General features: G+C 45.9%; 2 protein-coding genes across 2 annotated transcripts; one reads left to right on the top strand and one right to left on the bottom strand.

The window, feature by feature from the left end:
* Positions 1-20,479: 20,479 nt before the first annotated feature.
* On the top strand, positions 20,480-75,612 carry LOC123806827 (phosphofructokinase, platelet). The gene is made up of 22 exons (XM_045820209.1): positions 20,480-20,685; positions 30,025-30,098; positions 41,323-41,400; positions 44,419-44,608; positions 45,600-45,765; positions 46,462-46,506; positions 46,703-46,811; positions 49,675-49,770; positions 51,984-52,076; positions 52,770-52,895; positions 54,426-54,490; positions 55,007-55,076; positions 55,290-55,436; positions 57,391-57,461; positions 58,965-59,052; positions 59,662-59,814; positions 67,423-67,587; positions 69,353-69,414; positions 69,787-69,898; positions 70,806-70,905; positions 74,996-75,098; positions 75,219-75,612. Exons 1-22 carry the CDS (start codon positions 20,571-20,573, stop codon positions 75,361-75,363), a joined length of 2,373 nt encoding a protein of 790 aa, XP_045676165.1. The 5' UTR covers positions 20,480-20,570; the 3' UTR covers positions 75,364-75,612.
* A 1,173-nt stretch (positions 75,613-76,785) lies between these two features.
* PITRM1 (pitrilysin metallopeptidase 1) lies at positions 76,786-112,426 on the bottom strand. Its single transcript, XM_045820370.1, has 27 exons — positions 112,295-112,426; positions 108,926-109,028; positions 104,105-104,211; positions 103,464-103,615; positions 102,859-102,973; positions 102,681-102,777; positions 101,372-101,532; positions 98,953-99,079; positions 98,606-98,694; positions 97,662-97,790; positions 96,919-97,032; positions 93,934-94,030; positions 93,174-93,308; positions 91,813-91,951; positions 86,389-86,505; positions 84,814-84,946; positions 84,193-84,313; positions 84,005-84,081; positions 83,589-83,754; positions 83,158-83,258; positions 81,610-81,730; positions 80,793-80,864; positions 80,094-80,206; positions 78,931-79,056; positions 77,814-77,959; positions 77,352-77,454; positions 76,786-77,251 (listed from the first exon to the last, which is right to left on the bottom strand). Exons 1-27 carry the CDS (start codon positions 112,345-112,347, stop codon positions 77,158-77,160), a joined length of 3,108 nt encoding a protein of 1,035 aa, XP_045676326.1. The 5' UTR covers positions 112,348-112,426; the 3' UTR covers positions 76,786-77,157.
* Positions 112,427-144,179: the final 31,753 nt, after the last annotated feature.

Consider the following 144,179-nt stretch of genomic DNA (forward strand, 5'->3'; position numbering starts at 1 on the left):
TCTGAGAGTGTGAGTGTGGAGCTCAGGTAGAGGAAAGTCCATCAGGACATTTTAACAGCAGGGGTCGGGACACCAATGAGTCCTCACTGTAGTGACCAGTCTCCAGCCGTTCTCCCCGCAGCTCCAGGGGCAGGGCTTCTCCACCTGCCTTCTCCATCAGTCCTTCCTCGCTTTCTCTCCGTCAGCAACAGAGCATTACACTAGGTTTACCCTGTATTTCATTATTCTGTCCAGGTTCTCTCCTTCTGAGACCCCATTCGTCTCCTCGCTGCCATCGTCTCCTCCGTGAGAAAGGTAACGACCTCCTTCCCCAGCCCTCGCTCACTGAAGGTGCACCTGGCCTTGTTTTCCTGCTGACATTTCCACTTCCATTCAATCCGTATTTTTAAGCTTTGTGGCGATGGCTGCTACTTATTCCTAACTACCCATGTTTCCTTTCTTTTTATAAAAAGAGCCCATGATGTGTAGCTGGGCACCTGGCCAGAATAAGTAGTACATTCTTAGCCTCTATCGCTGGTTGGTGTGGAATGAGACTAAATTCAGGCCAGTGAGATAAAAGCAGAGATAGCAACTTCTCAGAACCACCTTTAAAAGGCAGTTTATATATACCCTTTACCCCATTTTCTTCATCCTTTTCTTCTTTTTGCTAGATAGAATGCAGATGTGATGGCTAGATCTGCAGCAATCATTGGGGGTTATGAGGTAACCATGGGACTGGAGACTAAAGATGGTTGGGCAGGTAGACAGAAGGAGGACCATTCAGCTCTGGACTAACTACTGGGGTTTCTTGTTCTTTTCTGCCAAACATCAGTGTGATCAATGCATGTTTCAGCTGTGCGCAAGACACTGTGACATCACAAGGGAGATGCCATGAGCAGATAGACACAGACCCCTCATCTGTTACTCTGAGGCTGTTGTGCGTACTGTTTGCCCAAAGGAGAGTAATGAGTAAAAGTCTAATCCCGGCATTCCCACATCTTGAAGCTCAGTCCCACAGCTGGGCCTCCGATCAAGTTGTGAGGATTACAGATTAGATACTGTAGTTAATAGGAGATATGGAATATCCGCCTTTTTAGCAAAAGGGTCCCAAATTATTTTGAGCAATGTTGGATAATAATTGAATGGCTCATGAGTGAAAGCTGACAGAAAACTAGAAATGTGCAAAGTGACAAACTGGCACGAAGCCCCGTGTACTCACATTCAAGTCATTCTCGAGGGGAACCTGGTACCTCTCAAGTCTAATGAACAGGCCCAGCCACTATCCTGGGTGGCAATGAAGACGGACTCATTGCCAAGATTGATTGCACCGGAGACTCTGTGTTGATTGCACAAAGACCTCAATCATTGTCTCAAGATGTGTGAGTACCTGCTTACAACATTTAGAACAGTAGAAAGTGCTTAGCCCACAAGACATCTAAAAGGCCAAGGCAATTTTCTCTGTGTGGCAAGTGGAGAAGCTGAGAGGCAGAGAGTGTCCAGTGGCTTCCCGCAGGCCATGCCTGCCTTAGCCTCGCAAATGGAACACTCACTTGGGGGTGCTGAGCGCACTGCAATAAAGTGAAACCTTCCTCGTCGGAACCTCCACTTCCGGGCTGCGCTCTCAGCCCAACTGTGGCTTCTGGGGTTAAAACCAGAGGGTGCAGTATCTCTTCTGTTCCCGTGGCTGCAGGTTTCGTTTCCAATTCTCTGGGCTCTAGGAGAATGGGATGGCTTCTTTTTCCTGATTTTACTTTCCCTCCTTAACATAATGTTCCATTCTCTGGGTTTTTTTCTTTCTGAATTTTAAATTTTATTTTATGCATCTTAGGCCAGTGTCAGTGGCAATAACTATTGGATAGTGGAGATCTGGAAACTCATCTAGACCTAGGACTTTAATTCTTAGAGAAATAATTCCCTTTTATATGTGCTTTTGCTATAAGCTCTGTATTTTTAGATTCAACATTATAATGTGAAAAAAAAACCCCAAAACGTTGATCATGCAAGATGGACTCTGCAAAGGGCCTTGGTGATCCTTTCCTGGGTGCAGAGAGCTGGTGGCTTGACCCTTCCGTGCGGGAGGCTGCAGGCCTGAGGCAGGAGGGCGGCCTGGCTGCATCCTGGTGAGAACCCTCTTCCAGGCTGCAGACAGCCATCTGCTGACTATGTTTTCACATGGTGGGAAGAGCTAATGTTCCATTCTCTTCATGACAGTTTACAGCTGTCTTTTACATTTTGCCCACACAGCTTTGTCATATAATCCATATTTTCCTCTCTTATGGGCAGAAGGTTTTTCGTGCTCACATACACAAAACCACACCTAGCCAAAAGGTCTCTGCAAGTACACGTCTGGGGTGCTACCCTAACAAAACCATACATTTTCACTTAAGTAGGGGTTAAGAAGAGGAGAGATCTGTATTAAAGTATTTTGTAATGTCTGGGCAATCTACCAAAATTTTTTATTAAGTTGTAGCATCTTACAGTACAGAAGTAACAACACATGGGTTTGTCCCCATTTGAGAGTGACATGGTTTACTCTGGCATTAAGGTTACCTGCCCACCCATTAAGCAATTCTAGTATCAGAGCACATGCAAGAAAAAAAATGTACAAAGATCCAAAAGGAGACGTGTAGAATTATTCACTGAAGCAGTGTTCATGAGAGTGAAGAAGTGGAAACAACTTAAATAAATCCATCAACAAAAATAATGAGAACAAAATTTGGTGTGAACGTGTAAGAGGCCATTTCAGAGTCACCTGAGAGAACTGAATGTGTGTGTGTGCATGCACATACACACACACATTCACACAGTGATTCGAATTAACTTGGGATCCCTCTGAGGAAACCCAGGTGAGGTCACTGGGACCAGAAATGGTCCCAGGAAGCAGGTCCTCAGGCCTGGGCCTATGGATGAGCCTACTCACCCAAAAAATGCAACTAGAACTCAGCTGCTGGTGGCTAGGACCACGGAGACCTTTTAATTTTCCCCCCTGCACCTTCTAGACAAATACCTGAATCAATGATGGGTGTTTCACTTTTGAAGAAGCTGTGTGGGCCTTATAAATACACTATACTTTCTTCTGAAACTTATACATTGTTTTCCTCTAGTCAATTAAATCTAAGATTTATTTCTTAAATGGTAACCTTAGAGGCACTGTGCCAGCTAGGTAACCTTTGCTTTTGTTTTGTTGCAAGTAACAAAATGCTCAAGTGAGTGTGGCTGAAACAATAAGGCCATGCAACTAGTTTCTATAACAACATGTTGGGAGGCCAGGCTGTTCCAGAAGGTTGCCCAGCATCTCCACATTGCCAATGTCCTAGGTCAGTGTCTCTGAGATGCTCTTGGTTTTTGGCTTATGGTCACAAATTGTCAAGAGCAGCTCCAGACATCACATCATTAAACAGTATCTCCTTGGCAGAAAAGGAGGTCAAGGGCTCCCAAATAGTCTTCTATTTCATCATGGAAGAAAATCTTTCTCCACAGACCTCCCACAGGAATCGTTGACCAGAAAGGGTAGTTCACCCATCCCTAAGACAAAAACTGGCCAAGGGAAACTAAACTGATATGACTGGTGTAAACTAATCGTAGCACAGTCCCTGGAATGGCAATGGGGCCCATTATCTTCAAATACACTGTCACTTCTCCTCATACTCAAGCAAAACCAAGGTCCTAATAGGAAGAAAGGAGTTATGGGGAGATAGCTTCAGGTGTACAGCCAACAGAGTCTGTGCAGGCAGCCTTGGTGCAGAGATACCTACCTACTACCTTGGTTCAGGTCCATCCACACCTGGAACATGCTGAGGGCTAACCATCTCATCACCAACAGGAGAGGACAGAGGGGGCAATTCTGCCCCCTCCAACATCTCCTGAAACTCATCAGCCTAGGACTTGTTTATTTCTGTTAAACATGCCTCAAAACAAAGGAGATGCACTTTCTCTCTCCCTCGTGAAGGATTCATAGTGACAGAATGGTTCCTTCTGGCTCTAGGAGGAAGTTGAGAGTTATCCAATTCTGCAGAGTCAGCTCCAATTAACTCATGAACTTAAAGGGGCTCCTGTGTCAGTTTTCAAGAAGCGTTATTTTACCTCTGACGAGACATCACAGTAATAGCCACAACTATGTGTCAACCAACTGTATTTGAACCACCCAGAGAGCCTTGGCTTGGATTTCACTTAATTGTAAATCCTTATTTCCTTCTTGAAACAGTGAATCTGAAATTTCCAGGTTACTTTCCATTCACTTACACACAACCGTCAGGGAACAACAGCCTCAGAGATCTTGTCAAAGGAAACGCAGGAGCCAGGGCTGCTGCTCCCCAGGGTCCATGTTTCAGATAAGACCCCAATGCTCTCATTGGTGAGACCCTCAAGAGTGGACCAAAGTGTCCCAGCTACAGGGTGATTCCAGGTCCCTGCAAGGCCGTCCCCTATGTCCTGGGTCTACACTGAGTGTCCAGCCAACTTCAAGTCCAGGCTCTTGTCACTCTTGACATCCACATGTGCAGCCCAGACTGAGGTTCACATGAGCTCAGGAAATCTTTGAAAGAATAAATTTAACATGTCTTCAAGATTAATTCACTCAGGAATGGCTTTGAAAGGATGTTCAATGATTCATTGACCAAATGTTAATTTTACACTGCCAAGGGCCAAGTCCCAGGTGTATAAGAGATACTGAGAGAGCCATTGGGCAGCTTCCTCCCCGGGCACATCGGGGGCAGTATGGTGTAAAGCTTGAGGCCAACACCCCTGATCACAAGCAGTGTGAACAAGCTACACTTTGCCTTCCTGGAACTTCAACCAAACAAGACAATTGTTTTTCAATGACCACAAACTCAACTTGATCTAGCAATTATAGACTTCCTGGAAAGTGTTGCAGAGAAATGCCTTGTAGCATTAGTGGGGATGATTAACAAATTGGGAAATTATCTTATGAGGTCAGTTGATGAAGAAATGCTGCTTACTTTCAGGAACTGTAAGAATGGTGTTGGCATAATCTAAAATAAATATTTACGAAAGGACAAAAAGGCTGAGTGAAAGAAATAAGGCCAACTTCTTTTTATTGTTGTGGCAAAATATACATGACATGAAATTTACCTTTTTAACTGCTTTTTAAGGGTAGAATGCAATGGGATTAAGTACATTCACGTTGTTTTGCAACCATCATCCATCTCCAGATCATTCTCACCTTCCTCAAACTAAAACTCTATCCCCATTAAATACTACCCCCCACCCCCCTTCTCCCCTGCCCCTGGTAACCACCATTCGACTTCCTGTCACTATTAGTTTGACAACTTTAGGTACTTCATATAGTGAAACCATACAGTATTGTCTTTTTGTGTCTGTCAATGTGATGTTCTCAAGGCCCATCCATGTGTCAAGATTCCCTCTCTTTTTTAAGCTGAATAATATTCCACTGCGGGCATAGACCACATTTTGCTACCCACTCACCCCTCGATGGTCACTTGGGTTGCTTCCATGTGTTAGCTGCTGTGAACAGTGCTGCTGTGAACATAGGTGTGCAAATACCTGTTTGAGCCTCTGCTTCCAATCATTCTGGATAACTACCCAGTAGTGGACTTAATAAATCATGTGGTATTCTTACTTTCAAATTTTTGAGATGCCACCATACGGTTTTCCACAGCCCCCCCCCCCCCCCGTCACATTCCCAGCAGTGCATGAGGGAGGGCTCCAGTGTCTCCACATCCTCGCCCACACTTATTTTCCGGGTTTTTTCACCTTCGTGTGTGTTGAGTGTTTTTGTCACTGTGGTTTTGATTTGCATTTCCGTAGTAATTAGTGACACTGAGCATATTTCCATATGCTTATTGTTCATCTGCATATCTTCTTTGAGAAACGTCTATTAAGTATACTTTCTCCTATTTTTAACCTGGGTTTGTTTTTTGTGTTCAGTTAGTAATGTTAACCTCTTAACATATATCAAGAATCTATTACAACATTCCAAATATTCAGTCATGAAAGATTTTTATTTAAAAAAATCTCCCAAAAAGTTTAACTCACAGATGTGAGTTATGAATGCTAATTTTATCCAGTGGGAATCATGTAACCCCAGGCAGGAGCAAATGAGGCAATTTAGCACTGAGTCCATTAAACACTTAATTCCCTGTGTAGGAGGTCACACGTATCAAACAATATTCCTGAGACCAAAAATGCTCTGTTTTATAATATAGTCACAACACAGCAAGGCATCAATGCCATTGTCTATAGTTCTTTCTTCAGATCCCTGAAAAGGCACATTTTCTCAAGTAAAACCTGGTAGAATTTTTTTCCCAGTTATTCTAATAATGGTACATCATTTCTGTCATGCTGTGTCACAGTCAAAATCCAGGCTTATACCATCTCCCGTAGTCTGTTCCAAGACGGGCTGTGTGAGCCGCCCACACTCCCCCAGCCAGAAAACAGCAGGGTGGTGGCTGAGCCCTGGCCAGCCTGACTGCAGGTCCTCTGCCTGTTCCACTGCTTCTAGCCATCATTCCTGGCCCCTTCCAACCCCCAAACACTGCCCACCCTGTTTTCCTAAGCATGTTAAATGTTTGAGGAAAAGCCAGTTTATTAGTCAGGGTTCCCAGGAGAAACAGAACCAACAGGATGTGTGTATATGTGTTATATATACATATGTATGTGTGTATATTTGGAAAGATTTATTTTGAGGAATTGGCTCATGTGACGGTGGAGGTTCGGTAAGTCTCCCACGGGGTGGGGGAGGCCGCCAGCCTGGGGCCCTGGGAAGAGCTGCGACAGAGCTCCTACATGCTCAGGGGGTGTCAGCCTTGCTCCAGTCAGGCCTTCACCTGATCGAATGAGTCCCACCACATTAGGGAGGATGATGTGCTTTCTTCAAAGTCTGCTGATTTAAATATTAATCTCATGTAAAAACTCCCTCACAGGAAGTGTTGGGGACCGCCCTGCCTGGTCTCAAGGAGCTGTAATCCCCCGTGACTTAGGCTGAGTGAAAGACCTCCAGACCAGGAGCCACTAAGGAGACAAAACTTATTTCTCTGGCATGATCGATAGTCAATGATGGGTAACAATTCTCTAAGAAAGAGGGTGAATCTAAGACAGACTTGATCACGTGGGAATGCCCTAAGGGAAGAGACTCGGGGCCGTGGATATGAAAGCATGATGGACATCAACCCCTGCCCCCTCGGCTTTGTCAAAGCCTGAGTCCTTGTGAGAAATCCAAGTCTCCTGGCTGCCTTTGTCTTCTCTGTTAACTCAGATGTGCAGGGGTGGTACAGCCCAGACCAGAAATGGCAGACCCCCGGGGTAATCAGGCCTGGGACTTAGAATATGCAAGATCCTGTGAGATCTGTTTGCTGGAGGATGTTATTAGATTAGAATTTGAAGGCACAGACAGGAAACCAAAACTGCCCTTTGAGCCCTGTTAGATAAAACCGCAATCTCTGCCCAGAATCACAGCAGGGGTTCTGTCTGCACCTTTGTAAGTCACCTACTTCTTTTGAACTTTTCTGCCAGACTGTGAATCCACAAACTCAGTCTGTATTCTCAATAAAAATCTGCTTGGGAATAGATACAGGGTGCACTCCACTAGAGAGAGTGGCCCTTCTGTCCCTATTTCCCCACAGGACCTGGTTGTCTCTGTGTATGTTTTTTCTTGTGTTTTGACGAGCATCCGCAGCTGAGATGGCTACTGCTGGCCGGTATCCTCCACAAGGAAGATCCACAATAATGTTTTCCCTAACATCTCAGCACTGTGGCCCAGCCAAGGGGATACATGAAATGAACCTTCATAGCCAGCTAGAAGAACAGTCCCATCAGGGAAATCACTAACCAAAGAGGGAAATGGCATATAAGGGGAATTCACCCACAAACAGGAATACATTGTATTGCTGTCTTTCATTTATTCGCTATGTCTGTGGCCTCTGATTTTCTTGGCTGTGCTGAATCATCACAGGGAGACAAGCAGAAGTGCATTTGAAAAGAGAAAAACAGAGAATTGGAAACAACCAAAACACCACACCCTTCAAAGTGTGAACTGAGATGGTTTTCCCAGCCCACGGGTCTTTCCTTGCCTCCAGCCCCCTCATCTGGTGCAATTTTCCTTAGAATCAGGAAGGTGGACTTCAAAATGAAAGAATAAATATGGTACTGGTCTTATTCCAGTGGGCTGGGACAAGAGAGTAAAGGGCTCAGTTTCTGCTCCCAGCTTCTGTGAGAGGTTTAGTAAGATCTGCAGGAACTGGGTAACCCCAGTTCCAAGAATGGGAGGAAATTGCTGGCAATGCCACATGAGGACACTATTTGACTCTTTGTGAAAGCATTTCTACCTGTGCAGGTGGGGGGGGGGGAGGGGAAATGCACTAGGAAACAGCAGAAAGAGAGGGCTGCACACTCCACACCGTCATGCCCACATCAGCCAAGAAACACACAAAGTAAACCTGGACTTGGCCTTTTGTAACATTCGGAGGTGAGAGGAAATAGTTTTCAGCCCCCTGAACAGAGCCGCCCAGGCTGCACCTTGAGCAGCAGGGATCAGCACTGCGGTCCTCCACTCCACATACCACACATGCGTGTCTCGGACACAAAGACACACACACTCAGCTTTCACCTCTCACTTGAATGTTTATTTTTAATAACCGAGTAAGCCATTTCTTTTATTTCCCCATCAGCTGCTCTAAAGGGAGAGGAAATGAGAAGGACATCCACAATTTACAGCAAAAGAAAACAAGGAAATTTAATATGGACAGAACATCTGTGGTCTTGCACATTTGGTGCAAGACCTCGGCTCTCTGCAAACCTTATCAAAGATAGAATAATGTACTCCCCGACCCCCCAAAATACCCATGTCCTAATCCCTGGAACCTGTGAATACATGACCTGAAAGGACTTTATCGATGTGATTGTACTAAGGACTCTGTGATGGCGAAATTACCCGGGTATCAGGATGGGCCCGGTGTGATCAGAAGGTTCCTGGTGGCTGGGAGGGCAGAGAGGAGAGACACTGCCCTCCAGGCTTTGATGGTGAGAGGGCCCACAGGACAAGGAATCCAGCTGCTTCTAGAAGCTGGAAAAGCAAAGAAAACAGATTCCCCCAGAAGCCTGGGAAGCAGCCAGCCATGCCAACACCCTGGTTTAAGTAAGCCCCGTGAGACCCATTTTGGACTTCTGGCCCCCAGAACTGCAAGCTCTGTGTGTTCTTTTAAGCCAGTTCATTTGTGGCCATTTGTTGAGCAGCTTCAGGAAACCAATTTACTCACGTGAGGCCACGAAGGCATCAAACAGCTTCCCACAGTCCCACAGACGAGGCGAGAGCAAGGACTGCAAAGCCCCCTGAGCGAGCCTGGCTCTAACCTCCAACCCAAGGAGGCTAAAATACATTTTAAATGATCTCAAGTATCTTCCCAATAACTGACTGATTTAAGGGGTACAAAAGGAAGTAACAGGTATACGTCTTCTTAAATTCTCCCACACAGGGGCTAGAGCAAGGTGGCCCTGTCCTTCTGGCCTGTGGGAGCTTGTCTGGCCATCAGGCCCAGGGACACCCAGGGCCTCTCAGTGTCGTCCCCAGGGAGGAGGGGTGACATTCACTGTTGTCACATCGAGGGGGGTGTTGTCACACCCACCCTCAAAAATGGGGTGGGTGGCACTCAGTCAAGAGAAACTGCTTCTCTTAGGAAGTCATGTTTATTCTGCATTTTGATTCTAGAACGTAAATTGTTTGGGAATCTATCTTTGAAACTAATTTTAAAATACCAAAAATAATTGTAATAAAGGGACACATAGAGAAATTTTGTTCTTGCCACCAGATCTTAGTTGGCTGTAGATGGCCACTGTGCTACATTCAAACTGTAGAAGTGGTGAGTTGTTATAGTCAACCCTAAACAAAGGCCAACCACACATTTCCCATTAAGCCAGGCAGGTAAGATTTGCTAGGCTGTTCAGTATAGACTGCTGAGTAATACCAGTGAACAATTACCCATTACATCAGCAATTTTAAATAGCTGAAACCTAAGTGATTATTTACAGAAGTGGCCATTTTATTTTCTGTATAAATATGAAAGAAGTGCTTCTTAGCTTAAAATGTAACTGACTGTTTCCTTCTCTTTATTGTTCTTTTTTTCAAGTCCAGAGGAGAGGTTTCCATGTTGGCCTGGAACAGGGCTGGAGCCATGGACCCAACAAAGCAATGCCATTGAGGTTAAGGTTCATAAGAAAATCTAAGTATTATTATTATTTCCATGGCCCCATGGGTTGGCTTACTTTTACTTCCTAAATAAGAAGACACAGAAGCAAAGGCAGTTAAATCTACTTGTGAAGTTCACTATCCAGCTAGTACGTGGCTGAGCTAGATCTGAACCAAAACCTGAGTACAAAGTTTATCAAGAAGTCACTTTGGGTTCTATTTTAAAGCACAAAACTGCTTGCTTACCAGGAGGTCCCTGAGAAATGCAGTGGAGCCTGCGGCCCAGTGCACAGGCCAGGCTGCTCGGACCAGCCCCTCCAGGGTGAGATTGTGGGCAAGTCACCAAAGGGCTTGTCACTCGGTTTCCTTGTCTAGTTATTGGGACCACTAATAGGACTTTCCTCGTAAGGTTGTTAGGATGATTACATGAGTCAAAAATGCTTGGAGGGCTTAAAATAGTGCCTGGCATATAGCAGAAGCCCACTGAAAAGTCTAGTCAGTAGGACGGATGTGCTCAACCCCAGATCGTGTTACTGAGGCCCAGGACTGGCCAGTGTGAGCTTCTTTAATGCAAGATCCGCCCCCACCACTGCCCTGTGTTATTCTGGATGACATTATACAGGATCCACGTTGCATTTGTTAGATGTGATTTATAAATGTGACCATTGTGGGAGAAAATAAAAGGGTGCCAAAGAGAGGGAATTCATGAATTTATGATTCCTGATGAAAAGATATTTTAAGGATAAAAATTGTTTCTTGGATCGACTGAGTATGACATGTATGGAGGAACAATGTCAATTATCTCAAGGTCAAAAGGTTGAGGCATCTTTGCTCAACAAAGTGAAAACTAAGATACATCTGAGTTGTATTTGGAAGTTCCTCTTGGTTACTGAATAATTGTAAAAATAGCTTTGCTTAAACAAGAAATGTTGAGGAACCTGAAGGAGTCGAGTGAGTCAAAATTACCCCATTACTCTGAGGATTAGGAAAATGTGAAGATATGACTGTCCAGTCTTTTGGTCAACACTGAATCCCATTTTCTCACTGTGACTAAAATAGCTAAAGCTGAGCACACCCTTTCTTAAAAAATAAAGTAACCTACAATTACTAAATAGCCAAATCCCCAATGTCCTCAGTGGTGACATTGGAGGCCAATCACTCCTTTAACTGTCACAGTGATTCCCAAAGGTTTTGGACATTTTCTGTGTGTATTGTTTTAAATCAAATCATCCTTTTAGAAACCCTTAGGAGTCTTTTTTTTCTTCTCCCATATCAATATTTAACAGGCCAAATTTTTCTATAAACCTGGGAACTTCATGTCCAGAGGAAGCACTCAGCATCAAGAAATATTCCTCATGATTCAGCATCACTCAAAGAGTCTATTCAAAGGGCTCGAAGTAATAATTAATTCATCTCTCTCTAAAGCAAATATGGCCTTTATTAAATCCAGAGAAACACTGAGAACTGGGTCCTGACAGCATGAAAAAAGATGCAGCAAACTTGTGTAACACAGCACTCTCCATCAGAAGGCATCTTTCTAAAGTCCACATTGTTTTTTAAATGATTATTTTCTTTTTAAAATTTAATATAGTTGGTATACAATATCATATTAGTTATATTAGTTACAGATGTACAATAGAGTGACTTGACATTCTTATACCTTACAGTGGGACCCCCACACTAATCGAGCAATCACCTGTCACTGTGCAAACCCATCACAGTATCATTGACTCTATTCCCCTTCATTGTTTGTATCCACCCCCACCCTCTCTCTCCAGCAGCCATCTTTTTGGTCTGTTTCTAACAGCCTGTTTTCGTTTTGTTTTGCTTATTTGTGTTGTTTTAGGTTCTACATAGAAATGAAATCATACAGTATTTGTCTTTCTCTGTTTCACTTATGTCATTTAATGTCATACCCCCTAGGTCCATCCATGTAGTGGCAAATGGTGAGATTTCATTCTTTCTTATGGCTGCATAACATTCCCTTGTGTATACATACTACATTATCTTTATCCATTGGAGTATTTATAGACACCTAGTTTGTTCCTACCTTGGCTATTATAAACAATGCTGCAATGAACAAAGGGCACATGTGTGTTTTTGAATTAGAGGATCTTCACCTGATGTTTTACATTGTTTGGCACCACATTCTTCACTGTAAGGAAATGTCAACTCAGCATACCTAAAGCAATTCATGAAAATGAATATCAACAAATTATTCAGAGTACTCAGCAGAACCTGAGACATTCAATAAACTGATTCCGGTCATTCACTCCTCAATAAGGAATTGGTGATTACCTACTATTTCCCCAGGGACTTTCTCTGCTGGTCAAGACTATGTTTCCTCTGGGTCCCACTTCACTGTCAGAACTTATCCAACAGAGATGGCCACTCCTCCTTTCAAGGCTTCTATCCCAAAGTTCAGTCTTTACTTATGAACCTGTTCTAAGTATAGTATGTGCATCCAGTTGATCTGTGCTAAATGGTGCTTCTCTTCCAGATGTTCTAGAAGATACGGGACATGGCTTATAGGAATCATGCATCTCTTATCTGGGTGTTTTTCCTCCATTTCCCTTAGGGAATCTGTTTTCATCTTTCAGCTGTGGCAATGAGGGTGGGGTTTTGAGGCCATTTCTTACCAAGAAACCACTTCCTACCCAGAAGGGGAACCGAAAACAAGCATTTGAGTAGCACTGTGGCACATTCTATGGACCTGGGTCTGTGTCTCTTTGTCTCCCCCTATGTCTCTCTCTCTCTCATACACCAGTATGCAAGAACATCACTGTTTCATCATTTCAAGCTCAATGTCATGTGTGTTAAACACAAATTTAAACCCCTGAGACTCGATGATTATGCTGCCATACTGGCTAACCAGATGTATACTGAGAACCATTCAACAGAGGGCCCAGTGTGGCATCGTTTCTACTTCTACCCCCACCCTGATGGGTAGTTGACTTGTCTTAATAGGACAACACTGTGTGTGCTGGGAAGCAGTCCACTCCAGAGCAGGGAGAATGTTCAGCTCATCTTGGAATCCTACAAGAGAAACAAATCGTCAGAGTTGGTTATTATTTGTACTAAAGCCGTGCTACCTTGAGAAAGTGTATTGTATTGAAAGGAAGAACAGCCATGCCACCTTCCTGGGACCTGTAAGTCATCAGACAGGTGGCAAAGAACCTCCTTTGGACAAAGATGTCCAAATCTATTCTACAGGGAACTTATTCATCGTCTTCTAACTTTTTTTTACTGAGGTATGATTGGTCAAGATGTTGGTCAAAGGGCACAGAGTTTCAGGTACAAGATGAGTAAGTTCTGAGGATCTGATGTCCAGTATGGTGACTCTACCTAAAAATGCTGCGTTGTCCACTTAAACATGGCTAAGCATCGATATTAAGGGTTCTCCTAATTTTTCAGTCTGGGAATAAAAATTACTTGTTAACTGCCCAGAAATGAATAAAATCACAAATTGGATTGGACAGGATTATGCGTCATCAGTATTGCATTCATGGTAACATATAAAACTTATTTATTTAAAATTACTTTTTAGATATGTGTTTTCTACATTGCAACATTAGCTAGCTAGGGAAAAAAACAGAGCAAATGATTTTGTAACAGCTTCGCTGAGATATAATTTACTCAGACTATTCCAGTGAACACGTAATGTGACCTGCACATGGCAGAAATCAGGTTCAGAGAGCTCCAGCCGCTCTCACTAAATGCGATGCATTCAGACATTTCCTATTTTCACTGTATTAAAGGAATCATGCTGGTCACTGCCTACAAAGCTTATGTCACTACCGGAACCCCCAGGACTTACAAATGCCCCAAACTTGTCAAGCCCCGCTACTAAGAGGCCCCAGAGTGTCCTGCTTTGTGACCGCAGGGACTGCAGCTGAGCCTGTGTGAGGGCCTGTCTCCCTCCCTGCCCTCTCTGGCCTTTGGGATCTGCCCAACAGCCCAGAGAGTCCAGGGCCAGCTCACGGCCCCTTCGCTCACCCTTCCTGTTCCAGGGCTTGGCTGTATAAGGAAGTCCCCTCCAGCCAGGGTGACTAAGCCCCTGGCCCACAGTGGCAGGGGGGAGAGGAAGGACAGCCTTGCTGTCAGCACACACCATGTTTGCTCTGACACATCCTTTGGCAGAAGCCACAGGTCCTCACTCAGTGACCACTTGCTATTCCACCTCCCTGGAACCAGTAAAGCGGGACCTAAGATCTAGGAGAAGGAGTAAGTTGTGAACTAATTTCAGCACGTAACCTTTGACACTGAGGGGTGAGTAGTCCAGCTCCATCCAATAGGGCTTAGGGACAACTCCACGTCCACTGCGAAGCGCTGGGTCTGCAGTGCACAGTGCCAGGGCAGCCTCTCATCTCCAACTTACCCTCCATCTCCCGTGGACTCACAATGAGTCTCAACTTCAAATCCTCAGGGTCCCTCCTCATCCAGCACCTGCCGGCTGTCAGCCAGCTCTTTCCCCCTGCTCTCTCTCTCCCTGCTCTTTCTCCACCACTGCTCTCCCTACCTCCCTAACCCCACTTTCACTCCCCCTGTTCTTCCCCTGCTGTCTCTCCTCCCTCTCTCTCCCCACTTAGCTGTAGCTTCTCCCCAAACTCCCAGGCCCCTTTACAGGCTACTAGGCAGCAGTGTCCACAAGTACCTTGCTTTTGTCCTGTACACATCCTTCTTTCTCAAAGCCTCTGCTCAGAATATTTCAACCCCCTTGTCTGTCCTTCTAGTGACAGATCACACCACTCTTTCCAGAATTGGGCTTTAAGCCCCAGGGGACTTTGGTTGACCCCTCCAATGTTCTGACACACTTTGCGTTCATCACCCCCAAAGAGGAGGGACATCAGACGGTTGCAGAACCAGTGCTGGCCCAGGACCTCCAGCAGAGAGATGGTATGTCAGGTGTACAACAGGGGAGTACAGGAGATGGAGGAAGCTGAGCTGGGGATGAGGTGGAAGTCCCTGAAGAGTGTCCCAGATCCTGGGACACAAGCTGGTCTGTGGCTGGAAGCTGAATGTTCACTGAACAAAAATGCAGGCTGGAGCTCCCACTGCTTGTCCTCATAAAGGCTGGGAATACAAATGAAGCTCGTTTCACGTCCTGCCTACAGTGTGCGCGCATGTGTCTGCCCGCATACCTAGTGACGAGGAGGACAAGAACAGGCAGGGAAGAGACTGAACCTGAATGAAGTTCAGGCATTTATAAACACTATCTAAAATTAGCCATCTCTAGGGAGGATTCCAGAAGCATGTTTCACAGAGAAAAATGAGGACCCATTTGCTAATAAAATTGAAGCTGTTTTCCCAGGACATAGATAACAAGAAGGGAAAACAAGCTCGAACCACAAGAGCCTCATTTTTAAAAAATGGATGTAAAGAACAGAACCAGAACAACCAGAGATGGTTATATTCTAGAAAAAGAGCTACTGGCTTACTTGCAGCAGACTCTCCAAAATGTGCAAGGGGAGGCTCTGGAACGTTGGCCAGGATCTCTGGGCAAAAGTGGTAAATTATTCGCTTGCTCACTCTCTCTCTCTCCATTTAACACTTTGGTAGAAAACTCCCTTAAGATAATCCAACAACCTCCTCCGTACTCCCTCCACATACACTAAACTGATCTCTTATCTGTACATTGGTTCCTTATTATTTGTCCCACCAGGAAAAGCCTGTACTCCTAAGAGATTCTGTTGTGTTATTTCTATGATTCCAAATCACTAGAAGTTAAGGGGGAAAAACTTCACAAAACCCATTCACCAAAAAGTAGGACCTTACAGAAAATCTTAGCATTTCCCTTTTTAAATTTTTTTTTCTTTTTGGTTTGGGTGATAGGAAGCTCAGAGTGGAACCTGATCTGAGTATAGAGCCCATGCTGACTGTTAGTATATGTTCCTATGACACCTCATCACCTAAACTTCCAACTTGCACTTTATTCACCTAGTTTAGATGTGTCCTTTAATTTGAGGGGGTTGTTTGACTTTACAAAAGTCTGAAAGTAAGTTTAAAAAGAAACTTTCTGAAACCCCCACTGAGGTCAAAGTGCTGGCGTGGAGGCAGAAGACCAGTAGCCAAGCAGCCTGAGGAGAGGGGCGCCTCCTGAGCCAGAACCAGGCAGCCGGGGGGCGGGGGGTGGGGGACGATGAATGGTTCTACGTCAGCTCCACAGTCAAGAGCCTTGGAAAGCAGTGTGTTTTAGCCAAAGAAGCAGAGGTCAAGAGAGGCAATGACACACAACAGGCTTCTTTCTCCCAGGCCTGTGGGACTGTTTATGTGGCCCATGGGTTCGGGGGATTAAGCTGGAATTCATCGGATTCTCTTCATGGGAAAATTCAGACTCAGTACCCACAGAGCCAACCTGTCTCCCTATGTCTGAGAGGACTGTAGCCATTAAAGTTGTTGATGACATTGAATATTGCCATTTAACTGAATCTTTGATAATTCCTATAGCTAGATGAATTATCTTTATGTTTCTAATGACCAGTTACATTGTTTCCAGAGTAATTTAGCTTCCTTGCTAATAGTAATACTGCTTTGGTTTATAACATGCCCTCTTGCCGGCTCTAAACTCAAGTATTTTTAATATCAGATGTAAGACTAGAAGGTGGAAGCAGAATAAACAAGTAAGAAGTTATTGCTGTATCATCATCACAGAGTAAAGACAGTGGGGATCACAGCACTAAGACCCAAGAAAGCGGGAGATATTGTAAGAGATATTCTACTAAAGTAGTGGCCAGAGCTTCCATTTTTGACCAGCAGAGCTGGGTTCAAAATCAGGTCTTGGCCTCAGAATCCTGGGTTCTTTCCCTTACTCATCAGACACGCCATTAATGGGGAAGGGGTTGTTAACAAAAGAAGATTTCATTTTTTACTATTGACAGTTTGCTAAACCAAAAATAAACAAAAACTGCTGTGCATGGAGAAGAAAGGAAAAGCAAGTGGGCATCCACAGTATTGACAGAGAATACATGTGAGGACCTGGGTGCTGACCGCCAGGCACTGGTGCCTGCTGTCCTGTTCCTGCTCACTGCGCAGGAGGCATGGGTTGAAGGCAGCATTCCTGGTCTAGCAAATGGTTTCATTTATTCTTGGACTTTCCAAAATCTGGGGGAGAAGGAGAGGGAAGGGGAGACATGAGAAAAAGGGAGATGGAAATGTAGCTGGGCTTGCAGATTAGCTGAAAGCTAGCTCCTGCTCAGAACCTAGGGAAAATGCCAAGGTGAGAGGCGAGTTTAAGCCTGCAGCTGATGAAGGACTAATGCCCTCTGTCCAGCAGCCCTCAGATGATGAATCCTACCACAGCACCATCGCACTGTGCTCAGACCTTCCCTTCCTGTGGTGAGTTTCAGACCAGGACTCACACCTGTGAAACCTTGAGGAGGGTCCAGTGAAGCACACCTGAACTCTGACCCTTGGAATAATTGTTCCTGTGATACGTGTGGGTTGGCAAAGGCCAGAAAAGCTGGGAGGAATTTGTGAGGCAGAAACAGAGAATAAAGCACATATGCCCTACTGGATGGGGAGCTGTACAGTCAATAGGACATGCAATTCTGCCCTTGGGTATCAGAGAGCTCTCTTCTAAGGCCGAAGCTAAAGCATAATACTTCCAGTTGAACCATTAAAATACATGTATTGCAAAAGAAAAAGGAAGAAGAGATGGCCTTGTCTTTCCAGGTTAGCTGAGATCTATATATTATTCTCTGAGAAACTGAGCCATGGATCAGAGCTCATGAGCTTAGCCAGGGCAGAATGACACATTTCCTGTCACTCTGTGTAATTAGCTTTTTTTTAGCCTTTGCAAAAACAGTCATAATCTTAGCTGACAACTCTAAACTTTATTATTTTTATCTAACTGTACTATTTTTATTCCATAAACAATACTAGTTCACTGGAGGAAAAAACAATACTCACAATATGCAAAAGAAATAAAAACATCTAGATTTATTTATTCATCCTCACACACATGCACACACAGGCCTCCATTATTTTTCACTCTGCCTCTTATTAGTATTTCCTGAATGTATATTACAGGACAATAGATATTTCCCTTCATAACTGAAACAGCACATGAAAATTGTGTGTATATTTTTATCATAATTCACATAATCCACTGTTGTGTTTGAACTCTTAGCTTGTATCTATCATTTTCTATATTACAAACAATTGGATGACAAATGACCAGCCCTCTAAATTATTAAAAACATCAATTTTTAAGAAGACTAAACTCAGTGTGCATCAACTTTTCCAAGTGTAGGATGCTCTAGAAAGGGATGGATGATTCTAGAACACAAATCCTAGGCTAGGGGCACCGACGGCCTCTGAGTGGAGGTGCTTAGAGCCTGGCTCTCCTCCTGTCCTTGGAGAGTGAAGGTCACTTGCATGCCACCATCAAAACACCCAGTGTCCTTTTCAGCATCGCTGGCTCTGCTGGGCTCAATACATCGGTCACTTGCTCTCAGACTCTGGAATCATCAGAACAGCTGGGAGCTTGTTAAAAATACATACTCCCTGGCATTATTCCAGGAAACTGGACTTCAGTGGTTCCAGTGGAACCAGAAAAAATTGGCCAGGTGATTCTCATAATCATGGAGGTTCAGGAATTTCTTCATTAATCCTAGCTGAGGGCAGAGATCAGACCTCCAGATTTGTCCACAGCAGTCATTTCCCCCTATCTTTTACAATAAAATTTTGATTCTCAGAGAGATGAGAGGAGAGATGAGGAGAGTGTTTACTGCAAGCACCCAACTTAAGTCTGTTTACCCTGCCACCCTTCTGTCTGGGCTGGCCCTATAGCAAATACCTTGATTGTGTTGCTCTCACCAGCTTCTTTGGGTGGACAGAAGGAGCCTTTCTTAGACTCCTTCCCCTCTTGTAACCACTTGACAAACATTTACTGTGCATCTAGCAGTCTCAGGGACTGTGCCATCCCCACCGTGAACTTGGGATGGATGGTGCCCTGTATGAAACTCTTGAGGTCACTGTACCCCAGTACAGTGCCTCCTGAGACAACACCCTGAAGGGGTCCGTCTGGGTGTCTGTGGCAGGGGACTGGCAAGTGTTAAGCTCCACAGTCACCTTGTTCACTAATCCCCCCTCCCCCTTGCGAGTGACACCCCTTTAGACCAGAGGTGTCAAACTCATTTTCACGGGGGTGGGGGGGGGTGGGTGGGGGGGTGGGGGGGGTGGGCCCACATCAGCCTGGCTGTTGCCTTCAAAGGGCCGAGTGTAATTTTAGGCCTGTATAAATGTAACTACTCCTTAACTAGGGACAAGGAGCTAGGCGCTGCTGCTGGGTAGAAAGGAGGTGCCAGACGGATAAAACCAGGTGGAGGGCCGGATTGGGCCCATAGGCCTTGGGTTTGCCACCTGTTGTTTGGAGCTCCCAGCAGGGCTGAGAGCACCTGACTGACAGCGCAGGAACTCTGTTTCCTTAAGTAGGAACTTGGGTCTTATCTCCACCGCCAGCCTTTCCTGCCCTCCTCCCTCTCCATCCCACGCTAAACTCCCAGGCTGGGCGCTAGGGTGTCCCTAAGGTCACGTTACTTCTCACCCCAACCCAGTAAGCAAGGTCGTGGGGGGAGGGGCTCCCGGGGCCCCCGTGAAGACAGAGGTCAGGGCTTCATCACTACCGACAGCGTTGCCCGAGTTGGCCCATCAACTTGAACATCATCCTCCCCGAGTCCACCCTCCCGACTTGAGGCCAGAGGGGAAACCTGGGGCAGCCGGGGTAACTGCTGGGGTTCCCGTAGCACTGAGCGCCGCATGGGGAGGAATCCTGAGGGAAACAGGGCGCATACCTCGGCTGAGGTTCTGTTTCCGAACTGCCGCGGCCGGACTCCCCATCTTGTGGCGACGCCCTCCATCCAATGCTCTCACCCACCAGCGGGTAGCGCCTCAAATTTGGTGGTCCGTCCAGCCCACCTGCAGTGGTCCACTGCCCCTCTCCCCATGGTGCTCTCTCCCACCTACATTGCTCTGCCTATGGTGTTACCTCTCAACCCACCGTGCTGCCCACTCCTGACACTCAGCGTACTTGCCGCGCTCCCGCAACGGGAAGCTGCTATGCACCAGGAGGCTTCCACAATTGCGATCATCCCACCCACTTATGCTTCTCTGGTCCACCCGGGAACTCCTCTCCTCATAAAGTAACGACCTCCCACTTAGTTCCCTTCCCCCAGAGCTTTGTTTCCGCACCTGAGAAGCCCTCGCACCAGCTGGGCGCTCTGCCCCTCCCCCACCTAAGAAGCGCAGTGCTTCGCTATTCGCCCCGCCCGCAGGCTCCGCCCCGCGTGCCCGCCCCCGGCTTCCGATTGGCGCGCGCCAAGAGGGCGGAGCTAGCAGTTCCAAGCGTCGGCTCCGGCGGGGAGCGAGGACAGCCTAACACCCGGCCCACGGTCTCGGGTCTTGGGTCTCGGATCTCTTCGACCAGCTCGCCATGGACCACGACGAGGTTCCCTCGACGCCCAGGGCCAACTTCCGCAAGTTCCTGGAGCATCTCTCCGGGGTTGGCAAAGCCATCGGCGTACTGACCAGCGGCGGGGATGCCCAAGGTGCGCGACCGCCTTCCCCAGCCCAGGCGGAGGGGGACACCGGGAAGAAGGGATGGAGGAACCAGTGGGAAAATGTGGGGACCCAGGACAAGCGATGAGGGCTCGGGGAGAAGCTAGGCGTGGGAGAGCAGCCCGGTGCCGGGGAACCCGGGTGGTACCTTCCGGGTACCGAGCGGTCGTGCAACCTCCAGAGCCACTTCGGGGACGCGGAAGGGAGGGGTCTAGTGGCAGAATCCTTCATCAGGAAGATCAATTAATTTTCTACCTTCACGTTTATTTTTTAATTTGAGACTAGGGACAGACAGGTCGTCTGCACCGCCTTCGTAGGTCATCTGTCATCTGAGTCGTAAGATGGGAAGGGAGGCCCCCATCGCGGCCGCCTCCGATGCCACACGGCTCCCGCCCCGTGTTGTGGAGAAACCACCGGTCCCCACAGCGCGTCCTGAGGACCCTTGCCCGGAGCGCAGCGCGGGCGGGGTTCCCGGCTGCTGTTTGCGGGACGTGACGTGGGGCGCATGGCTACCCGACAGGGGTTGCCAGACGTCCGGCACGCTTTACATTTCCGCTGGGAGATTTTAAAAAAGGTTTTCCGCCACTCTGATCTCCTGTCCGTTCCGGCTCGTTACCGAACCGAAAACTAAAATGGGTCACTAGGCCTTCCCGCCAGCCTCCCTGGAAGGGAGGGATCAGGAAGCGGGGACTCCGGGAAGTCACCGCACCCGGCGCAGGCTCCGGGTTCCCCACACCCAACGTGGAGGCAGATTTTGGGGAGACAGGGACTCGAGACCCGGTCCCGTGGACGCCTCACGAAAATATTTCAATTTAATGGGGGAACAGAGTGACACAGCCACGCCCAGGACGTCGCGCTGGGTGCACGTGAGGGCGCAGGGATTCCCAAAGGGTGGGTTTTCCCGATTCAGGCAAATCTCTGGGTAGTGCAAGCCAACCGCTAGAAAGTGGATTGGTGTTTTCCAGGCGGATGCGTCCTCGGATTCTTAAGAATCGCGTAGGCTCCAGACGCATCCCGGAGCTGGCATTTGGCTTTTGTTTTCTCCCCATCCCCCACTACCCCCCCCCCAAAAAAAAAATTAATTCAAAGGCCCAGAGGCCTCACTGTCACCTGTTTCGGGGCCTCCCACGGTAGAGGGATGCTTGGCTGCTGAGTCTGGCGACCTCATCTGTGCCTACCCTTCCACGACCTTCCCTTTGCCCTTGAGCGAGGCGGGGCGGGCGCGGGTGCGGCAGGTTGGCGCCCGCGGCGCGTGCCTACGTGATGCCCGGCCTGTCGCTGTCCCCGTGCACGTGGCCCTAGGTACTTGGTCCCCTGAGCGTGGGTCCCCAGCAAGACCCTCCCGGCCCTCTTGAAGGTGCCTATCGCAGCGTCAATCACCGCCCCCCTCCTCACAGGCCCGTGCCTCTGCATCACAGGGAAGCAAGACTGTGTGATTTGGTATTGTAGTAACGGCAGAGGCCGCGATTGGGGAAATGGCAGAGTGAAATAGATGGCATTACCTACATCACTTAAATAAACACCAGAAGGTGAGCCAAGTGGGGTCGCTGTGGGGCTGAGAGCGGCTTCTCTGTCAAAGCCTTCAAAAGCACATGTGTCTGGAGATGCTAGCACAAATGAGGAAGTATCTTAAATGAATGGCATTCTGACCCTTGAAAGATAATAAAGCGTTAGCGCAGGAAGGGGAACTGGTCTTAAGCCTCCAGGCTTCAAGTTCAGAGTATCAAGGTTATTTTACAATTAAGGTGCTATGTCTGTTGAAAAAACATATGGGTCATTCTTTTGAATCCTTGTTCAAAATTTTGCTCAACTACCTGGTAGTTGGCATTCAAGTACTCTGGATAATGGTGTAATAGAACCAGCATTTTCTCTGTTACTTTTCATCGCTCTGCACTTGTGAGCAATTATAAAGGGTTCATTCAGTAAGTCCACACCTCTTCTCAGTGGAAAGGATACCTTGAGAACAAAAATTCTAGGAGGAGATTGCTTGGTTGGTGTCATGTCAGGTGGCTAACATCACATTTGATGGTCCGATGCTCTCAACTGGCACATCTGAGCTGTCCTACGTTCCTGAGAACCCTCCATGGCCAGGTTGTCTGGGGCCCCCAGGCAGAGCTGAGCCTGTTGACCGTTTTTTCTTGGACTTCATGCAAAATGTCATATCTCCTGTTTTGATTCCATGTTGCATTTGTCTGAGCATTTGGATGCATTTCTTTCCCTCACCCTGAGACATGCTCATAGGGGCTGGTCTTGGCAGCAGCATATTTACAGACCCTAAGAGTAAATTATCCCTAGAATGTTTTCTATTGCCCACCTCTCTTTCACCACTTTACCTTCATTCTAAATTAGATCAATGTTGGTTTTCCTCTGAGACAGAAGAATTTGCTCATAGCTATAAATGAAAAAGTATACTCACACTTACATACCCACAAAAAGAAACTTACTCATGTGTTCATTTCCTGGTAATTTCTAATCACATGTGAAATTATGGTAAAATTTCATTTTCAGGTGACTACAGCTGCTGTGTATTGGTACATTTTATGTACTAGGAGTTTTACAGGTCTTGTCTCCAGGCTTGATTACTATACATGGCTCCAAGATGTGTGCATCTTTGTTTTGGAGGTGGGGACAAAGATCCACAGTGAGATAAGTGACTTAGCTAAGGTTGTGCAGCTCGGAAGTGGCAGTGGCAAGATTTAAACTAAGTTTTATGACATCTCAATGTAGTTGCCAGTCAGCCGTGCTCTTAAGGGACCTTTCTCAGGAAAGGTTATAAAGTCTAGTTAATGCTCCAAAGTGAGCAAAACCCAGCTTGCTTAAAATTATACAAATGATTTTTAAGCAGCTTGTTAATGGAACAGTAAGTGACTTTTCACAGTGATGGCAATCACCTAAAATACAGTAAGCATGGCTAAAGTGGTGTAACACTTAATTCCAAAGTGATGAAATTCTTTTTTCCCTCCAATGGAATTTATATTATATATTTATTTTTAAAAAAACCCATAAATTCCCCATCCATATTTCTGACCTCTTAGCCCCGCCAATTAGGGAGCAGTATTTTAAGGCTAATTATTTTTCCTCATTTTTTTTTTTTGCGTTTCTTTTTGTCACAGACAATCTGCAAATTTAAACTGGCTTTCATTTTTAACCCAAATAGACAGGCTTAATCATGACTAGGTGCCCATCCTCAGGCAGGATTGTGTCACACACCAAAAATGACTCATCACCTTAGTCACCACTGTGGGCTTCTGGAGAGCCTCGTGGGGCTGAGAGTTCTCAGCAATGGAGTGGACCCTAAAAGCAGAGTGAATGTGAAGGCTGAGTCCTTTTTTGCCCTTTTTTTTTTGTTTGCAGCAAAGTAAACAGAGTTTACACAAATTGAGTTTGTATGTCTTCCCAATAATAGTGAGAATAATTAACATTTAATGACCATTGCTATGTGGCAGGCGCTAATGCTGCATGCATTAACTCATCCTCATTTGACAAGTGAGCAAGGGAGCTCTGAGATGAAACAAATGCCTTTGTATCTCTCAGAACTTTGAGACGTCATCTGCTAAGAGTTAGGGTAGCAGTGGAAATGAGGGACCAGGGCACAGGTGCCATTTCCCTGTGCATTTCTGGCACCCAGCACAGGAGTTGGCAACTCACTAAGGAGTGTGGACCAATTCATTCCTCCAGGCATTCTAGTTGTTTTCTTTTCTCATGAAGTCATGTCATTGAATTAAATCTCTTCTTATCCGAAGCACTCTCATCTCCTGAGTAATGTCTGGAGATGATGAGAGCGTGGAGATTAGTAGTCAGGAGTGTGAGGTACTGTGGACAGGGCTCAGGTACCTGGTTGGTCCTTCACTGAATGAGTGTTTCTTGAATATTGCTTCAGGGCTCTGTTTGGGTGGGTTCCTTATGCTCTGCTGGCATAAGGTGCAATTGGCAACTGAGAACAGTGGGCATCTTGCCTCACAGTGCCAGCCCCATATGGTCCTGGAACTCTGTACCTACACATTCTGTTATGGGATCTTTTCTGTTTAAAGTGTATAATTTAGCAAAAGTGATTAGGTCTAGGAGGCAGTGTATTAAAATGATAGTGTTAACCTCATGTACACTGTGGGAAGTCTGTGCAATTGCATCTCTGTTTACACATGCAAACACTGTTGTGTGACATTTTGTCATATTTCAAAAAAGCTTGTTTTTCCCCTTGGTTACAGAAAACTAAAAGCTTTGCTATAGAACTCAAACCTTTTATCAGGGAGAATTGGGGTCACTTGAATATGCTGTACCGATCCTGTAGGCTGTCAGGGGTAATTATAATTAGAAACATGAAGATAGAGCAGTGCCATTCTAAAGGCAGACATCAGAACACAAAACTGTCTATCCACTGTGATTGTGATTGGCTGAAAAGGTGTCTCTGGATAAAGAACAGACAGCCATATGTTAAGAAAGTAGTTGAGTCACTTTTCCAGTTACTTTTTCCAGCCAGCTTCCTTGGGTGCTGTGATTTTATCTGTTGCAGTGTCTGCCAGCAAGCCTCTTTGTCCCAGGTGTCTTCCCACCTCACACTTAGCGCGTGTGTTGGGGATTGTAGCCCTTGTGCTTGAAGGAACAGGCATCTAAGCCTCAGACTCCAATATGAAGGACCCATGTCTTGACCCTGGTCTTGTATGTAAGAGGCCATGGGTGAAAATTGGCTTTTCCTCTGTTCTTTAGTGTTTGGGTTCCTTCTCCTCAGAAGGCAGCCACCTGCAGGGCCCAGCCACTGCAGCAGTTTGGGTCCTAGCTGTGCACAAGTTGAAAAGGAGAGCTGGTAATGGAATAGGCCCCACCCCAAACAACAAGGAATGGGGACCTGCAGGCTTTTTTTTCTTAAAATCGCCCTTTGGTGATTCTAGTGCACAACCATTGACCTAGAGGGAATTAGGACATCTTTTAAAATAAAATAAAGCAAAACAAGACAAAATAAAATAAAATAAAAATTTAAATGAAGACCAAGGTTTATACACCAACATTGCCATTTATTAATTTTGCTTTTGACTTTCAATTTATCTGCTCAGAGCCCAACTTCTCCATCTCCTTGGGAGCACCCAGGACCCTGCGGGTTGCCTTGTGCATCAGCTTAGGTGCTAGGACACTAACTAACCTCAGTTATTCTGTGCTATGTGCTGAGGACGCCCCTCAGGCCCAATTAGGAGGCTGCTAGCTCCCAGCTGGGGAAAGGCCAGCTGGTTTTACTAAATCACAGGAACTGGCAAGTGAAAAAAGCCTGTGAGGCTGGGGCCTGGTTCTCAGACTGTGGTTTACCCTAGGAGCTTGGTGAGGAGGCAGTGTTCAGGGCCCTCCCCTGCCTGGGAAACCCCAGGGGTTGGGGGACCTTGGTCCCCTCCACCTGGGGCCTGCTGCAGGCCAGGGGTGACAGGCCATTTTCTCAGTGAGTACAGGCTCACCCCAGGAGGCAGGGTGAGACTGAGGCCAAGGGGTGGGTGTGAAGGGAGTTCAGACTTCCTGGGACAGAGGTCAGAGCTGGGGCAGGCTTTCGCTGCACAGGGGCCTCCTGGGCTCACCTCTGGATCATGTTCCCCTTGTCACAGTTTTACCCCTGCCATTTCTTATCCACTTCTTCTTTATTGTTGTTCAAGTACAGATGTCTCCATTTCCCCCTACCCATCCCTGCCTCCCACCCTCAGTACTACTCCTCTTTGCCTTTGTCCATGTGTCCTTTTTACATGTTCCTTGACGGCCCTTCCCCTATGTTCCCCATTATCCCTCCCACCCCCTCCTCTGGTTACTGTCAGTTTGTTCTTTATTTCAGTGTCTCTGGTTATATTTTGCTTGCTTGTTTGTTTTGTTGATTTGGTTCCACTTAATCATAAGGTATTTTTCTTTCACTGCCTGGCTTATTTCACTTAGCATAATGCTCCCCAGTTCCTTCCATGCTGTTACAAAGAGTAGGAATGTCTTCTTTCTTTCTGCTGAGTAGATTTCCATTGTGTAAATGTACCACAGTTTTTGATCCACTCATTTACTGATGGGCAGGCACTTAGGTTGCTTCCAGTACTTGGCTATTGTAAATTGTGCTGCTATGAACATTGGGGTGCATAGGTTCTTTTGAATAGGTGTTTCAGGATTCTTAGAGTATAATCCCAGCAGTGGAATTGCTGGGTCAAAAGGCAGTTCCACTTTTAGTTTTCTAAGGAAATTCCATACTGTTTTCCATAGTGGCTGTACCAGTCTGCAGTCCCACCAACAGTGCACGAGGGTTCCCGTTCTCCACCTCATCGGCACTTGTTTTTGTTGATTTGGTTATGATGGCCATTCTGACTGGTGTGTCTTATCCACCTCTAAAATCCCCCTATTTGTCTTCTTTTACCCTGCCTGCCTTTATGAAGACCCCCTCCCTCACTTCCCCCAGGAACAGGGGCTTCAGGAAGTGGAATTTTCGCCTTTCGAATTTCCTGGTGACAAAGCTTTGGTGTGGTTCAGCATTTGATGATTAATTTACCAGTTACAGTGGCCATAGAATAGAGGCCTAGACTCATGGAGTCTGTCAGAAGGGACCGTGAGGAGCTCATTTATCAGTTAAAGTCTGAGGGTGCAGGAGGCTCTATGCACCCCTGACCCTGTGAGCTTGGTCAGATGCCATCAACCGCCACAGGTGTGAGCCTGGGGCAGCGCACCTCTTCCCATCCTGGAACAAGAGGAGTCAGGTGGGGAAGTGCCAGGAGCCCTCCCTGTGGATGCAGGGGCCCAGTCCTGGAGTTTCAAAGAGGGCACTGGGTGGCCCTGGCGCTGGGACACAGGGAAGCCCTGGGGCACTGTGGGCTGTGCAGTGTTGATGAAGCATGAGGTTCAAGGAGTAGTATCCCCGTGGGCTGAGCAGGTAGGAATAGTTCTTGTGGTAGGAGCTCCCTCCCTGAGGAATCTGGTTTTCTGCATCCAGACCTTGGGGGAGGAGCATGGGCACATTCATGTTTTAGAGACAGAACATCAAAGCTGATGCAGAAAACAACTCAAAAAAAGTGGGGGCGGGTGGAGTACAGATGGCTTAGGGACAACACAACTCTTACAGAGTTTTTTGTAGGGCTCGTGAGCTGTCTCCCAAGGGGCAGGTGGGCAAGTGGGGGAGAAGGACATCTACCTGAGCTGTAATAGTTGTTTTAAGACCTTGTTTTTTAGAGCAGTGTTATTTTATTTTATTTTTAAAAGATTTTATTTATTTATTTTAGACAGATGGGGAGGGAGGGAGAGAGGGAAACATCAATGTGTGGCCCCTACTGGGGACCTGACCTGGCCAGCAACCCAGGCATGTGTCCTGACTGGGAATTGAACCAGTGACCATTTGGTTCGCAGGCTGGCGCTCAATGCACTGAGCCACACCAGCCAGGGCTAGAGCAGTTTTAAGTTCATGGAAAAGCTGAAAGGAAGATTCAGAGGGTTTCCATGTCCCTCTTGTCCTTCCATACACACAGCCTCCCCATAACACTAGATGGAACATTTGCTACAGCTGATGAGCCTCCATTGTCACGTTGTCGTCACTCAGAGTCCATAGTTGACATTAGGGTCAGTCTTCTACATTCTGTGGTTTTGGACAAATGTCTAATGAGGCATAGCCACCATTATAGTGTCACACAGAGCAGCTTCACTGCCTAAAAACCCCGTATTCTGCCTGTTTATCCCTCCCACCCCCCAACCCCTGGAAACCATAGGTCTTTTACCTTTTCCAGAATCTGTAAATTTTTCTAACAAAAGAATGTGGTGCTTATAAATTACTTGTATAGTAATAAACAAGAGAGAAAAGGCTGTTTTAATCATTCTGACTATAGTGAGGATAATGATAGAGAAAGGTGGCAAGATTCGGGGGAAATGTTGAGAGAAAATGTCTGTTTTATGGGCATGAGTTATCTAGGGCATTAGTAATATCCAGCTTGAGCAACAGGGGAGAAAGTTGTGCTCTTCAGCAAGAGAGAGAGAATAAAGGAGAAGGAGAAAATAATGGTAAAATAACTTACTGCATCGTAAAATGCTGAACTTGAGGTTCTAGAGAGATGGCCACCAATTAATAGGCAAGTTATTAAAATTCTTTGTGTGATGAACTAGGTTTGAACATGAAGGAATGAGCCTACCAAATATAACTATGTCCACATATACATGGGTATTAGATAGATATTAAACATGGATGTATTTCTAAGTTATGTACCCCACCACACTTTATCAGCTACATGAATATTGTAGCCTTTCAAAATTGTCACCTTTCAGAGGCAACAGTCTTACTACAGCATTTTCAGAATGGACTCAATATACACCTGGAATTTGGAAATTTTTAACTGTCTTCTGAGCAGGTTTGCCATTCAACTGTGATGTATAAATTCAGTCTCCGTGTTTGTTGAGTGGACTCCTGGAGCCACAGTGCCTTGCTTTTGTTTTCTTTCTTCACCAAAAGTGTCACTCACTTGATGGTCCATGTTCTCCAACAGCCTTCATCCTGACTTCTGTTTCCAAAATTTAAATTTATGAAGGCAGCAGATTGGAATTGTTGGGTGTCCAGGAACCACTTGGCTGAAATAAGCTTTGCTTCTCCTTCTGAGGCACCGAACTGTGTCATCTCTGAAAGAAATGGCCCTCATCCCTTGTCACTTCTTTCTGCCTGGCCTTAACTCATCAGCTGAGGTGATGGTACAGGATTTGTCTGACCTGAGATCCAGACTATTCACTGAGCTCTAGACAGCAGTTCCGTGAGGGAAGCAGGAGGGAGTGAGCAGACTCGGGCATCACACAGAGTTGCTTTTAATTTCTTCGAAGTCCTCTGAGAAAATGCGGGGAATGTCCTAGGTTTAGCTTGATTGGGTATTACTCATAGTATATTGGTTTAGTTTTTCTTTTTATAAAATTGTGTGACTTGTTTTATATTTAAGGCCATTGGTAACTGATAATTGTCTATTTTTCACCTCCTCAAATCACAGACCGATGGTCCTTTTCAGCACTATTTTCTTTGAATTTGGCTAACGATAAATAAACAACTGTCCTTTGGGTTGTTTGATAATTGGAGGAGTTGCCTGAAAATTTATAGGGAATCGAGGCAGTTTGAGCCCCGAGCCTGTGAGCAAAGCCATTCTAAATTAAATGTGCGCCAGGCCCGCCTCGGAGGATGTTCATCTGCGGATGAGCCCACAAATGCTGGGCCCTCTCTTTGCGCTTTCCCTCAATCCTGATGCTACTCCTGGGCGCATGCGTCCTGCCACCTTTCACCTGAGGCGCCTTCGGAGAGGTCACTGTTTCCCTGTGGTCATGGCCAGTTGTGTGCCTGGTCTCTTCTATAACTTCTGTCCTGTCTTTTCCAGGTATGAATGCCGCCGTCCGTGCAGTCGTGCGCATGGGGATCTACGCGGGGGCCAAGGTGTACTTCATCTATGAGGTCAGTGTCGTTCTTTCCCTGATCCTCTGGTATCCCTGCCTGGCACTGGCCCGGAGCTCTCATGCCTGCCAGGGTCGAGCCCTGCTGAGCGCAACCCAGGGTCAGCAGTGGTAGCATGCTCAGGGGGCCAGCAGAGGAGCCCAGGTCCCACCAGAGCTTACCTGGGAGAATGTTGTGGCAGATACCGGCCAGCAATATCCATCGCTGCAGGTGCTCATTGAAACACGAGAAAAACATACACACAGACAACCGAGTCCTGTGGGGAAATAGGGACGAAACAGCTACTCTCTCTAGTGGAGAGCGCCTTGTTCTCCCGCCCAAGCAGGCTTTTATTAAGAATACAGATACAGTTCATGAATTACAAGTTGACAGGGAAGATAAAACAAGTAGTTAGCTTTCAAAGGGGCTGGCAGATCTCCCGCTGGGATTCTGGGCTGAGATTTTGGGGTTTTATCATTTAAAAAGACTAGAGGACCTAAAAGCTTAGTTTCGTTTCCTGCCTGTGCCTTCATATTCTAATTCAAGAGCATCCTCCAGCAAGCAGATCTCACAGGATTTTTCATATTCTATGTCCCAGGCCTGATTACTCTGGGGGTCTGCCGACTCTGGTCTGGAATGCACTGCCCCTGTTATTTCTGCAGGCCTGAGTTGGGCAGAGGAGACAAAGGCAGCCGGGAGACTTGGATTTCTCACAACTAAGAACAAGGACTCAGGCTTTGACAAAGCCGAGGGGGCAGGGGGCAGTGTCGATCACCCCTTCATTTCCACAGCCCCCCAAGTCCTTCCCTGAGGCCTCCACATGATCATGCCCGTCTTAGGCGATTCCCCTTGTGGGAAATCTTACCCGTCATTGGCTAACTGATCAAGCACTGGGGGCCAGCACAGATCAGGCAGTGTTCATGCCAGGGAAATAAGTTTTGCCTCCTTAGTGTCTCCTGGTGCAGAGGTCTCTTACTCAGCCTTAGCCACAGGTGGTTACAGCTTCCTAAGACCAGGCAGGGCGGACCCCAACAGAATGTGCTCCCTGTCCAGATGTACCTCTGAGATGGGCATTAGGGGTGGAGGGAGTGGAAGGAGGTGAGACAGGCACCAAATGCTATTTTGATATCAACTGGTCTTGTAGGATTAATGACCTCAAACTGGTTGTATTTATTTGCAGTTCTCATTCCTTATAATGTGATTTATTCACTTAAAATGGGGTTGAATTTGAACAAATATTAAGATAAATGGGAAAAATCAGCCACTTTGAGCTTTTCATTATTAATGTAACACCCAGACCACCTCCCTAGTGTCTGTTTATCTGTTCGAATGAGGAGTCTCAGCTCCAGCAGCAGTTGCGGCCCATTGTCTTCTGCGTTTGAGGTCTGGGCGACATGGAAGTGAGTCAAGTTTGGGGGTGGGCGCCAATGCAGTTTGGACCACGTGATTTATTTCAAAAACTGCTGGGAAAAATAATTTATATTTAGATTTTCAATTTGTGAAACATAATAAAGCTTATAAAGAGGAAATAAGAGAATATATTTTTAAGTGACTTAATTCCTTCAAGACCACTGTCAGTATTTTATGCTGACTCCTCCCAGTATTACATATGTGGAATATTGGAATATAATATGTACATTTTTTTAAATTACAGCAAATGTATTTGATATAGTACGTTTTCTACCAACCATTACGTTATGGTGATTTTCTATATGTTACACACATTCCACAACTGTTGCTTTAAATGTTTGTTTAATATTCCATCACACTGATGCCTTAACATGTACCTGACCATTTATTTACTCTGTCATTCCATTGCCACACCACTGGACTATTTAGGTCACTGCCCATTTCTCAACTACCATTGGCACAGCAAGATCCACATTAATATGTGAGGCTCTTTCATGCTTTGTATTATTATTACTGTGATCCCAAGGCATCGACTGGGGTAGAAGACATGGCCCTTGAAATGGGTCTCTATGGGTCTCATCAGTGATTTCTGAGACTTGCCCCAGCCCACTCTGCACCCCCATGCCACACCCAAAAGTGGCGCCAAATCCACTGGTTCTGTGTGCACAGCCCTCACTGACTCACCAGAGCTGGTGCAGGTTACAGGACTGTTAACTAAAGGCATTTTCTCCTTTCGTGATGTGGCTACTCATGGTCTTTGTTCATTGGTCTGAATAACCATTTTTTTTTTATTGTTTGCTGCAAAGGTGTTTTTTTTTCTGGTGCTTTGGTTTGCTTTTCAAAATTGTGGTTCTGTGGATTTTGGGTTGTATCCATCTGATTTGGGCAATGTTAAAATAATGGGTCTAATCAAAGCAGTCCTAGACCATTGTCCTGTCATTTTCTATTTGGATGTACTTAGGGTCAAATTGCCCTTGTGGATGTCTGTCCTGGACCTGACCCTGCAGCCACTGTCCCCTGTGCACTGATGCTGAATGAGCCTATGAGATGCAGGGTCGCGCTCCTTTCTTTCATGTCTCTCCTCCCTTTGATGTTTGAGTTTGCACTCAGACGACTGTTCTGCTTCTGCTGAGGAGTGTGCATGCATGAGCACAGCTTCCTCTGCCTTTTAATTTTATTTTGGGGAGAAGAGGGGATTGCGTTCTGCCTTTGAACTTGAGAGAAGACACCATACCTGGCCTGATGGCAGTTCCTAACACATGGTTTTCAAAATCTTTCAGGGTTTGGTCCACCCTCAGGTCAGGTTCTGTTATAATTAACAAAATGATTTCAGCTTCTCTGAAGACAAATTTATTTAGACTTGTGGTTTACGGCATGTTCTCTTGGAAACCTTTGATTTCATTGGCTGCTGTTTCCGATGGTTTGTGTAACCCTCCAGGTGATGCTGCAGCTGTACTGAGCTGAAGATCTCTCATTACAGAGGTGCACTTTGTCTTCATGTTGACTTTGCGGTGTGTGGGGGGAAGGGAAGGAAGTCATTTCAGTTATTTCATAGTTAAAGGAACTGACTCGTCCTTGTGGACAGTTCACTTCTCCGTGTCACTCACTATTCATCACTAGCAGGGCTGGGAAGAGAACTAGAATCCCACATCAATCCCCCAAGAATATTCGTTGATATCTGGAGACATTTTGATTGTCCCACTATGGGGAGAGGTGCTGCTGGCATCTGTGGGGTGGAGGCCAGGGGTCCTGCTCAGCATCCCTCGATGCACAGCAGCTCCCAGCAAGGGATTGTCTTGCCTATATGGCAGTAATGCGGAGGTCTGGCAACCTGCATTAACCCAAGGGGACTATGTTCTTCAAGTCCTTTCTGAAGGGAAGTGAGCTCTTCTTCTTGCTCCTTCCAGCAGGCAGGCAGGGAGGCATCCGAGTCTGAGTAGATCCGTCTCCATTAGGGAAAGACAGGAAATTTCTACAGCCACTGGGAAGATGCCACAGAGAATCCTTGTGTGGAATGGGGTTAGGATGATTCTAATTTTCATAATAACTCTTTTATTGGTAATCGGCACCTCTGATGGATGGCAACTCAGGGCGTATAGCGGATTGCAGGGTGTGTGATTTGGCACTAGGAGTGATCAGGCCTTGGCATTCCTGGATATGGAGGGAAAAGGCAACGGCTTGCAGACAGAGGCATTGGAACTGAAACCTCCTATCTGGAGATGATGTAGTCCTTCTCATGACACCCCTCCCTCACCCCCCAAAAGACAGAAATATTGTATCAGTGATCGGAAGGAGGTTTTTCATGTCTGCCCTACCTGGGGTTTGCCCAGTGTCCTCTTAGACACACGGTGACACTGCATGCAATCCTTTCTCGCCCACCCCAGGTGACAGTCCCTCAAAGGGGAGGAGGTGGCTCCTGCTCTTGCCAGTGCCAGCTCACATAGGCTCCCTGTGTGTCCATGGTGCTCAGGGCCCCAGCCTTCTCCATTCTGTCCCCTCTCCCGCCCCATGGGTTTGGGGAAGTGATTGTGTACCTATGTACATAGCCCAGTGACGGGGGATAAATAAATTAACCTTTCTGGCCCTGTTTCCTCATCTGTCCAGTGAAAATCATATCTGCCCTTCCTGTAGTTAGAAAGCTTTGAGCATAAACTGGGCAAGGGGCTGTGGGACTGCTGGGTGGGGGTGCAATGATGTGTATGCCTTTGGTGCTGAGAACCAGGCACAGCACTGCGGGGATGGGTGCTCTGAACTGAATTCACTTCTCTAAAGACCTTCTCAGAACTGCAGACACGTCCATGTGTTCTGCTGTGTGGGCCCTGCCCTGACGGACAGGGTTCCCTTCTACACCACACTCCACAGCACTATTGGTATTTGCAGGGGTTGATGGGAGGATGTGTGGGGTGTCCTGTGCAGTGCAGGTTGCTTAGAGAGCATCCCTGTGTCTGCCCACCAGAAGCCAGGACCACACCCCTGGCCCATAGCAGCAGCCATCAGGAATGTTTCCAGACACTGGCAGGTGTCCCTGGTGAACCAACTCTTCTTTGATTTGGGCTCAAATTTAGGAGATGTTTGGTTTTATTTTTTAGAACCTCATTCAGTAACTTATCCAACATGTTTTTCCATTTGCAGCCTAGTTTCTAAGTCTACCTAGACTTTTCAAGGTGACACACACACACCAAAACAGTGAGGATTAATTATTGAAAGAAAAGAGTTTGGGGTTTTTTTCTTGAGCAGAAAATGTGTGGGAAGTGTGTTGGTCAGAAACCGCTGGTGCTTCTGCCGGAGGTCTGGCACCAGGTTTGCTCCATCTGGCTGGGTGAGCACTGGATCTGGGGCAGCACTACGTGCACTGCCTGCTGAGGCCTTGGGTGCTGTTCAAGGATGGGCAGGGCAGGGCAAGGTGTGGTTAACCCCTTCTTTCCACTTACTGCACCAGTTGTTGATTTTTTTCGTTTTTCTTTTAGGCTAGGACTTTTTCCTGCCTTTAGCTTCTTGGAGATGGTGAGGGCAAGTACATCCCATGTTTTTGTAGCAGACTGCCTGGGGGTGGCCTGCCCTGGGTGCAGGCGGACCAGACAGACACAGGGTGGGAGAGCCCACGTCACAGCTGGTGCTGTCTTGGCTGCATGTACAGTTGGCTGGATATAATTTAGCATAATATGTGGGTTCAATGTCCTATAACCTAAAGGTTTTTCGGTTGACTTACAAACCATTATTATTACAGCTCTTTAAATATGACTCATGGAAAATCCTTCCCTCGGTGAAATGCCTGCTGACAGTTGGGCACTGCTTGGGGGCAGCGTTGGTGAGTGTCAGCAGGGCTCACCTGCTGTTGTCTTCAGAGCGCTGAAGAAAGGCTAGGGATGATGCCCATCACTTCCAGCAGCTGCTGTTTTTTGGTGTTAAAAATAAGGCATTCTTCATGTCAGAGAGTCAGGGCTTCCTGTTGTTAAAGAGTAAAGGCTTTAGAATAGCCTCAGGAGCTGACAGCCAGGTTTTCACAGGCTGGCTGCTGCAGGAGCCTGGCCTCGCTCTCTCTGGAGGTCTAGTAAGCAGCTTTCTCACTATCCATGCCCCACGCCCCCAGCCCCGACTGGTTTTCTTTCTTCCCCTCTCTCTCTGTCTCTGTCTGTCTGTCTGTCTGTCTGTTTCTCTCTCTCTCTCTCCACCGTCCTTGCCTCCTTCCCTCTTTCCTTTCTCCCTTCCTTCCGAGTTTGAATGACCACACTTAATCCAAGCTGTACTAGGATTGGAACCCTGAGCATCATGGCCTACCTAACACACTAATAAATTAGCTCTAATTGTCATTTAATAGCTTGGTGTTGTTTTCCCCTTCCTAACAGAAACCCTCTCTTTACCATGGGGTTCATTATTTTCCTTCTCGGATGTGATGAAACACCTGCTGTCAGTTTTTAAAGTTAGATATGTTGTGTCCAAACAAAAAATGGCCACAAGAAAAACCTCCGCTGTTTCCAAGGAGGGCAGCACCAGGAGACAGACGTAGCTCACTTCTCCCCGTGGGTGTTGGAGGTCTGGGTGCCACTTGTGTTTTGGACCGTGTGGCCAGGTGGATGCTGATGGTCCCTGAAGGGACCAAGAACAGGTTAAAATGTCAGTGTTGATATTTGGAAACTCCTCAGGCTGATCCTTTTCTCCCCCCTCCCGTCACTAACTCCACCTCCCCCTACAGTTATTTCCCTGAGGGCCAAGCAAAGTGACCAGAATCACACTGTCTCCTTTCTTGGAGGTTTTACACATAACTGTTTCTGCATTTTAACTTCCTTAAAGGCAAAGCTACTTAATCACTAAATGTCTGCCTAAAAATGGTCATAGTGATGCTCCAATGTACAGTTCAGTGTCTTTCTCTGCAGCTGGTGGGTAAATGTTTATGTTAAACTACTGTGCATGAACATTACAAGGGTGGTCAAGTTTCTTAAGTTAATTAATGGAAGACAGGTGACCTGGGTCCCTGCATTCCCTCCCTCTCCACAGGAGCGTTGGCTGGTGCATTGAACAGTAGAGATGGCAGCACTGAGCTCCCAGCTGGGCGCTTCCTGTGGGATCTGTGACTTGGTCCTGACACCATCAGCACAGTGCTCTTGACTTCAGATGAAATCTAGTGACTGTCAGCATTTTAGTGTTCAAATCACGGAAGTGATCTTCTCTATCCCCTGCCTTTGCCTGCCCGCCACCCCCCCTGCTCCCCCCCCCCCCCGCCCCCTCCACCCCACCCCACCCCACCCCGCCCCGCCCCGCCCCACCCCACCCACTGTTATCACCGTGGGGCTGATTAAATAATTTACTGTGAGGTGATAGGATCTCTCCACCTGGAGATTGGGTACTGGCTTTGTCCTGCTGTGGCTTTCAGTTGTGTGACTTCCCTGGAATTATGCATTGTTAGCTGTAGCTTCAAGATAACCAGGAATGCCAGCGGGATAAGTAAGTCATGTCAGTGTATTATGAAGTATCCACCAAGGATCAGGGCTGCACAAAGACCTGTCGTGTTCTAACCTGTTTTAGGATTTTGGAGTTGATGAATCTTGCCAAGGACAAATCCAAAGGCAATACAGGCATTTTCCTTGAAGTCATGAAATCGATGAGCATGGTGACTTAGTTCCCTACAGTGCCGCGTTTGTGCCCTCCAAATCTGGGGGGGGGGATGTCAGCAGGCTCTGGGTGGGGGGAGGGGAAATGCGTGATCAGAGGTTCTGCATATCAGTTTCCCTTGGGCAAAGTAAACTCATAATTCCTAAACTTTGAAAACTATTGACATGGAGAACCTTGGCCTGCCTGTTTTCACGTACACCTACTTTTGCACGGTGGCGTTTACTGAATCTGACACATGAGAGCAGTTCAGAGGTGACCTTTCCACATAATTGCTCTCAAGCTCTGTAAGTGAAATGCTGCAATTTACTATGGAATAAACCAGGAAAACCTTAACCATATAGGAAACAAAAATACATATTTACTCAGAAGCAGCAGAAACCCTAGAGAAGTCTCTGAATGCCAGTGATAACAATATCTAGAAAGTAGTTGTGAAGTGTGTTCTCTTTAGTAGGTGTTTGGAGTGATTATTGCCATTGAAACAGTGAGGCATTGCCTGAAGCATGCAGGAAATCTGATGGAGAAAGCACTGCAGAATTGACAAGACATGTGGACACCTAGAACAAAAACACCCTAAAAGAAAAGCCTACTGTGCTGTGGCACAAGGCTGCATTTTCCCTCTGGGTCTCCAATTAAAAAAAAAAACAAAACAGAAACATAGATCTCTCATAAGAGAACGCCACCCACAGATGGACTAGCTCTGCTGTTAACAGATGTCTAAAAACACAAGTCAAAATGTGACCCAATGACTCCATGTCAAAAATTCTGTGGGACAATGGCTTTAATGTATCTGCCTAAGGGACTCTTGGGTTCATCCTATGAATTAGGACCGACAAGACCGAGAGTGCTACTTGAGCTGAAAAACTAAGTGTGGCTCTAAAATTTGTGTGGTTTGTTTTTCTTACATGAGTCACTGAACTGGCTCTGAAGGCAAATTCCACAGGAGAATTTTAGAACATGTTTTGGGCTCTGGCAGTATTGGAATAAGTATTCAGACTTCAAGGAGGCTTCATTAGAGTTGCCTGCATGTATAAGTGATGGTACATTTGTGTAAAATCAGGCTTCTTAATTTGGTAATACCTTTCTTATAAAAGACAGCCCAAAACTGCAGTTGTTGGTTGTTTTTCAAATGTTACACGAGTTTAACAACCTTGCCAATTAAAGAGTGAGTCATTTCCTATAACTTAGCCCACGTGTGCGGTAAGGCGGCTGCTGTGAATGCAATCACCACAAAGTCATCGTCTTTATTCTTCATTGCTGGTTTCACCATAGGTATCTATGCCACATGGAATAATCAAATATGTCTGGAGAACAATTTTACTTTTCAAAATATGTATTACATTTTGTGAAACTGTTTTTCCATGTTCTAACTCTGGACACAAAAAGGATTTATAAATGTTTTTATTAAATCAATATTTCAGTTCCGAGGCATAATGAAGGGAAAGGATTTTTTCCACTCTCAGTGTGGCAGGCGCTGAGCGTCAGGTCAGATGTGGTGTCTGATGGGGGAGCACGCGCTGCAGGGACAATCTGGAGCTTGATTCCCTCGGGCCCCCAGGATCTGTCAGCCTCCTCTGTGTCAGACCCTACAGGTGACACTGTGGACGGAGTGCTTCTTTCCCTTGTCTGTTTAGTTACCTCATGAGTGAACGTGCAGAAATTAGGTGCCCTGGCCATTGTGGCTCAGTTGGTTGGAGCATCGTCCCATGGACGGAAAGGTCCTGAGTTTGATTCCCTGTCAGGGCACATGCCCAGGTTGCAGGTTTGGTTCCCGGTTTCGATGCCTATGAGAAGCAACTGATTGATGTTTCTTTTTTCCATTGATGTTTGTCTCTCTTTCCCCTGCTATCCTCTCTCTCTAAAAGCAAGGGGAAAAAAGTCCTCTGGTGAGGATTAAAAAAAAAGAAAAATTACTGGAGTGGCTGTCAGCGAAGGCTGGGAGGTTTTCTCTCTCTTTTCTGTCAAAACCTGTGGTTAGTGCAGTTAGTTGGTTTTCCCTCCGCCTCTGCCCAGAATGGTCTTGATTGATGCCTGCTCTTCTGGCCTAATTAATGGTAATGTTTTCTCTCCTCAGAAGTATGCAGATTTGGATGATAAAACATCATCTTTTTCTGTAGGGTGTGTTTCAGCACAGGGGCTGAGCATCTGAAACTTGGAGGTGGGCCACAGGCCTGCTTGTGGGCACCTCCCAAGCTTCACAGCCATGAGGCCCGAAAGCACTGCCCCTGACTGCAGTCTGTTCCTAACAGTCTCCTCTCTTTCGAATGGTGTGCTGTGCCGTGCTGCAGTGATGGCATTCTTAGCAGAGACCTGGAGTGCGCACTGGCAGAAATAACTCAAACCGCGGCCCTAAAACTGGGTGTGCTCTCTTTCCCTCTCTCTTTCCTCTCTCTCTCTCTCTATTTTCTATCATCTATCTCACCTGTTATCTGTCCATCCACGATCTGTCTCTCTCTGTCACCTATCCATCAGTCCATCATCTATCTACCCACCTATCATCTATTATCTGTCTGTCTGTCTGTCTATCTATCTATCTATTTTTAATATTCTGTTGAAATAAGATCCCTGGGGATCACTTAGAAGGAGGGAGCTTGGTTTTGCATTTGGTCCTGGGGCCACGGGATAACTTGTGTTTGGCCCAGCCTCTGCCCCTGAGGTCTCTCACGTACTAGGGTGTAGCATCAATATTGGCTCTGATAAGGGCTCCCCTGCCAGAGGCAGCCTGGATCCAGTCATTCTCTTATCACCCCGCTGTCCACAGTGACAGCCACGCTAGGTTCCATACTTTAAATGGAGTAGGCTACAAGTGTGCACCCTGTAAGCTCGCACAAGAAGGGAGATGGGACAAAGAGATAGAAGGGATCCTTAAAGTCAGGCGGAGTGTGTTTGGAAAAATCTCCATGGCTTCCCCACATGGACAGTGGGTGGGCAGTGAGCCATCCTGGACCAGCCCGTTCTGGGGCTTAGGACAGAAGGGTGAGCAAGCGGCCAGGGGCTGGGGCCTCAGTGACCACAGCCTGCAGAGATGCCTGCCCCTCTAAGGCAAACCTGCTCTCACCTTCTCTCTGTTCTGTGTCATTTCATGCTGGCCTTCCTGTTCCTGTTTGTCACAGATGTGACATATCTGTATATATAACACTAGACTGTGCACACATGCACATATGCATGTGTATTTATGTATTAAAATATATGTATGTGTTATACATGTGTATTTATATATGAAAACATATGTATGTATTATATAGAATATAGTATATTATCTAATACTATATCATAATGTACATTAATAATAGTATAGTAATAATTAGATATACATGCATATTTAATAACTGAACATAAGCATATAGTATTTTATATTATAGATATATAAATATGAATACATATTCATATTAATCATCAAGGTCCCTGTACTATTGGTTAATTTATGTACAAGGCTCTATACTCAGTGGGAGTTTCATTATTTAAAATCTTTATCCCTTTTTTATTTTTCTTAGCCTTCATTAGGTGTAGTGGGCATGAATTCATAGTAATAATCTATTATGATGAACCTTGGTAAAAGGTTAAGGCTTATTCCTTTTTCAGGGTAGATGCCCTGGAAAGTGAGTCCCTTATATAAAGATGCAAATGAATGTTTCTGTATTTCTCAATCTTGTATATTCTGTAGGTAAAAAGAGATATGCTTTTTAGTGTTGAAAGGTGATTATTTTGGGGTCGTAGGCAAAAGTGTGCACTTGTATCCTAATTCACTCACAGGCTGTATAGTAAGAGGTCACTAATCGGAAGGAAGGCAGTGGAGTTATTGGGGTGATGTTCAGCTGTGCTTGTAAACGATACTTCATGTGTATCAAAAGTGGCGTGGATTGGCCTGGACAGAGGGAGGCCCTGACAGGAATGCTTTCATGTCTGCTTTGTGATTGACACCAAGTACGTTTGTGTTGAATGACAAACAGTTTCAGGGTAAGTTTGTCCCTTTTCAGTCTCTCAGGCACCATCAGGCAACAGAGCCATGGAGGAGTCTGGGCTGGCATTCCCACTCTTATAGGTTCAACTGAAGGGGCTTTCCCACCATCCCTGCTGTGCGCGACACTCATACAAACTGTGTCTGCAAAACACTGGGCTCCTAGGCACTCAGCTTCATTGTCACTTGTACCTACATTTCATGTAGTTTGGGATTAATTAATGCCACAACATTTACCCAGTTTAAAAAGAGTTTGATCCTCTCCCTCAGGGCTACCAAGGCATGGTGGACGGCGGCAGCAACATCGTGGAAGCAGACTGGGAGAGCGTGTCCAGCATCCTGCAAGTGGTAGGTGCCGAGTTCAACAGACTGTTCCCTCTGTCAGCAAGTTTCCCTCTTCGTTTGAAACCTTTGATCCTCGTGCTCCCGTCAGACTTAAAACAGATTAGTGTGCTGCCTGGCCTTATTTTTACCTGCTTGACAAGAGAGAAAACATTCTTTTTTTTTTATTTTTAAAAACTTTTTAAAAGATTTTATTTATTTATTTTTAGAGAGGGAAGAGAGGGGGGAGAGAGAGAGAGAGAGAGAGAGAGAGAGAAACATCAATGTGCAGTTACTGGGGGTCATGACCTGCAACCCAGGCATGTACCCTGACTGGGAATCGAACCTGCGACACTTTGATTCGCAGCCCGCGCTCAATCCACTGAGCTACACCAGCCAGGAAGAAAACATTCTTAATGTATCACTTAATTCAATTTTATAAAAACACTTTACATCATGCAAATGGAGGAATTATCCTTGCAATAAAAAAGTCATACATACTAGCTAGCATTCCTGGTGGTACTTGCAGCAGATTTTTTTGTGTGTGTTTTTTACACCAGATTAATGTTGAGGCAGTTCTGTTTGTCGATGTTTAGTGGCGAATATCTGTGTTTAGTGGCGAATATCTGCAACTGCTGGGTTTTCTCAAGTTCCTTGGCTTCAGGGTATCACAGCCTGGGAGAGACCCGGGCCAGCGGCTCCAAGGGCTGTGGGTTTAGAGGGTGCATAGTACCTTGCCCTGCCTGCTTCAGGCTGCATGGATTTCCTCAATGTGCCCAAGGGTGAGGTAATCACCACTTAAGGAACTTAAGCAGCAAAGAAACAGCTGCTTAGTTTGAATTTAAAAGACACCTGCCCTGTTATTTTATGTTTATGTTTTATTATGCCTAAAAAAATTTCCAGAACCCTGTATAGATTAGCAAAGGCTCCAAAGAGTTGAGAAATAAAGAGATCACATGGAGGGAGTGGACTTCATGAAATGTTCCTGTGGTTTTATCTTTTGTAATGTATATGTTAATCTGTGATGCCTGTTGAGTACTTTTTCACTGAAAGAACCAAATGGGTACATTCCCTGTGAAGATGCTAGTGCAATGGATGAATGGATGAAAAATTTATGGAAAAAATATATTAAAAAATAAATGGAATATTATTTAGTCATATAAAAGAAGGAACTCCTGCAATATGGGCCAACATGGGTGGATCTTGAGGACATTATGCTAAATATAAAATATGCCAGACTGACAAGGACAAATTCTGTTATCATCTCACTTACAAAGAATAAATTGGTGTTTGCCAGGGGCTGGAGAGTCAGGGAGATGGGTAGATGACCGCCAAAGTGTACAGACTTTCAGTTATAAGGTGAATACATTCTGGATCTAATGTACAGCATGGTGACTCTAGCTAATAACACTGTGTCATATACTTGAAATTTGTTAAGACAAGAGATCTTAAGTGTTCTTGCAGCACACACACAAAAGGTGACTACTCGAGGTGATAAATGTGCTCATTTATTTGATTGTGGTAATTATTTCACAGTGTATACATACATTAAGTCATCATGTCACATACCTTAAACATGTTAACAACACTGTATTCTATACTTAAAAGTTGCTAAGAGAGTAAATCTTAAAACTTGTCACCACAAAAAAGAAAGGTAACTATGCAAACTGATAGATGTATAAACTAATCTTATTGCGGTAATCATTTCATGATGTGTGCTCCTCACACTGTGCCCTTGAGCTGACACCACGCTGCACATCAGTTATATCTCCCAAACCCCGGGGGAGATGACAGCAGCGTGCATGTTTGATGCCGGTCACAGACCCATAGGTCTACAAGTGAACCTTTACTCCCTCTCTCCCAGAAAGAGACCAAAGAAAGTTTGGCACCCATCAATACTTAGTAGAGTGATATTTGGAAAAAATCAGGACAGCATTGTTTGAATTTGAGACAGCAAACCGTGTGTGCAAAAGAGCATTTCCTTCCTGCTGGTGTGACTGAGCAGAAGACAGGAGGTACACAAGTGGTTGTGGAGAGTGTGTGTGTGTACACGTGCGCCCGGCCTGCCTGTCTGCATTTTAGTCAATTCTGATTTCCTCCCTGAGGCCCTGGACGTGTTATCTCCTCACTGTTTATGGGCTGCTGACTTAGCTTCCAGTTGTTAGAAATCACATGACCCTGTAATTAATGGCTCTTGGTCAAATCAAAGGGCAGAGAACCAGCTTACCTTTGCTCTGTGCTCTGCACTTGCCACCCAGGCTTACCTGTGCTGTGGCAAGTCATAACGTTGTCCCGCCACACTGACTGTTATTAACCCAGAATCACTGATGAGTGAGCTTTCTAAAGGGAGCATGCATTTGAAGGATCGCATGCAGATTCCGGTTGTACGAGTGCATCCCTGACGTGTGCAAGGGAACCTTGTGCTTTCTAAATACAACTGGAAATTCATTTCTGAAGCACCCAGGGAGAAAGGCCATTACTTATCTCTATGGAAGTTGGGATGGCCCAACTTAAGATTTTTTTTTAAGATTTAACCTTTAAGAAGGGTTAGGACTGGGGAAATGTAGTCAAAAAAAATCTCTTTGTCACAGATTCCTATTTTGCCTGCATGCATGGTGATTTCTGAGTAACAGAAGGAGCCACCAGACATGGTGCTTCTCTGACCTAGGCTGATGCCAGCACTGGGCCTGTCTGAGGCTCAGGGAGCTCGGGGTCCAGGGGTCCTGCTGCCCCACGCTGCACAGCCTCTGGCGTGGCTGTCATCACCTTGCAAACTCTCCTCTGCATGTTCAGCTGACAGTGGCCCTTGTTTCCATACCCTACTTGGCTTCCCCTGGGCATGAAGCCACTGTCTCTATTGCATTCCAGGATGGAGCTAAAAATGGGAAAACAGACGTCCACAGTGGACCAACTGAAGAGATTAAAATGAGGGAGCCCTTACTTTGGAAAGTCCCGTGTCTACATCAGCACTCACATGTGCTCATCTATCCCTCCTTCCACCAGGTTGTTAGGAGACAGATAAATAGGATTTCATTTCTTTTTCAGGGTGGGACCATTATTGGCAGTGCCCGGTGCACAGCCTTCCGTAGCCGGGAAGGCCGCTTGAAAGCCGCTCACAACCTGGTGCAGCGGGGCATCACCAACCTGTGTGTGATTGGTGGGGACGGTAGTCTCACCGGGGCCAACATCTTCCGGGAGGAGTGGAGCGGGCTGCTGGAGGAGCTGGCCCAGAATGGTGCGTGTCTGCATCCCCTGCATCCCTCTCCTGGTTTCTCCCCGCAACCCTGGTTGTCTTCTTTTCCAGCAGAGAGCTTTCACCTCATCCATTCTGCCTGTTTAACTGTCACCAAGGTATTTGTCTCAGATTTTATAGCCACAACCTCAGGACCTACGTTGGACCTCAAATAATAGCAATAATCAGAATCAATTATTTCAGTGTACTGTGGTAAACATGTTGCTACATGATTCCAATTTAATACAAAATAGGATCAGCAGAGTTGTGTTGCTGGAACTAACAGCCCTTCATGAAAGGCGTAAACTTGCCCTGAAGCACTTGCCCTGAGTTCTGTAAAATCTATCCAGGAAGGTGAGTGGTTGCCAGATGCCGGCAGCAGGGGTCTCAGAGCAGCTCCTGTCCACCGTACTCTGGTCTGACGCAGGCTGGGTTGCAACAAAGAAGAGGAATAGCTGCCTGAGTCCCTGCCTGAGCTGCCCCCAACCCTGACCACTCTGATTCCGTTTGGGCAGATCCGCTCACTCCTCAGTCTTTTCTGAGGGCGTTAAGTGAACAGCACCAGCTGACTAGTCCCCCATAGGCCTATAAGAAATCAATTCCATGGTTATATATTATTCTTATGTACTTAATGCTGGGATCGTGATGTTTCCTTATTGAAAGCTACGCTATTCACTCCGTTTGTTACCAAACAGAAGTCAGATTTCACCCACAGACTGCATTGTGCAGACTCTCCCTGCTTTGATAGTTTTACAGCCCCATACTCTCGTTTGTAAAAGGTCCTGTCTTGTCGTCACCTCCACTGACATCTGGCATTTATTTCCATGAGTGTGGAGAATTAGGTCATGGACAGTTCTGGGAAAACAGAACAATAGATGGAAACCGTGTTCGGAGTCGTGGGTTTCTGTACGCATGGCCCTCCCGTCTCCCCCTCACGTGCCCCAGGTCCGTGGGCTGCTCCCAGTGACGGAGCATGTGGCGGTGTCCCCCGCAGGCAAGATCAACAAGGAGGAGGTAAAGAAGCACGGGTACCTCAACGTCGTGGGCATGGTGGGCTCCATCGACAACGACTTCTGCGGGACCGACATGACCATCGGCACGGACTCGGCCTTGCACCGGATCATTGAAGTCGTCGATGCCATCATGACTACAGCCCAGAGGTAGGCCCGGAGGAGCCAGAGGGCGGGCGGGTGGCATAGAGCACCCAGGGCACTGCGGCTAGACGCTTGTGCTGGTTCTGGAACGTTCCACAGAGGGTGTTCTGGTGCAGCTCTTGTCACTTGAGTATTAGAAACGGGGCAAGAAAATTGTTCTCAGGTTGACATTTTACTTTCAGTTTTATAAAGTTACCTCTCCCCGCATTAAAGAGGAAAAATGTGTTTATTGGAGAAAATTTAGAAGATAAAAATCATCATTGTCTAAAGTCCTGCCCAGAGTTCTGCAGGAATGGCGGAAAGTAAAGCTGTGTGTGAGTGTCCCCACAGCCCGTGTCAGAGTTGTGGGGAGGCGTCCGAGTCCCCCTCCCTGCAGGGCGACATTTGTAGCCGGCCACGCCCTGAAGTGTGGATAAAGTGGTGGCGCTTTCTTTATCCACGGAGGTACAGACTCCAACAGATGCTGTAAAATGTGGACCTGGAAAGTGCACTCACCCCCGGTGCCCCTTTACTCACAAAAGTTTGAAAAACTCCTGTGATAGCATCTGCCTCTGTAGAAAAAGGGTCCTTTTTTGGAGGCCTGGGCACCTGCCATAACCACAGAGCAGCCTTTCTGTCTGACTTGGCTGTGCCAGCACTTGTCTCTGTGTGCCCTGTTCTCTTCCCAGCAGTGGTAAGTGGGTGCTCCTTTGTCTTTTCCAGCCACCAGAGGACCTTCGTTCTCGAGGTCATGGGGAGACACTGCGGGTACGTATGTGCAGACACGATTCAGGCGGAAAGGACCCTCCCACGGCCCCCTGGAGAGCCCTGTGCCCCAGTGCACATGCTGCAGGGGGTGGTCCACTGGCCCCCACACAGGTTCAGCATTCCATCTGTCCAAGGCCATTGCTGAGTTCTGGGTACCCAGCAGCAGCCTAATGGGGTCCTTGCTATTTCCATGTAGGTACCTTGCCCTGGTGAGCGCCTTGGCCTGTGGGGCGGACTGGGTGTTCCTTCCAGAATCTCCTCCAGAAGACGGTTGGCAGGAGACCATGTGCACCAAGCTGTCAGAGGTAAGTCGCTCTCTGCTTCCCTCAGCTTCCAACCACCCTCCCTGCCCTGCGCTGGCCGTGCTCTGTGAGTACCCTTAGGGCTTTCAGTTTGGACAGAATTTTAGACAGGTGAACACTGTCGGATTCTAAAGTGAACCTGGGTGTGTGGGACCTGCATGTATTGGCTGATTGGCTGTTCCCATGGGGATTTACTTCCCAATGCTGCAAAGAGTGAGGTGATAGAGAAACAGCGATGTCAGCTCTGTTTTCCATGCAAAGCAGTTGGTTTGGGAGGAGGTACCATGAGATCGCAGCTATGGAAAGCAATCGGTGTTGGGCAGAAACCTGTCTCTGTTTCAGCCCCACATGACAGTATGAACAGACCTGCGTTCTGACTCTAATCTGAACATCCTGCGACACTGACACGTGTTACGAGGGTTCCCTCAGCCGTGTGTTCCCAGTGTGCTGGGCCTGACATCAGGTTGATGAATTACTTTGAAGCAGGCTTTCCCCTCAGGTCTGTAGGTTGTGGTGTGACCGTGTTTCACACTATGGGTTATTCACGTGAGGCAAATTTCCCTCTAACGAAGGCGTGTGAGGTCTCACTTAAAACAGCACCTTTTGGGACAGGAACCCTAGTGTGAGGGGGAGTTCCCCACACTTTATTTTTATAACCCTCTTATCACTGGTCTATGGGGAAAGGATGTGAGCCTGTGGCATAGGCTAGTTACAGCTGTATACAGCAAACACATAAGCACAACCCACAGCAGGGACACAGGTGCCAGTAAGACCTTGCCATCACCTTCATGGTAACAGATTTGAAGACAGGAATTCCTTACTTGGAAGAGTCAGGCCCCTGTTTGCAGTTGGAGCTCTTAGCTGGAAATAGACCTGTGATCACAGGGAATGTCCAAAGTACACATACTGGCATGGAAGCGATGGACAAGTTCACTGTTTCTTGGCCTCGCCTGGACACATGGCACCGTTCTCCACCAACCAGCTGGTACTGGGGGAGCTGTGGCTGGTTGCATGAGATGAGGGCCGCACCCCACCTAGATGTGTACTCCTGTGTGCCCCCGGGGATGTTATTAATTACCATCTCATGAGACGTTGTATAAGATCACAGCCCCCAAGGGCCCATGCCTGTTTCTGTGAGCTGTCCTCCACCTCCCTGACAGTATCTGGCCTGACCCAGGACACCACCATCACAGGCCAGGGTCTACTGGCAGCTGTTGGAGACGGAAACAAACACCCCTGTCAGGAAGTGCGCACACAGCCGGTCGGAGGTCAGTGCTGAGTCTGCAGCACTGACTGGAACTGGAACCATGTGGTCTTGTCTGCAAGTCCCCTGGGCTTCAGACTCTATAAGCTGCACTGTCAGCCAGGACCTGAGTCAGCGTATGTTGGCCCCTGAGTGTTGACAGTGAGGACTGATGCTCACCTCTCACCTTTAAACTCACCTGTGTGTGAAAACACTTGATGTTGTTACATCTGTAGTGCATTTTTAGTGGTTGTTAATGTGGCACTGGGAGGACTTTTCCAAATACCTTTCTGCATAAATTGGCCCAAGATGCAGGCCCCAGGGCACCCCTACCACAGGCATTTCAGCATCAAATTGGGAAAGACTCCGTGGAATTAGAAGGCCTGGGTTATATCCTGGTTCCACCATCCCCAGGGGGACACTGGGCACCTCGCCTTCCCGTGTCCGAAGCTCCTGGGCTGTAGTGTGGGGAGTATGCTGCTCCTTAGCAATTTCGTGACAAGTGAGTGAGTGAGTCAGTCCAGCTGGGGATCCCCAGGCATCCCGTGACCTGTACAAACAAGGCCATGTCCCCAACGTAAGTGTGCGGACAACTCCATTATTTCTCACCACCTTGGGGACATTGTTTTATGGGTGAAGAATGGCTGTTTGGCTGAGCCCCTATTTATGGACATGTCATTCCTTTCGATTTTGCTTTTTCAAATGTTGCTACAGTAATCACTCTTGAAGTCACATCTTTACACCTTTTAGAAAATTTCCAATTAATATATTCTCTGAAGTGTAGTATATCTATTAATAATCTATTTTAAAAAATGACCAAAGGGCATATGTATTTGTGGCCTCGGTTGCGGCATGGGGCAGCCTCATGAGGACAGCCCACTCTGAGCAATGTCCCTGGGCGCCCGGCAGGCACAGCTCCAGCACTTCGCACTCAGGGCCTCACTACCCCACAGCGCTTACACCCCCTGCCGGAGGGTCCTTAATGGGGGGCCTTTATAGAGAGCACCTCCGGGGAATGACCTCAGGGCATCCTTGCAGGACTGCCCGGAGCCTGTGAGGACAGCAGCAGCCCAGGTCTCACAACGGCGCCCGCCTGCCTGTTCCTACTTAGGGCAGCTTCTGACTCGGCTGGGCTCTGAGTCCTTCCACTTTCTCCCCTGTGCCCACCTGCCCCCTGCTTGGGCCTGGAACCCTGTCACTTGATCCCAATGGCATAGAATTTCTGGACTGGGATAGGAATCCTGAGAGGTGGTTGGGAGTCTGGCTTCCAACGGAGATGGGCAGCGTGGTTAGCAGTGGAGACTGCTGGGGAAGCCAGGCTGTGGGTTCGTTGGTGTGTGGGGGTCACAGTCCAAGGTCAGTCAGCACAGCCTCCCAACCTGGGGCTGTGTGGGTGCCAACCGCTGTGGTGACATCACCAGACCTCGAGTTCCTTCCGCCCCACCCTCCTGCACCTGCTCGCAGAGCACCTTCACCTTCTTCCTGTGTCCTTTGTAAATAGTGTTCGTTAAATTAGGTCACAGTTTCTACCTGGCAAGAGGCCAGCTCAATGGGGACAAACTGGCCCTGGTTTTGTTAAGAACGTTACAGGCATTAGAGGATTTTCACTTTCTGTTTCCTTAGAACCGGGCCCGGAAAAAACGGCTGAATATCATCATTGTTGCTGAAGGAGCAATCGATACCCAAAATAAGCCCATTACCTCGGAGCAAATCAAGGACGTGAGTGTGTCCAGTTTCTCCCCTCTCCACCACCACCTGCCTGGAAAGGGGAGATGGTAACATGACTGGCGGGGGGTGGATTTGGCATTATTATTCTAAAAACACTTTTTGTTATTCCTGATAGTAAAAATTATTTTCCTAATGACTCATAGCTTCAGTGACATGAGAATTGTACAGCTCCCAGCTTCTGGAGAGATAGTGGCACTCATGTTATTTTTGGGGATATCCCTGAGGTCCAGAGCTTCCACACAGAGAGAGAGGACATGGGGAAGGGTGGGAATGGAGGGTCCAGCTCTGGGCGCCAGCTGTCCTGAGCGCCATGAGGGTCAGCCCCCAAGAGCGAGCCCTGCCTCTCCCCGGGAGCATCAGCTGAGCTTGCTCTTGCAAAGAAAGCTGAGTGTTGGACATGAGTCACTGCCCCTCCCTGCCTGCAGAGGGACTGACACCACAGTCCTGTTGCCACAGGGCTCAACCACGGGTGCGGCTTGTCAGGCCTGTGGCAGGATTGGCAGGGCCTCCTGTCTCCCTGGTGTAGTGGGCACACCAGGGAGACAGACAGGCAGGCTCTGGTTGAAGCCACCCATCAGGGCAAAGGATGTTATCAGCTTGGCTCTGAAAGTTGGTTTCTCTGTTTTGCCTTCTTTATTTCCATAGCAGCTGTGCACCTAAATTTTAAAATATTGAGAGATAGCTGTGAAAGATATCAGCCAATATTTCCAGGTGTTAGTGGTGAACAGCACCAGATGTTAGACCTCCGTTCTTGAGTTTTGGCTAAGAAAGAATCCAAAGCCAAGACTCAAATACAAGCAAAAGTTTATTTAGAAAGTTACAGAGGTGGAAGTGGGCTGTGGAAGAAGTGAGCCAGCTGGGCTGCATGAGCCCAAGAGAGGGGGACAGTTGAGGGTGTGCTACAGAGAGAGAAGGAGAGAGAGAGACAGGGAGAGAGGGAGAGAGAGAGAGAGTACTGGGGAAAGTAGGGGGTGAGGAAAGGTGCAGATGTGCTCAAGAGAGAGAGGGAGCCTTGCTGGGTCCTTTGTTTTGAGGGCTGTTATCCGGAGGCCTTGGAGGATCTGTGTAGAATATTCATCAGCTTTCCAGATGTGTCACCTCAGGGTCCACTGACTGGTCAGCACCAGGGCAGGGGGTCATTGTCATCACAGGTGGTTCTGACATCAGCCTCAGTGTCACCCTGCCTGGCCATGCTGCTTTTCTGGGCCAGGGGCTGAAATGCAGCTGAGGTCCAGATGTTATCTTTAGCTGGACCAAAGTCTGTCTCTGTGGTCCACAGACTCGAGGCTTTGTTCCTGAGATTATTTGATGTGAGTCATTGTCTTGAGGGCTTAATGCTTAAGGGAGTGGTCGTGCAAGGGCTGGTATGAAGGTTAGATGAGGTTTTTCTCAGACCCCCTTGTTCCTCCACTAAAGGGGTCTGCTGCATGACCAGCGATATGGAAGGTCAGGGTGCCTAAACTGCATGACCAGTGATAGGTTAGGGGAGGAAGGGTTACCCTGGAAGTGAGGTCTCACCCTACAATCGTCCGCTGCTGGGCATCTGGGGCTTTCCGCCCTTTTGTACCTGGCCTGCTCCTCCTCTGCTCATGACTTTCTGACTGCGTAGTGTGTCATAAGAAGTAATCTGCAAAGTCAGAGCAAAGGGTTTGCTTTCCCACTTAATCAAAGTTGAGATTGAACCATGGACCATTTGAGCAAGAAGGACGGTGGAATTCAGAGCCCAACCCCACTAGTTTGACAGGAGTGAACAAGGTCCGGATACATGGCCTGTCCCAGCCGCCCAGCCCTGCTCCTGGGGAGCAGGAGCCCGGGCCTGGGGGCACTTTGAGACTGTTGTGTTTTTCTAACTCAGCCACACAAATGTAGGGTGATGCAGGAGACATTCACAGCTTTATAAAGTACTAACCATGCTTTCAACACAAGCTATACAAACTTTTTTTTAAAAATCATGTTATGTATGGTCATTTGTGAGGTAGGAAAAATAGAAATTCTATTTGATAATGAAGCATCATCTTAAAATTTTTCAGCTAGACATTAAACTAAGTATTCCTTCAAGAACCAAAATTCAGGAATCAGAACGTTTCCCATATAGATCTGAAGAAAGAGTAGAAAACTATTTCTCAGATCCAGCACCTGTCCCCCAGTGGGAGCCGAGCTGCCTGCATGTGTCCTGTGTCCCCTGACGGAGTTATTTCCCGCAGTTGGTGGTGACACGGCTGGGATACGACACACGAGTGACCATACTCGGACACGTGCAGAGGGGTGGGACCCCGTCGGCCTTTGACAGGATTTTGGTAAGTAAGAGTGGAAAATGTCCAGCAAATCACAAGGAAAGGAGCATTTCTGGAGTGTAAAGGGAGCATCTGGCTGCAAAGACTGATAGTGGTTCAGTGGTGCAACCCAGTGAAAGCGTCTGTCCACCATGTGGCTCGTCTCCGAGGTGCCCGGGCCCTTGCTCTCATTGTGAGACTCAGACTATATGGGTTTCCAGGACCCCAGTGGCCCAGACTCTGAGAGACCCTAGCCCACGTGGACCCTAGCTGTGGATGACAGGGACTCCAGGACCAGGCTCAGAATGCGGGGGCCTGGCATTCATTGCAGGCTTCTAGAAACAGATCCGGGAGACAGCAGAGCCCAGAGTCCAGGTCCTGGATTGTGAATCTTCACAGCTCTTCGTATAGCAGACCCTCCCCGCCTCTCCTCTTCTCTCTCCTCTCCTTCCCCTCCTGGCTAGTTCTTAGTGGAGACTAAATCTCTTTGTTGGATGTGCCTTAAGCAGGAAGGACTTTGCTACCTAATTGGGCCTCAATTCCAGAGAACAGAAGGGAAGTTGAGGCTGGATGTATTTAGGACACCACAGGGCTGTCTCAGTAAGAGGGGCCTGGGCCCGTGAATGCACGTGCCTGGGGGAACCTCAGGGATCTCCGGGGGGAGTGCGGCCTTGGCCAGGTGGTGGACTGTCTGACCCTCGGGAATGTCTTTTCCAGGCCAGCCGCATGGGTGTGGAGGCTGTCGTCGCCCTTCTGCAGGCCACTCCAGAGACCCCGGCCTGCGTGGTGTCGCTGAGTGGGAACCAGGCGGTGCGCCTGCCGCTGATGGAGTGCGTGCAGATGGTGAGCTGGCTCAGGGGAAGGGGCATCCAGCCCCACAGGTACCTTTGTCCCCTTGTCTGTAGCCAACAAGCCACACAGGGAATTAAGTGACCTTAATCAGGACTTCGGAGCTGCCTGTGGGTGTGGCAGCAAGCTCTGTGTCTTCTGGACCAGTTCCCTAAGGCAGATTGTACTGTTAGGGAGGATCCTGCTGGGAGGATCTCGAGGGTTTCTGCCAAAAGCTGATGAGGAAGTGCAGGAAAAGGGCTGCTAGAGGTCTTGGGGTGGGTGGTGGCGCAGGGCGTCCTTGGCCTCTCAGATCTCAGCCGCTCCTTCTGTCCTGTCCCAATATGTTCAAGTCTGTGATGTGGCCCTGGCATGGCCCCTTCAGGTGGCCTTCCAGCACGCACCCGCCTCCTCCAGGCCCCGGGCTGTGATTCCCACCTCACTGTCCACCAGGGGAGGCAGCAAGGAGTTGCACTAGAAACTGTTCTTACCTTTTATTTTTCAAAGTCTGTTGATGACTGTTGTCCTACTTGGTCTTTCTCAGTGGCTCTAAAGTACATGCATTTTATAACATACAGAGAGGTGATTAACTAATTAAGTCATGGGACATGTTGGAAGTTACTTAGACACATCCCTTCTAAAACCCTATGGGAGGGAATTAAACCTCTGTGTGTGTGCTTGTCCACATGTGTTTTATGTAAGCGTGTGTGTGCCTGCATGTGCTTGCATGTGTGTTCATGTGTCTGTGTGTATGCATACATGAGTATGTGTGTCTGTGTGTGTGCATGTGTTTGTGAGAGAATGAGGTGACAGGTTCCAGAGAATCAGGACATTGAACTATGTGCAGTCATCCATTCTGAGCCTATTTCTTATGTCTAGTGTCTGTTCCTTCAGACAAACATGTAGGTGTGATCTGGCTTGTTCTTCAAACAGCCACATGTTATGGCAATTCAGCCAGATGGCTCACAGCGGGCCCTTCACTGGCACCTGCCCTTTGCCAGGTGTTTCCCTGAGTCCAGTGTGTCTTATAACCAAAGACAGCCCTACAGGTGGGGGTGTTCTCCTTATTGAACAGCTGGGGAAACTAAACCTGCCCATGGTCTGCAGGTGGACGGGGCAGAGGCCAGGTCCTAGTCAGGCGCGTTGTCTCTAAGCTGCTCTCCTTTGCTTGTTGAGACCCCATCTGGCTCCCCCAGCTTCCAGGGCACGTGGTCCTGTTTTCTTTTTTGTCACCAGACTCCGACTGGGAGTTTGTCAGACTGAGAGATGACCTTCCTTCTGGCTCTGTTCTCGTGGAGCCGAATTCCTAAGATTCAGGACTTGCTGCTCTGGATTGGTTAGCAGGGCCACCTCATCCTTTTCTACGTAGCGGCCTGAATGGGTCACCACAGTGACAGGCCGGCTGCAGCCCAGGGAGGACTGCTGACCCCAGGCTGCCTGCCTGCAAAGGCGGGAGGCAAGGGGAGCGAGGTGGAAGCACCGAAGTGGGTCTGAGGCTGCACTGAGTCTGCATCTGGCTTTCTTCCTCTTGTCATCTCTTTAAAGACCCAGGATGTCCAAAAGGCAATGGATGAGAGGAAGTTCAAGGATGCTGTGAAGCTCCGAGGAAGGTGAGTATTTTGAAGGAGACTCTGGTGTGGCAACGCGTGCTCGACAGCCTGGCCCCTCCCGAGGCCCTGCGAGGCTGTGCTTGTTCTGTCTCACTGTGCGCAGTTGCAACAAAGATGGCAGGCCAGCGCCGGTTCTGCAGGTGGAGGGCCGAGATGATTGGTCAGGGGAAACAGTTTATACCTTTGTTTATTTGAGGTGGTGGGGGTGAGGATCGTCAGAATGTAATGAGATTAAGACAGCAAGGACAAGTGGCTAGTGTGTTGGCAAAGAAACCACGGAAGCACTGGATGCCTTTGTCCCTTAGCCCAGTTACACAATGTGTGTCCTATGTACCTATGTCCCCGAGAGGGCAGGCAGGACACGGGGTAACACCAGGGCCCCCTGCCCCCGAGGGACAGAGCAGCATTTGCAGACCCTCTGCCCCCAGCACCATTGTTTTCTGCTCCCCACCTCTTGTGAGTCCTGCCTGTGCACACACATTCTAGGTTTGGTCCAACAGTGTCATTTTCTTCTAGGAGCTTTGAGGGCAACCTCAACACCTACAAGCGGCTCTCCATCATGATGCCGGGCTCCGAGATCCTAAAGGTAGGAGACGATGCTGCATGTCAGCTTCCAGAGGTGTCCCTGACGCTCCCCACGCGCCCTGTCCCTGGGCCGCCTCCCGCCCTGCACAGTGCCCTCACCTCCCTGCACTAGGCCACGCACTCCTGGCACCTGGTGGTGGGCAGGGCTCCCTCCCGGGTGAACATGGAGCGCTGACCCACCTGTGACAGGTGCCACGTGTCTCCCATCTTGCAGAGTGGCTTCAACGTGGCTGTGATCAATGTGGGTGCCCCGGCTGCTGGCATGAACGCGGCTGTGCGCTCGGCTGTGCGGTTCGGCATCTCCGAAGGACACAAGATGTACGCCGTCTACGACGGCTTTGAGGGCTTCGCCAAAGGCCAGGTGGGTCCCCCAGGAGGCAGCCGGTGAAGGGATGTCTTGGACGGGGACATTGAGGGGAAACGGGGACCTTGGGCTCTATCAGGAACACAACGGCTGTTTTTTAAGGACGTCTTCTGCTTCAGGATCCCACCCTAAGGAAGGGCCTCACTACTCCTATGGGATTGACATGTGTCATCCTGTTTACATCTCACATCCATCCGTCATGTCATCCCCATTTCCCTTATGAGAGAACTGCACACAGACACATTAACTTGGCTGCGGTCACACGATGCAGGGTTGCAAACAGCCTGATGAGGATGCAAGCCCTACACTCTTGACTAAGCGCGTCCTGGTCCACAGTGTTGCTCTACCAGGTTACTCAGCAAGTACCGTAATTTTTGGAGCATAAGATGCACCTAGGTTTTAAAGGAGGAAAATAGGGAAAAAAATTTGAAGCAAAAAATGTGGTAAAATATTTAATAACATAAATAACATAATATTTCACCAATGTAAATGTAAACAGATCTCAAAAGCAGCATTAACAACCATTATTCTTCCCAAATTTTGGGGTGGGGGGTGGTGCATCTTACAGTCTGAAAAATACGGTATTTACTGAGTTCTCAGGTTGTGGAATTAAACTAATGAAGAAGGCAGACAAAACTACTGCCTCCGTGGAGATCTCATCTGAAGGAGGGAAATGAGAGTAAATAAAAATTGATGAACTGTAGAGCATATTAGGAAGTGCCCTGTGCTAGAGAGGCACCCAGGGAAAGGCCCGGTGAGCCCTGTGTGGGGGAGTTCTGCACTGAGACGCTAAAGGCAGATGCTGCTGGGAGGTCATTTCAGACTCAAGGTCAAAGGGCTGAGTGAATGGCCTGTGGGGACATTGAGATGCTATTTCAGGCAGACGAAGGACCATGCAAAGGCCTAGGGTCGTCAGAGATGGAAGGGGCTGGTGTAACTGCAGCAGGGCGTGGGGAGATGGAGAAGGAGACAGGGCAGGTCCTTCATAGGAATTGTGGTGACTCTGACTTTTATTCTGAGAAGACAGATATGAGCAGGGGTCTAGCACAAACAGATTGTGAAGGGCAGAAGTGGGACATAGGGAACTAGTCAGGCTAACCCAGACAGGGGGTGTGGGGCGCTTGGTCCAGTCTAGCAACAGTGGAGTCGTTGAGACGTCTTCTAGGGTCTTGGATGTATTTTGAAGGCAGAGACAATAGAATGTGGTCACTAAATGTGCACAGGGGTAAAAAAAAGGAGGTGATAAAGGAGGAGAAGGGCCTGCTTCTGGCCTGAGTTGCAGCTGATGGACACAAGGGAATAAAAGATGCTGAGAGTCCAAGATGTTAATGGGGTGTCTGGTGGGCATCCTAGGGGAGGTGTCCAGTGAGCAGATAGAGATCGTGTTCTGGGTCAAGATGCACAGGCTAAAGATGCAGATTTAGGGGACGTGAGATTACAGATGGTGTTCCAAATTATGCCGTAGAGAGGTCCCCGGGCTGTGACAAGGAAGGGCTTTGCTGTTAGGAGGTGAGAGGGGGGCCCTAGCCCAGGGGACTGAGGCATGCTGAGGGGAGGGTGCACACTCCTAGCTGGTATCATCTATCCTTTTAGTTTTTTAAATTCTAATTAAAGAAGTTTTCTTTTAACCTTATGTCCATTTAAAAAATAATAATGTTAAGTTTTACTTTAATTCCCCATTGTAGAGTTTGGCCAACTAAAGAATTCATCTGTGCCGCTGACTGGGGACTAAGAGGCAGAGAGGCAGGCGGCGGGGTTCTCTGTCTGGTGGTTGGATCTTAGCATCCGGTCTGTGCCTTGCCTCCCTCAGTGTGTGATGGAAGCCGGTTCCTACCGCACACAAACCCTGTTGTCAGGCAGCTCTTGGGGTGCCGGGCTCCGAGCTTTTTATAATACTTCCAGTTCCCTCCCTTTCTCACTTGGGCCATCTCATTCCCTGTTTGCACTTTAGATAAAAGAAATCGGATGGTCGGATGTCGGAGGCTGGACTGGACAAGGTGGCTCCATTCTTGGGACAAAGCGGTAATTTCCTTCCTTGACTCTGACCTGCTTTGAGGAGGAAGAAAGGCCATATTCTAGAGGAGTAGCTGGTGCACAGGCTGTAAGGGGTCCCAAAGGAGGGTGATCCTGGCCCCACCTGGGCTAGGTTAGGGTCCGAGGCTGAACCGTGCCCTTGAAAGGCGATGTAGCAGGTAACTTGTGCACTATTTCCTCCCCAAACCTCATGTATCCACTGACTTGGAGAACCAGAAGGTGGGCAGAAATCCTCCAGCTCATCTGAGGGGATGCAGATGAGTGACGTCCCTGAGCCACGGGGACCGTGCTGTGTGAACCGGGATTGGAGCATGTTTGACAGTGGCTTAGTGTCAGTGGGAACGGGCCTGAGTCGCACCGGCCTGGAGGCCAGTTCCCGCTACCGCAGGTGTGGCCCCAGGGATTCTAGCACAAAATGCCGCTTCCTGAATCATAGTGAGCTTCCGTTTTCCAGCATAGGTGGTGGTGGAATATGTATTTTAACCAGGCGCTGTTATTTAATATTAAGTTTGAGTCTTTTCATCTTCAGTCTCGGGAGTGCAAGTTAATATTCATCACATTTTATATGGAAGGAAAACAACTTGTATGTAAGTCTAGTAAATATTGGATCCCATATGAGTGTCAGCTCACTGTCTCCCGGATACTGCCCCACCCTCCATTCTGCTTCGAAACCAGGGCACTCGTGTCCCCCGCTGCTGGTGTGTCTGCAGGGCTGGCTCTCCCCAGTGACTGCTGCCCCGTGCCCCTGATGCCCTGATCAGGGGCAGCCCCTGCAGCCCGTTGGTGAACCTCTGGCAGGCGCCGTTCGCTCCACTGCGCCATCCTGGCATGGCTCTGGGAGAGCTGGCAGCGGCTCCTGACGATGCTGCAGGGGCTCTCCTCTAGATGCTGGGAGGGACCTTGTCGTTGACGTCGTGCCCACTGTGTGCCCTGACGGCCTGCGTATGTTCACCCTACGGCTTCTTGTGAGTCTGCCAACAGGGCGGACACTCTGTTTCCTCCAGTCTGCACGTCAGACGGTTGGGTGGCCGTCAGGTGGCCCTTAGAGCTAACGTTTGTCTGACTTCACTTGTTGGCTATGTTTGCAACAGGTGATAAAACAGAACAGCAAATAGGAGTGGGGGTGACTTTAAAGATTAGGTTGGATAAAGCACAAACTGGATGTTTCTATTTAAATGATATCTGTTGTGAATGTTTGCAAGTTATTGTGGTTCATTTTTTTTTTAACTAATGAGGCTGTAGGATTCCTTTGAGGTGAAGGTGTTGGAGAGCTGGAAAGCTTCTCCCTGTTTCTTTTTGAAACTACACTCCTTCGGGCCTTGATCCCTGGCTACTCCTGCCGTGGGTGGTCCCTGGCCCTGCTGTCCACCAGCCACTCGCAGGAGGGGGCAGACCTCCCACTGCTCAGTGCCACCCAGCTCTGCCACAGACGTGGTGATTCATCCACCGTGTGAGGCCTGTCTGACCTCCCGTCTCTTTAACTATTTTTAGGACACTCCCCATGAAGTACTTGGAGGAAATTGCGGCACAGATGCGCACCCACAGCATCAGCGCGCTGCTGATCATCGGGGGGTTTGAGGTACGTCGCTGTGTCTGTTCCCTGGTGGGCTCATCCATGCAGCAGGCTTCAGTGGTGTGGCCTGTGCCGGCTCCACCAAGCTCCTTGTGAACTGGGGTCACAGAGCCCCAAACCCAACTGCCGCTGGACAGCTGTGACACAGAGCGTAACCGGTGGCGAGACTCTCCCAGAGGAAAGTGACACTTGTCCCCGTGACCGGGGCGCAGCAGTTCAGTGAGTTACGGTGTTTTCCGAGTCTGTAGAAATGAGTCCCTCTCTTGAATTTGAAGCCCATTTACTATTTAGAGATGAAGGAAGTTGTATGGCCAGATCATGTTTTTAATCCCATATCGGACTATAGACCTTAATTTTTTTTCTATTCAACCAAGATCAGTCCCATGAAAACCTCATGATTTCCCTGCAAGAAAATGCAAGAGTCTCAGACTACTCAGCTTGCCAACGAGACACTCAGTCTTGTCTCTATGTGACGATATCCCATGGGCCCCTTTGTGCTTCAAAAACTGCTCCCCCTGTTGTGACATTAACATGTTTCCACCTTGACTTTCCAGCAGCTTTTTGGTGCCCCTCTGCTGCATCCCCTCACCCCAACTGTGCACGCTTGTCCCATAGGCCTACCTGGGACTGCTGGAACTCTCCGCCGCCCGGGGGAAACACGAGGAGCTCTGTGTCCCTATGGTTATGGTTCCCGCCACCGTGTCCAACAATGTGCCGGGGTCTGATTTCAGCATCGGTGCTGACACTGCCCTGAACACCATCACCGACGTAAGTCTGTGTGGCAGCAAAGCAGGCTGATGGAGCGGCACTAACTGAGGGCGCCTGGCCCATTTTTATCTACCAGCACACTGGACACCCGAGCCAGGTCTTGGGTGGCTGTTCATTTCCACAAAAGTATTTTTAAAAAGTCTGACCGTCTCTGCTCCAGCTCCCAAACTTTCGTACCTCTTCTTTTCCTGTGCTGCGGCCAGGGTGACGTGTCCCGCAAAATTTACTTCTAGCCTCTGTCACCTTGCTATGATGAATCCGGGGTCTGAAGGCCCTGCTGTGATGTTTGAGGATGGAACCTGAGCTAAATATTTAGTAATTTTATTCATCCACCTGAATCCACCTTTAGTGTTCGTCATTCTTCTGGCTGAGCCTGCCAGCATCATTGTCCCTTGTAGACCGCGGACGTTAAATCACACCTGTGCAACACTGGTGCTGTGTGAGGGCTGTTCTTTCTTGGCTGAATGGCAGCAGCAGAGAGATGCATCATATTTGCAAGTCACACTTGGGAACCCGAGTGGGAGCTTGGAGATCAGTACCTGACATAGAATGCATTTTTTTTAAATTTGGTTCCTAAATTTTTCCAGACAATTCTGAAGTTTTATTTTCCTTCTGAGACCTAGATCTCATAAATGATTTTCTAAGATTATTTTTCCTTAAGCCTACAACATCAGTTTTGTTTCCAGTGCTGGTAAATAAAAAAAAATGCTTTTAAAATAAAAGTCAATGGTAAGTAATGCTTACTGCTTGTTTGTTGTTTTCTGAGCTTCCTAAACTTTCTGCGATTGTTTTCACTAAAAAGCCGTGTCCCGTGTCACCGTGTCCCCACACTGGAGGCCCATCCCGTGTGCACCCCTAACTGCTTGCTGGCACTGCTCCTGCCGTCCTGTGACTGCCATCCCTGCTTCCCCTGCTCCGGACTAACTCCTCTCCCGACGGATCTTCAACTGTGAATTGCAAGGTCCTGTCTGTTGCAAAATGAACTTCATCTTTGCTTGTATTGCTCTTTTCTTTGCCTTTGTTGGAATTTGGATCTGATTATGCTGAGCTTGCAGTAAACGCAGCTGGAAGTTCATTTTTCTTAATTGTTACCACAACAGAACGCTGGTGGGGTCGGGGGGGCAGGGGAGGGGGGCTCTGAGAGGTGTCACCTGCAGGTCCTGTCATGGCCGTTTGTTCCTCGCGGTGTCTGATACGTGTGTTCAGGCATGGAGATGGGGCTCTCCTACTGTGTGATTCCAGGCTCCTCTGCTACAAATATTTTTTTCCAAGATTATAAAGATCTAATAACTATACGTGTGTTCATAAAAATTGGGAAACTAAAATATACAGGGAAGATTACCCATCTCCAAATTACCCATCTTGCTTCCTTTGGGAAAGAGTCTTTGAGGTTTATTACTTGGCCTTTTAAATTCGGTGCTGTATTCATTCTGTTTCTTGAAGACAATGTAATCACTCATGATGTTGGTGGTTTTCCGTTGGTGACAGGCCAGGCCACATTTGCTGCGTGAACCAGGTGGTCTTGGTGGCGCCATGGTTCTGGTTCTGGTTGGTGGTCTGGGGCAGTGGGAAGTCAGGGGGACCTCCTTGTGGGCCTGTTCCGTGTCCCCTGAGGCTGCAGGGGGTGAGGTATGGGTGCGGCGTGTAGAAACTGCTCTTTCTTCCAGAGTTCTGTCTTTTAAAGCCAAAACGAAGTTGAATGCTTCTCAGGAGGTTGAGATTCAGACCGCAACTCGGCTGGGCTGGCAGCCATGACAGGGGAAGGGTATGTGCTGGCGGCAGGGGCCTGAGCCAGTGGAACATGGTGCTCTGCATCCTTCCTGATCTACAATGGAGGATCCGGGAGCCCTTGGCGATCCCTGGCCAGAGCAAGTGCGGCACCAGTGGGTCCACCTTGCTCACTTGCTCTTTCCCAGACAGGTCACCTGCAGGCCTGTATCCTGGTGCCCTGACAACAGTAGTGCCAACAGCTTGGCCCTGGAAACACTTGGGGTGCAGACCTGGGGCATCTCCACTACCAATGGCTCCTTTTGGTCAGGGAGCTGGGTGGTTCTCACCTGGTGGAACTTTTGCCCCCAGGGACATTTTTGGTCCTCAAAACTGTTCAAGGTTGGTGTCTCTGGCATCTCATGGGTGGCACCCCCATGGTATAAGGACACACCCCAAACAAGGAGCCATTGGCCCAGAATGTCAAAGGTGCTGAGGGTGAGGAACGCTGACATAGTCTCAGGCCAGCAGCTCTCATGTCTTTGCGTGTTTAGTCGCCGTCCTCCAATCATTCGTTCTCGCCAGCACTTAGCTCACAGGTGCCGTGCGGGAAGCAGGTCCCAGTGCACTTCCGGCATCAGGTGTTTGGAGTTGCTTCAGATGGATGCCATCCACACCGCAGGACCAGATGCCACTGAGTCAATCACAGTGCTGTGCATGCGGCTCTGTTACCGGGAAGATGCAAGGGGCCAGGGTCACAGCCCTGCTGTCAGCCAAGTTTACAATAGAAGAGATTGGAAACCAGAACTGTTGCCTATAAATCCACCCAGTCTTTCTTGGGTGGACAGTTCCAATGTCCAGTGTCACTTCATGACATGGTGACTTGTCTCCACTCGGACCCTGAGGCAGGACATGGGTGGGGTGAGTGACCCCCTCCTTGCCTCCTTGGCTCCCTGGACTAACCCACCACAGGTCCACCACCCACACGCTCTCAGGCCCCAGGTGTCCTGGAACCTGATGGCCAGCAGGGGCAGCCACCCTTCCCGGAGGCCTGGGTCCCAGCCTGCCTCCCATGTGACCTTCCTGCAGCAGGGTGCACAGTGGTCACGTTAGCGGGATGAAGAAAGACAATACATGGACCTGTTTGCCCACAAATGCCCACCAAACTGTGGCTGTGCTTAGAGCTTCGGGGGCCTGAGGATGGTGGAGAGTGGGCCTGTGTACTAATGCGTTACTTTAACACTTGAGGCAGGCGATCCGAATCTCTGCCGTGTCCCCAAGAACAGCTGGCTTTTTCAACACCAGAGCCGAATGATTTCACCATGGGGTTCCAAAGCATCTTGGGGCTCTGTCTCCTCTATGCTGCTTCGCAAAGGGGCATGCAGGGAGGGGCTCCTCCTAGCACAGAGCAGAGCCTTCTAGACATGTGACTGTGGGTCTCCAGCGGGGCCACATGGTGGCTGCATCGCTAATGTGGGGTCATTTGTTGAGTCCTGGCAGGCAGATCCTAGCTCTGCTTACTGTGAGAAGTCACCAGATTGGGTAGCCCTTAGATTCTTCACTTAATTGGCTTGCATCACCTCGGAGAGCCGAGAAAGGCCAGCTGTTCAGCCATCACTAACCTCGATGCCACTTCCGGCCTTGCTTTGCTGCCTCCTGCTTGCATCCCCTTGTGCTGGGTGGTGAGTGCCCTGCTAAGGCCCGCACCCATGCCCCCTACCCTGACGATCCCCACGCCAAGGCCTACAATCCTGAGGCCTGCACCAGGGCCCCATCAGGTCACCTTACTCCCACATAGCACTAGCTCACAGCTTCCTCTCCCCACTGACAATGCTCAGAGGAGCTCAGCCTGCCTGCTGATGGCAAGTGAAGTGCCAGACACCAGCTGACCACCCACACTGCTGCTTCAGGCTTTCCGGAGCTCAATCATGTTCGCCCAGGCTCGTGGCGACCACCAGGAGTTTTGCATCCCTATTTGCGTCCTGCCTGCGAACATTAGCAACAATGTCCCTGGCACAGAGCTGAGTGTGGGCTGTGACACCGCCCTAAATGCAGTTGTAGAGGTAAGGATGCCCCCTTGTGTCTGCCTTCCCATGTGTTTCTCCTGCCCCAGGAGCACAGCTCGCAGGATGAACCTGGATGGTCTTTCTCTCCTCCGCAAGGGGAAACTGAACAGGGAAACCTGGCTGGCCCTCCAGAATGAATGAGCCAAAGTTATTATTACTCCTTTTTTTCCCCATTAGTGGGAGATTATATCACACTTTCCATGACATGGTAGTTTTTCCCAGCTTCTGTCCCACTTGGATGAGAAGCTGAGAGCCCATAGGCCTGTGCTAGTGCCCGAGGCCAGAAGCAAGGACTGTTAGGGATCTCAGAGTGAGTCAAGGATATGAGACAGTGTTAAGTGATGGGTGAGTAAGAACATTCCATAAGAGCAGGAGGCATCTTTCCTTGTGAAGTAGGCAGAGCTTCAGGGGCCAAGACAGCGTTCTCCTAGAGGTCAGGGGCCCGGCAGGCCCTGCCCCTGGGCTGGCATCCCTGTTCTGTCACGGGAGCTGATGCCTCTCTCTGAGCCACCAGCCCACCTGGTGTCCACTCAAGGCCAGGCTCTGGTCGTTGTCACGTCTGTGTGGTCAGTGAGTGGACCTGAGGCCTCTGCTGTGGGGTTTGACCCTCCCCACTCAGGGAAGGGAAAGGTGGCCCAGCAGGGGGCTGTCACAGAGAGCGCCCAGCAGAGACGCGGAGCCTCTGTTAGTCACGGCTCGTACAAAGCCCCGACGGTCACAGAGATCTCCTTTCAGGGTGGCACAGCCTCTCAGAAGTCTGCCGTTTTGGTCCAAGTCTATTGTTTGGAGTTAAATAAGGTTGCAGAGAGAGGCCAGGAAGGGCTGGTGCTAGGCCCACTTGCCTGAGTTTCTTGCCCTTAAACTGATGGCCACATCTGAGATTCTCACTCCTTTTCTCAGTGAAGTTACTGGCTGGAGGTGGGCTTGCTCTCAGCCTCCCAGTAGAGTGATGGCCTTGTTCCAAGTTGGAGGCTCCCATGAGCCCCGAACTTCACTTTCTTGTAGTTCTGCTTCTTTGCAGGTAAAATACAGTCATAGACCCTTAAAGCAGCCACCAGCCACTGGGTGCTGGAGGTTCCAAGTGTCCCTCTTTGCGCCTCTGCATGCACAGTCAGCATCTCCCACCTGCTCACCCTGCTTCTGCCCTTGGCTTGTGCCTGGCATGTCATCCCATTGGTTTGAGCTTTGCTGGGGTGGGTGGGACCTCTCCTGGCCCTGACCAGCCTGGTCCAGCCCTAGCTCAGCCTAGGTCCATGTCCCAGGAACACCAGTCATGGGAGGCTGACCTCCTAGCCTGTTAACAGGGAGGGACTGACCATGTCTCTGCAAGTCCACAGGTTTTTTTCTAACTTCATACCATTCTCAGTGCCACTTTATCTTTTCACATTTGACTTATATATTTAAAACACCAGTCTGGCAAAAAATTAGCAGTATTAGAACTCTCACTTGAGGTTTTTCCTCCAGTGGGACAATGCCCAAAGATTTTTTTTCAAAGAATCACCTGCCAGCCACTGGAGGGCATCAGCGTTCACGGGAGGAGACATTCCCACAGTGAACAGAACCAGTGGGGCTGGCAGGGGGTCCAGGCCAAGCAGGGGCATCTGCCCTCCTTTATTCCTTCCTCTCACCCTAGTCCGAGCCACTCCCCGCCATGTGCCACCAGCTAGGGGCAGGGGCGCATTTGCTGCTGTGGCCTCTCACTTGCTGGTACTGCTTTTAGCAACTGAATAAGACAGGCTGAAGGAAGTTCTATTTATAGAAGAAAGGAATTCGGACCCTCAGGCACAACCAAGGTGATGAAGAGGGAGAAGTTAGGAATGTGTGGCCAAGCCTCCAGCAGAGGCTGAGGGTGCCAGCCAGCTCTGACAGTCAGTGGCTCACAGGGGACTGAGGCCTTGGCTCAGTAGTCAGGGCCACTTGGGCTCCTGACCTCTCCTCATTGCAGGGTTGGTGCTAAGAGACACGCACATTCATATTGGCCTCGAGGGAGAGCTGCTTTGTCGGCATGTTCTTCTGTCATTCAGAGGTTTTAACACTGTGCTCTGCACTGGTGACAATAATCTCCACCTTAGGCGACCTGCTGGGGAGAGCCCTGTGACTCTACAGCCCTGGGGGTACCTGGGAATCCCACCCCTGTGTGCAGCCGTGTCCTGTCCCTGCAGCCCCCAGAATTCTTCTGAGAGAGAGACTGTGCGGAGCAGTGTAAGTGCCAGAATGCCACATCAGAGACCCAGCACAAACACCCCGCACAAGCCCTCCGGAGTTCCGTGCCTGGCCCTGCAGCAGGCAGGCTCTTCAGGTGCCTGTCTAGTTCCATCCCCCACCCACAGCAGAACCGGGGAGGCAAGGATCACCCACAGTGGTGTCTGTTTCCTCCTCCCACATCAGCGGCTAGAGATTGCAAAGGGGCCCACCAGCTAAAGCACATGATGAATTTAGAATAAATCAATCTAGTTATTGGGGAAACATGAGCCTCCATTCAAGAAATCGACAGCCTAGTTAGCAATGATAGCAGTTGGCCCTGTGTGTGAAAATAAAAATGTTCTCACACATGACCCCAAGTACTCAAGTGAAAATCTCTGAATTGATGTTATGGTTTTGTGCACAAGCCTTTTCTTCTTGCCCCCAGAGACACAGGAACCCTAGCCATGGCCTTTTCCGGCTGATGGGTGGGCGGGATGCTGTTACTTTGTTCATGGCCATGTATTTATTGAGTGCCACCTGTGTTCCAGGCGTGGTTGAATGTGAGCCCAACCTGTGGCAGGTGAGGGAGACACCCCAAATCAAACAATGACACAGGAAGTTGCAGGAAGATGGGTTGGGGCTGTTTCTTTGAAGAAAGATCACGAAGTGTCAGTGGAGCCCCCACAGAGGGCACTGTCTTGTCCCAGTCATCAGGTGCTTTTCCTGAGGAAATGACACTTAAGTCTGTGTCAGGCAGGTGATGGGGGCAGGAAGGGGCCTGCACTAGTTCCTTTGCTGCCAGACTTCTCAGGTGATTTAACTGGGCAGAGGTCAGAGAGTTGGCATTCTGTCGCCCTCTGTCGGCTCTGGGAGAAACTGCTCTGCTCTTCAGGTTCCTGGAGCTGCCTTATTGCATGCTTGACTGCTGGCCCCTTCCTTATTTGCAAGATCTGCAGGCAGCCTCCTGGTCCATCTGTCCCTGGGTCAGGCCTTCCTCTGCGTGCCTCTGGGGGCTACTGTGCAGCGTACCATGGGCAGTACATGTTAGGGCCCTGAAGAGGTCTGGGGTATGCTGTCCAGGTGCAGGACAGCACTGGGGTGTTGGGGGAAGTGGGCAGGCCCCAGGGACCCAAGGAAAGGTTTTGATATACTTGAGGAAGGGGGTGAAGTTATTCAATGCTGAGCAAGGCAAGGGTGGAATCAGAGCATTTCATAGAGCTGGTAGAGGCTTTTCAGGACTTGAGAAGAGAGGGCAGTGGCCTGGACGGCAGCGTGTGGCTTTCTTTGTGTCCTGAAGAGGGTGATGGCCGACATCTCCTTAGGAGGCCGCTGTGTGTGTCTGGAAGATTCGTGCAGCCTTTGTCTAGGAGCCACTGTCCAGCTCAGTAGAGGTGCCCTGATGTGAGTGCACATGCAGAGATCAGTTAAGGGTGACCAAGCCCAAAGTCACAGGGAGCCTTTCAGAGGAAAACCAAATAGAATTTCACAGTGGCTAAGGTCAGGGCCAAGGCCAGCCCTCTCTGCCCCTGTGCATGCAGCTGGGTGTGACACTCAGGGCCATACACTCACGACCTGCTGGGCTCTTGGTTGCTCTTGTCCCAGCACTGGCTGGCCATGCATTGGAATGACCTGTGTCCTTCTCTGTGGCCAGACCTGTGACCGCATCAAGCAGTCGGCCAGTGGGACCAAGCGCCGTGTGTTCATCATCGAGACCATGGGTGGCTACTGCGGCTACCTGGCTAACATGGGGGGCCTGGCGGCTGGTGCCGATGCTGCCTACATCTTTGAGGAGCCCTTTGACATCAGGGACCTGCAGGTACGTCGGTGTGCTCATCACTGAGAGTCCTTCAGTGCTGCTGCCCAACCCTCTCATTTGTTTTTTATGGTATCATGAGGCATTCTGGGTTTTAGGCACTTCCAGTGACTCACCACCTCAAATCCAGGTCGTGTGCGGATGCACTAACACTGGTGCTGGGGCCCTGTGCACAGTGTCAGCATGAGCACACTGCTCAGAGCAGCTTTCTCTCTTCACCCAGGCTTATACGACTTTGTCTCCTACCCTATTTTGTCCACTAAGCAGTTACCATTCCCTTTGGTGGGTCATCAGCCATTTAACAAGGGCATGTAGTGTTTCACGGGATGGGCACTCGGGCTCCCGAGGCCTCCAGTGCCCTGTGGTCTGAGCGTGGGAAGGTCGGCGGTAGTTGGAGAACACCCTTCCTGGAGCCCCGAGGCCGCCCAGGACAAGCAGCTCTGCCCACTGTGAACGCAGGATTTAATGAGGGAAATCGTGGCAGGCCTCCAGCCCCCACTGCCGGGCACACCCGCTGGGGACACAGCAGTGGGCTTCACGCACTTGTGGGCTCTGCCAACTGTGCACGAAATGGGACCCACTCTTTCCTCCTGCCCTTCCCTTCAGCTTGCTTTGTTTTTAATTAGTAGGTTTTGTTTTTTTAGGGCACTTTCAGGTTCACACCCTCACACACACACACACACACACACAGCCTCCTCACTCTCAGCTCCCTGCCAGAGGTTAGCGTCGATGGGCTCACACGGACATGCCCTCCACACCCTCATTCCGAATTGGGACTGACCTGAGGGTTCACTTGGGTGTCACTGCTTCTTTTAAATCTTAACATCGTGATGCCTGTTCTTCTAAATCGACAAGGGTTTCTCTGGAGCCCCGGCTTTTTAGGTGGAGGGCTAGTGGGGCAAGTACGGGTTGGTTGGGTCGCTCGGCCCAGGCACGGATTAGAGGTCAGCCTATTCAGGACACGCATTAGCCAATGAAACACAACTGAATACACAAAACATAAATAAAATATAACTTAGTAGAAGTTATGATTTTGTTATGTTTCTGAACCAAGTAAGTCATTTAGAGAGATACTTGATTTTTTACTTATCTGTGATTTTTTTATCCTGACCTATGAATTTCTCTACAATACTGAATTTTAAATACTTGTACTTCAAACACCTGCCTTGAGCTAGTGCCCTGCCAGCCCACTTCAGCACCCAGCGTGTAGCAGGTGCTTGATACATGTAATTACAACTGGGATTTGTTCATGTGTAAATGTCTCCTTTTTTTGCATATTTTCTCTCAAGATATAGTATTCCTTTTCTTACAGAATCTATGCACAGATTTGAGTCTATAAAAATTTCTCTTGGCCTGAAAATGCTTGTTAGGCATTTGTATACATTAGAGTCCATATAAAGTGAGGTGACAGATATTTCCCTCTGAGATAAGAAATATTGTCATGAAAATAGGTAAGAAGTAATGGGTAAATTTATAAGCTTTAGGCACAGACACAGAATATAAAAATTAATGTTTTAGGGTGGAAACCTATTTATTTTGGAAAGTGTTTCCCATGGAAGCTACGTTCTACTCACCAAATACGCCCAGTGACATGATCTTGTCATCCTCACTGCTGGCCCTGTACCTGATGCATTTTCTGTTGTCCTCACCACCAAAATGTAAAGTCCGAGAGCTGCTGCTAGGTTAAGCTCTTAGGATCTTATGGTGTCTGGCACACAGTAGGTACTAAATAAGTCTCCTGCATGACTAACACAACACTCCTTCCTAGGCCAACGTGGAGCACCTGACAGAGAAGATGAAGACCACCATTCAGAGGGGACTCGTGCTCAGGTGACAGGCTCTCTCGAGTTTTCCTTTAAGACCTGGCTTCTCAGCCAGAACCCATTTCATGACCTCAAGTGCCAGGACCCTCACTCTGAACACTGAGGGGCAAAGCTGCAGAGTAACTGCTTTGTATGAGAAATTTATACATACTTAAATAACTAAAGGATAATTTCTAAAATTTCATTTTTGCTTTGTCATTTTAAAAAATATATCTCTAAGACATTTAATTAAGCTACTGACATTTATAAGGAGAAGAAAATGTGGGGATCCATGTACAGGATTAGGACTCAGGCAAATGTGGGCCAGTGGGTCAGCACACGCAGGGCGACACGTACCCTCCCCGCCCCAGCCCTGAGCCCGATGCTTTCTGTGTTTCAGAAACGAGAGCTGCAGTGAAAACTACACCACCGACTTCATCTATCAGCTCTATTCAGAAGAAGGCAAAGGGGTGTTTGACTGCAGGAAGAACGTGCTGGGTCACATGCAGCAGGTAGGCGCCCGGCATCCCATCCGTCACGTGTGGCCCCCAGGGTCCCACAAAAAAGAAAGGGAGGCTGTTCTTCATGTGACTTCTTTTTAGATGGATGTCTTATGGTGGCCATTGTGGGGAAAACAATGTGTATCCATAAATAAATTCCAAGATGATTAAAAACTTCTGAACTCTGTTATAGTTCAATTTAGAAGGCATACCAGATATCACCAGCTTTAGGAATTCCATTGTGTTATCTGAGTAGATGAGCACTTTAGGGAAATGTTCAACTTTCATATAGTGGCACCAGTAAATAGGAAAAGCGTGTTCAAATTAAGTATCTTATTTATATTGGGCCTTAATAATCATTCAAATTGGAATATCAAACAAATGATACTTGAGATTTGCACAAAGTCAGAACGAGGTGGAAAGAATCTCTATAAGCGGAAGGTGGGTCAGAGTCACACATCCCGCCTCCTGGCCACATGTGCATCCTCGTTCCGTCACCACTGGCACTCCTGTGCCTTCAGAGCTGCCGGCCTTGGGCCCAGCATCCACTCCAGAGGGTCCCGAGTCTCCTGAATCTGTGATGAACTGCTAGGCAGGTGTGTATTTTGTGAAAGGCCCAGAGTTGATTGGATTTTTAAGGGAACTGGAACCCCTTCTGCATCCCAAAATACGATGCTGAAATAATGAAGATGCTAAAACAACGAAGACCGCTAGGTGACGGAAGCACTGTGATGCTCGCCTCACAGGCTCAGCTCTGGCCGCAGAAGCCCCTGGGCTAACTTTTGACTGGTCCCAGCTGTACACAAGGAGATAAAATTTGCAAAAACAAAACAAAACAAACCCCTCAAAGCCCATATTTATAAATTTGATCTGAGTTTTGTTAAATAATAGTAATTTTATTTCTATTTCTAACCAACAGGGTGGAGCACCTTCCCCATTTGACAGAAACTTTGGAACCAAAATCTCTGCCCGAGCCATGCAGTGGATCACGATGAAACTGAAGGAGGCTCAGGGAAAAGGTACCAAGGAACATGTGGGAGGTGGCCTGGGCTGGAGAGGGGTCTGCACTCCCGATGCTGGGCGTCGGTTTTCGCTCTGCTTAAATTCAGCCTTGAGCTGCACCTGACAAAATGGTTTCTCTTACCAAACTCTGCATTTGCCATTTCTGATGTTCAAGGTTAGTAACTAATACAAAGGGCTTTATTCTTGCATATTAGTGATAGAGGTATCAAGTGAAAGTGACATTCTTAAAAAATAGAAGATTGCTATTCACATATTGGGTTCCTCTGCAAGATCTTAAGATGTGATCGATCTTTCCTTGTTTTCTTTGCTGCATGGGACACTTTGGATTGGCTTTTACCTAAGATACTTGAAGAGCTACTCATTGGTTCACTCATGACTCTGTTTTAGAGATAGCAAGGAAGGATTGCAGATGTCTAGACTGTTTCCTCCTTCACTAGCGAAGAGTGTGCTTCTCCCACACTTCACTCCTCACCAGCAGAACCTCGGAATTGTGATAAATCAATCATCCCATTGCTTCGAGCTTACTGCCTGACTACACATTCCAGGATGTTACTTAATCTAGTTTTGTTTTTGTGGTTTCTGTGAATGGACGCACAGTGTGCATCTCCTGGGATGGGTGTTGTTGATGCGGTATTAGGTTTTGAGAGGTGGCTGTCTTGATACTCATCCACTGACATCTGCCAGTCCTGGCCTTGCCTTGAGTGTTCTGACTGACAGGCAGTGGTTCAGTGCCCAGGGCCATGCGGACCCTGGGGCAGGACATTGGCCTCTGGCTAGTTCTCCAGACTAGTCTCACAACACCTGTGTGGTGCTCCAGTCCCTCTTCCCCCTTCAGGTGAACTGATCTGATCCATCACTGTTGAACTATTGCTATGCTGTGGGCCTCACAATCTCATTGGGATTTTGAGAGGGCGGGTTCTTCAGCTTATATAACATCGTTGCTTCTGTGGACTCTTCAAGCTATTTTGACTGTTTTCCTAAGGGATGGATATGTTTACAGGTGTTTTTAAATATCTTGTTAATAGGAAATTTGTTCTGTCAGTTGCGTTGCAGACACCAGTTCCCCTAATCTGTGCATGGCTTGTCACTTTCTACAAGGCATCGTTTAATGAAGTGCTCTTAATTTTATTTATTTTTTAAAGATTTTACCTATTTAATTTTTAGAGAGAGGGGAAGGGAGGGAGGAAGGGAAGGAAAGAGACATCTATGTGCTAGAGAAACATCAACTGGTTGCCTCTAGTGCACCCCCAACTGGGAACCTGGCCCACAACCCAGGCATGTGCCCTGACTGGGAATTGAACTGACAACCTTTGGTTTGCAGGCCAGCACTCAATCCACTGAGCTACACCAGCCGGGGCATAAAGTGCTCTTAATTTTAGTGCAGCCAATTTACCTTTCCCTTTACAGTTTGAGCTTTTGGTTACTAAACTATTCTCCTTTCACATTTAGTTCTTAAACTCATTTGAGCTGATAATGAAGTTTGAAGTCTACTTTCATTTTCTACTGCGTGGGTAAATCAATTATTTGGGGACAATTTATTGAGAAAGCCATTCTTTTCTCCTTGCTCTGCAGTGTAATCTCCATCATAGACCAGGTATCTGTAAACATATGGGACTACTTCTCAGTTATCTGATTCATTTTGGGGCATGTAATTATCAATCTCTGCCAATATTCCAGCTTTACAAACAATTACTGACACCTGGTAGTAAAGAGCCTACCCGGGCCTTCCAGTATGGCAGTTTTTGGCCCTTCTTGCCATTATAGAAACAGTAGAATCAGACCATCCAAGTCCACCACAAATTCTGTTGGAGTTTTTGGAGGGGATTACATTTCATCAATAAATCATTTGGATAGAGAAATAACATTTTTTAAAAGCCAAATTCTAATAAACATTGAATATCTCTCCATATACTTAGATACTTTGTAGTCTTATTAAAGCACTATCTTCCTTAAAGATCTTGCAAATTTATTGGTATGTTTATTCCTGACTCTTGGATATTTACAAAATACATTACTGTAAGTGGTATTAAATTCTTTTTGTATTGCTCATGTACGGAAATACAATTAATTGCCCTGACTGGTGTGGCTCCATTGGTTGGGCATTGTCCCACAAAATGAAAATTTGCTGGTTTGATTCCCAGTCAGGGCACATGCATGGGTGGCAGGTTCTGTCCCAGGCTGGGGCACATGCAAGGGGCAACTGGTCAATGTTTCTCTCTCACATCAGTGTTTCTCTCCCTCTTTTTATCCCTCCCTTCCCCTCTCTCTAAAAATAGTCTTAAGGAAAAAAAAGAAATACAATTTTGCCAAGCTGATTTGCAATTAGCAACTTTTTATGCGCATTCTTAATTCTAATAATTATTTGTAGATTCATCTTTTCTTTTGGATTTTACATCCACACATACATTATCTCTGTGTATGAGCTTTTGATTTTTTCCCTTGATAACTTTTTGTGTGTATCCCTCCAGAGACATCCTGAATAGATGTAGTGGTGGCAGAACTCCTGTCTTCTCTAGACCCAAATAAATAGGGAATGCCTTCAGTGCTTTGTGACTATGAATTCTTAATAACATCACACTGAAGTCTTTCTTCTATTTGTTATTTGCTGTTCATTACATACACAGTCTGGCACAAATAATGCCCATTTTTTATTACAAAATTGTAAGCATGTAATTCTGGAACATAATGATATCACACAAGCACACCGTTTGACATTTTAAGTGAAATGTTCAAATTAAAACTATAAATTATTACACCCACATTATTACCCTGCCAACCATAGGCAGCAGGCATTACTTCTGCTGGACCCTGTATTTCAGTGTTTTTCAGTAATGAAAGGGTCTTATATACTTTTTTGCATCGAATGAGACGGTTGTTTAAGTCTTCTTTAATGGATTTCCCAGTGCTGAGCCCACTTTGCCTTCCTGGTGGACAACCCCCTCCCTTCCAGCACAGCTGGGTGTCTTTCTGGTATTCACTGGTTGGCTTTTTGCTTTGGCCATTTCCTGCTCATCACATCCCTGTCAGGTGCTGGGGAGGGCTTGCGGGCTTGTTCTAGCTTTCTAAGAAGTCTGGATTTCCCCCTCAGAAATAATGTGTAAGATGTTTTGATGTATGGATATTTGGTAAAACTTCCCTGACCCCCCCCATCAAAGGTCCTCCATCCCCACACTGTTTTCTTTGTAGGGAGAGCTGACTCATTGCTGAATTTCTTTACTGTTTATAGAACTACTTATTTCTTGAATCCCTTTTGTTATGTTTTCTAGGAAATTTCCAAATGCATCTAAATTTTCAAAAAATTTGACATGAAAAATATTTCATAGTATCTTTTCTTTTTAATGCTGGCAGCATTTCTAGTCCACATTCATTCCAAGTTTAGGTTATTTGTGTCCATTCCTGTATTTTATGCCCCTCGGCTTTCTCGATCGATCTTACTAGATAGGTGCACGTAATTTTATTCTCAGTGTTTGACTTATGCAGACACAGTGATGTAAATTTTCAACCTACTTTTAGCTTTCAACCAACTGGCTTTGAGTTTTTTCTGAGTTTGTTTCCTACATCAACTTCTACTTTTATGTTTGTTCCTGTGTTTCTAGTTTATTTCCTTCTTTCTACAGGCCATCTAAGGATGATCACCGCACTAATTCCCAGCTGCCCACAGTGTGTGCAGTCATCCGCACGCCTTATTAATATGTAAATGAAATCTTTCCGCAGTTTAGGCCAATTTTCCTGTTCCACTATTTGGTGAGATGTGCATTCACCACTTTACTCCCGTGGGGTGTCTCACTGCCAAGGACAAGTAGCAGCTCCTCTCAGGGTGAATGTGCAGTGAAGGCACCCTGTCATCCATCTCTGCCTCTCTCTTCCCCTCACCCTGAAGGGGACTCACAGGGTGTTCTCCACCTGCCTCCTCACAGCCCCAGGGGATCCTGGGAGTCTGGCCCTTGCTCAGGGAGACTGAGAGGACTCTGTTCCCTTCCATCAGCAAACCTCTCTCCCCCTTCCTGTCCTCGCTGGTCATTTCACCTGACCGCTCAGCATGATCCAGTACCCACTCTTAGGTCATTATTGTTCTGTTTTTTATAGGAAAAAGGTTTATAACTGATGATTCTATCTGTGTGTTGGGAATATGCAAAAGAAACCTTGTTTTCCAACCGGTGGCAGAGCTGAAGAAGGAGACAGACTTTGAGTAAGTGAAACATGGCACGTCTAAGCCTGACTGCATTAGAAGGAATGGAGGACAGGAGTCAAGGACAGGGATGCCGCTGTCATGATCACTGTACTCACCCCTCCCACCTCCTGTCCGCAGGCACAGAATTCCCAAAGAGCAATGGTGGCTGAAGCTGCGGCCCCTCATGAAGATCCTGGCCAAGTACAAGGCCAGCCTCGATGTGTCCGAGTCAGGCCAGCTGGAGCACGTGCACCGCGGCCACGAGGAGCCTGCCGCCATCTAGACGCCACTGCCCACCAGCGATGCTTCCGACTTCCTGTTTACCACCCGATTTTGTAACATTTAAGTTATTTATCAGCACTTTATGTGAGTACTGTTGACATTAATCCCTAATCACAGCACACCCGTCCTGTACCCTTCGCACCCCAGTGGAACCCGAGACTCCAGTGAGTTGTCTGCTGTATTGAGTATTCTGTCCCTTGCTTTAAAATGTGCGTTTCCAGTGCAATTAAACATTTTGCTAAAACTCCAACCATAATACTGCGGCTCTTTAATTTTTTGAAGTAGACATTCAAACTTTAGGATCTGTGAGCAGCTTCCAAATGTTTGTGTGGCAGTTTTGTGGGCAGGTACTAGCAACATATTTGTGTAGAGATCAGTGAACTAGGCCACGCAGAAGCAGTCATAAAGGAGAAAGGCAGCGCTGTGACACACAGACCCGGGACATGTCAAGTGTGCAGAGAAGGCCCAGACCAGGACACCAGGTCACCTCCAACACCACGGGCTCCTTCCAAAGTGTAGAACTGAAAACACCATGAGTGCACGTGTCAGAACACGATGAGCGTACACACTTGACCTCAGTCCTTCCTGTGCCCCGAGGAACGTAAGACACAAGGAAGGGAAGACGTGTGACTTAGTGTCTGGAGTGAAAAGCATTTCTGCCTCTTTTCTCCAGCTTCTGATCTCAAGGTGAGAGGAACCAGCAAGTCCACCAGCTGTGGAAGAAGGAGTTGTGTGCAGAGGGTAGATGATGAGAAATACGGGCAGACCTCACAGCTATAAGGGCTTGGTTCCAGACCACTGCAGCAGAGCAAGCGTCCCAACAAAACGAGGCACACGGAGTTTTGGTTTCCCAGGGCATGTAAAAGTTATGTTTATACTATCCTGCAGTCTACTGAGTGCGTGATAGCAGTGTGTTCCTCAATTAAAAAATAGTTAGTTGCTTAAAAATGCTAAAAATCACCTGAGACCATTGAAAACTGGCACTAACAGACATGCTCGACCACAGAGTGACCTCCACCCCCTAAGACAGGAGCACCCGCGGGACGCAGCAGAGCCAGGCCTGCCTGTGGGGTGTGCCCAGGAATTGAGGATCAAACGATAAAGGCAGGACTAGTGCTGAGAAGTTTACTTTCTGTCTGAAAAACATAAAGTGAGTAACAGATGAGCCAGAGCCTTTCAGTCAAAACGATACTGGGACAAATTAACGCTTTACAACTCCACACGCACCAGGTCTCGGAAGGGGATCCGCCAGGCTGCCCTGCTTGGGGTCCATTTGTTCAGACTTTCCCAGGTCCTTGGTGTGACCACACTTTTTTATAAATCAAGGCACATGCTGGAATACCTTCATTCATTTCACTCATACTTTAGTAAAGGTCCTAAGAACTCCTTAGAAAATGTCATTTGAAAATGACTAATGCACAGGTAGGTCAGAGTTGCCTTTTATTTTTAAACATTTAAATAAATATTCTAGGGTTAATAAGGTGAAATAAGCATTTCTACCATCATTAAAAAGTCTTAATAATATGTTCATCTCTGGCACTTAATGCATAATTATGGCACTTAATGCATAATTATGCAATTAATTTTTTCATGATTGCCCATTTCCTTTAAGATAGGAGAGTCTCACTTGCCAGGCAAGTACGTGCCTTTGGCAAGTGCACAGTGATAAGTGATCAAGGTATTTGGAGAAAACTATCACTGCTCTAACCTTTCAAATTAAACTTGGCTCCAGCTTACTGCTCAGGGGCCCGAGAACCTGCCCTAGCTGAGTGCCTGTGCGAAGCGGAGCTCCTCGTCATCTGATGATCCAGGACGGGTCCTTGGCGACTTTGGAGTTTTCTGGTCCCAGCAGAGCCAGCCCGTGAGTGCTCCTCCCAACGCCAAGGTACCTGCAAAGGCAGGTGGGGGGAGTCAGGGCTGTTTCCATGTCAGGGGCCGTCGGGGTCAAAGGAAGTCTCTGAACACTTCGGGCCACGTGGCTGGACTCACTTGTTGCTCACGTCAATGAGACCTTCGCGGTGGACAGCGAAGAGCTGCTCCCTGTGCGCCTGCTTCAGCTCATCCGAGAGGCCGTACAGGAAGTGGTCCAGCCCTGAAGGGAACACAGGTGACTGAGAGGCGATAGCATGCAGTGGCCCGTTCCTTGGGTGCTGACGCTGACCCACTCCCCTTCGGAGAAGATGGAGAGGAGTGAGGGCCAAGTCAGGACGGTCTCCGCCCCACTCCGATCACACTGCCCGGGCCCTCACAGCCCACTGAAGCTGGGAGGTGATGGAATGGGACCCCTTTCAAGTGGCAAACACTGAGATGCTCACTCTCGAGGTGGGTATTTGTGCATCGGCAAGGAGGTGGCGGCGGGAGTGGGGTGAGATGGGCACACAACTCAGGAACTCCACCTGGGAGTGCCTGGTCACGCCACACATCAGGGTGCTTGTTTTTCACTCCACATACCTTTGTCCGAAGGAGCCAGGGGAGCGTCCACGGCAGAGAACACGGAGAGCTTGGCCTCATCGATGTCCTGCTGTGAGAAACTCCCCGACTTGGCCCACTCGACGGCCTTTGCAAATGACTGGAGCGTTTCTGTTGAATGTGGATCCCTAGGAGACCCAAAGAGTCAGCCACCCACGCATTTACCAATGGAAAAACAAGCAGCAGTTGTGGGCTGACATTACAACTTCAACACTTAATAGTTGTAAATGGCTCTACTTTAATGCACAGTCCAAACATCAATGCTCTGGAAATCTGTGCCTGGCCGCGCAGGCCACCCGACCGTCTGCTTCCCCTTGGAGACGTGGCCATTCACCCAGCCTCACCACCAGGTTCCCTGGGAGCAGAAGCAGGCGGATGAAGGAAGTCAGACTGAATGGAGGAAGACTTGTGGAGAAACGCCAAGATGGGTTCAATGAAAACTCTCACTTCCAAAGGATGCACTCAGAATAGCTGAATAACCACCCACATCTGGGCCAACTTCCGAGAGCCTTCCCTGTCTGAGTGGGAAGAGCTGCAGAGGCCTTTGCTCATGCAACAGACCCAGCACTGCACGGTTTGGCAGATGTGGAGGGTGGGGCTTGGGGGCAGTTTTCTGTCCTCCCACAGCTCCCAACACCCACACGGGGAAGTGCTCAGAGTTCGCAGCCATCAGGGGCAAAGAGAGAGCCTCAGAAGAACCAACGATTCGTCCTTTCCCTGGACTACTGGAGTGCGTGTCCTCAGGTAGAGGGCCGCGGCACATGGAAAGGGCGAAAGCAGCCTGCGCAGCCCAGGAGCCCAGCTCTGCAACTACGCCAGCCGGGCAGCTCAGCCACCTTCTACTAAAATACACTTGTCACCAAATGTCAGGACTCATTTAAGGCAAAATGTTTCTTCATCTCTCCTGCTGTTGTCCCTAAAACCGAAAGGATAGTGCTGGGTATGGTTAAGTGCCGAAGAGGCGGGAAAAAGTGGTAACAGTTTTCCTCCAGTTCACTCCAATGTATGAAAGGACGACACTGGTGCCTGAACAGAGCCAGCGACTGTCCGGGACATGAGGCTGTGTCCACATGCATGATACGGTCAGAGAGAAACCCACCTATACGAGTAAAAAGTGAATATTCCATTACGGCTGAGCTTAGCGCCGCCACCATAAGCACCGCCTTTTTCTCGAATTTCTGTGTGCAAGAACTTAGCAGTCATCAAACGTGCCAGGATCTTAAGACTGAAATAAATGAGTAAAAAGTACAAGTTAAAATCATGGCCAGCAGGGAAGTATATAATAAAAAGCAGTAATCTAAAAGACTGTCAAGTGTGTAATTAAGTGCAAACACAAATGAAGAAGCAATGGCTTGGATGACAGGGGAAGGGGACACCTTCCCTCACTCGCTTCCACCTCCCTCTTAACTGCTGTGTGTATCTGCACGTGGAGAGCTCTTGACTAGCTTTCCACAGGCATCTTCCCTAAGGGTTCATTCCGTTGGAATGCATGTTTCCTACATTCCCACTAACTTCCATCATGAATGCTAACAGATGATGCCTGGGAAGGGAAAAGGAAGATTCTAGAAAGCACCTTGCCAGGACAGAGTGAGCAGGGCCACACCTCAGTGAGGCTGCCATCCGCAGGAGGCACAGCCCTGCCCGGCTCTGTGTGAGCACTCAGCCCAGCACTTGCTCCTGAGCAGGTGACACAAGACCGATGAGAAGCTAAAGGGAGGAACAAGATGCATGGTCTTAAAGACGGCAGTGAGGTGGCTGTGTGGTCCTCACCGGGGGAGCCCCAGCCCAGGGTCTAAGGCAGGTGGGCTCTGCTTGCCCCGCAGGAGGACTGGGGTCTATCCTCCATGTGTTTTTCTTTAGAAATTGCTATTACTTCTATGTTACCTAATGAACATTCACTGTTGGAAAATGACAAAATACAAAATGAGGCAAAAATATCAATAATCATACTACCCTGGGATACCTTTTGTAATATTTTCATGATTTAACTCTACATTTTTCTATTAATAGTAGAAATACAATCCCTATTCTGATAGCCTAGCATAGAGAGTGTGTCTTTTTCCTACAAACAGGGAAATAAACCAACAAAAACACTGATCAACACACTGTGATTACATTTTCTACATAAACTTTTTCTGGAACCCAATGGCAGCCTCGGGTTTCTGAGCTTCTGTGAACCCACGACCTCTCCCTCCCTGACTCTCTCCCCCTGGCCACCCATCTCCTCCTTGGCTGTGGCTTTCACGCTTGCCTCATGCATACCTGGCGTGATCGGGGTCTGTGTAGGGGGCAGTTCTGACACACTCGCTGACGTAGTTCACAGGGAATGGAAGCAGGAAGTGCGTCTTCACCTGGCACGGCTTGAAAGTGGGCTCCTGCGGAGGGAAGGTCCGGTGAGGCTACCCCGTGGTGAGGTGGTCCACGGGTGCTACCCGTGGGGGGGCCACCTGGGCTGCGGAATGCCCTGCTTCCTGTGGGCTGCGCCAGCCACGGTCTCGTGTCTATCTGAGAGCAAGGCACAGGTGATTATGTCACTCCCCACGAGTACAATGCAATCTTCACCTGAGTCATTCCCATTTTTCTCACTGACTGTGTGAGGTTTCTTCTTCTTCCCATTTTTCTCCAGGAACATAGTCCATTGCCTTTTCTGTGATGAACCAAAGCCAATGCCCAGAGCACCCAAGCAGAGGGGGTGGAAAGGACGACACTGCCCAACTGGAGGGGAATCGGTACTGATTCGGCAGTTACATTAACACTGAGACACACTGATGAGAAGACCATGTGAGGAACAAAGGTCTTTGTGGGCACCAGGACAAGAGACGGGACCCCTTGGCCCTGCACTCTGGCAGAGTGAGGCAGCTGACTGGCAACCCAGGACAGGCCACCAGCCACCCAGGAGGTCACAGTCTAGCTGGGAACAGCTGGTTCTGAAAGGACAGAACCACGGCCGTGTTTACTTACCGTGATCAGCTTCCTGATGACTTGGCAGCCACTAACGTGTGGGCTTCCCCCAGGTCCGTTAGGTACAGGTTTCTAAAAATGTTTCCAAGAGAAACAAGAAAAATCTTAAACTCAGTTGAAACAGCTCAGAAGACACATTCCAGAAAATTCATAGAACTAGTAAGTGTTAGGACACAATTGCTTAAGTGTTTTAAGTAATACTGTTTTGACTACACATAGAATTTCCGTATGGGCTCTCAGACAGCCTGGGAGCCGAGGCACCACGCCCCTTCCACGTGGTTCCTTGGTCACAGGCAGGGATGCAGGGACGCAGGTCTGGTCACGGATAAGGGACACATCGACATCAGGAAGAAGAGAGCAGAAGTCAGTCCTCCGCAGAATGTACAAACTGCCAACCTTCGGTGTGGGAGGTCAGGCTTCTCTACTGACCTTGATGAGGTAGATTAAACCTGCTCTGTAAGTTAGTCAGATTGACTAGAACTTCCTAGATGTGATTACTCTAGAAACACACCATGTGTTACTGAGTCAGATGAAAGCCTCCCTGACAACAGGGAGACCCACCTCCCAGGTCACTGCTTAGGGCTGCTGTGAATCCCAGCCCCTGGTGTCCTTCCTCATCAGAACACCCTGCACTGCAGGCTCCAGTAACAGCAGGAGCACAGATCAAAGTCCAAACTACAGGGTTTGGATTCACTTCTACTTGGTCAGTGAGGGGCTGGACTGAATCCACTCCGCCACCTGGTCTCCTTGTCAGAGACCAGGACAGGCACCCGCACACAGGATGGTCTGGGGCCCGCCCTCCTGGATGGGCTCTCACCTCCACCACATGGGGGCGCACCGGCTTCCGCTCCTTCTTACTTCGCCCAAGGCTTCTCAGGAAGTCTCCCACGGCTCGTTCAGTCTGAAACAGCTGCTGCGGGGTTGCGTTCACTGCACACCTGATTAAAAAATCACATATGCACAGAAAACCCTTACTACATCTTGTATAAATAACAAAAATGAAAGGGGATAATGTTGTTTTGTGTAAAATAATGCTCAAAAATATTAAAAAGAAACAGCAGCCAAATATGGAAATAACATAGCCAACACTTCACCACAGTGGTTTCCAGTTATCAGAAAGCCTATCCTGCCTTTCACTGGGTTGCAGCTAATAAACAGCTGTCAAGACAAAAAGACAGCGTTTCTGATCCTAAGTTTTGTTCTTCTGTAGATGCACAGAGAATATGTCTGCCAGCACCTTCAGACTTACACAGTCATAGACTGAAAACTGCAATTCCCGTCTAGCAGAGAAATCAACAGTGTGAAGATGAAAACTGCTCATTAAAGTAGGAAATTATAAGTTGTCCCCCAAAAATAAAAAAGTATTTTTACATAAGTCTTCCAAATTCTACAGAATCACAGACAATACTATAATAGTTACTTGAATTATACAGTAAATTGACAGTGCATTTTTCTTCTTTGGCCCTAAATCCTAACTTTACTTCAGTGAAATTAATATTAAGTACCAATCCAGCTCTATACCAACTGCATGGCATTTAGTCTTTTCTTCTTTGCCATAAACCTGCTTCTGCAAAGCAGTGTTTTATGGAGGAGGAAACAGGCGGTTCCAGTCGTTAAGATGCCTAAGACACTATGTGTCCGGTCCCAGTGTCAGTGCTGGCCCAAAACTGGCAGTCAGTCCTTCCCGGGTCAAGGCCCAGCTTCAGCTGCAGGGCTCCCCTCCTGCCATCCGGGTGGTCTGGGGGAAGCTGCCAGTGATTCCTAGGAACTGACGGGCAAGGCAGAGCTACAGTTCCCCACGGAGAGCTACAAGCTATTTAAATCCAGGCCACGACACAACAACCCTCAATCATTTTTACACTCTGTTCACGCTCACAAACTTGAGGTGGTCAGGCCAACTCTATGTGAATGGCTGAGCTGCTAGGTGTCTTCCTAAACTATCATAATAATTATTCTTACAAGAACTTTTCTTTTTCACTCTGGTCTTGAGCAAGCTAACCTGTGCTGGGTCTCACCGATGGCTCATTTACAGAAGATTTGCTGTTCACTTTCAGGAGCAACACCTGAATATTTGCAGTCAATCTACCTCACAGTTCTAGGATGAGATTAGCTTTCCTTCTCCACCTCTCTCAACATTTATTGAACTTAAAATATTATTCCTTTTTTCCTATATGACATGATTTCTTAATTAGAAGTTCTGAAGTCTACAATTAATTCTGTAACCTACATCAAGCTTTCTTTCTGCGTTGTGTTAAGTCTGTAGTGTAGTAAACACAACTGCATGTAAAGAGCATCTCCACACTACACTTAATGAAATGGGATAAACCGTAAGATCTTTGCTCAGACACAAACCACGAACCCCTACCTCATACTGTCGCAGTTTAACAAATACTTCTTGATGCGGGGGAGCTTTCTCAGGATGGGTCTGATGTCTGTCATTTCTGCGATTCTCTTCATCAGCCTCACCTAAAGCAAAGGGACCCACACATAGGACCAGACACCCCAGGCAGAGAGGGGAGCCCCTGGGTCAGAGCAGGGACCAGAGACTCCTCCCCAGTCTGAAAACCAGACACCCCCAACAATGGGAACCATGACTCTGTGCTTGCGTGTGAGAGGCACCTGCCTGCCTTGGGGAGGGTGGCACTGTGGAGGGAAGAAGGAGGAGAGTACTTCCCCATGAAATCTGGTCAGTTAGAGTTAGCTTTTCTGAGATATAAACAATTTAGTGCCAGAGAAATTAGCAACTGTGCAAGACCTGGCTAACCCAGAATAAGCAATACCCCCTCAGCCTGTCACCTGATCCATCCCACTGAAGGTCTCCTGCAGGTCTCCCGCGGGCGTCAGGGTCCTGCTCGCCCTGATGGATGCGTAGAGGTGCCCCGAGTCCGGGACTCCGTTGGACAGCTCTTGAGCGGTCATCTTAACCAACACTCTGAAGTGTTCTTCTTCTTCGAAGCACGGGCTACAGACGAAGGAAAGTATACTAAGTTCCTGGAGCCGCATCAGGCCCTCTTTAATAGCTCGGAGAACATATCAAGTGTAAGTTTTCAGACACGTAGACATCTGCAGAAACTTTACAAGTCTATGGGAGTTGTAAGTAAAATCAGGCTCTGAAATCAGCCCAGCAGAGAGAGAAGCCTCCTGCCTTGAGCACACTGCAGACCAGATCTGTGATATGCCCCCAGGACTAACACCTCTGCAAATCAAGCTACCTGTTAAACATCTCACTCCACAGGTGCATCATGTCTGGTAGGTTTCTATCAAGGCAGGAAGATGAAAAAAGCACACCCTAAATCAGGAAAGAAAAGAGAACAAATAATTATGACATAATTTAAAAGAAAGAAATAGACACCAGAGAAACCAAGCTTCGAGCACCCTGTGACGGAGAAACAACCGCTACCTGTTCGTAGGTGTCCAGATGCGAGTCGTCGGGGAGCACGTGGGGAGACACACTCATCCCACCCGTTTTCAGTTCTATCTGCTGAGCCTGCTCCCTGTAGTCGAGGGTGCCGCAGCCCAGCCTGCGAATAGCACAGAGAGCTCCCAAATCAGAAACTCGATCTCTGCCCCATCATCCTGAATCACGAGCTTAACTCAGTCAAGCAGCACACAGCCTGCACAAACCTCTTCCACCCCAGACGCACACTGCAGGCCACATCTGCTCACCCAGGATGACGGGATCACAAAACCAGCTCGGCGGACGGGGCACACGACATGGCCTCTCAAGGCTACCCCAGGCCCAAGTGTCAGATTTAATTAAATTTTCTGATGTAAAGCCATCATTCCTTTGACAACCATAAAGAACTTATTGTTTATACCCAAGGTTTATAAATATTTAATGTACTATATTTTGGTAAGAAAATATAGTAGCCTTTATATACTGTAACAATGCTATGGATTTTGTACAAGTGATTCACTGAAAAGTGATTATAGAGGCATTAAAACAAAACAGATACACACAGAGAATATCCACCGATAAAACGTACAAGTGTGTGCAGAGCGGCACACACGCGAGTCTTACTTGGTGAGGACGCTGCAGAAGAGCGGCACGTAGGGCCGCAGCTCCTCGGGCAGGGTGTTCAGGCTGGAGAAGGCTCTGAAGTAGACCATGCCGTTGGTGGGCTGGGCGCAGTACTGGACGGGGACGTCTCCAGCTGCACCGACAGAGGCATTTAACTTTCATTTTTTCACCAGTACAATTTTAATCATGTGACCACTGTTTAATATTTTTTAAATGGTAATGCTTTTCAAGGATGAAGGTTTAAGATTTATGTTGGTAGAGAAATACTATTCATTTGCTGCAATTTAGACACATTCCCTATTGTATTTTTATTATGGTAAAAATTTAAACAGTCCTCAGTGTCCTCAATACTAAAGCCCCTGGGCTATCTGAAGAGTTAGGAGAGAGTAACGTTGAGCCTCAGGTTTTATCACTGCCTGGAAGTCAGGCCGGTCCCTGCTGGAGTCTGTGCACCTCAAACCTTTCTTCAGACTGGATTCTGTCACTCCTGTAACACTCTTCACCCAGCCTAATGCCACTCACCCTCCCAGACACTCCCTCCCCAGGACCCTGATGCCCACCGTGAAGCCCCTGCCACAGGGTGTCTGTGAGCTCTTGGTACCCATGACTCCCATGGTCCCGAATGCCCCAAGGGAATGTACTATGTTCTATTTTTACTTCCCTAGCACAGAGCCCTAACCCAGCAAAGGAACTAAGGCACTCTGTGATGACCGACTTGCCCTCCCTAATTTTACAATAATCACTTAATGAACTTCACAGATAAACCCAAGCTGTGGGCGGTTAGAAGAACAGTGAGACGTTAACCCCGCTCTCCAGAGGACAGGCCCTCCCTGTGTGTGCACCCCAGGCATGTAAACAACTCAGACACAGTCAGGACATGCCCTGTGACAAACAGAAGGCAAGTGACAGATGCTTCACAGATGTCCACGTGATGCTCAGATTTGCTCTACACTCCTGGAGAAGACAAGTCAAAGTGCAAGACTGCTGTCAGAAGTGCCTCAGGACGGAGCAATGAATTCAAATCACGCCATGGGGAAGTTAAACATCCACCCTGATAAGGGGCACTGTTGCAGAGGGGCCTCCTGTGCTGGCAGCCAGAAGCCAGAGGGACAGACTAGGGGGAAACTCCGGGACGAACCAGAGATGCCAGTGGCCTGCACCTCCCTGGGGCTCTCCACGCCTCAATACAAGGCACCGTGCACACTCTGGTCCCTCCACATGCTGTCTCCTCTCCTAGACTGCTGGCTGAGCTGGACAGTGTGAGCGGCAGGGGTTCAAAGGGCACCTGTGTCCTTTAAGAGCTGCATCTAAAGCAGCCACAGCACCGCTCTGACTCCTGACTCCAGACGCAGGGGTGAAAGAGCCTGCCACACCCACGGGGAGGAAAGGACAGGCCCCTCCTGAGTAGAGAAGTCTATTGTCACTGAGTGGTAACACCAATAAGGAAACATCAAGAACAGGGCTGGAAAGTTACAGGGGTGCTCCCATGGTTTATGACAAAGAAGCACACCCAACTCTATTCCTGCGACTTCACCCAGGGGCCCAGGCACTATGCCTGCCAGAGCTCACACTGACCTGCCAGGGCCACCGCCAGCTCAGTGAATGGAATCCTGGGCTCAATGTCTGACACCTTCAGTGCCGGCAGACAAGACGCATCCTGAGCTTTGCTTTGCTGAGTCTGTAACTCCAAACCTAGGGAAAAAAGGGGCAGGGTGAATATTAGGATAATAACTGAAACGTGTTACATAATTCATCTCCTCTGTCACTCAGTGGCACCCACTGCTGGGGCCATGGGCACCACCACCCCAAGCAGACAGACACAGGAGCACAGTAAGTGCACTGCCCGGCAGGTGGCTCCTTCCTAATCCTCAGTCTCAGCTGTGCTGGCGGGAGCTGGACTTGCACAGGTGGGTTCCAGCCTCCCAGGTTTTATACTAAACAAGACTGATAAAACTCATTTTGAGAGCTTTCAAACTATTTGCTGCTGGACTGAAATTTAGTAATGTTTGTACTTTATTCTTATTTCATATCACCTTAGCAAAATGTTTGTACCATCACATACACCGATCAAATTAGAAACATGCTTAAAAACACATGTTCTGGGCCTGCTCTTGCACTGATCTGATCGGAAGGGAGAGGCTCTTCCCCAGAGTCTGCACAGAACCACCCAACCGTCAGGGGAAGGACCCAACAGTATTGTGGGTGGCCAAGGGCAGAGGCGAGTGGTGCATGTGTGATGAGGCCGCACAATTCAAACACAAAACAGCGTGCATCATTTCACAAGATAACTGATCCCCCAGTGTCTGCTTCCCTGAAGTTCCCTTAGAACCAGTGACCACGAAACCAGCTCCTCAGACGGAGGTGGGTTTTGGGGCAGCTCATTACAGGTCCTGTCGAGGTGGGGTCTGGGGTCTGAGCACAGGCTGGCCCACACCTCCCTCCGAGGCCCCATCCCTAGCTCATCCCATGGCACACGGGGGGCAGGGCTCCATGCACCTTACACAGTCCTCCTGGACATTCAAGGCCCTCCTCACCTGGTGGGCACCCACCCCGATGAGCCAGGTCTTCCGACCCCTTGCCCCTCAGACTGATTCTGTGATTCTGTGCATTTGGCCTGCAAAAGCTGAGGTCTCCTGCCTCTTTGCCAGTCCAATTCTGGCAACAGTTCAAGGGCTCACCTTCTTTGTCCTCTGAAATACCCGCCGCTCTTTTCCTAATGCTGAGTGACCTCTGACACCATCTCATCCTCTCATCAGGTGAACTCCCTTCACTGTCCTTAACCATTACATATAGACACCCCAAAAACTCTAGGCCAGGTTATTTAGGGTTTTTAATTAACTAGATAACTTCCCATTCCCATTCCCATTCCCATTTTCCCTTGGTGCTTATCTGTAGATTGGACTTGGATTCCTCACACTGGAGTACACATGTAAGACTGAATGAGCTGAAACAGCTGCTAAATGTACTAGCACTGTGTCCTACTTAACAAACTCTGCAGTGATCTATAAAATAAAAGCACACTTTTGTAATATGAGCTTCCATTCATTCACACATGGGTGTGGACTGGAATAACTGTTTCCTTAAAACAGCACACCCCTCCAAGGGAGCTCTGCCCTGTGGCCTAGGTGTGGAATTATCTCCTTCACAAATGGCTTCACGCAAGAATGGAAGACGGTTGTTTCTGAGTCTTGGCTGTTGTAAATGCTGCTGTCATCAACACAGGGTGCACATGCCTTTACAAACCAGTGTTTCCTCTTTCTTCGGGTAAATATCCAGAAGACGAACTGCTGAATCACATGACAGACGTATTCTTAATCTTTTAAGTAAAATTCATACTGTTTTCCATAATGGCTGCACCAATTTAATTGCCATTTGCCACAACATGGATGGAGAGCATTATGCTAAGCAAAATAAGTTAGACAGGGAATGATCTCACTCATATGTGGAATATAAAACAAGAAAGCAACAAACTAACAAAAAAACAGAAGGACACTCACAGACAGACAACAGAATGATGGTACCAGGGGAAAGGGAGACGGGATGTTGGCAGGGCAAAGTGGGTAAAGGGTCAAACACGGGGGCAGGGTGGGGGCGAAAGCAGGTTTACAACTGTGAGTGCACAAGACAGTTTGCTCCTGTGTTATTAAATCACAACCTGCATGTCTTTTTCCACATGAACTTTTGCCCGCCCCATTTATGGTAATGAATGGAAACCAGACATTTGGTGGTGAACACAAAGAGAGTACGCAGATGCTGAATTGTAATGGTGCACACCTGGAATTTATGTTATTAACCAATGATACCACAATAAATACAATTTTAAAAAAGTCTTCTACAGCAATAGCAAAATTTAAAAAAAAACCCAAAAAACAAAAACAATGCAAGATGGGTGAGACTCCATCAAACTAAAAACCTGCACAGGAAGAAAAACCATCCACTAAATGAAAAAGCAGCCTATAGAATGGGGTAAAATATTTGTAAATCATATGTCTGTTAAAGAGTTTTACATGCAAAAATAGAAAGAATTCATGTAACTCAAGAGCAAAACAACCCCAAAAAATCCAATTAAAAAGTGGCCAGAGCACTGGATAGACATTTTTCCAGAGGACATAGAGATGGCCATCAGAAACATGAAAAGATTCACAGGACCACTAATCATCAGTGAACTACAAATCAAACCAGTGAGATACCACACCACACCCATTAGGACAGCTACTACCAAAGAACCCCCAGAAAACAGTGGTGAGGATGTCTCGTGCACTGTGGACGGGACTGTAAATTGGTGCAGCTGCTGTGGAAAACAGTATGGAGGTTCCTCAAAAATTAAAAACAAAACTATAACATAATCTAGCAATTCCACTTCTGGATACTCATCTGAAGAAAATAACAACACTAACTTGAAAATATATATATGCACCTCTACGTTCATGGCAGCATTATTCACAACAGCCCAGATACAGAAGCAACCTAAGTGCCCACCAATGGATGAATGGATAAAGATGTGGTGCATATATATAATGGAATATTACTTGGCCATAAAAGGAATGGAATGTATCATTTGTGACAACATGAATGGATCTAGGGGATATTATGCTGAGTGAAATATGTCGGGGAGAGACTAAACCACATTTCACTTACATATGCATCTAAAAAAGCAAAACAAATAAACAAGTAAAATATAAACAAACTCATAGATCCAGAGAAAGTCTGACTGTCACCTGATGGAAGGGGGTTGAGGGGCTGGAAGAAAAAGGTGAAAGGGCTTAGGAAGAACCAACTGCCAGTGATAAAAAGGGTCGCTGAGCTGTGAGGTGCAGCGCAGGAATGCAGTCAGTAAGACTGTATGAACTGTGTATGGTGCCCAGTGGGTACCTGACTCATCGGGGGTCACTCTGAAAGGCAGATAAGTGTCTAACCATTGTGAGGGACACCTGAAACTAATATAGTATTGTATGCCAGCTATAATTGAAAAATACATTTAAAAAATGTTAAATTATTAATGAAAATGTGGTATATATACCTAACGAATATCATTCACCTATAAAAAAAGAAACCTTTGCTTGTCATTAGCGACAACATGAATAAACTGAGGGCATTATTCTAAGTGAAGTAAGTTAGAAAACAAGAAACATCATATGATCTCACTTGTATGTGGAATCAAAGTACAGAAACAAAAGAAACAAAGAAAATCAAGCTCACAGACACAGAGAGAAGATTGGTGGTTCCAGAGGTAGGGGTGGGAGGTGGAAAGTATGGGTGCAAAGGGTCATGGGCACATGAAACCAGTCAGTCACGGGGAGGTGAGGCATAGCATGGCGACCGCAGTTCATGATACTACATGGCAGCCCTGGCCAGCATGGCTCACTTGGTAGGAGCATCGACCCGTGAACCGAAAGGTTTTAGGTCCGATTTCTAGTCACCACACACGCCTAGGTTGTGGGTTTGATCCCCGGTTGGGGCATGTATGAGAAGCAACTAATCGATGTTTCTCACTCACATTGGTGTTTCTCCCCCTCTCCTTCTCCCTCCCTTCCCCCTCTCTAAAATTAGTAAGCGTGTCCTTGGGTGAGGATAAAAAAATAATAATACTATGTTGCACATTTTAAAGTTACTGAGAGAGTAAATCTTCAAATTTCTCATCACAAGAAAAAAACTGCATGTGTGGTGGCAGATGCTGACTAGACTCACCATGGGGATCATCACAACATACACATATGCAAATCATTGTGTGTACACCCAAAATCAGTATGTCAAATATACTTCGATTAAAAAAACAAACAAAAAAACAGAAAAACGAAAGAGGAAATTTGTCAACTACTACTCACATAACAAAAGCTTGTGTTTATAATTCAATTAGCACATTAAATTTACGGGCAGATCTAAAATAACAGTATGTCTAAAGAATTCAGAGGTAAAGAATAGGTTGCATATTGGCACTAATTTTGCCTTTGCTAGATTAAATCACCTCAAACTGAGCTTGGTCAAAATGGAAGGGGTATATTTGTGTGTGTACTATATGTATATTTTAATAAGATATTATGAATATATAATTTTCATATGCTGAAATTCACAAGTTTGAAGATACAGTTCTGTGAGTTCTGACAAATATGTAAAGTAATGGAACTACCACGTCATGATATAGCATTTTTCCAACACCCCAGGAAGTCCCTTCTTGGCTCTCTGAAGGCTTCTCCCTGTCCCCACTTGGGCCCCACCTGCCTTCTGTCACTGTCCCTTTGCCATTTGCAGGGTTTCACATAAATGGACTCACTCAGTAGGAATTCTTTGTGCCTAGCCAATTTCCCTTAGCAAACAAAGGCTTTTGAGATTCATCAACAATGGTTGTATCTGTATTTTGTTCCTCTTTATGGCCGAGGAGTATTTCATTTTGTGGACACAGCACGTTGGTGGGATGTGAGTTGTCTCCAGTTCTGTATGGACATACACTTTCATTTCTCCTGGGTCAACAAGGGTAGGACTACTGGGCTTTAGAGTAAGTTTATGTCCAGTGCTGTAAGAAATTCTACAGCTTTCTGTCTTCACTGCGCCCGCACCACGCTGACCCGAGTGTGGCTTCACCACAGCTCACGCCTCTCCCAGCACTGAGACGAGACCCGCCTCCTCTTTCTCACAGCTCACACTGTCCACAGTGCTGGGGGGCAGTTCACCACACAGTGCAACACACCACACACGCTAGTGGCACAGCACAGCACCTGATATATGGAAGTACTTCTAAAATTTGGAAGGTGAACATACCTTCTAAAGCTGCCCCATTTCCACTACTCCTGCCTTTCCTGCCCAACTGCAGGGTGAATTTTCTTAGATCAGGGTCCATCCTACTGGGGCTAAACCCATAACACCCAACACAGAACTTGGCAGGTGCCCAACAAATGCTTGTTGGTTGAAATAAGACTTTTCTGCAACTGCTTTGTCAGTAAGAAGTTCACTGGGGTTGGGCAAAGTATAGAGAATGACTGGGAGCAAAGCTGAGCACCTGACCTTTGTCATAGATCTGCTGCTTGTCCTCCGGGGAAAGAGCGCTGACCTTTTGCCTCAGTTTTTCATTTTCCATTTGTGCTTGTTTCTCGGAATACTTGTCATCTGGTTTCATTGACAAAGTCAACTTATGCTGATTATTCTGCAACAACGACAACAACAAAAAAGCCAAATTACAGTAAGATGTTAATAAAGGCTGAGGCACTGGCTGCCCTTTCTCTGGATGTGTGCCCTTAGTCCCGAGACCCACCTTCTACTTCAAACAGTGGCCACAGCAGAACTCACCCCAAAGGCTGCCCTGCAGAAAGCACGTGAGGCAGATAAAATGCTTACAGTCATACTTGCAGGGCAGAAATGGCGTGATTCATATCTGCTGTTATTACTGTTATTAGCATGATTATGATGATGTTGTAACCATAAGTGTATCAATATGCAACATTTTCTTTACACCTTAGTTGTACAAGGAAACTATACTTATTAATATAAATTTTTGATTTCAGTCTAAATTACAGACAATACAGAAAACAATTTAATTTTTATCTAGTCTTCATTATACTATTAATCTCTCAAAGGCTCAATCTTCACTCAGTATATTACAAATTATCAGGACAAAATAGATGCAGACTAACACACTTATAGGTGACTTAATGTGCTGCCTTTATTTATTTCACAACTAAAAACACTCCCATGCAGAATGCTTATGTGTAATTCTACAGAGAAGTGGGAGAGTTAGTAAAACAAAAACTTTATTCAAAACAGCTTACAATAGCTTGGAGAGATCACAGTTCAAGTGATCAAATCATGCCCGATGTCCAAAACAATGGCCTCGGGCATAACAATCACCCTTCACAAGAGGTAGCAGTCCTACCCCACCACCCCCTGCCATGGTCAAGGTCTTAATAGAAGTTCTACCATATTGACGACTATCTACCAGGGAACATACAAGTACATACCAAGTACAAGTGCCCAGAAATCTACAGAAACAAGGAACAAGCATCAAAATATCCTTATAAAAATAACCAGAATATTCACACATGTAGGTGACTTGTTCTCATATTCTATATGTTCCATTAACAAAGGAGCACAAAAATACATGCAGGTGTTTTGTTAATACATACACACACAAATACTCATACATAAAAAATAACACACATATAGTCATGAAATAAAGCTAACTCACACCTGAACCTGGAAAACCAGATGTTTAAGTTAATACAAGCATTTACATCTTTAATAATTAAGAAATCATGTCACCTATTCATTAACAGAAATTGATTTACATATATAACATTATATTCCTAATGTTCTTCTCATTGTAAAATTCAACTTCAAAATTATAAGCGTAACTTCTCCAATTTTCTTACCTTAAAATATTGTTTTACTTTTTCTTGCAAAAACTGTGGATTTTCCTTAAGGCACTGCCTGAACTGAGCCACATGACTTCCCAGCTGCAGGAGCTCCACAGGGTCCCCGTCGTGATTCCAGCAGGAAGCTATGTACTGCAGCAGAGAATTTCAAACCCACAAAGCACATTACACGACCAACTCCACATCAGCTCACTAAACACCAACGGCATGGCATTTATTAAAATCTGCTTCTGTGTTTAAGAATACCACAGATAGCTAATAATAATGAAAATTAAATCATTCTTTGATTAAAAAGAAGAAAAACTAAACTCATTTAAAACTTTTTGTTCCTAAAAATATTAAAAAAGCACAGGTTTGAAAATTACTTTTAGAACATATAATTACCAACAAACCAACAGTTATTATATAAGCCCCTACCCATTTAAAGCATTCTGTATAAATCTAATTTACATACAGACGTAAGATACCAAAAAGCCAATGAGGCAACCTAGTAAAAAGACAAAATACTATAAAACTAAATTAAAAGTGAATTTGTATCAGATGCAAAACAACATCGCTTTCAAGGTATAGGGTGGGGCAAAAGTAGGTTTATAGTTGTTTGTATGGAAAATAGTACAGTAAATAATAACACAAGTATAAACTCTGTGTACATGCACTCATAACTGTAAACCTACTTTTGCCCCACCCTCTACTTTTAAGAAACACTAATTCCAAAGGTAACCAAAAAAAGAAAGAAGATGGCTGAGAAATTACACACAGATGTCAGGGCGAGTCCAAAGCTGACAGACTGATGCTTCATTTGTATTTCAATTTTATGAAGTAAAGCTTCAATTTGATCGTCTTCAAATCCTTTCCTAAAGAAATATTAAAAACAAAGACATAAAAGAAATAAATGTTTTTTACTACAAAGCTGCAATAATCAAAACAATAAGGTATGGGCAGAAATACAGACATACAGCCCAATGCAACAGAATTGAGAGCCCAGAAAGAAACCCACACGTATACAGGCAACTGATTTTGACCAAGGAGCCAAACATATAACAGAGAAAGAAAAGCCTCTTCAATAAATGGTGTTGGGAACACTGCACTGCCGCATGCAAAAGGATGAAACTAGAGGCCTATGTGACACCATACATAAAAATTAACTCAACGTGGATTAAAGACCTAAAGATAAGACCTGAAACAATAAAATATATAGAAGAAAACACAGGTACTAAACTTATGCACCTTGGTCTCAGAGCAGATTTTATGAACTTGACACTAATGGCAAGGGAAGGAAAAGCAAAAATAAAATAATGAATCTACATTGAACTAAAAGGCTTCTGTACATCAAGAAACTGTCAGTGAATCAAAAATGTATCCAACCGCCCTGGCTGGTGTGGCTCAGTGGATTGAGCACTGGCCTGTGAACCAAGGTGTCACGGGTTCGGTTCCCAGTCAGGGCACATGCCTGGGGTGCGGGCCGGGTCCCCGATGGGGTGAGTGTGAGGGGCAACCACACATTCACACATTGACTTTTCTCTCTCTTTCCCTCCCCCTCTGTCTAAAAATAAATAAAATCTTTAAAAAATATTTTAAAAATTTAAAAAAATGTATCCAACCAAATAGGAGAAGATATTTGCAAACCTTCAATATAGGGCTAATACCCAAAATATATAAAGAACTCTATACAACTCATACAACTCCACAATTACACATACAAGAAACCCAAACAATCCAATTAAGAAATGGGCAGAGGACCTGATCAGACACTCTTCCTAAGAAGACAAACAGCCAACAGACATGAAAAGATGGCCAACTTAACTAGCTATAAGGGAAATACAAATCAAAACCACAACGAGGTGCCACCTTACACCTGTCAGAATGGCTGTCAGCACCAAGATAAGGAATAACAAGTGTTAGACAGGATGTGGAGAGAAGGGAACCTTTGTGCACAGTTGCAAGAAATGTAAACTGGTATAGCCGCAGGAAAACAGTCTGGAGGTTGCTCAAAAATTTAAGAATAGAGCTACCATATGAGCAATCCCTCTTCTGGGTACCTACCTGAAAAACGTGAAAACATTTATTCATAAGGATATATGCACCTCTATGTTCACTGCAGCATTATTCACAATAGCCAAGGCATGGAAACAACCAAAGTGCCCTTCTATGGTTGACTGGATAGAGATGTGGTCCATATATACAATGGAATACTACTCAGCCATAAGAAAAGATAAAATGTTGCCATTTGTGACATGGATGGATCTTGAAGCATATATTGCTAAGCAGAATAAGTCAGATGGAAAAGGACGAGAACCACATGATTTCACTCACATGTGGGATATAAAACAGAAAACAACAAAGGAACAAACTTACAGACACAGGTAACAGTGTGAGGGTTACCAGAGGGGAAGGTGGGTGGAAGGGAGGATGAAAAGGGTAACTGGGGTTAAATATGGTGATGAGAGGAGACTAAACTTCGGGTGTTGAGGGCAGAATATACAGATATATTATAACCCAATTTTAGAATAAAAAGCCACACAACCCAATTAAAGAACTGATCAGGAATCTGCATAAACATTATTCCAAAGAAGACACGCAGTGGCCAATAGGCACAAGCAGCAGTGCTCAACAGCACTAACCACTGGGTGAACGCAAACCAAGACAACTTCAAATCTGCCAGAATGTCTATAATTATAAACAAAAAGTTAGATCTGTGAGGACTTGACTGTTCTAAAGATTAGACAATTTGGAGTTTTCATACATTTTGGGTGGGATTTAATATGGTGTAGTCACTTTGCAAAACAATTTAATTTGAAAATTCTTCAAAAAATTAAATACAACAGGAGACCTCCTGAAAATGGAATTATCTTCTGGAAAACAGGCCCCCTGTAGTACAGGCTTCCCCTGGTAGGTTAGTGTTCTAGAAACCCATGTGTTTCAGTGTACCAGCTGGTAGTGTTGTGAGAAACTGTGTTCAGCTTCAGTGAATTTTTCTGAAGACTTTCAATGCATTTGCCCGAGTGTCCAGCAGTTTTTGACCAAAAACAGCATGACCCCATGCTGCACCCTCCCTATTCACCTGATCTCACTCGGAGCAACTTTTTTTGTTTCCCCAGATTAAAAAGTCCTTAAAGGGAAATGTTTTGCTGATGTGGAAGAGGTGAAACAAAAAATAGCAGAAGCCTTTTAGAATCAAATTTGATGCATTCAAAGAGTGTTTTGAGCAGCATAAAAAACATCTTGATAGGTCCAGTGCATCAAATGGAGAGTACTTTGAAGGTGACCAAAGTTTAAACATGTAAGAATAAATCCACAATTTTTTATAAATAACTCTGGCTGGTTTTTTTGGGAGGGGGTAGCCCCACAAAACACTACCATCTGTCCCAGAAATTCTACTCTGGGTTGTCTAGCCAAAAGAAAAGAGAACATGTATCCACACAAACACTTGTACATAAATGTTTATAGCAGCATTATTCATCCTTGCCTCCAAAAATAGTGGAAACAATGCAAACATCTATCAAGTAATGAGTGGATAAACAATGTGGTATATTCATACATGCAGTATTATTTAGTAATGAAAAGGACTGAAATCCTAAAATAAGTGTTTTTGCAGCAAGGGATCAGAGACAATATTTAAGCAACTAAATGTGAAGAAATATGTTTTATTATGCAGAGATGGCCAAACAATGGAGGAGACCTGGCCGGCCCCCTACTATAAAGCATTCAGGAACTGGGAACTGGTGCAGAGGGCTGTACGTACGTGATGACATCATCAATCGTCCTGTCGATTATGTCTCGGACTGTCTGAATGTCCTTCTCTGCGATCCCCTGCAGGCCCACACTGAAGAAGGCCTCCCTCGTGCAGCCATTGTATCTAGAGCAGGAAAGGTGATCATGCATTGGAGTCCGTGTGGCTTCCATCACTCCCTTGCCATGTGCTTCATTTAAAGATCAAATACACTGCAGACCAGAGCTAAGAACACTGAACCCCCAAGTCCTCCAAGGCAAAGCCAATGAAAGCAGTGTCCTCACATGCCTGCTTCTCAGACATGCTTGGTCACAGAGACATCACATCTATTTAACATTTCTCAACATCGCTATAACTTATACTTCAGAATTATAGCAAATTAAATCTAAAAACTAGAGAACTGCTCAGTTTTACAAAACCTTAAGATTTCAAATATTTAATGACCTGACTTTTAACACATATAGCAGTATGCCATTCTGAGATCTTTAGAGAACTGTCTTTCTCCAAATCCCCCCTATAGGGGACATAAAGAACTTGTCCTGAAACCATACTCTAATGCACAGTTCTGTGCCAGGGCAGGAAGGGGCCACCCTGTCACTGTGTGATGTGAGGCATCCTACTGCCCGGGCCCCACCCACCAGATGGCAGTAACCCTCCCTCCCTAGTCGTGACAAAAAAAATGTGTGTAGATACTGTGAAACATCAGAACTGCCCCCAATGGTGAACAACTGATCTGATCCGACAATAACACTTACCCAACGTCAGGAGAAAAGTCTGTGCCGAGTCCAGATTCAATCAGGGCTTTGTAGAAGGGGGAGTTGGGCCCGCCGATCAAGAGTGAAGACAGAAGGTTTAATGTGAAGGCTTCAAACGTGTTGGTGATGCTTCATTTAAAGGAGATTGGTTGAGGGGTGCAAGAAAAAGAGGAAACCAATGTCCCTTATAAATGTTCTCAAAACCACTAAAATCACTAATCCATTGACACTTATTTCCAAAGAAGCTGAAGTTCTACTAGAAATTCTTGCATTTCAACCTCTATTTTAATAGTTATATCAGCAAAAGAGGTTTTTTTTAAATTTTATTTTCGAAGTTCTTCTACACTGGGGCTTTTTTGGGAGTCCCAGACCATAGAGTCAGCTTAGCTGCACATCAAATGCTATCGCAGGAGAGAGTGCCAAGCACTCCGACATAGGACTTCAGTTCTAACCACGCTGTCATTCAACGCAGAAGACAAGAAGCAGTGAGGAGATGGGGCACCGCAGTCAGCCATGCAGCTTTTGAGGGCAGATAGCCCTCAGGGATGCAGTGCGCCAGGGTTCCTTCCTACCCACTCTCCCTCCAGGTGTCCAGCTCTCGACAATTACATGGAGCTGTGTGGGCCACATGTTTTTCTGAGGCAGTGCTCACCGTGCTGTGCTCATACTTAGAGGCACCCGTGACCCCAGTGGTAACACCTACTGCTCTGACACAGTTTTTTCTCTAGGAATGAGCTTTAAAATGCAGGGAGGAATAAGTTACTTTTCTTCTGAATGGCTACCCAGAGTGATTTCCCCTCATACTATCCCAGATGTTAAAAACTCTGCAGACATCCAACACCTGCTGTAATACTGAATCCTAACCACCTGCCCACTCACACCCGACTGGAGCGATCACCACACCCTGCTTGCCTGCATTTCCCCACCTTCACACGGACACTTACTCTGGTAAGAGGAAGCTGACACTGACGGTCATTTGTTTAGAGGCATTTGCGGCCAGAGAGTCAGGGGCGCAGGTGATCTGAAACTCCCTCTGTAAAACCACGTGATGTGTGAAGTAGGCACAGCGTATGAATGAAGGGGTTTAAACCACTACAGATTATCTACACAAATAAAATGGTCCAAGAAAAGCTTTTCACCAAAATAACTTTCTTTTCAAACAAATAACCATCTTTAGGCTTGAGAAAATCTTACACATACAGCACAGCTCACAACCACTTTTAAAATCCTCTTATTAACACACACATTAATAGGTTGGTAAAACGCTGATTATCCTCTGCACGGCACTCACCGGCTCATCCCAAGGCTTCTGAGCCGGCACTGCAGTGCTTGGCTCAATTTTCTGAAATTTACTCAGAGCTTCTTCTTGAATTTGTTTCAGATGCTGTTCTAGTGGAAAATTGCCATAAGTGAAGAACCTAAAAATTTGACAGAATAGATTATTCTCTTTTAGTTTAAAAAATTAGAAATCAATACAGATGGCTTTTTGTATAAGCAGAGTGTATGCATATATGTAGCAGCTGATGACAAGCCAGCTTCCAAGTGGAAATGAACTTCATAGGAATACATTTTTTTTCACTTAGTTTAACTATAAACACTAAACAGAAGCTTTTGCTCTTTTTATAAGATAGGTGGTTCAAACAAACACAAGTTGTACAGACTGAATTAATTAAGTGTGAATTTGGCAATAGTTTCTCTTTATTTTAAATCTGTTATGAAGGTGCAATGAGACACAAATAAACTACATGTTAAGCTGCTCTGTGACCTTGGTCACAGTGACACAATAATCCATCTAAGACTGAAAGACAAAGAATCTCATGAAGTTCTATTTTAGGTTATAAATTTCAGGTTACACGTGTTTTGAAACCAACACATTTTTCAGCCGGGGGAAAAGAGTGACAATGACAGAGTTGATCTTCTCTAACATAATGATGTTTGAGCTATGGCTAAAAGCTTGAGAATGAGTGTTTTCAGCGTCCCTAAACAATGTCTGCGAGGTTTAGAAAGCGATGCCCAGAAGCAGTGGGCACCCTGGGGCTGTGCAGACACGGGCCTGTCACTGCATGTCCCCGTCAGTCACAGAGCACCTTGGGAAATGACCACCTGCTCACCTGGAGCAGTGGGAACCTGGATTTTGAGTGGGAGGACAGAAAACAAAGAAGCTACCAAAGACTAAAGTTTGTCCAAAAGACGGAATAAGCCTGAGGGAGCTCCCTTGGGCCATAGTTGGCACAACATGAGCATAAAAAATTTTAAAAATCCATTTGGTCTCTCATCTCAGATACATATATCAATATATACAAGTTAAAAAATGTGTATGAGGCTATATGGTTTTAAAAAATCAAACAAACCAAACAAAGCTAAAAAGAAAAGTGTATTTTCATTGGAGGAGCGACTGCCACCGTGTTCCCCCTAAACTGGACAGCCAAGGGAAGCAGGCACCCTGCCTTTGCCACAAAATCCTGTCCTCAGGGCGGCCCCCGGCCCTGCGGGTGGGGAAAGCTCTTCTTCACAGGAGCCCAGCTAATTCACGTAGAAGAGCTCGTTAGCAAACTTTGCTAACTCTGCTGAAGGAAGTGCTCCAGGCAACAGTCACCCACTAGTAGCAGAACAACGAACGGGTGAAAAGGAACTCAGTGTCCACAAGGTGCCAGATTACTGTCCTGGCACCGTGTCTGTCAGTACACATCTTTACGGTGGAGGGGTCGCCATCACTGTGGGAGCCTGCGAACCAGCTTTGATGTGCAGCCTCCCCACGGGGTAAGCAGGTCTGAGACGTCTGATGTGGCAGGTATGCATGCAGGCATCACCTGTGAGGTGAACCCAGTCCTTGTAGCCAAGTCCAGCTCTCAGGAAACACAGGAATATGTCCACCAGTGCCACAGGGTGGCAATCATGCATCCCAGAAGGTGACAAAATCCAGAGGCAAGCTGCCTACTCTCTTCAACTTCTATGAAAACGAGTCAGGACACTGTCCTCCACTAAAGGGCACTTAAGAGCCACACTAACAAAAGGCAATTTGTGTGCCTCACACAGGCCACAAATTTCGGGGACAACTGGAAAGTCTGATTTGGGGTAACTGGTAGGAGGCTTTAAGCAAGTCTTTTTATTTCCTTAAATATGAAAATAGTATTATCTTATGTAAGAAAACATCCTTATATTTTAGGGTCATACATACATGTATTGGGGGTAAACCCTCATATCTGTAATTTCCTTAAAATTAAGTTGGTAAAGAAAATATCCATGTGATAAGTGCATGAAAAAATCATTATTACAGTATTTTTTTGTATGCACAAAAATTTTCACAATTAAAATTTAAATGTTTTTATACTTAATCTTGCAAATTGGCTTTACATTAGTGTTTTCTTTGTCGTGTTCTCTGAAACAAGCAATTTATCAACCAACAGGTACCCAAGGTTTAATACACCTGCAGCCACCATTCTTGGAGCACTTTGGGGCCCAGGCCCTCCTCCAGGGTGTGCTGTCACCACTGTGCTGGCGGGGAAGAGTGATTGCTACTGACTCTCGGACTGAGCATCCAAGTAAAAGGCAGGCAATCTATGATGGGAAGGAGCCTGTCTAAATTCAAATGGTTCTTAAGCAAACATCTCCTTGCTAAATGTGAGAAAAGCTTATCATTTAGTGTAAGAATATACAAACAAGCCAACTCCTAACCAAGCCACCACCAAACTTTAAAGACAAAACCTCACCTGGCATTGCTGGGGTGATAATGTGTAGCATGGAACTGTTTCAGCTGCTCCCATGTGAGGTCTGGGATGCACAACGGATCACCACCAGAGATCACCGCATACGTGTGGTCAGGAAGGAGTCGGTTCTGAAGGTGCTGTGCATATAGCCTCTCGTTGTCTGTCTTCAAGTTAAAAAAATATACATATACTTAACATAACACACATTATTACAACACAGCAAGTTAATCACATTCTGGGAGCATATACCTCTAACACCTTGCGAGTAAAACTTTCCCAATGGTAGACAAGGGCACCCACACTGACATTGTTTAACAAAGCACTCAGTCCACTCATGATCTGTGCACAGGACTGAGGGACCAGCTCTCTCAGGAGGCTCATCCATGTTGCCGTGTGCACTTGGTGACGAACAAATGCACAGCGAGGGCTGAGGGACAGATGTCCTAAGCTCCCTCTGCCCACGAGCTGTGTGGGAGGTGCAGTCCCACGGGCATCCAGAAGGAAAGTGGTTACACTAACTTGAGTTTTAAGGTGCTCAGAGGAAACAATGCCCAAACCGAGGACTGAAGATGAGAAACAGCTGCCAGCTGCAGGAGCAGCCGGCAAGGGGGAAGGGCTCCAAAGTCAGGGGGCTGGGAGGACAAGGCCCAGGATAGGGACTCTCAAACTGTCTGGCCTCTGACCCCTCATACTCCCAAACAAACATTCACAAGCTCCCAAAGAGCTTCTGGTGATGTGCATTTCTTGACCACGTAGGGGAGTGTGTGTATAACTTTTCTATATTAGAAATGAAAACTGAAAACTCGTAAAACTACTTATTCATTCACTAACTTAAGCCATCATTACATGTTAACCAGTATGTTCTTAAAAATACTTTTCATAACAAAAAAAATTATTGAGAAAATTGACACTGTTTTAGATATTTTACAATTCTCTTTAACATGTGGCTTCATAAGAGACAGCTGGCTTCTATGTCTGCTTCTGTGCTGACATCACACACCATGTAACACGGCCTTGGAAAAGCCCACTGCATGCTCAGTAGGAATGAGGGTGGACGTTTTAGTGCTGCCGTGAAAAGGGTTCTTCTCTCACAGACCCCGAGCAGACCACACTCGGGGTCCCCAGCACACAGAACTGCTCTGCAAGAGTGGGGTCTAGGATGACTGGGAGCTGGGCTCCCAGCTAATTTAATAAATCCCACACAATGAGAATATTAAGCGACATAACAGAATGTCAACCACCTTCCAAACCTACTTATATTGCAATGTTTTACAGAGTACGATAATTTTAACGTAAGAAGGAAAAAACTCACAAATGCTCCTTTCATCTCATTGAAGACAACCCCTTTGAAAACCAAGGCTGTCTGCGGGTCATGGGGATTCTCGTGTTCCAGTCGCCAGCCCTCCTGCCTAAAAAATGGTGAACAATTAATTACACGATGATAGTGCCTCTGATACTGAAAAGTCTACAATCAGTCAGTCATTACGTACCAGAAGTCAAGTTCTCGCAAGCACGGGAAAAAGGCCGCATCCAAATACACAGAGAGGAGGTTCTGGAAGTCCTTGGGGTTTTGTGTGGAAAACGGGTACATGGTATAGTCACTAGCTGAGTGTAAATGAAAGGGAGGATTGTAATACATCAGATTTTCATGGGAACCATGGTCCAGCACCAAATACCACCTCACAGGCTTAGAACGGCAGCTTGTCTGTGAGGACGCCCACTGAATTTGCTCTTTAACTGCACTTGTAACAGCACTTCTGTGCACACCATCAGCCTATTCACTCTGTTCCCCAAAATGAAAACTCAACACCACAACCATCAACATGACATAATGCCACAAAGGTTGAAGTGTATAGCTATGTTCCATAAAAAAAATACCCTGTTCTGACCTTTTCCAGAAAAACCTCAGATGCCTTTTTCCTAAAATTCCCATTTTTATAATCCAATCACAATACTGCTCTCCTAAAGGATTAAATTTCTGACACCCTTCAACTAGAACTGAGCATGATATCTATTCTCACCTCCAGGGCCTGACTTCCCCGCTCATCTTAGAAATGGGCCCAACCGCAGTTTCGGGCCAGAACGTTGGTCTTACCTGTGAAGGCGTTCATAAAGGTGGACAGCGACCTGTTCAGCATTTTGAAGAAGGGGTCTCTGCATGGGTATTTCTGTGAGCCACACAGGACCGTGTGCTCGAGGACGTGTGGGACCCCAGTGCTGTCCGTGGGGGTGGTGCGAAACTGCACGCTGCGGGCAGAAGAGAGCCACGACAGGGCATGTAAGTGCACACCGCCCGACAGCCGCTGACCGTGCCGCCACCTCGGAATTCATCATTTTAACACAGTATCCCTCATGGAAATGTTTGTCAACTGTAGTGTGTAGAATCACTGACTGCAACTGTAAACTTTATGTCCCTGAGAACTTAAACTCACTTAATCTTTTCCTTGTCTTTTCAGGGCAGTGTCAGTACCATTACTTTAAACTATGGCAATGCTCTAAGGCAGGGGTGTGAAACTCATTTTCACCAGGGGCCACATCAGCCTCGCAGTTCCTTCAAAGGGCCGAAATAATTTTAGGACTGTGTAAATGTAATTACTCCTTAGCTGTTAAGGAATTGACATTGCATTCGGCCCTTTGAAGGCAACCATGAGGCTGATGTGGCCCCTGATGAAAATGAGTTTGACCCTTGCTGTAAGGAGAAACATGCAAGAATGTGCTCGCATGGTGTCTGCTCACCTGAACAGGTTATTCGTGTCTTCTCGGGCCAGGTGCAAATATTTTGCTCCTGTTTTGTCATGGCTGAGCTTCACGGCGGTCAGGAACAGTTCAGGGACAGATGTTACCTGAATCAACAACAGGAATGTGAGGCTAAACTCAATGGGAAAGGCATTCAGAATGGTTACGTTAAATCCACTGAGGGATGGTCTGCCTTCAAGTAGGACGATTTCGGAACATTGGCACGTAGGTGCTGAAGGCACATCAGGAACCACCTTGTCCAAACCTGAATCTTACAAACGAGGAAAGTAAGAGCTATGCTGACAATAATACACTCCTTACCTTTTCAGAATGCTTAGTATTTGCCAGGCATTTTCTAAACAGTTCATGGTTACCCGGTGAGGAGGTGTTCTCGCCCCTGTTAAAGATGAGAACACGGAGGCTCGGAGCAAGAGCTCCTCTCCTGTAGCTCCTTCACACCATTCTGTCACACCAGAGCCCCCGAGGAATGAGGGCTTCCCTCGGGATGTCAGAATGACTGGCACAGGGACTGGGTCCAAGAGTAGAATATACCCGGTGGCCGGGAAGCCAAGTTAAAGTCAGGGGGTCGGAAGTAATTTGGGATAAGCTGACCACAAATATGTCATCATCCCTCCACTTCCTACTCAGGTCTCAGAGGCAGCTGATTTTATCTCCCTTCTAACTGTCTGCTTAAACTGCTGAGGCACGTGCCCAGGTGATCAAGGTTGGACATGTACACAAGCTTCCTAGGGTGGCGTTAATGCGCAGTTTGCCCCTACAGTGCAGGCATGGAGAGAGCTGCCACACAGCCTGATAAAAGGAAGAAGTCTTGACTGGAAAATTCTACAAGTCAGCTTTTCTTCCAAAAAAGCCAGATTTTTCACGCAAACCCACTTTGTCCCCGGTTTACAAGAGCAGCCAAGCAGAGCCAGCCCCAGAGCCAATTCAGAGGACATTCCTTCTGCGCTGCCTCTCTGTGCTCAAGCATAAGCTTAATAAAATCTATCTGGAAATTTCTCTGGCGCTTTCTCTCAGTTTCTATCTTGGGGAAGCCAAGGACCCCAGCATAATCACAAGAACATCCCCAAGAGGAAAATGTTGAAGTGGGCCTTAGCCTGGGGCAGCTAGGATGCCTGGGGACTAGGCTTGGCCTCACCTAGTTTATGAGAAGTTCCCAGTGCTGAGCTGGGAACATCACCAGTTACTTGTTCCTAATAGGGGAGAGGGTAAGGGAGAGGGTCCAGGATGGTACAATTGTAGGAGGGTGCAGCCAAAGGGTCCCCCAAAGAAGGATTTGTAATGGGGTTCAGAACTCAAGATGTCCAGGAAATATTAGAAAAATATATAGGATGTCCTCACCCCCCACCCCAGGTGTGGGTTGGGGGAAGGGACAAATGGAGCAGGGTCATTGAGAGCTGTTTCCCATAGCAACAGCCTTGCAGCTATCCTCTGGTGTGGTCTTTTACCATATCTATGGCCTTTGGCTGGCTACATAGATATGTTAAATAGCTCTGGCCAGGGATATGGAAGTAACTTTCCCTGGTTACAGTGCCTGGGAGGCAACTCCCCCTAGTTACAGCGCCTGTAACCACCTGCCCAGACCTACAATGGCAACCCAGTAAAGCTGGAAGGCTTTGAGAGTTCTGGCATGTGAGGCCGAGTGTGGGAGGAATCGGAAATGGGGCTGCAGAGGAAGATTGGCACAAGGATTTAAAACCCAGACTTGGCGGCCATTGAAAAGAGAACCATGCGGCTTTCACAGAGTGGGGACTCTTGCAGCTGCAGCCGCCTGCAGCTCCTCTACTGCCTGGCTCCAAGCCCCAGCCAGCTCTGCAGCAGCGGCCTGGAGAAGGGGCCACCAGTAAGTGACTGGGGAGCACCGGGTCACCATTCTGCCACTGCAGCCACCGCCAGTCCTCCGCGGGCTGCGCCCGCGCTCTCACCGCTGGGGCTCAGCCAACCTCGCCGCTACCTGCTCTGGCCAGGACACGATGAGCTCCACACTAGCCCTCTTGGTGCAGCTGCTGCCGCTGCTGCCATTACTCTCCCAGAAAGGGGGATCACCCCCCAACCCAGCCATGAGAAGAATCACCTCGCCACTTTAGCTGGAGATCCTGGCAACACAACCAATGGTGCTGGGAACTAAGGAAGGCCTGCCAGCTGAGCACAAATTACTAGGAAGAACCGAGAACTGCCTAAGCCACGGACTTCTATTTCTTTCCCTGAGATAGGTACCCCAGATTGGGCAAAGAGGGGAGGGAAGGACTGTGTGTGTTTGTGGATGTTTTAAGGGACTTTGGGATTTTGACAAAAACATTAAGTCATTACTTTTAGTCTGTATAATTTGAATAAATAATTCCTTTACTTTTCACCAATCTCTAACATGGAAAGCTATAATTCTCTGGCTTAGGGAAAGGTAAACCTAGTACAGGGGGACCCCAGGAGAAACGGGGGTCAATTCTGTAGCATTGTGGGACCCTCTTCCCTGGTGGCCAATCGGGGAGGATCATGGGAAACCACATGCACAGTAGCTTTAAAGTAACACAACTACTTGTATATACTCAGTAAAAGCCCACCAAAACTAGCCAGGAAGGATCTGCCCTATAAGAATAAAGTCCCTCCAGCCCATGAGGTCAGTCTCTGCCTGGAGTTGGCCTGCTCCCGTGTTCTCTTATATTAACTCTGGGTGTTCGGTTCAATTCTTTGTCCCAATCACTAAGAACCTGGTTACCTGTGCCCACCTGTGACACAATGAAAAGGAACACACTCTCTCTGAAGGTGGCCATCTCTTTCTGCGTCAGCCTTCATGAAATCTCCACAGGCTCAGTACTGAAGGAGTTGGCTTCTTGCCTAACTTTGCCAGGGCCTCTCCCCTTCAATCACAATACCCACTGTGTCACTGACCACCAGACTGCTATCATCCCCACTTTTCAGAGGCCATGGAAGTGGCTTGTCCACACTGACTACAGCAAGTTACTGGGGGGGGCAGAGGTTAGAGCTGGGGGGAGGGGTGCTGTGTACGGAACCACTTCAAGTGGCATGGAAATGTAGCTCAGCACTCACGTGGAACAACCAGTGGAATGCGAGTGGCACACAGGACCACACCCACGGAGAGGTTTTCCTGTGGGGAATCAGGCCTGCATTGTACCTAGCCTGCTATGAGGTTCGCTTTTGCTAAAACTCCCTCACCCTGAATTGAGGCAACAAGTGCTTACTGCAACTTCCTAAAATCTGAGCTAAACCTCCCAAGTATGGACTGTGACTGGTTCAACCACTTTTCCCCTTGGTCTACAACATCCTTCTCTTTGAATTAGCAACATTCTTTCCTTTGTTACCTGTAAAAGGTAGTCCCCTGCAGTGACCCTGTGCATAGTAAATGAGGACTACCTTCTGTGTGATGTACCCAGAGAAGCAATAAAAGCTTGTGCAGCAGAGGCTGGGGCCCTCTCACCCTCTCTCTCTTAGAGAGTGGCCATGCCGTCCCTTTTTCTCACCAGGACTTCCGTTGTCCGTATGTATTTGTTCTCTAGCAGCCACAACATACACAGATCCTGCTGGCCAGGATCCACCTCAGTGCTGAGCTGTAATTTACAGCTATTAGATTGCTTACATCTCCAAACTTATTATACTTCATAAAAGATGATCAGTGTGTTAAAATCAGTACTACAGAGAGATGTCTGCCTCATCACAACTTTCATGGTAACTATTTCTCAAACAAGGATGATCACAGTTTATCATAGCTTCCATAAAACCTGAATAATAGAAGATAGGCATTAGTTGAACCTATCGTTACAATGACTTCACAGCACATGTAAATCAAACAAACCACCATACTGTATGCCTTAAACTTATACAGTGTTAGATGTCAATTATTTCTCAATAAAACTGGGGATGGCCCCTTGAAAAATAAAAGAATCCACTCCTCTGAATAAGGCGCTCATTACCACACTGTATTAGAGATCCTCATCCCTTTGCATGGCCTCTGGGGCTCACCCTGTCTTGACCTGCTGTTCTAGGCCCCGGCCTTGAGGCAGCCCCCAGCACTGCTGCGTTGCCTCGGAGAGAGGTGGTGGCTATCCTGAACTTCACTGCCACCTTCTCTACAACACCTCCTTCTCCAGGAACCTCCCCTATCCTGCCACAGAGTAGCCACCCTCTCCTCCTGTCTTCCTTTTGCTCCCCCTGCACTTCTGCCGTGAAGTTCCTCACACTATTCCTGTATTCCGACAGCAGGAGACCTCTGGACTGTGAGCTGCTTGGCTCCATACGTGTCAGCACGTCAAGCACAGCAGGAAGCCAACAGCCAGGCAATTATGGGCAGCACAGATTTCTCAATTAATTGCATTAAAGAAAAAACAATGTGAAAGTTTAAGCAAGACAAAAACAAAACTAAAATCCATTTTAACAAAGACTGAAGTAAACATAGGACCATACTCTCTTTTCCATAATTCGGAAGCCCAAATGGCTCAAAACCAGAAAGATTTTGCTAAGTTTGTAGCAAACTCATTTGATGGTAAAACCTGACCTGAATGGGTGTGGGACATCCAGAGTCTTTATGTGTCACACTCATTGTGGACTGTCAGGTGTCAGGGTGCAGAAACACTAAGGAGTTTGATTGACTGTCTAAAATCTGAAAGAGTTCCGAGGAAGGATTGGGAAGCTGTACTGAGAAAGTCCTTTCATTTGCTAACTCCACACACTTGAGCAGCTACTGTGAAGCAGAAGGACATCAGGGCCCAGAGTACAAAGATAAAAACAGAGCAGGGATCCACTCCAAAGGTCCTCACAGTCTCTCACTGAAGATGTCAGGACAGACCTTACCTGGCTCACAGTGAATCCGTGGATCTTCTCTCCGACCCTGTGCTGCAGCGCCCGCTCACAGGCTTTGGTGCTTCCACATCTCCATGCTCTGCCGTTGGCACTGCTACAGCCACAGAAAGTCATCAAAGTTAGAGGTCTTGCAGGACATTCGGCTCATGTAGTTCAGCAACATAAGAAAAATACTGTCACGTAATAGCGATAATTCCAATTAAACTCTCATCTTCCAATGACATTCCAGAAAACTAATTTCTACCAAAGTTTTTTCAATGTGAATGACCTTTTATTTCAACTCAGCTTAAGCTTCATAGCATCAACTAATAATTAAACATTGAAAACCTTTATTTGTACAGGTTCATAAATAACTATAATACAATTATGACACCAATTTCCCTTAGTTGTATTTTAAAAACTCATGTCAAAATGGTTTTTTCCATCACAGTATCTCAATGAATTCATATTACAGTGAAGTCCCATTATACACCTAATAAGTGGTGAAAATTAGGAAGCTGAGGATTACCAGAAACTCACACACTGCTCCTGGGAGTGAAAACTGGAACAGTGACTGTGGAACAGCATTTGGCATTACTTGGACCGCAGTTCACTCACCCAGACGTACAGGTAATCCATGCTTTTTAAAATCCACCCTCTAGCAGAAGGATCTTGTAACTTCACTTTAGGAAAGACCTACATTAGGATCTGTTTCACCAACCAAAAGAAATCTCAAAGGGATTTTCATGGTTTTTTAAGGCTAAAATCAGAAACAGCATCCTGCATTTGTTTCTTGGGAGCCATTACAGAGGCAGCATGCACCCAGAGAGCAGGGAGAGTGGCTCCACCAAGCTCCTTCCTGGGGAACCACACTCAGCATCTCAGCATCAAGCTACCCAAGCTCTGCACTGGATCTGTGAGCATCTATACTGTGCCTCAACTTATTCTGTGCCTTCTGGCTTTTACTATATGTTAGTGCTATTTTGGGCTTTATGCCTTAACTGGTATGATTTGATAGGTTATTTGGGGGGTTTGGGACTGTTAAAAAATTGCTTTTTGTTTTATACCATTTTGGCTTAGGAAAAGTTTCATGGGAACGTTCTAATTTAGGACCACAGGGGAAACCTGTAAATGTCGTGGAAACCAGTACCAGAGCAACAGCACACATACACAAGGCTGGTACCATTCCTCAGAGTCCACCAATAGACACCATTCAATCAATAAACTCTGCCATAAGAATAAAGGGACTACAACTACATGTAACAAAGATGTGGGTAAGGCAACGCTGAAGCAAAAAATAAATGAATAAATTAATAAAGGATACAAATGATAAACAGTATTATTTCAAACAGGTACCACTGTATTGTAGGCATGTATATAGATGGTAAAACTATAAAGGAGAGCAAGGAGGTAAGTTCTGTAAGCCAGGGGAGAGATTACATCTAAGAGGTAAGGAATATTATGACCAATTAGGGGTAATCTTAAACTGGGTAATGGTGATACAACTTATTTTTAAATAAAATTTCTCTCAGCTGTATTACATGTTTTATAGGATTTTCTACATTAACATGTCTCTCAAAAATATTTTTTTAAAGATATGTACAGAAGGGAAACACTCAGGCAATACTATGGAGATTGCTATAATCAACCAACATTTTCCTTACTGATTAAGCAAATTCTAAACTGTGGGATATTTTAAGAAGTTACTTATCATCAAGAACACAACCAGGAGAGGGTTATCAGCAGGGAGGTGGAGGGGGGAGAACAGGGAAAAGGTACAGGGAATAAGAAGCATAGATGGTAGGTAGAAAATAGACAAGGGAGGTTAAGAATAGTATAGTAAATGGAGAAGCCAAAGAACTTACATGTATGACCCATGGACATGAACTAAGGTGTGGAGGAATACTGGTGGGAGGGTGCAGGACAGAGGGGAATAAAGGGGGAGCGCATGGGACAACTGTGAGAGCATAATCAATAAAACATATATTTTTTAAAAAAGGAACCCAACCATGAAAAGCAAAACAGCCACGTGTATGAACAGCTAGTGTATGAACGGTCAGAGGCAACATGGGCTCTCCCCCATACCACTTTCTGGTACCTGGCTACACAAATGAACAATGCCCCAACACCATGAGGGTATCCCAACACACATTCCCTTCTTAGGCTAACAGCACCATAAATTAAGTAAGGTTTTGTGAATTAGCATGCAACTTAGGCTTTTTAAATAAGTAAAATGTTACACTTTACAAACGCATATGGCATGATACTTATTCACAGTTGAAAACTAAATGTAATCTTTCCCCACAAATATGGTCATTTTGAAAAGTTCAAATCCTGGAGGCTACAATTTTATAAACACAGCAGTTTAAATTCAAGTACTTCCGTGGAAACCTCAGGTCTCTTAAGGACTCTCCACCCACAAAAAAGGGAGGCAAACATATTAATGAGACCCATAAACTATCAGTTACTTTTATCACATGTATTAAAAGCCACATCAGTGACAATCCCACTCTGAATTCCCAGAGAGAAAGGAGGTCACGGGATAGCTCCATGGGCCTTGGCCCTGCTTTACTCCATGACTTATCTCGCTCGCTGCATGACCCTAACCCTGGTTCCTGGACAAGATCCCTTTGGTGGGGGTGGGGGGGGGACAGGGGGGTAGGGCACTGGGTAAGGGAGGCCTTTGGAGAGGGCTGCACTCCCATCAGGAGAGGCTAAGAGGATCTGTTACCCAGGCCGTGAAACGGTTTTCAGGCTCTTAGAGTCCAGGACCCCCAGATGAGAGGTCTAGGGGTAATGGCCCCCACAGCAAGAAGCCTCGGGGTACAAGAGCCCCAGCCAGTCGAGGAGTCTAGAAGTCCAGGAGGGAGCCCCAGGAGAGAGGTCTAAAAGTGCAGGAGCCCCCGGTGAGGGGTCTCAGGGCACTAGAACCCCGGGAAAGTAGTCTCGGGGTTAGAGGGGTTTTGGGATGTGAGAGCCACAGAAGAGGAGCCTCAAGAAACGGGAGCCCCAGGAGAGGGGCTTCAGGATACGAGAGCCCACGCAAAGGGTCCCGGGATACAGAAGCCCCAGGCGCAAGGTCTCGGGGTATGGAAGCCCCAAGAGGCAGGATCTAGGAGTCCTCGAGCCCCAAGCAAGGGATCTCAGAATAGAGCAGCCCCAGAAGAGGGGTCTCGGGGTACAAAAGTCCCAGGCGAGGGTACAAGGGTGAGCGAGTCCCCAGAGCAGAAAGCTGTGATGCAACACCTCCTGCCCGAACAAGACCTTGAAGACTCCCGCCCCTTCCCCGCCGCCAGGCTAGCGTCCGCGGCCTTCCAGCTTCCCAGTGCCCAGCCCCTCTTCTCCACCTCCTCGCCTTCTTTCCTTTGGCCCGCATCTCACCCGCAGTTCAGCTGCCGCAAAGCAACCGGTATTTGTCCGGTGCAACGCCACATGGCGTGTGACTAGCGTGTTAGTCCAGCGCTACGACCTATTTATCCCTACGCACTGAGCCGGCCGCGATCTCATTGGTTGGCACTTGGGAGCGACGCCCTCACGAACAGGCTGGCAGAAAGAGGCGGTGGAGGGGCGGGCCTGTGCTGGCGAGGGGCGGGCCTGTGTGGGTGAGGGGCGGGCCTGTGCGTTGAGGGCGGGCCTGGGTGGATGAAGGGAAAGGGTTTCGTAAATAAGGAACTGGGGTTGCTTAGGTGAGGGATATTAACTCACTCCCCCCCCCCACCTGCATTGCTCTGATAAGAAAACACACATGATTTCTAAGATTTTCAAAATACCCACGAGTCCTCCTCAAACCCTGCAGAGACAAAGACGCTTAAGGAAGGCAGAGAATGACTAGGTGGGCTTGCACTGCTGTTGTGGGTTGGGAGGGGCATCAGGGATTAACCACACGTGGACACTGCTGTGGGGGTCACTTGTCAGAAGGCGGCACCCACTTGTGACTTCACCTCAGAGCTTTGGCCTCCTCTCCCTGTCTCCCTCATTTCTTCTACTGACCTACGACTATAAATGGACTAAAATCTTCCTGCACCTTTTTCAAGGCTGTAAAGAAAGGCGGCTATTTATTTTGTTGATGGTTTCCTTTGCTGTGCACAAACTTTTTAGTTTGATGTAGCTCCATATATTTTTTCTTTTGTTTCCCTTGCCTGAGAAATAACAGAAAAAATATTGCTAAGAACAATGTTTAAGATTTTACTGCCTATGTTTTCTTGTAGGAGTTTGGTGGTTTGGAGTCTAACATTTAAATCTTTAATCCATTTTGACTTTATTCTTGTGTGTTGCCTAAGAAGGTGGTCTAGTTTCATTTTTCTGCACATATCTGTCTAATTTTCCCAATACCATTTATTGAATAAACTATCTTTAGTCCATTGTATATGCTTACCTCCTCTGTCAGATATTAATAAACTTATAGCTGATTAATAGCTGATTATAGTTGATAATAGGTGTGGGTATTTTTTTCTGGGCTCTTTCTTCTGTTCCACTGACACACACATCTAGTTTTATGCCTGTACCATGCTGGTTTGATTATTATGACCTTATAGTATAGTTTGATGTTAGGTAGCGTGATTCCTCCAACTTTGTTATTCTTTCTCAAGATTTCTGTTGCTATTCAGGGTCTTTTGCAGTTCCATACAAATTTTTGGAATATTTGTTCTAGTTCTGTGAAATACATATTGGTATCTTAATAGGAATTGCATTGACTCTATGGATTGCTTTGGGTAGTATGGGTGTTTTAATAATGTTAATTTGTCCTATCTGTGCACAGTATGTGCTTCTACCTACTTTTATCTTCCTCAGTTTATTTCTTTGGTGTCTTATAATTTTTCCAAATACAGATATTTTACATTCTTGGTTAGAGTTATTCCTAGGTATTTTATTCTTTTTGAAGCATTTGTGAATGGGATTGCTTTTTAAATTTCCCTTTCTGATAGTTCATTATTGGCATATAAAATGCAACTAATTTTTGGATATTCTATATTATGCTATAACCCACAGAATGGGAGAACATATTCACTGATACATCTGACAAGGGGTTAATATCCAAAATTTATAAAGAACTTATAAAATTCAATGCCAAATAAACAAAATACCCAATTACAAAATGGGCAAAGGAACTGAATAGACACTTCTCCAAAGAGGACATATGGGTGGCCAATAGACATATGAAAAGATGTTTAACATCACTAATCATCAGAGAAATGCAAATTAAAACCACAATGAGATATCACCTCACACCTTTTAGAATGGCTATCATCAACAAATCAACAAACAGAAAGTGTTGGTGAGGATGGGCAGAAAGGGGAACCCTTTTGTACTGTTGGTGGGAATGCAGACTGGTGCAACCACTGTGGAAAGCAGTAAGGAGCTACCTCCCAAAATTAAAAATGCAACTACCTTATGACATAACTATTCTACTTCTGGGAATTTATCTGAAGAAACCTGAAACACAAATTTGAAAGAATATAAGCACACTTATGTTCATTGCAACATTATTTACAATAGCCAAGATTTGGAAGCAGCCCAAGTATCCATCAGTAGATGAGTGGATAAAACAACTATGAGACATTTATACAATGGAATACTACTCAGCCTTAAAAATGAAGAAAACTTTACCCTTTGTGACAGCATGGATGGACCTGGAGAATTTTATATCAAGTGAAATTAGCCAATCAGAGAAAGACAAACACCAAATGATTTCACTCATATGTGAAGTCTAATGAACAAACTGAACAAGAAAAAAGAGAAAGATTCGTAGAGAGCAGGCTGACAGTGCTGGCAGTGGGTGCAGGGGAGAGGGTTGGGGGTTGGAGGGATTAAACATAAAGGCAAAAGGACTTGTAGACAACAGTGTGGGGATTGCCAGGGGAGAGGGGGTGAGTGGAGGTAGAAGAGGGTATAAGAGGGATGAATAATGATGGGAAAAAAATACAATAAAAGTAAACTATTTTTTTTAAAAATGAAAGAAGGCTAAGCATCCAGGTGTGATCAGTTTGAACATATAAACACTGGCAGCAATGCAGAGGTCCATCCCCTGATGGAAAGCCACAACAAGTCTTCCAGAACTTGTCCACAGTACAGCAGGTTCTGCAGTTAACCAAGTGCCTCTTTAGTCAGAGGACAACCCAACAGAACCAGAACAAACAACAGTGATGATGAGAAGCTACAGGTACAAACACACTCCTTGCATAAACCTTCATTTTAGTGAGAATTGGGTGATAATTGTGTCTGATTCATCACAGCAGCTCTGTGATCTTGGGGGAGACAGCTGGGTGTTATTAACCCTACCGCGACTGTGCAGGAAACTGAGGTACTAGGTGGGAGGTTAGACTGTTTTGATCTCTCTAAAGAATAGATGCTGGTAAATCCAGTAATTGCCACTTACTAGTATGTTCCCACAGGATACAATCTCACTGATGGCTGGCTGACCTATGCAGAAACACGCACTCATGCATGCACACACCTACTAAATAAAAATTTATAAATAATCATTTCGAGGAACACCCAGCATTTTACCACCCCATATCATGTCCATTTATATTAACACAAATAATTGCAATGTGAAATAAAAAATTTTCTCTGCAATATCTTACATTACAAAAACATAACCTGTGTTATAATAGAACTCATTGCTTCAGGAAGATTAGCAAGTATGCACTGGTCAGAATAGATTGTGACTGGGACTTGGGCAATCAAGTGAATATTGGAGTCTTGTGGGTTGAATTATGTCTCTCCTAAGAGGTATGTTGGAGTCTTAATCCCCACAACCTCCAAGTAGGTCCTCATTTGGAAATAGGGCTTATACAGAGGTCATTGAGTTAAAATGAGGTCATTAGGATGGACCCTAATTCAATATGACTGGTGTATCTATGAAAAGGCTATTTGGACACATTAAACATGAAGACAAAGGTGGGGGTGATTTGCCTACACACCTAAGTACACCTCGGATTGCTGGCAGCAAAGGAAGCTGGAGGAGAGGCATGAACACATTCTCCCCAGTCTCAGACAGAACCAATCTGAAACACCTTCATCATGAACTTCTGGCCTCAAAAGTTATATTGTTCTAAGCCATTTGGTCTCAGTACTTATTTATACAAAGATGTGGCTTTTTAATGCAAACTTTAAATACATGTACTCTTTCACTAGAAATTTCCCTTCATGAAAATTACCCTGCAGTTATATTCTCACAAGAGCACAATGATGTATAAAGATGTTCCCACTGCAATTTTTATTACAAGGAATACCAAACAACCTAAAAGTCTACCAAGAAGAAGATTCCGTTAAAAAAAAATAACATGTTCAGCTGGGCCAGTGTGGCTCAGTTGCTTAAAGTGTTGTCCCATACACTGAAAGGTTGTGGGGTTCAATTCCTGGTCAGGGCACATGTCTAGGTAGCGGGTTTGATCCCTGATAGGGGAGCCTACAAGAGGCAACCAGTCAGTATTTCTCTCTCACATCTATGTTTCTCACACTCTCTCCCCACTTCCCCCTTCTCTAAGAGCAATGAAAAAATGTCCTCAGGTGAGGATAAAAAATAAAATATAACACTGTCATATAACTAAATACTATTCGGACATTAAAAAGATAGTGATACACACACACACACACACACACACACACACACACACATCACAAATTAGTAAAGGGAAAGGAAACCAGATGCAAGCTGAAGCTCTCACTTGAGTGGGGAAAATATACTCCCATTTGAGTGGAATGAACCAAAATGAGATTTTAATTATGAACCTAATATAGCACTTTAATGAGAGACATTCAGGAAGATCTAAATAAATGGCAAGACATTCTATGTTCATAGATAGGAAACCCAATATGATAAAGATATGATTTGCTGCTAAAAAAAAATGCAATGCATTTCCAACAAAAATACCAAACTGATTAGAAGCACAAAGTGGTCCTACAACACAGATGATTCAGAAAAGAGTCAAAAACAGGCAAAACAGTTTTGAACAAGGACAATGTGGGAAACTTATTTTAGCAGGAATGAAGACAAATCTTATTATTCAGGACTTTTGGACTTATTAAGTGTTAAAACTACAACAAATAAGACAGTGTGCATTAGCACAGAGAGAGGTAAAGAGGCTAAACAAGTGCAGAGAAAGCCAAGAACAGACACCTAGACGTAGGGCAGTCAATAATTCTTGTAATTGTGTGGGGAACAAATTGAATGGCTAGTTCAAATCACTCTGCCCCTACCCCGAGCCATAGTGAAGTTATGTTTCTTCTATGGGCTTGAAAGTTTTACTTTCCTGACTTGTGCTTTCTGCATATGGCTTGAATTTGTTTCTGCTTCCTATAGTAGAAAATCCTCAAGGTTAAAATGACCTCAGAATAACTCGTTAACTTGGACCCCCCCCCACCACCACTCATGGCACAACTCAAGGGTTGGAGTCGAAGCAGAGAAGGGACCTGCACCCACACATCACCTGTGGCATGTATTTGCTGATGCCTGAAATACTCTAGTAGGAGACAGAGTTCTGCTCTGAAGTGAGCAAAATGCTTGAAATGCAAATACTTATGTTGTAAATTTATGTTGAGCGTGAACTGAATAATGTTGTAAGGAAAATTATTAACAGGGAAAAGGATAGCAAGTATCAAAGGATATGGGCAAAGGGTGTCATCACCAGCTGGAAGTGATAAAATGAAGAGGAAAAATAAAACCTGGAAACATCCAAGGACAATATTTATTTGCTTCAAATATTTCTTTTCTAAGGCCAGCCATTACTCAAATTCTAAACATTTTGTGTGGTTCAAACATTTTTAACAGCAACTCAAACGCTGCAGCTTCCTTGTGAATGACTCAATAGTTGGTATCACTAACCCACTGCTCCTTCAGGTGGTTAAAACACACAACTATTGCATTTGACCTTGTATTTGCTCTGTAGTCATGGAACACAGCATTCATGTGATGAGTCATTTTCTAACACTCGTAATAGTTTATTCTTTTGTCATTGGTTTCCAAGGTAGGACTGCAATGTGTTCAGAATCATCCTTTGCTTGGATAAGTAAGTATTGAGATTCCAGGCCTGCTACACTTTTTGCTGCTGCTCGGTTTTGCCTAAAAGTTTGGAAGTTAATCTCTTCAGGCAGAGATAAAGACACAGTCCCGGCGTTTATGGAATCCTTGCTACAGCACAGGTTACAGAAAACTAAATGGAAAATTACCGAGCCATCTAGTGCAGTGCTCTAGGGGAGCACTGGGGCAAAGATCCTGCCCCAAAAGGGTGGCTCAGCGAAGACTTCCTGGAGAAGGAGTCAAAGGAGATGGTCCCCCAAACCGTGAATTAGTAACAGTGCGCCACGTCTGTAGTCATTTCCTGCTGATGCTGGAAAAAGTTACCGTCAATGTCATTGCTTTAAATAACACAGGTTCGTTTTCTTACCATTTGGGAGGTCAAAAGCCCCTCACAGGGCTCACTAGGCTAGAATTAAGGCGTCAGCAGGAGTGCAGTTCCTCTGGAAGCTTTGGGAGACTCTGTTCTCTCTCCTTTTCCAGCTTCCAGAGGCTGCACGCATTCCTTGGCCAGTGTCCCCTTTATCTGTCTTTCCTTCCTCCTCCATCGGCTGGATTTCTGCTGAGGCCATATTTCTGGACCTCCTGCTTCCCTATTTAATGATCCTTATAAATATAATAGCCCCGCCCAGATAATTCAAGATAATCCCCTAATTTAAAGTCATCTGATTGGCAGCCTTAATTCCATCTGCTGCCTTAATTTGTCCGTGTCTTGTAACATAACATAATCCCAGGTTCCAGGGATTGAGATGTGGACATATTTGGGGGTCATTATGCTGTCTACCATAATGTTAAATTAAATCTTCCTGCATTATGGAATCCCAGAAGAGTCTTTAAAAATAAAATATTTACTTAATAAAATTAATGTCTTGCTAATCTGTTGTTGATATTTTAGCACAAAATTGTCCGCCCTGGCTGTTGTGTCTCAGTGGACTGAGTGCCAGCCTGTGAACTGAAAGGTGGCCAGTTCAATTCCCAGTCAGGGCACATGCCTGGGCTGTGGGCCAGGTCCCCATTTGGGGGCACAGGAGAGGCAACCACACATTGATGCTTCTCTCCCTCTTTTTCTCCTTCCCTTCCCCTCTCTCTAAAAGTAAATAAATACGATCTCTTAAAAATTTGTCAGGTTTATTGTCTATTGCATTCTCTCATATACATATATTTTCTAGCTTTTTCCTTAGGCTTCTTTCTTGAGTTTCATTTACTGGTCAAAATCACTATTTCACAGAATAAATGTGAAGTTTTATTGCCAGTTGGTGTTTTTGGCAAAAAATTCTACAATATTCTAGTTTATTTGTATGAAAGAGAAATTTTAACATGACAGCAACAAAAAGAAATGAATATACAACTGGTTTTTTCAGACATCACTTTTTGGGGATTTAAAACAAATACCTGTCAGTTAGAGGAAAAATAAATGGGTACAGATTAGAGGACAGAAGAAAGGAAAAAATACCCATGATGACATTGTACGGCATTATTATGCATTATTGTTTCTTGCGGTGAAATAAATATTCATTATTGAGATGTCATTTTAGTTGAAACAAACCAGAAGCAACAGGATCCTTATATGGCATAAATCTCCATGGGGAAAGCTATTTTTGTTATTTCTCAGTTGATTATTTTTAGAATTCATAGAACATATTATTAAAGTAGATTTATTTCAACAACCTCTCAACATACTAATCATTAAAATTACTCCCTTATCGATAATATTGATAGAAAATTAGCATAGTGTCTTTTAGATAGCAAAAACTGAATAAATGGTACTTTAAAAGCTTTAAAGCCAGCCCTGGCTGGCGTAGCTCAGTGGATTGAGTGCGGGCTGCGAACCAAAGTGTTGCAGGTTCGATTCCCAGTCAGGGTACATACCTGGGTTGCAGGCCATGACCCCTAGCAACCACACATTGATGTTTCTCTCTCTTTCCCCCTCCCTTTCCTCTCTAAAAATAAATAAATAAAATCTTTTAAAAAATAAATAAATAAAAGCTTTAAAGCCTATATTACCAGTTACTACCATTATGGTGATAATTGTCCTTCTAATAATCTAATTTATTCCAAACAGATTTCTCACTGGCTCTACCACTTAGTAAAGAAATCACTATGTATATGTATGTACACATACATATATATGTGTACACACACATAAAACATATATATATATACATATAAATACATATAAACACCCTGGACAGTGTGGTTTAGTTGGCTGGCACATTGTTCGGTAGCCGAGAGATTGCAGGTTTGATTCCTGGTCAGGGCACATACCTGATTGGGGGTAATCACGTGTGTGCAATCCCCCATTTGGGCACATACAGGAGGCCGCCAATCGATGCTTCTCCCTTGCATGGATGTTTCTCTCTCGTCCTCTCTCTCTAAAAAAAGTGATGAAAAAATATATCCTCAGGTGAAGATTGAAAAAAATTTAAATTCATATAAACAGAACACAAGTGCTTATAATTGGTTGTTTCTTCATAATTTTGATAAATGATAAAAAGTTTTCTTCCTTTGGAAAGATTTGAATTTGAAATTTATATTTTAGAAGTATTTTCAATTACCCAAAGAAATAGGTTACTATAGCCTTTTCAGGACCTAGTTAACCCTTTAAACCCCATTACACAAAACTACTCTCCTTTGTAAAATAAAATAGGGCTCACCATCATAGAACTCATCTCATCATGTTTTGCTAAAATGGAAGGAGACTATGGATCTGAAACACTAGCCACAGCGCCTCACAAATAGCCCTTGTAATAATGTTTTATTTGTTACCTTGTCAGAGTCTTTTGTAATCATCCCGTCTTCTAATGTTTTAGCTTCCCTAGAGGGTTTCTACTCCATGAGTGCCTTTACCAAGGCTTCGAAACTACTCTCTGACACTAGTTATGACGTTAGCACACAGAAGGGTGTATTTAGAAAATCACCAGGATTCAATACATTGTTTCCCACTGGGATACATCTGCAACCCGTGTACTCATCTCCACTAACCACTGCATGAGTCACCACGATCGCTGTTGTGTATTTGTTTACTCATCTGTGTTAGATAATCTAAACACTGCCTTGATTCACCTCAGGTTTTTCTCTTTTTCAGTATAAATTGTATATAAACTATTTAAACACAGAGTCTGACTTATAAAAGACATTTGAATATCCAGATTCTTAGAATATTTAAAGAAGAATATGAAATCCAATATTCAGAGGAAGTATGTGTTATTGGCGAACCTGTTCAGCTATCTTGGTTGCCATTATAAGTGATTTGGACCAACTAATTGCAAACGAATCAGTTGCTTTAGGATCTTCTAAATGAATTCTAACCATTTCTTGATTACATTATAAAGGCAGCCTTTAAATCAGTATGTGGTAGGTTTATAGATCAATTTATATCATGGGAAAGCCTGATTAGGATTTCATTGCTTGTCCATGATCAATCGTTATGTGAAATGAGACTGGGTTTCAAAATTTTGACTTATTTTCATCCAATAGGTCTGGTCTCTAACACAGAAATGGGCCCCTGAGTCAATGACTGTCTCTTCACAGGCTCACCTCAGGCCGGTGACAGGATTTCATGCTAATGACTCTCCCCAAAGGTTATTAATTGGCAGTTATTAACTCAGCCTCACAGAAGCCCTTTCTCAATAACTACACTGAAAACTGAAGAGTAAGGCAGTAGGAAGTAAGAAAAAGCATGTTAGAATACACAGAGGAGCTGAATTCTGTTAATACAGAGTGGAGGCCCAGAGTCCCTCCTTGAACTCTGACACAGTTGGCTTCCATATACTCTGGCCCTGCTATGACTTTTAAAATGCATCTCTGAGATTCTATTTCATTATTGCCTCTCACACATGCTCGTGATGATCCAGCAGGAGACTCTGTCAAAGGTCAACACTGAGTCAGTCAAGGACATAAGGAGCTATCCTCATTTTTTTTAAAATAAAGGCAATGCAAATCACCGCAAATCAAAAGGCAATTAATTCATTCTCTATTATGAAATGTATGTATGCCTTCAATCACAACATGTTTAGCCCATTTTATAAAGTCGGAGATGGCAGGTCTATATGGATGGTGATCACATGTTACCTGGTTCCTTATGTTCGGTATCATTTTATTTTATTTTCCACTAATATTGTTTATACCAGGCTGTTTGCTCTCTTTTCTGAAGGAATTCTTTGTCGTGTTTCAATGATGAATATTTACACATACCATGGGATAGTTTGAAAACAATAGTTTATATAAAAATCTAACACCAGCCCTGACTGGCGTAGCTCAGTGGATTGAGCGCGGGCTGCGAACCAAAGTGTCGCAGGTTCGATTCCCAGTCAGGGCACATGCCTGGCTTGCAGGCCATGAACCCCAGCAACTGCACATTGATGTTTCTCTCTCTCTCTCTTTCTCCCTCCCTTCCTTCTCTAAAAATAAATAAATAAAATCTTTTTAAAAATCTAACACCAATGGATGTGAAATTTGAAATATTTTAACAAAACTTTTCATACAGAAAAGTTCCCCTCTGTTTGTGAACCATAAATTCCATTTCTTTCCCTAAAGAAGTAAAGCCATTTTGTGAATAGCGTTTGTGCCATTTGCTGTTTCACGGGTAACTCTTCTCTCCCAGATTTTTGGCAGTCACTTTCTAAGTGTCACAAGTCATGAGGTCACGCAAAAAAAGGTTGTGGACAGAATTCCGATATTGAACTGTGGTTGCTAGGGGGCAGCACAGAGTACTTCTACAAGCACTGGGCTCCTGGTTCAAATCCTGTGTGTCTTTGGCTAGTGCACATGCCCTCTCTGGGCTTCAGTTCCTTTTCTGCAAAATAAAGAGAATCATGCAGAAAGGTCCCTTCTGTTTTAACATTCTGTTATTCTAAGAATTCATTGGGCAGCTGTGATTAGGCTGGGGGAGAGCCCCAACATATAAACAAGCACCACTTTTATCTTTGAAACACTTAGCAGGACATGACCTCCACAATCTCTCCTGAAGCAGCTTTCATCTGTTTTAACATCAGACACAACACAAATTCTGCTGAGAAATGGACTTGATGGATAGACTTCTGTTGTACAAATACATGTCATACATTCATATTTGTTTATTTTGTATTATTTTAAAATCCTGACAATAATAATTCTTCCCTGACAATATTCCCTCACAGCCTAGCCCAAGAAAACGATTCCCTTGCTTTACTTTTTGTAAAATTACAAGTGTAATGTAAATTTAATAAATCTATTACATCTATATGACATTTTGAAATGTGTATCTTTCTTATTTTGGTTGATTTTAACTTTATTTTTTATGATGATATCACTTAAAATTGTATCACATGGTAGAAAAATTTTGGGAAATTGCCCTCTCCTTTTAATATTATGTTACTGAGAACTTTTCACTTTATAGGCTGTCAAAGTCAAATCAGTGGTGGCATTTTTGGGTCAAATAAATGTGAATGAGAAACACACCTATTAGAATCAGTTAAATGTAGTTGTTGGAGACTTTCCCAGTCATAATGGAAATTTCAGCCTCTGGTAGTAAGCCAGGGACTGGGTTTACTTTATCATAGACACAATGAAATGACATGAAAATAGTTTCTGTATAACTATCACATCAGTGAATTTTCTCATTGTTCTCAGTTACATCTCAGATTGAAATAAAGACCAAATAATGTGTATTCTTTAGTCATTTTATTTCTTTCACTGATAACAATGATTCCCCCCTCCCCCAGCGCAGAGCTGAATTCCCAAATCCTCTAATTTGATTTTCAGCCGCAATGTAAACCGATGCAGCCACTAGATGGAGCCTTTCCCTTTAACGTCCGCAACGTCCTTGGCAAAGATTCTGCTTTTGAGTAAATCTGTCCTTTACGTGGTTTATTTATTTTTACGGAAACTGCTTTTGTGATAGCAATTCAGATTTACAACTATGTCATGCTGCTTGATTGGCCTTTTAAAAAGGGGGAGTGAAACAAACAGTGGTCCCTGCAGATAAAAGTGACAGGGAGCTTGCGAACAGCCAGGAACTTGTGTTGGGCTTTGCTGTTTGATCTTCTCCAATAGTAAATAAACGTTCAGAGCCTGTGTTTCACAATGGAAAAGCCTGGACCTGAGGTCTGAAGGAAGAACCTGCTTCAATCCCTCTCAGGATGCACACCTGTCACGATGCAGATGAAAGTTGTCCATCCCCACGCCCCAGGCCTGGCTGGCCAGAGCAGTCCACCCCTCCTGTTGCAGGAATTGTGAAAGGAATCAACAAACAACTCAAGCCAAGTCAGTAGACTCATTCTTCTGGCACTGTTTCGGAGGACTGTAAAGAAAGCATTCCATTCTTTTTTTCTTTTTTTTTTAAGATTTTATTTATTTATTTTTAGAGAGGGGAGGGAGAGAGAGAGAAACATCAGTGTGCTGCATTCCATTCTTTACTTGGGTGAAGAGGACAGCTTCAGGCTCCCTCAGTCAAGCTGCTCTGACGTTCTTTATGCTCTTGCACTGAGCTGGGCCTGAGCAACCTCCATTCATGGCTTTTACAGTTTTACCATTTTAAGCCAATTTCTTTTAATGGCAACCCAAACTCCCGGAGATTCAAAATAAAAATCCATTGGCTGATTTTCTGACTACTTTCTTGCTGTGATTTTGAACAATGCCACCCCTCCTTGTCCTCCACTTCCTTGTGTTTCCAAGGTCCCTGGTGCATCCTGGGTAACGTAACGGGGAACCAAATTGTTGGGTGACAACTTCTTAGGATATTCACGGAATCAGCTCCACCAGCATCTCGGGGGCGAGCGTGTCTGCCTCCATTCCCTGGGTGCAGTCTGACCAAGGCGTGTATGTGCAGTGCTCCCTCTCATCACCCTGACCACTCCATGTCCCATAAAACATGGAGGGAAGTAAAGAGAAATGAGAGTGGAGAGGTTGAGAACATGCCTTTGCCTGTGGAGGAGCTTATTTTCTGGGGCCTCACGTCTTTATCAGATTAGCTGTTGATTTGGGTCATCTTATGGACACCTGAAAGCCATCATCAGCATTCTGAATTCTCGGTGAAAGAATAGAATCTTCAAAACACCTGCATAGGTCAATCAACATCATCGCCAAGCACCCGCCCCCCCCACCCCCAGCCCGCCCGAGGGCTTTCTGCTTGCTGTTCCCTTGGCCCAGGATAGTCTTTTCCCAGACAGCCATGCCTTACTTTTTCACTTTGTTCAGGACTCCACTGACCTGCAATGCCATCCTCAGCCAACCTGGAGATATCACTGCCCTGTTCTGCCTGTTTTTGTTGTTAATTTCATGTGGGTTTCACTAGAAAGAAAAGTATGGGAGAAGGGAGAACCAGGTGTTGAAGGCACAGTGGTTTGTTTTAGTCCATGCCTTCTGGGAACACCCCAGCATGTTTCTCCGGAGAATCGGAGAATCGAGCAGCTCTGACCAGGTCTTGCAACCCAAGCCCAGGTCTTGCAGCGTCAACAGGTGTCTTTACTAGGGGTCCCCAACCTGCGGCCACACATTTAAATTTCATTTTTAAGTTTACTTAAAACATTATGAGATTTTTTTATGATTACGTGTCACAATGTATTTAATGTGTGGCCCAAGACAACTCTTTTTCCAGTGTGGCCCAGAGATGTCAAGAATTTGGACACGCCTGCCTAGACCTTCTAGCAAAAGGACACTAGGTGGCAGCAGAGGCCCAGTTAACTGGTCACTGGCCAGTGTGAAGGCAGGTAGGTACTGGAGAAAATCTCAGAAGGGACTTTTGTGGTCTAAAAGACTAGCTTGTTCTGCCTCCTTCCTCAAAACGAAGGTTAACCCTTTGTTAACCCTTGGGGCAACTGTGGCTCAGAATTTCCCCTTCTCAAAAGCGAAGTGATTTAAGAGGCATTCTCCTATTTGGTGATTTCTTAGAGTTGTGTCCCACTGACTAACAAGGCTTATTAGGGAGAAAGATCTGTGTTTGGGGTCACTGGAGATGATAGGAAGTGAGGACAGAAGGGCCTTAAGAATGAGCCCATTCGTCTGTCACCAGGACTGGGGTGAACCTACTGGCCAGTCAATTGTTTGATTATGTGGCACAGACTTTAAACTGAGTACTGGTTGGAGGACGCACAAAGTTGTCCCCAGGTGTTTGCAGTTCTCCAGGATACCCAGGGCTGCAGTTCCCCCCTCGCCGCCTGTGGACGTGCAGCCAAATGTTTATCTGATAAAGTGAAAATCCAGCCAATTGGGTATTTGTTGGCTATCGATATAATTCAAACTTTATTTTCTTTTTATTATTATTTAAAAATTAAGTTCATGTGGTGACACTGGTTAATAAGTCATATAGGTTTCAAGTGTACATTTCTGTGATACATGGTGTGTACACCATATTGGGTGCCCACCCCTCCAAGTCAAACCTCCTTCCCTCACCATGTATCTTACCCCCTCCACCCTTTTCTACCCTCCCCACAGCCCTCCGTCTGCTAACCACCATGCTGTTGTCTGCGCCTATGCGGTTTTCTTTGTTTTTCTTGTCTCTTCATCTGCTATTTCATTTCTGTATTTATTCTTTGGCACATAAGCATGAGCTAAAGCACAGTTGACTTTCGGCTCTCTGGGAATGGACTAACCAGTTCTTCAGATGAAATGTGCTGAGGGCCGAGCTGGGCTCTGAGAAGCACTGGTTTCATCATGGAAATCATTACTTATGATTACTTACTTATGGTTATAGTCTTAGCCGGCTTAGGCTGCTCTGACAAAACACTCCCAGGCTGGACTTAAACAACAGATATTTATTTCCTGCAGCTCTGGAGGCTACAGTCCAGTCCAGGATCAAGGTACCAGCAGGGTCAGGCTCTTGAGGACCCATTTCTCGGCTTGCCAATGGCAGCCTTCTCACTGTGTGCTCACCTGGAAGAGAAGAGAGATGGGTGTCTCTTTTTATAAGGGCACTAACCCCATTATGGGGGCCCCACCTTAATGACCTCATCAGCTCCCAAAGACCCCACCTCCTGACACCATCAATGTGCAGTTCTGAGATTCAGTGCATGGATTTTGGAGGGATACAAGTGAAGAGTTCTGTTATGGGCTGAATTGCAACACCCCGTTCATATGTTGAAGCCCTAACCCCCAATGTGGCTGTATTTAGAGATGGGGCCTTTGAAAGTGACTAAAGTAAAATGAGGGGTTAGGAAGGGCCCTGATCCCATAGCACTGGTGTCCTTATATGAGGAGGAGATTAGAACAGAAACACTGGCAGAACGTACAGACGTAAACAAGCTAGTTCCTGGTTTGCACTAGCTTGCATTCCAGTGTGGGGGGTGGGGATGGGGGTAGTGCTTTGTAAAATGAGATGATAATTGAGAATCTCACTGAGAACATATTAGAGATATGTGTGAAATGCTTTGGGAGTCCAGAGAAAGTTGTCATTTACTTAGAAAAAGTCTCAAGGGCTGAGACTCCTGCAAAAAGCATCAATGACAATGAACTGCCAAGTCATGCTGATTACTACATCCCAGCGGTGATGGCACTAGCTAGCTGCCCCAGCACAGCCAGCCACGGTGACCCTGTCCCACACCAAGAACCACAGGCGACCTCCCATGCAGACAACACCAGAGTGGTAACTGTGCGGTGCAGTGCCTTCCCTGTGCTGCGCAGGTGCCTGAACACATGCCTTAGCATAGACCTGACTCAGCTGTGGGATGACAAGCTTTCAAGCCAATGTGTGGATAAAATATCTGGTATGGAAGCACAGGGGAGCCTACACATCATTTTTGAAAATGTTTGCCATGATATCTGAAGTGCAGTTATGCTTTGGTCTTCAGACAGTTCAGGTAAACAATCCCAGCAACGCTCTGGATACCGGCCGCTAGCAGCACGTCTGTGGTGGGAGAGGGTGTCACATGTTCGGAGCTTTGGTTCAGCCATGCTCTCTGTTCCCAAAGACTATGTTTACCTGCTTCTCAGAAGGCTGTTTTCTTTCTTGAATTCCTGCCATCTGTGTAGACTTCAGTTCATGGAATAGCCACTAAAATGTTAGCGAAACAAAAAGACAAAAGAGCTGAATATATCCTAGATTTCTTCCTTTGGGGAAAATTTCATTCTTTGGTGCCCCAAGTTAGGTATGAGAATGAGAATGTTCCCCTCGGGTGATGACAGTGGGACATCTGGGCACCTCCGACCTCAGTACAAACCCCGAGCGTTGCAGCCACAGGGGTGAAAATCGGGCATGATCAACGTAGCATAATTGAAAGAAATGAGCACAACCTGAACAAGGCCATCCTCAAAGGCCAGGCCAGTCTGTTGACAAAACCTCCAAGAAGTTGGCTAGTCACCTGTCCAATTTTCTCTCTGCTAATAGATGACTTTGCCTGTCCTGCCAGTCCATGAAAAGAGCATGAAGGAACCAAAGGCAGCAAAACATGAAATAATAATTTAGGGAGACGCTGAAATAGGGGTAGTTTGTTGAGTTTTATTAAAAACAAATGTTTTGTTAACTGAAGCCGCAGTCTTAAATACTTTTCTTGAAAACATGCACAGTCCTATCATTATAAAGATCCAATTACACAAGTAAGTAATGTACTAGAATTTTATTTATAGCTTCCTTCTTCGGTTAGAAAATGCCTCGAACCTCAGCTAGTTAATGATCCTCAATTTTTTTGTCTCCCCAACCTGAGGGTACCTTAAGGACAGACACAGAAGGCCTAAAACTCTGTGGTCACGGAGAAGATCTGGCATCAGAAAGTAAAACAAAATTGTTCAGGATCCCTGTACACTCAGACGGGAACTGCGCAGTAGCTGGCGGCCTTCTGGGCACTTTCGCTGGGATGCCGACCTGCTCCCACAAGCAATAAATGCCGTTAGCAGAGTGCACACACTCCAGCAGCCATGGTCAATATTCCAATAACTGTGCATGCCCACCACTATAGTTCTTGACAGCGGGTGGTTCTAAGACCTCCCAGGCAATGGTGGAAATGAGGGTTAATTAGTGGGTAGCAAGCAGCTAACAATCTATTGTAATCCACTGTTAGTCCACAAAGTACTATTTAGCAAAGCATTTTCCTAAAGTTTTGTAGGGGTTTGAAACTTATTTACTCAATTTATTTCTATGTGGAAATCTCAAAAATTATTCAAGTTTCAGTGGACTTTGAACTTCATGCAATTAGCTGCAATTCATTTTTGCATGTGTCTAAATCTACCTTTTTCTAAGAAGAGGGTCAAACAGCTTTAATCATAGTTTCTGTTATCAAAAATCAGTGCTCTAATGACTCATCTGGATAACCTAGCAAAGATGACTAGAAGGGCAGCAGCTGAGAGGCGTGTTAGCCTCTGGTTGCTGAAGTCCCAGCATGGCATTCTAACAGGTGTTCTGTTAGAACTATTCCCCTGGCCTGGAAACCTTGCTGCCCTGCTGGAGAGAGCGTGAAGAAGCTGTCCCAAGGACCAGGGCACTTCCACAGCTAAAGAGGATGAGCATATTCTCCCAGTGGACCCCTTCCCTGGAAATCCCAGTGCAGGGAGGTCCTCAGGCATTCCTCCCAGAGCTGATGTTGATCAGCTCTTCAGTGCTTTCAAATCTGGGAACATGTCTAATAAAAATATTATGAAAACGGTAGAAGGCATGTTAGAACTCCTTTGAAAGACAACAGGCATATCCAAGCTGAAGCTAAATGAGGGTATTGAAAGAAGAAGCGTTTAATAAATTCCAAATCAATCAGGAAGCCACATCGATGTGACTGCCATACGAATCAGACATGGCTCTGGAAGCCGGTTCTTTACGTCCCATGCGGTATGTGGGAGTATGCAGGTCACACACTGTGCTTTTTGCTTTGAACACGTTGGCCACATCTCGTGACACGGCTCTACTGAAAGGGGTTTGCTGTGATCTGAAGGAGCATGAGGAGTATCATGGCAACAGATCAATGGAGGACCCAGCCCAGTGTTCTCAGGGATTCCTTTCTCCTTCCATCTCCAAATCCCCACTGCAACATAACATACTGCTACAGAGCAACCTTTCATTATCTTACACAAACACACTTCCAGAACATTTGTCTTTTTAGCTTGCAGGATATCTGTGATAATGAATTTCACCATTTTCCTATGGCAAAAAAGGCATTCCTTCAATTGCCTTTTAAATCCAAAGTTCTCTCCTTTACCCAATTTATACTCTGGCCAAGTCAGAGCTTTCATTCAAATGCTTTCCCATCACTTATCTTCCCAGGCTGGTGTGGAATTCCCACTCTCCCCTTGACCACTCACTCCTGCAGGTCTGCTCTACCTGTCCTGGGTTGGGGTGGTGCAGGAGCACCTGCAATTCTCCAGACAGCAACACCTGGTCTTGTGTGAGAGGAAGAAGGCACATTGCTCTGTTTTCACTTCAGCCTTATGATGCTTTACATCCATCACTCGGTTGACTTTGATTGCCCTGCAGGCACCATTCAGCTTCAGGGTTTGTAAAACGTAGCTGTTAAGTCAGCCTGCAACAGAAAATACTGCCAAACTTCACAGTCAAGGCTAAGCATAGCTTCCGAAGGCAAGGTTCCCCCCATTATAATTTTGCCCATACCTTGCCTTTTTCATGAGTTCTGTAAATGTGCATAGGGAAGCAGCAGCATCGTGAGGTCTCTGGTGGCATGCAGGCTGGCCCCAGCACTGTCCTGCAGGTGCACTGCAGTGTGTCCAACATTTTCAGTGCAAAACGGACCTTCGCTAAATAAGTTTTTGTCTCCTCAGTGTTCATAGTGCCCCAGTTACTGGGACTAAATTCTCAAGTTAAGATCAGGTCTCTATGTTCTGAAAAAGCCTTCCATATGGCCCCATCAAGCCAGGTCGGTCAGCAAAACACAATAAAGCCATGAATGAGGCCTCTACAATGTGTCGACCTAGTTGAATACAAGGTTAAACCTCAAAGCTTCCTTGAGGTCCTGAACATTTTCTTTTAGAAATAATAGCATTGCCCTAAAGTGCTTGTAGGTTACAGGACAACCTCCATGAATTTACTAATCAATTTGTTTGTCTCCTAGGCGACTGCACCCTTCAAACATCCCATTCTCTTCTGAGGCACCCATCTGGCCACGCCCAGGCCCATGGGCACTCCTGGCTCCACTGTACCACTTTGACCAAGCTCTGTTCTCTTGTGGCTACTCTGAGATATCCACTCATGGCAATGTGAGCTTTCATTCAGCTGTGGTCTTGATATTGTTATCTACTGGGTGCTCGGCAGGTGGGGCCCACACCAAGTACATGGTGACATTTATTGCAACAAGGGTGTTCTTTGCACCCACTATCCTCTACAGAAATGAGGTCCAGCAAGGGCAGTTCAGGCTCTCTGAACGGCTGTGGAGATGATGCAGAGGCCTCACTCAACAGATCTTCCATGTGACATGCAAAGTGACCTCTACATCCAGGATTCCCGCTCTTCAAGGCACACACATATGTGAGCACCATGGTGGGTGCAGAGCTCTGTTCTCAATGAAGCTTTACATAGACAAGTAATTACCATTCTGTAAATAATTCCATTCATAAAACACTAAGAAAATACTCAGTCTACATAGTGTGTCTCCCCTCTGGATTGCCAATATTATAAACATTATAAAAAGAAGCCCCAATTGTTTTATGGTTTAACAGTTACAATAAGTATTATATAAGGTAAATAAAGCAAAAAATCAAATGACTGTATTCTAGAAACTTCTATGATGCCTGTTTTTTTTTTCCCTTGGGGTGTGGGGAAAGGAGGGAGAAAACAAGGGAGAGAAACATTCTGGTTGCCTCTGGTGTACCCCCAACTAAGGACCTGGCCCACAACCCAGGCATGTGTCCTGACTGGGAATTGAACCAGTGACCCTTTGATTTGCAAGCTGGCACTCAAACCACTGAGCCACACCAGCCAGGGCAATAATACATGTTTTTAAAAAATAATCAAACAGAGTCACCAGGGAAAAAACTTTTGATCTAAGATATGCCACATTTTTTCCTCCAAAATATATTATTTTCCTCTGATTGTGTTAATTAAAGAAGATTACCTTTAATAACATAGAATAGAGATATTTTGGGTCCCATTAACTTGTAGTTAATGCTTGCCTTAAACACTAAAGAAAAAAATATCCTTAGCTTTGCTTTTGAAGAGGGGTATACACCCCGGCCCCACAAATTTGTGCAGTGGTTAAATCTTTATTAAAACACACTCTGGAGCCCCACACTATGGTCCAAAGACACCTAGATATGACTCTGGCATATTAGAATAAAATTGGGAACACTATTTCTTCAATAAGATAAAAAATTTAATAAACGTTTAAATGCCTATTTGTGCACCATGCCACCAATTAATAGTGTCTTTTAGCTCCATGAATTTGCAGAACTGTCGAGAGCATCCCCTCCACCCCTGCCATTGCTTTCTGTCATAGAGTCATGGCATTCTTATTCATGGCCTTTTAATACACGTGTAACCCATGTCTTAGGTGGTTTGGGCTGCTATAATAGAGCACTACAAACTAGGGGCTTATAAACAGCAGGCATTTATTCTCATGGTTCTGGAAGTTGGAAGTCCAAGATCAAGGTGCCAGCAGACTAGGTGCCTGGTGGAAGCCTGCTTTCTGATTTATGGATGGTGTCTTCTTGCTGTAACCTCATACGGTGGAAGGGCAAGGAAGCTCTCTGGGAAGAGTTCTACCGAGGAACAACCAATAGGATGTGTACATGTGTATAGAAGGGGTTTGGATAAAGAATTGGCTTGTGCAATTCTGGAGTATGGTAAGTCCAAAATCTCAGGGTGGGCCGGCAAGCTGCAGACCCAGGGTAGTCGATGGTGTGGTTTGAGTCTAAAGGCATCTATCTGGTGCAGGTTTTCCTTTTGCTCAGGAAGGTCTCTGTTCTCTTCAAGCCTTCGGTTGATCGGACAAGGTCCAACCCCATTAGGGATAATAATATGCTTTATTTGTAGTCCACCAATTTAAATGTTAAACTCATCCTAAAACACCTTCACAGAAACACTCAGAACAATGTTTGACCAGATATCTGACACTGTGGCCCAGCCAAGTTCACAGATGAAATTAACCATCACAGTCCACAACCACTGTGCTTGAGAATGGATTCTTTCCAAAGCCCAGCTGACACTTCGACTTTGGCTGTGGGAGTCCCTAAGCAGAGAACCAGCCAAGCCCACCTGGACTTCTGGCTTGAGAACAAGAGCTAGTCAAGAGGCCTTGATTTAAGTCACTAAGTTTGCGGCCACACAAAGCAAATGTGCAGGCCTTTGAGGTGTCAGAAGGGTATGGGGAAGTCAGAGGGAGAAAGTTCCAGGCATAGAGAGCGGCATGAAAAGGCACAGGTCTCCACAGAGGTGAATGTTCTGTGATGGCCAAGGTGTAGGAGAAGAGGTTGAGAAGGAAGTTGAGGCCAGATTGTAAGTCTTGAAGGCTAGTTGAGAAGTTTGATGCAGGAATTCTGTGAACGTGGGCCTCCTGGGTGACAACTATGCTTTATCTTAATGAAAAGCTCTAGTGCCCCTCATGTGTCTTGTCGAGTATGGCATGTACGGTCTTTCTGGGTTCTTTTCTGTGTTACTCCATTCAACCTGCACATAGGGTATCTGTGAGTGATTCCCACTTTACAACTGGGAAAACTGAGGCTGTGAGAATCTTAGATACCTCACATCTATTCAGCTTGTTCGAGGCAGAGTGGGAAACAGACAGAGGAGGATCTGAACACTGGTGGGCCTCGCGCCTGGGAGGTGGGAGACAGCTGGGCTGGGGGGTGTCTCTGCTGCCCCAACCTTTCAGTCCTGCACGTCACAACTCTCATGTTATGAAGGGGCTCCCCAGAGCATGCATGGCCCCGAGTCGACATCTGAGGGATACTGAATCAGTGCTGTGCTTTTTATTTTCTTCACTTTCCAGATGATTAACTATATTTTAAATTTCAGTGAGTCATGGCCATCTCAAACAGAGCCAAACCAATGTAGGCCACCCTAACCTCTCTCCTTTCCTCCTTTTTCTTCTCAAAAATGCTTGTAAAAGCCTGTTTGTGATCAGAGAGAAGAGTCTTTTGGGGAGGGGTAAGTGCGACAGAATCAAAATCTAATGAAGAGCCAAGACTGTAGGCCAAAAAGTGATGTAAATTAGGCTGAGTTTGGTCATTTTAAACCAACTCCCAGACTCATCCTTCATTCTGGGCCTGGGCTGTGGGTTCTAGCATCATAAAGCAGGGTTTCAGCTGTCTCCCACTGACATGTTTATGGGTTCCCGGGGTGCTGCCCTTGGGGTATTTCACAGCCCTGCTCAGCGGTCCTCACAGCAAAGCAAAGGGCTAGATTTCTCTGAAAATGGAACTCTAACGTGGCCCTCACCACTGTGTGCTGCCAGGCCTGCCCAGAGCCCGCAACATCAAGATGTGGGCCCCCTTGTTCAAAATGTAGACGGCAGGGCCCTGTGACTGCTGAGGTCCCTGGGGCCAGGGGCCTGGTCCCTGGGCAGCCAGGCAGTGATGATGCCTCTGGCCCGCTTGCCACATAGATTTCCAAACCCCTTCACCTTCCCTCTCCGTTGGCATCTGTGTCCACAGGTCTGTCCACACTTGCTGGGGACCTGCCTGTGGGGAATCCTAGGTTTCGTAGTAACAACTTTGCTATATTTACAGTCTTTCTCGGGGTGCAGTATAAGGAAGGTCATCACATCACGCAATGTTAGTGAGCCTGGGGATGCGGCGCCTCCCTTTGTTTCCGTGATGGAGCACCTGGGGCCCCGGAGGGCTTGAGGGGCATCTCCAAACTACACAAGCAGCTGGGGAGCAGAAGCCTCCTCCCAGTGAGCTGCGACTGCATCTTATTTACTTATTTTCATTTACTTATGTTCAACACTGGTAATACCCATAACATAAAATTTACCATCTCCAGCATATTTCAGTGTGCCATCACCACCGTTCACTTCCAGAACGTTTGCACCCTCTCGAACTGAAACTCTGCACCCAGTAAACAACAGCTCCTTGTTCTCCCCAGCTCCCAGCCCCTGGCAGCTGTCACTCCACACTCTCTGCGGGTGTGAGTCCTCTGGGGACCTCATGTGAGTGGGATCATATAATATTTGTCTTTTAGTGCAGGCTTATTTCACTCAGCATAATGTCCTCCAGGTTCATCGGTGTTGTAACATGTTACAGTTCCCTTCTTCTTTTTAAGACTGAATATATTCCATCATGTGTTTATACATTTTGTTTACTCATTCATCTGGATAGACAACTCGAACTGTTTCCACATTTTTGCTATTGTGAAAAATGCTGCTTTGAACAGGGTAGGCAACTATCTGTTCAAGTTCCTGCTTTTTTTTCTTTAGGATCATAATTTATTCAATCATCCTCATTATAATTGGAAATTTGATTGCTTCTTTTTTCACAATTTGAACCAAGATGTTCACTTCTCTTTGCTGGCCTCTCTCTGTGAACTCGGCCAGATCCCTAAAGCTAGACTATTTCCTCACATTCCTGCTTTTGATTCTGTGGAGTCTTCTTTATTTTCATATGCCTAACACTGAGTGACATTACTGACATAAACACAAAATCAAGTTTTGTTGCATGATATATGAATAAATTAATGTTCCATAATAACCGGTCTTTTTTTGTCTCTTGAAAACAAAAAAAACAAAATGAGACGCTGCCTCCACTTTAAACTAGCCGAGCAGAGACATCTGTGTTTTTTTCTCCTTCACAATGTCATCCCCAGAGAAAAAGAAGAACAAATCCAGATGGCAAACTTGATCTTCCCTGAAGCTCACAGAGCAGCGGTGAGCCAGGGAGCGTGTGCGTGGGCGCCAAACGCGGGGAGACCTATGGGGGTGCTGATGGCCCGAGAGCAGGTGCCCCCTATAGAGGCCCCAGGGAGCCAGCAGCCCATGAGTTTTCTCACGTGATGCTGATAACAGCAATCAGGACTGAAGATGCGGTCTCTGTTAGGAAGAGCAGCATCTGCTGTAAAGAGGCTGCAGAGGTTCCCCTTGGCAGCACCCAGGAGCAGGAGATATTGCACAGAGAAAAAGCAATAACTGCACTCTCTGAGAATTCGCCCCGTGTCAGACATGACGCTAGCACTTTAGACGTGACTTTGACAAGTGACCTCTGTAGTGAAGCAAGGGGGTCAAGGACTTCAGACTCTGCGCAGCCCACAACCATCATTCTCTCTTAGTTGGGGAGAAGTAATGCACACACAACTCGTGTGCACACACAAACACTCACACACGTACATGTACATGCACAGAGCTGAGCCACAAGGAGCTTCATTTTGAACCAGGGGAAAACTGTGGCCTGGTATCATTTGCATCTTGTGTAAATAGCTGGTCTTTTATTAAAAGGTAAATTTAATAAGAAAGAAAAAAGCATAGGATCTATTCAAGATAAAGTAAGAAAAAAGGAGGAAAAATAGAAGAAAAAAACACAAAGCCCACCTGGCCATGAAGTAAACAGAAACAGGCCAAAGGCATTCCAGCAAACTCAATGAAATAAACTCTTTCTAAAAGGCTGCCTACTGTAGAGACACAGAACTTGAAATGATGGAAACTATGAAAGAATAATGGTTCTTACATAATTAACATGAGCTGATTGATTAATTTTTATTACCCATCCAGTATATGCTCACTGTACCAATTTTCCTCACTATCCACAGACTCAAAAATGATGTCCAGTAAAAAGCACAGGCTCTGGTGGATTAAAGTACACTGCCTTTTATTCCTTGGCTTTTTAGATAACATCAGTTAAGTACCGTTATAGTATGAACCTTCAGGCGTGGCCCTGCAGTACTACAGACAGCCTGCTGCTGGCTTGTCTGTCCAATTGTATGAGTGGGCTTGGCAGTCCAGACCATGTGTGGCAGGGGACAGCCAGCAATAGTTACAGAGACAGTCATCTTGCAAACACAAAAATTGTCTAGAGAAAGAAAAGGTGGACATTAAAAAGAGGTTCTGATTGGCTTTGAAGAAATTTGGCTGAAGTAATTCTTTCCAACTAGAGAGTTCTACCCTATTTCTTTTTTTCCTGTAGAAAGAAACACTTTATTGGATAATTTTATAGATAGCTATAGATTATTCACACTGTAAAACATTTTCACTTTTTCCCTTTGCACTTTCTTACCACATCATTGCCAAAAGTGAGATATTCTGGGATTTAGTTCCCTATCATAGTGATGTTGCTTTTTTTTAAAAAAAATAAGACTCTCTTTTTAGGAGCAGTTTGAGAGTTATAGCAAAATTGAGAGGGCGGTATAGAGATTTTCCACGTATCTCTGCTCCCACACAAGTGCAGCTTTCCCCACTATCAACATTCCCACCAGATGGCACATTTTTACAATGGATGAACCTACATTGGCTCATGCACATCATCACCACCCAGAGCCCATAGCTGGCATTACAGTTCACTCTTGGCGCTGCACATTCTCTGGGTTTGGACAAATGTCTAATGACAGGCACCCACCATTATGGTACCATACTGCCCTAGAAATCCTCTGTGCTCTGCCCATGCATCCCTTTTCCCTGTCTCTATTTTATCTGTTAATATAGATTTAAGAAATCATGAGGCATCTGAATTTTACCAAGAATTTTGACCATATCTGTGATAATAGCTATAGGTATGGTAATAGCTATGGTTTAATGACAGGACACATATAACAGCTCAAGGGGCTTTTGACCCAATACATTTAAAATAAGCTGTCCACATACAAACTTCAGTGTGTGGGACTGAACCTATTCATGTAGGTCGTTCAACACTCAGTGTACTACTGAAATGATCACTGAATTGACTCATCTCACCAGGATTATTACTTGAATTCCACTGTGTAGCTTCCATCCATGTACAGTGAATAACAACGCAGAGGTATGATGCACCAGCAGCAGCAGACAGCCGTGATCCCATATACCGCACTCTCAGTGCTATTTACACAGGAGAAATACACAGGGCCGTTGTGGTGGTCAGATTGAAAGCATAACTCAGCTGTGGGTTTGCTGGTGTCATGAGCCAGATACCAGTTCATATCTTTCAATCCACTGGAGAACAAATTCTAGCCTCATCAGCCCACTGAGTCGCAGGCATGGTCATTCATAATGCTATAGATTTACGAAAATGGGGCTTCCTTAACTGCAGTGAGAAATTTACCTCCTTGTCACCACCAGGGAAAATTACTGTCATGGCAAAACAGGCTTCTCATTTTTAATTTCATTGGTTTAAGAACATGAGGTCCATCCATCTGACCCTATTGTCTTGGATTTATAAAAACAATAAATTATTAAAATACATTAATTCAGATTCCAATCACATTAATGCTTCATCAGTCCTTCATTAATAATGACACATAAAATGAAATGCAAATGATAAGAAGCAAAGTTAATCATGAATTGACAAACTTTCTTTGTAAAGTAGCTTCCAGGAGTTTAATAAATTCTGATTCATACATTCAGCTGACAGCTATTTCTCTGGGCATCTATTGTGTGTCAATCACAGTACGAGATGTTGTGGATGGTAATCAAGAAGGTGTGAGGTGAACAAATAGGAAGAATTAACATTGTTAAAATATACATAAAACCCAAAGCAATCTAAAGATTCAGTGCAATGCTTATCAAAATACTAATGTCATTTTTCATAGAACTAGAACAAATAATCCTAGAATTTATATCGAAACATTAAAAAACCCCAAACAGCAAAAACAATCTTGAAAAAAAACCAAAGTTGGATGCATCACACTACTTGACTTTAAATTAAACTACAAGGCTACAGCAATCAAAACAGCATGGGCCTGGCATAAAACAGAGACATAGATCAATGAAAGAGAATAAAGAACCCAGAAATAAATCCATGCCTATATGGTCAATTAACCTATCACAAAGGAGACAAGAATATACAATGGGGTAAAGACAATCTCTTCAATTAATGGTATTGGGAAACCCAGATCACCTTCTTATACTCAAAGAATAAACTCAAAATAGGTAAAAGATTTAAATGTAATACCTGAAACCATACAACCCCTAGAAGAACTCATACAACTCAACACCAATAAATATACATACATACATACATACATACATACATACATACATACATAAGTATGTAAATAACAATCCAATTTAAAGGTGGGCAAAAGACCTGAACATACATTTCTCCAAAGAGGATATATGGATGGCCAATAGACATGAAAAGATGCCAATATCACTAATCAGGAAAGTGCAAGTCAAAACCTCAATGTGATGTCACCTCACACCTTGCAGAATGTTCATCATTATAAATCAACAAAGAGCAAGTGTTGGAGAGGATGTAGAGAAAGGGGAACCCTTGTGCACTGTTTGTGGGAATGTAGATTTGTGCAGCCACTGTGGAAAGCAGTGTGGAGAAACCCCCCAAAATTAAAAATGGATGTCTTTTGATCCAGTGATTAAACTCCTGGAAATTTCACTGAAGAAATTCAAGACACTAATTTGAAAAGATATATGTTCCTCTGTGTTCATTGCACAATTATTTACAGTAGCCAAGATATGGAAGCAACCTCAATGTCCATTGACAGACGACTGAATAAGGAAGATGTGGCACATATATGCAATGGAATATTATTCAGCAATAAAAATAATGAAATTTTGCTATTTGTTTCAACATGGATGGACCTAGAGGGCATTATGCTAAGTGAAATAAGTCTGACAAAGAAAGAGAAATGACATATAATTTCACTTATATTTGGAATATTAAAAGTAAATGAACAAACAAAGCAGAAACAGACTCATAGAGAGTATTTTGATGGCTGTCAGGTGGAAAGGGGGTTGAGAGGCTGGGTGAAAAGGGGAAGGGATTAAGCAGTACAGATTGGCAGCAACGAGAGCAGTCATGGGATGTACGGTACAGCACAGGGAACACAGTCAATAATAATGTAATAACTATGTATGGTGCCAGATGAGAGCTAGCTTATCAGGGTGATGACTTCATAAGCTATATAAATGTCTAACCATTATGCTGTATACCTGAAACTAATAGAACATTATATAATAATAGAATAGAATATTATGTCAACTATAACTTAAAAGTTAAATTAAAAATACTAAAAATACAAAAAATAGGGTGTGTGTGAGATGCTTTGGATGATTGGATACAGAGTTTGCTGATCCCCATAGTAAAAATCACTCTATACTGAATCATCATAGAGAAAGGCAGCACAGTGCTGACACAGATGTGTGTGACATGCAGAGAGAAGAAAAGCAGGGCAGGGGGCAGTGGGAAGGAGAGGATCAGCAGTTCAGACAGAAGACCTCTATCACTGCCCCCTTGCCCATTAGGCTGTGACTTCAGGATGAGCCAACCTGGCCTAGGAGGACTCCTGGCTCCCCATCTGGATGTGAAGCCCTTGGGGGATCTGTTCTAAGAGCGGGAGCTGAACGTTCAGGCTTCGGCAGTAATGACTGTATACAAGCTAACACTATAGGGAGAGAAGGGAGTCTAGTCCAGGGCCAGCTCCAGCTCCCAGGTGGCCTCCCAGCTTGTACTTAGCTAAGGGAGCCATCCTACAAGGGGCTGGAGATGACGAACTGGGAAAAGAGGCCTAGGGCATGTGGGGCAGAGAGTTTCAAAGGAAGGCACAGCAATAGGAGAGGGGACAGGTCAAAGGTATCAGCCATGTCAGGTGTTTGGCCTCCTGTCTGTGAGGGGACATGGCTGCAGACTCTGAGATGGTCTTAACTAGAGGGACACAGGGACCCAGAAAGGCCCACCCATGGGCATCATGGGCCCTTACATGACTCTCTCCAAAGACAAAGGGCAAAGGGAGGAGAAATCATATTCTAATGTAGGATGTACATGAGATGGCCCCCTAAAGATATCACTGACCTGAAGAGGGAAGATCCTACTTATGGAACTCACATGTCCACCTAACTTGGTAAATTAAACTACACCACAGTTAGCAGTGGCAAGATGTACTTTATTAGATTGTTTTCTCTTTGTGCAAGTAACCAACCTGCCCCTTTTTAGCCAATTGTTTTACTGTGCTACTGGATGTACACTGAGCCTGTAAACCACACACAGAGATGACAGCACTGATTTTCCTGGGCATGAAGTTCAAGGTGTTATGTGTTATCAAAATGAGATAGTGTGTCCAAGAGCATGGGTTTGGCTTCCCCACGTGTGCAGCATGTCCACAGGGGCTGGCATGGGGGCTTGTCCTTGGCAGTCTCCCACCTATTGACCTCTCTTGACCCATGTTCCCATGATTGCAGGGACAGAGAAAGGATGAGGTGAACCAGGTGGGTCCTAAAACTTCTGCCCATAGGAGACCCTGTGTCATTTCCACTGCCATTTAGTTAGCAAGTCACATTGCAGTGGCTGAGCTCAAATGTGCCAACATCTGGAAGGAGGCCAGACATTTGTGGGACTGCTGTGGCTTGTCTCCCTGAGACCTCCCATTCCCGTCGGTCAATTGCAGTGTGGAAGGTGGTCACAGTCTCACAGTGCGCTGGAGCCAAAGTCACCTCTCAGGAGCCTGGCAAATTCTCCCAGTTGGTGTAGGGTGACATCCCAGCTGTGCTGTATAGGTATCTTCAAAGGGGTGGTGGCTGAAGTGATTCAGCTGGGTTGGAGTCTTTTCAGTAGTTGTATTACAGTAAATACTGCTTAATTACTTATTTTGTTGAAGCATGCATGAAGACACAAACTGGAGACACTGCAGCCAAAACGTGTATCTGCTATGGACTGAATGTTTGTGCTCCCCCCAATTCATGTGCTGATATCTCATCTCGAGTGTGATGGCTTAAGGGATGCCGCCTTTGGGAGCTGATTAGGTCTGAGGTGGAGCCCTCATGCCTGGATTAGTGTCCTTATAAAAAAGGCCCCAGAGAGTACCCTTACCCCTTCCTCCAGGTGAGGACACAGCGAGAAGACCCTATCTAAACCAGGAGGAGCATCCTCAGCAGACACAGAAGCTGCTGGCATTTTGATCTTAGACTTTCAGTCTCCAGAGCTGTGAGAAATAAATGTCTGTTGTTGATAAGCTTCCCAGTTGGTGGTTATAGCAGCCTGAGCTGAGCATCTCTCAGAGTCAAGGAAAGGAAACACTCATGTCTATGTTCTCTAGGGGTTTTGGTGTGGACTCCAGACCCCTGGGAGAATAAGAGCAATGTCTGAAAAGGCTTTTAAACTGGGCTGGGTGTTTGGAAGAGCACAGCTGGGTGCAAGCTAATGGATAGTCATGGAGATGCCACTCAGAGCTTAGGCAGCGCCGGGCATGCTGGTCTGGCCCCACAGTGGAGGCAGGAGGCTGGGGGAAATGGAAAAATGGGCTGGGCATCTATCACTTCAGCCTGCCCTTGTGCAATCTCCCTGGGACTCTTGGGGACATTTAATTTGCCATGTTTTCTTAGATGTTGAGCACTCTCATCAGTCAGTGTGAGCTCATAAAACAGGAATGAGGTGAATCTACAGGTGAATAACTCTCTATGGCTTGGCCCCTATAGATATTTGGAAAAACTTATTGAGCATGTTAGGGAATATGGGATATGATGGAACCAGAAACAGGGAGGATTATAAACTTCTCAGGATCCCCCGACTATGGGTCCACATGGAACATACACAGCTGGGGCTGAGGTTGGCAGGTTCCCACCTCTGAAACTAAGGGACTTGGGGGAAGACCCACAATGGGAGGAACAGGACACCAGCCTCTCCCTCCCTCTGCATGGACAACAGAGCTCTGAGCATGCTCTGGGCTGAGGGAAATGCCTCCTTTCCCCCACAAGATATCACACCCTTGAATCAGAGTCTGCTTTCATCACCAAGGAGCTGCTCCTGACCTCCTGGTCACTCAGGATTGGGTTAATATTAAATGATTTGAAACTCCTAATATAGTCTTGCCTCTTCTATTTGGAGAACAAATTTTTCCTTTAATAATTTTCTGTAAGCTTTTGGCAGTCCATGCTATTCCTCATATTTATTTTTGCTCTTGTTCTCAGCCCACAGATGTTGTCATCGCTGAGGTAAACCCCTGGTTTAGAAATTTGGGCCAAAAAATTTATGGTTTCTCTTTCAGCTTTTAAATGTAGCTTCAGAACTGTTTATTATCTCTGAATTTCATGCTAAGATACCAATAGCTGGGGAGAAAATGGATCACTCTGAAATTAAATCACCTTTAAAATAGGTCAGTTCTGTGCTACCGTAATTGCATTTTTCTTTTAAACAAAGTCACACACTGCTAACAACTTAAATAAAGCTTACTCTTTGGAAATGAAATTGAAAAATGCACTCTGGCTCACTGTGGGTGAGGTGTGCTATTCAAGCTGGACTTTATAATAGAAAGGAGTGGAAAGGAGCTTATCAAAACAGAGCATGACTGATGTCTACAGGTGGTCACATGGATAACCCTTTGCTCAATGAGCAACTGTTGCAGGATTGCTGTGGTTAGACTCTGTCCTCTTTTTCTGAGCTCCTCCCTTCCATCACTGTTACACACACACACACACACACACACACACACACACACACACACATTTTTAGGTCCTTGTGCCATTTGTCCTGTATTTACTCATCTCCACAAAAGCAAGATCTGGGAAGACTTAATGTCTGTCAATGACAAGGTGAAGGGCTAGGCTTGGACACCACAGTCTAGTTGCTGGAGGCTCAGTCCTCTCTGCCAGTTGGTCTCACTCCTATTGGCCTTGACTGGTCATTTTCTCTTTCCTAGAGATACAGTATGTCTATATTTATTCCATCTGTTAAAGAAAAAGCTAAAAGTTTATATCAAAAATCATAATTACCAGTATAATACTATTACTAATATTTTCCTATTATTGTCTTTCTATAGAGTACTGTGCAATTTTGTGTCATAGCATCAAAGCTTATGCCTGACTCCCTCACATGTTTGATTATCGAGATGTTTTAGTCCCTGCCTCAATGCCATCAATGGTAGTGGCAATGGTGTTGGTGATGGTGATAATAGTTGGTGATTGGTGATTGGTAATAGTTGGTGATTATTGATAATGTTGATGGTGATAATGACATTAGTGATGGGGTTTCTGTTGTTATTACTGATGGTGTTGATGGTGCTGTTGGTGACAGTGTTGGTGATGGTATCCATGAGGTATTATTGATGGTGTTGATGACTGTTTTGTTGATGGTGATGTTCTTTGTGATGGGATTGGTGACAATGTTGGTGTTAGTGATGGCATTATTGATGGTAATGGTATTGGTGATGATTGTGTTATTGATGGTGACATTGTTGGTGACAGTGTTGCTTGTGGTGATGGTGAGGTCATTGGTGATGGATTGGTAGTAGGCCCTTTGGCCTAGGCCACTTCACAAAACCACACCCAGAGGCAGAAG

Source organism: Phyllostomus hastatus, unplaced genomic scaffold (genome assembly GCF_019186645.2).
Source record: "Phyllostomus hastatus isolate PE091 unplaced genomic scaffold, TTU_PhHast_1.1 phas_scaffold_39, whole genome shotgun sequence".
NCBI lineage: Eukaryota > Metazoa > Chordata > Mammalia > Chiroptera > Phyllostomidae > Phyllostomus > Phyllostomus hastatus.

Excerpts from the sequence above, each read along its gene's own strand:
- LOC123806827 (XM_045820209.1), top strand. The coding sequence starts at position 20,571 with ATGGACCACGACGAGGTTCCCTCGACGCCCAGGGCCAACTTCCGCAAG. Across the intron at positions 59,053-59,661 it reads TGATCATCGGGGGGTTTGAG|GCCTACCTGGGACTGCTGGA; the intron begins GTACGTCGCTGT and ends CTTGTCCCATAG. Across the intron at positions 75,099-75,218 it reads AAGAAGGAGACAGACTTTGA|GCACAGAATTCCCAAAGAGC; the intron begins GTAAGTGAAACA and ends TCCTGTCCGCAG.
- PITRM1 (XM_045820370.1), bottom strand. The coding sequence starts at position 112,347 with ATGTGGCGTTGCACCGGACAAATACCGGTTGCTTTGCGGCAGCTGAAC. Across the intron at positions 102,778-102,858 it reads TTGCGAGAACTTGACTTCTG|GCAGGAGGGCTGGCGACTGG; the intron begins GTACGTAATGAC and ends ACCATTTTTTAG. Across the intron at positions 77,252-77,351 it reads CTCATTGACGTGAGCAACAA|GTACCTTGGCGTTGGGAGGA; the intron begins GTGAGTCCAGCC and ends CTGCCTTTGCAG.